Source organism: Pinus tabuliformis, chromosome 6 (assembly GCF_031772625.1).
Source record: "Pinus tabuliformis cultivar Carrire ecotype Pingquan chromosome 6, CPIR1, whole genome shotgun sequence".
NCBI lineage: Eukaryota > Viridiplantae > Streptophyta > Pinopsida > Pinales > Pinaceae > Pinus > Pinus tabuliformis.
This window is the reverse complement of record NC_142292.1, coordinates 1,036,096,167-1,036,240,345: the sequence shown is the minus strand read 5'-3', so window position 1 is coordinate 1,036,240,345 and position 144,179 is coordinate 1,036,096,167.

Below are 144,179 nucleotides of genomic sequence, written 5' to 3'. Positions count from 1 at the left end.
ACCACCATATTGAGCATATATATCCAATTTTCCTCATACACCTCAATGTTCTTCTACCCATGAAACTAACAACACATGGCAATCAAATATATATCTATGGGAATAAGAAGTCAAGATTGACCCATTTGATTTAGAAACCATCATTTTCATATTTTTTGGGCATAAGAATCTTGTAGTAAGTATGCATGTCTTCTCCATAATAAGTGGATAGATTGCCACTCTCACTATGAAGAATAAGATGACAGTCATCCATATGCGTAATGATCCACTCAATCAATTCCACAGAGGGGATGAATGAGAATCTACATGTGATATTATGAATCCTAGACTGGTTGATATTGATATATACTTCTAAGTCCTCCAAGTTCTTCGGAAACGTTTTCTACATGAATATGTCTTTTATGCCGCTCCATGTGACCTTAGTAGACTTATCAGTGAAGCACTATGTATCAACATATATAGGAATGATTGGCTTTGTTACTTCAACAACTTCCTCAGTGCTTGCCTCTGAAACTTCTTAGGAGACCACTTTATGGGGAGGCATGGCTCCAAAAGATGATGAAAGGGTGGAAATACTTGTAACTCGAACACATTTTTTCAAAGCACACTCATGATAACAGGATTAGATTTAAGAAACTAACTATGTGACAATATCTTCAAAAAACCAAATTCAAAGAGCCATTAAATGTACTGAGAATGTAAATCTATGAATGAAAACACATAATCACTTGCATGCATGAGAAAATAGGCATGCAAACAATGAGGGAACATTTTTAAAGCACATATGGGGGTTAAGGGTCATTCAGGGCTTTGTATTGTTCTCATGCTCCCAAGAAAGAGAAGGAAAATCATTAAGGGCACATTGGTGCACTCTGAAGAGACAAAGGATGAGTCTTCGGTAATTTAGGTGTTCAGACATTCAGGCCTTCAGGCCTTCATGGTGAGCTCATGCGCTGAATGAGATATAGGGTGCACTGGCACACTATAAGGGATGAAGGGATAAGTGTTTAGGCCTTCAAGTCTTCAAGGTGCGCTTATGCTCTCAAGGGAAAGGAGGGTGCATTGAACATGCTAAAGGGATGAAGAAAAATCCTTCACGCCTTTATGGTGCACTTATGCGCTCAAGGAGGGCGGAGTTTTTTATAGTGAAGGAATGCCCTCAAGAGAGAAACTAGACTATTTTGGGTCTAGCTTTCAGATCTGATTAAGATTCGGGTTCAAGAATTGTGCTCTGCATGAGGATGGCTCAAGAACAAGTCTAATTGCAAGATTTCGTGATGAAAATGAGAAGAAGAAGGATCTACAAGGATTTTACGGATGTTGTTGCAATCATGGCGAGAATTTGAACAATTGAGGAATGTGCAGAGTTTCAACATGTGAACAACAAATTAACACTTGCAAAAACATGATTGAATAGAAACACTAGTAAATAAACTAAAAAATAAAGAAATGTGAGCAAGGAAAACAAGAAAATCACTGAAATCTTGAAAGGAAATCAATAGATTCAACATGCAAAAGTTACTTGTAACTCAAATCAACGAAGAGTTTCTTGATCCACAATTGTGCGCCCAACCCAAATGAGAATGATTATGAAGATGAATGATTATGTAGGTTGGTTGAAAAGAAACTGCATACAAATAAATTTCATGTATGATCACCACTTGTCGAAAAGTGGATGATTTAGTTAAGGGAAGTTATGTGGGCTCCTATTTTATAAGAGTGCACCGACATACAACAAGAAGATGCATGCATGCATTTAAGAAGTTTGCATGTCTTCGACAGGAAGGAATGCACTCAAGGAGGGCACACTTGCTCAACATGAAGGAGTGCACTCAGGGAGGTGTATTTCTTTGACCTGAAGGAGTGCACTCAACACAAGAGCATGTATCCGTCATCTAAAATTGTGTTTTTTTCCTTAGAAGATGTTTTTTCTTGCTTTTGTTTTATTTTGTGCATTTTTAAGTGATTTTTGCGTGTGTGCATGACAAAAAGGCTATTTTCTAATTCAAGAAAAGTTATAAGTCCACCTAACCATGAAAAAGATAACACAAGAACTTCTAAGGGTAAAGCAATGACACTTAGGAAACAATGACTTAGGAGGATGCGTCACTAGGAGAAACATAAGAATAACAAAACAAATCATGCAAAAACCCTAAGGGGCTTGAAACAACATTTCATGTATCTCCAAAATTGACTTAGGAAAATTTTTTACAGGGTCATTGTCACAAATGACAACATAGTCTTGAACTAGTGGATCACTATCATTTGTATAAGGAAGTGCATGCAGAATCTTGGTTGGTGCATTTGGCTACAGGGACCAAGAGAAGAGTTCATCATTGGGTGAAGTCTTGTGACTTTTAGCTTAATGGCATGCCTACAATAGAAAACCATAATTTTCTTCCATTGGGTGCATATAACATGCTTTTGGATATGGATTGGTTTTTATTCATAGGACCAAGGTAGATTGTTATGAAAATGCCATTGAGTGCCTATATGAGGATGGAGAAAAGAGAATCTTGCAGGGTGATGAGGCTCATCAATAGGTAAATTATATGGACCTTAATGTCACTCTCCAGATTATTAAAATCAACTTTTCTCATATTTATTTACATATTTTGTTATATTTGCTTACTAAGAAGGGTAAAGATGAGATGTTATGTCATGTGGCCTAATAGGCATTAATTTCAAGATTTAGATAAATTTTTGCTAATTAATGTGAAATAAATTGAAGTAGACAAGCAAGAGGGATTTTAATAGATTGAATCTCCCTCCTTAACTCCTCACTCACTTGAAGATTCCTCCACCAGATCTCATCAGCTTGGAGTTACAAGAAACCAAGCCAGTGATAGTTGAAGACAAGTTGATCTAGAGTTGGGAGCCAAACCTCCCTAAATTTAAGGAAGTTGTTGGTAGCTTCAGCTTCATAAATAAGAAGGCCTAGAACCTCATTAGGATTCATCTTTTTTTTGTTATAGCCAAGAGGAATTTCCAAGCTAAGACATTGTGACTGATAAATATTATGTATTTTTGACATTTTAATGAAAATGAAAAGCATTTCGTTGATCCAACACTGAGTTGACTTAGATGGCTGAAGCTCTTGGGTTAGGGACCAACCCTAGTAGCAGAGGTTCCTCTTTTTGTATGTCTATGCTTAGATTACATTCATAGTTAGTTGTTGAAGTGATTTTGGTTTTGTTTAATCTGCAAGTATTTGGATGATTACTTCGTTTTCTTCCATTTGTGGATAGATAGATCATTGGTACCATAGTAACAATAAACACTTCAAAAATCTTATGATAGTGGCCTTTACCTCATCTCCCTTATGGGATCATGATTTGAGGGTTCCATTCACACAACCCAATTTTTTTTTTATTGTTTGATTACTAAATAGCCTAGGGTTTCTTGTTGAATAGATCATTGTCTCTAAATTTCTTAGAAGTATCTACAATTTTCATTTTGATCCCTTGAGTTATATATGGTTTAGAAGCACTTACATTCATAAACTTAGCCATCAACTATTAATAATTATGTTTCTCATCCATTCAACTCATCTTTTCCATGTATAAATGAAATTGTGCATAAATGAAGAAAAGTGTGTATGTTGTTCCAAGAGCTTTTGATATGTAGAGATACCTCATCTCATTATCCTCATCTAAATATTCTCCACCTATGCTACCAAAGTCCACCAAACCCTAATTCAAATGCTTGTTTTGTAAGAAAAGTGGGAATTTTCTTTGATAAAATCCAACCATCTTGAAAAATTTGGTTGAGTCTTGGGTAGTGCGCACCTCCTCTATGCCTTATTTCACCATCAGACACATTTCCCACACTTCATTCTACCTTTCCTACCTCGTTATAAGCTTTCAGCCTATTTCTTGTAGTAAAGCAAGGCATCCTGTAGTAGAACTATGACATCTTGTAGTCATTAAGGGATTTTTGAGGTCTAAAATAGGCCTCCTAAGAAAAATGTACAACCAAAATAAAATTTATAAGAACCAATAGGATTGAAGATGATGATGTCAACCATGGGGGATGATTCACCATTTTTGGAGTAAAAAAGTCAAAAGATTAAAAAATAATAAAATAATAAAGCTACTTCATCAACTTGTATTTTCAACTTATCTCCCTAATGTTTTACTCAAATTTCGATTAGGAGTACTTGTTGAATGAAAAATTTAATTTCTCATCCAAGGACTACCCATGTTGCATATTTTTGATGGAACAAGCTACATGAAAAATGAGAAATACATGAAGAAATGTGATTACAATCACATTTTAAATGTATTTCTCATTTTTCGTGTAGCAGGGTCCATCGAAAGTATGCACCATGGGTAGTCCTTGGATGAGGAATAAAATTATGCATCCAACGAGTGTTTCTGCTTGAAATTTGAGTAAACCCATAGGGAAATAAGTTGAAAATACGAGTTGAAAAATTAGTTTTTTCCTCTTTCCCTCTAAAATTTTATGATGTAATCTAATATTATTTTATTATTTCCACTATTATTTTGTAATTTCCTTACGAAGCCCATTTTAGACCTCAAAAATCCTCTAATGACTACATGAAACCAAGTGGCAGCCTGTTTTAAGCCCAAATTGAGCATAAATGGTCATTTGAGCTTAGGTTAGGCCTCCACTTGGCTTCCATACACTTGAAACTATCTAGAACTTTCCCCCCATACCTGTCTCCCCTGCCAAAGAAAAAATTGTTTAAATTAGCATTTGCATTCATAAAACTAAAAATCCAAAAAGGATTTTTCTGCAATTCCTAAGTTAGCACATGCATGCAATAGTCGCAGTAGTTCTTAGATAAATTCCATGCTCAATTAGTCTAGATAACTAGATGTTATATACAAGGTTAGTTAGGTCTCTTTTGCAAGAAAAATGTGTAGATGTTTAGCTATATGATTTCATGTAAGTTTATAGCACCTTCCAATTCAAAACTTTCATTTCCTAGAGTAAGCAACATTCCCTTTTTGCATTAAGAATAATTTTCCCCTTTCCATTTGTTAGTTAGACTATTTTGGGATGGGGTCTCCTAGGGTCAATTTTGGGGAAAAAGCCCAAGTTTTGTTGTATAAAGATGTAAAGTATCTGCAAATTGTGGTCACGGAGCATGTAGTTAGTTAAAGAATCATAAAGGGTTTTACCCTTCTTTATGTAAGTTGAGTCAGCTTTTTGAGGATCTACCCATGGTCCGTAGACCATGGGATTGTATCAATAGGTGTGTCTTAGGTTGTCTAAGGAAAGTAATGAAGTTTTGTCTATGGGATAAGTCTAGAGAGTTAGTGAAGAAGAGTAGGAAGAAAGGCTCTACAACTATGTGCGCGGAGGCCTAGAGTAGAGTCTGCAGCTAAGTACGTGGTCCCCTATAGCTGAGTGCGCAGGGAAGTTTGAGTCTATAAGCTTAATTGAATATTAATAAAGAAGATTGTTGCAGAAATACCCGTGTTTATCTCTTTACTTCTATTTTTATGAATGCACTTTATATTATGATGTGTTTATGAAATAATGATGTATTGATGCGTGACTTTACATGATTTATATTGCTATATGGACGCAATTGATCTTTATTGTTTACGTGAATATTATCTTGTTGTACATTAAATATATCAAAAACTTAGGTTAATATGAGTAATTGATGGATTAAGAGTAATATTTGATGTGTGTAAGTAGTTGAATAGTCTATTCAAGGTCCACAAAAGACAGTCATAGGCCTTCGTGGAGGTCTAGTGGCTAATTAAAGGGAGTTATATCAATAAAACATAAAGGCTTATTGATCTGTGCGAAGGTAGATTTAGGGCATAAAATGAGATCACGTTGATCTCTAGGTGCGGAAACTTGGTTCGAGCATCCCCCCATGCTGCCTCGGGTGAGACTTCAGTTTGCAATCTGCGGATTGATGCCGAAAGGGATAGTAGTGTAGGGATTTGTTTGGCACAACTAACTCCGAACCTAGGTCAGGACCCACTAAGCCAACAAATGGTTCCATTGCTGAGACCAAGATATGAATAAAGAGATGTGTGATGTCACATCACTAGAATCCAACAAAGAAATAAATTTAGAAGTGGTTGGATAGAAAGATCCACGAATTTGCAGCGCAAGAAAATAGAAATACACGTCTGACAAAAGAATAATGGTTCGATAGATATATGTACACAGAAAAGCATGAGATCTTCTTCTGCACCTTCCCAATTGAACTATACGAGTGGATTGCTAAATTGGCAGACGGCCAAGGAAGGTGGAGGCTTGACAGTCCAATAGTGTGGACCTCGGAGCTAGTGTGAAGGTTGGAAGCTTCTGAAGATAATATCGTGCATGTTGTATATCACTGGCTTGATCGAGTCATAGGAGGATTTGTGATAGAATTCGCATTTGATACCTTAGTCAGCGATAGTGAAGCAGAGCGGCGCTTTTCAAAGGACCAAGAGGTTAGTATTTGAAATCTTTGAATACTTGTATTAAAATGCTCTTGAGTGAAAAGCAGGTTATGCCACTTCCTTGATGTTTGGATCTATGAAAAGTGGACGATTATTTATAAATCTAGAGAGAGCAGGTCCTGAATACATTCCATTGATAGAACCTCCTTTGAGTGATGATGAGGGATCAGTACAGGCCTCACCACGAAGCACTGTATAGTTGATAAAGCAAGGTTTTCCGTGAATACCTCATCCACCCAAACCACCTCCACCTTCACCTCCACAACATACACCTTCACCCACACCACCACCACCTCTGCCATTGTTCAATATGTTGAATACCATGAAGTTTCCCATTTTCAAGGGCTTGGGAAGTGAGGACTCGGATAAGTTTTTGTTCATTGTGAATGATGTATTGATGACATAGAATATTATAGATGATCATATAAAGAAAGCACAATTAGTTACTACTCTACAGGATCATGCATTGACATGGTATATTAAGTACTGCACCGATAACCCATTGGCATCATTAGCAGACACTTAGACTGCTCTAAATAAGGAATTCGGTAGGCCTAATTCTAAATCGCAATCAGTCATTGGATTCAAGGAAATCATGATGAGTCCTAGCGAAATGCCCTAGGAGCTAGATTAGAGACTGAAGTGCCAACTCTGCAAAGCTAACATGAATCTCATGGATAGTCAGCACCATGAATGGTTTGTAGCCTCGCTTCTGCCCCACCTAAGGGTTGCTTTATCACAACAAAAGATAGGGACCCAGGCAGAAGCCCTAGAAATTGCAATGAGATTGCATGAAACACCTATTCAGGATGCTGCTTTGGGAGTTCAAAAGATTCATGCGGAGTTTCAGAACCTCTGCTTGGAGTTTCAGAGCTTGAAGAAGGAAAAAGTTGCTCGGTCGGAGGTGTGCGAAGAAGTTTTGTGCCTAAAATGTAAAATACAGGGGCATGATAGAGATCACTACCCTATTTTTGTGAATTATATTATAGGGGGAGGGCTAATTCCCCCGAGATGGGAGGCTGTCATGGGAACAAGTGTAATGTCCACGTTGTGGTGTGATATATGCTAGGTAGCTAGAAAACATGTAACAGACAATTGTCACTTGCTGCAAAAATTGTTACAGATGCCACAATAGTTGTTCTGCAATTTCTGTAAATCGGTGGGCCACGATGAGCGTAACTGTCATAGCTATGAATTTATGATGGAAAGAATGCCTACGTATTCAATGTAAACAGAAACTTGGCCTCAGGATCAAGGTGCTAGAGGAGAGTGCGGAGGATATTAGGGGTGTGGATGAGGCCGAGGAGGAGGAGGGTCTGGTAGAGGTTAAGGACAAGTTATTTGCTACAATTGTGGAGTGCCATGACACTATGCACATGAGTGTATGAGCTAGATGCGACTGTCATGTCGGTACTACACTCAGTTTGACCACACGATAGAATAATTCCCTATAGTGATAGCTAATATGCAGGAGAAGAAGGTACAACCTCAGCAGCCTACCAAAAATCTACAAATGATGAGGGACGAGCCCCACGAGGAGGATCCCAATGTGAATATTGTGCTATGAAGTGGAATGATGACTGGTGATGATAAAGGAAAGCAGCCTGAAGAAAGTGAGTGGGTTCACAAGGCTCTAGAAAAGGAGGTTGGGTTTGATATGGAGTGCATGAAGGAAACATTCATGGAAGCAAAGAAAAGCTTCACTGAGGCCTCTACCTTAGGGAGTCAGGACAAGCTATCTGAAGAAGTTGAACCCTCGATGCTTACCACTTTCTTGGAGACTTGTATGAAGCTGCTGCACGATAGCAAGGCCATGAAAGGGCTACAAGAACTGATAAATAAGTGTGCTAGTAAGGAAGGTTCTCCTGAAGGACACCACGCAGTAAAAAAGATAGGCAAACACAAGACGAGAATAGGGCGCGAGATGAGGATTACCACACAAATAGGAGACTATGAGATGGATCAAGTTATTTTGGATCTAGGGTTAGATGTGAATGTTTTTCCTAAACAGACATGGGAAAGAATGGGGAGACATGTTATGTAGTGGTCTCCGATTCAATTGAGAATGGAAAATCAATAGAAGATCATCCCTATGGGGAGATTGCATGGAGTGACCATAGATATAGAAGGTGCAAGCGCATTGGATGATTTTGAAGTGATAGATATTGTTGATGACAATAATGCATACCCCCACACTCCTGGGAATTGATTGGACTATTGACATGAACAGGGTAATCAATTTGAAAAAGTGGATGATGTCGTTTGAAAGTAAAATTCTCCGCGTAGTAGTATCATTGGACCCTGCAGAAGGACCACACTATACTGAACGAGCCTGCGACTATGAGGAAGGTGATGATGATTTGGACCAGATCTATAAAATAATAGCGTGGAACCAAGATTAGGTTAATCCAAAAACCGATGGATGAACCACGTGGGACCGCAAAAGCTCCTATACATCAAATTCAGATGAAGAATTGCAGCACTGGTAGAATAGATTGCACGAAGTATCTACATTGCACTTTAATATGATGACTAAATCACTGCACTGTGTCATCAGAGGTAAGAATTTTACCTATTATGATGGTTTGATTGATGTAGATAAATTTTTAGATGCATTTGAAAGGGAAGTACCGAAGAAGCATCGCTTCCAAGGGCTGGATTTGGTGTTGTGTGCTATGTATGCACTATGCTAGGCTATATATAAAGAAAATTTTGATGAATGGCACGAGTACAGAAGAATAATGAGATTGCGGTTTGGTTTCCAAAAAGTTTGGATAACTGAAATACGATGGGAAAAATGATCCGCTCGATCATTTAAGAAAAATGGGCTAAGGTCTATGGAATGGAACTGTAACCAGAGTGGGTGCATATTTTCTGTCACACTTTGGACATCATTCCTATGAATTGGTACCTGGAAATAGAGCTTCGCCATGGTACTATAGAGTGGGAGAAGGATTTTTGATGACCTTCAACTTTGAGGATGGGTTCAAAAGCATCAATGAAGCGCTGCAGGAGGTTAAGTTAGAAATCTTTAGAATACCTCAGGATCCTTTAAAATTGATTCAACTAGATTGGAGCACCCAGCTGCATCATGCGTTGGAATGCTATAATGTGATTGCTAAAGGAGATGATGAGGATCCAAGGATTATTAACATCCCATAGGGAGAAGGCCACCGCGAAGTGGAAGGACCACAGATAGAGAATCCTGATATAACCACACCATTAAAGACTAGACAAGTGAACATCGGCACAGAGGCGGAGCCAAAATTTGCAAAGGTTGGAGATTACTGGATGATGCCATGATAGATAAGGTCTCTGAGTTGCTCCATGAATATCAGGACTTATTTCTTACCAAATTTTCGATTTAAAAGGCATCATAGGCGATTGGGGAATGATGAAAATAAATTTGAAACTGGATGCGAAGCCCGTTAAGCAAAGGGCATATCACCTTAATCCCAAATACAAGGAAAAGGTTTTCTTAGAGTTGGACAAGATGCTTGCAGTGGGTATTATTGAACTGGTGGAGGAATTTGATTAGGTGATTCCAATGGTCGTTCAAGAAAAGAATCAGAAATATGAAATAAGGATTTGCGTAGATCTCAGGAAGCTTAATGATGCTTGCATTCATGATCCTTTTCCAACTCTGTTCACAGATGAAGTATTGGATAATGTTGGAGGGCATGAGGCCTACTCATTCACCGATGGGTTCTCTAGATACCATTAGATTAAGATCGCACCAGAAGACAGGAGTAAGACCACCTTCGCGATAGAGTGGGGATGTTTCTAGTATACAGTGATGCCTTTGGACTTAAGAATGCGCCGACGATCTTCTCACACGTAGTCATCACGACGTTCAATCCTTGGAGGTATATTTCGATGATTGGAAAGTGTTTAAGCTAGTAAAGTGCCATGTATCCAGTTTGCGCTTGATGTTGGATACATGCTAAATGTATCAGATTGTGCTAAACTTGAAGAAATGCTTATTCTGTGTTCCTTTCGAAATCTTGCTGGGTCATGTGGTATGTAGGCAAGGACTTGTGGTGGAACCTGCTACGATTGTGGTAATAATTAATTTGGAGGCACTAAGAAGTGTTAAATAATTGTGCGCAACACTGGGCCACACTAGGTACTATCAAAAGTTCATCAAAAGTTATTCTCATATTAGCATGCCAATGGAAAAGCTCTTGAAGAAGGACACTACATTCTATTGGGATGAAGAATGTCAGTACAACATGGATGTACTGAAGGAGAAAATGGTCACTGTGCTGATCCCAGTCTTCCAAGATTGGAAGAAAGAATTCCATGTGCATATGGATGCCTCGTGTATTGCATTGGAGGTAGTGGTCACATAGGATGGCAAATGAGAATTGGATCATCCTATAGCATTTTCCAGTAGGAAGTTGTCTAAGGCTGAAAAGAATTATTTGATGACAGAGCGCAAACGATTGGCTATGGTGTACGCGCTCCAGAAGTTCAGACATTACCTGCTAGGCTAACATTTCAAGATGTGCACTAACCATTCTGCATTAAAATATCTAATTAATGAGCCTGTGTTGGGGGGGAAAATATTCAAATGGCTATTGTTGTTTCAAGAATGTGATTTTGTAGTAATTGTGAAGCTAGGAAGATTGAACATAGGACCAAACAATCTGTCACGCATTGAAACAAGAGAAGAGCCTACCAATTTGGAGGAAGGGTTGCATAATGCACAACTCTTCACGGTGTGTGTAGTGAATAATCATTTCGTTGATATTATCCATTTCTTGACCAAAGGAATAGCTCTAGAAGGATATACTAGCCAGCAAAAGAAAGAATTGGTGGTGTGCATGGCATATTTCTCTGTAATTGCAAGGCAATTGTATAAGATGGTATCAGATGAGATACTTCGACGTTGTGGTGGTTGATGCTGCATAAGGATTATAAAGCCTATTGTAGGGCATGCGATGCATGTCAAAGAATGGGCAGGCCATTGAGGAGGGATGAGCTTCCTTTGAATCCACAAGTGCCATTGCAGCCATTGGAGAAATGGGAAATTGATTTTGTAGGACCAATTGAGCCTCCAGGCAAGAAGATAGGTGCACAGTATATCATCATCGTGACTAAATATTTGACCAGATGGGTGGAGGAAGAGCCTGTGAAGGATTTTATAGGTGTAACAACAAAAAAAATTCTATTCGAATATCTGTTAACTAGGTTTGGTTTCCCAAAAGTACTGATGAGTGATCGTGGTACACATTTTCTCAATGAAACAATCAGTGTGCTAACAGATGAGTTCTAGGTTTATCATCAGAAGAGTAAGCCATATCATCCTCAGGCCAATGGAAGGTTTGAGGCTTTTAATAAGATATTGGAGAATGCGCTGATGACGGTTTGCATTGTGCAGTGGAATAATTGGGATGTGCGTGTATGAGCAGTGTTATGGGCCTACATAAATTCTTGTAAAAAGATTACTGGTCAGACACCTTTTAGGTTGGTCTATGGAGTGGAAGCTCTCATTCCTATGGAATATATTGTGCCTAGTCTACGCATCGCGGATTTCACAGGAATGGCATACCATAGAGCCTTAGAGGAAAGGCTCACACAGCTAATGGATCTTGAGGAAGATAGGTTTTTGGTTGGATTCCATCAACAGGTTCAGAAGGAATGTGAAAAATCTTGGCACGATTGGCACATCAAACTATGCACCTTCAAGGTAAATGATTTGGTTTTATTATATGACAGTAAGTTTGATAAGTTTCCAGAAAAATTTCAGATGCACTGGTTGGGGCCATATGTTATCAAAGAAATTACAGATGGTGGAAGATTTCAGCTCATGAAGCTGAATGGAAATCCATTTCTGGGAAGGGTAAATGGAAGCCAATTAAAGTCATACACCAGGGATCTGGCCCAATGACTACATGACGGTAGCATAGTCTTTGCACTCTAGGATGATGCAAGGAGGCGCGAGACTATAAACTACATTGCCCAGGTTGTAGAGCTACACGACAGGGGGGATGCGCAAAATAGGATGATGTCATAGTACTAGAAGAAGCGCGAAGGGAGTTACACTATGGGGGGGAGATAGTGCAGCATAGCCAAAACGCGACCGTTATGGTCACAGCTCATGATTTGACAGTTAGGAGATGGTTTATAGGAGTGGGTTGGGGAGCGGCATTTAAGGCTGAATTTAAGAGTGAAATACTTGGAAATCTACTGCCAATTCAACATTTATGGATGTATTTTGGGGGGTATGGTCAAATTATAATTCTAATTCACCTATAGATTAGGTGTGGTCATCTAGCGAAAAACACTTTGCATGCTTAGAATTTTTGTGTTGAGTTATCGATTGTTTATGAATCCTCGGGTTCTCATTGATTTAGTTGTTAGTTCTGTATTTGATAAGCTACCCGAGGATACCCAGTGGTTTATTCTCAGCATGATTTTTGTACTAGGAGAGACTGTTAGCACTGGAGAAGTTGTCGCCCTTAAGGGAGCTACTCAAGAGATAATGAGCAGGGAGACTCCAACTACTATGCCTACGACATCGAGGTCCCTAGGCCAAGGCCTACACTAATGAGAGAAGTGCCCAAACCTAAGAAGGACAAGTAGAAGAATCCCATGCCAATGTGTGAGTCACTAAGGAAGCATGCTGCTACACAGGCCCAGAAGAAAGACAAATCGTCTACAAAGGATAAGGGGAAAGTGGTGGATTTAGAGGTTGAAGAGGGTGCAGAGGACATAGACTGAGGGTGTGGATCCTATATCCAAGTTGTTGAATTATATCCCTCCGCGCAAGGGAAAAGTAAAAATCATCAAAGAACTAGATGCAAAGAAATTCTAGATCCACACACCCCTGTTGTCAGAGAGCATTACATTTGAAGGTCCATGCTTGGTGCAGATTCCACATTTAAAACTAGAGGACTGGGATTTGGTGGATCATCAGAGGTTCCCCCACTTGGAAACATAAATATACATGAAAAGGGTATTTTAAAAGGAGTCATGTGTCACTACGTTGGAGCATATGGAGTGGATTCATGGAGTGAATCAGTACATGTGGTTGTTACTCTCCATCATATTAGTAGCTATGGATATGCCGGAGGATATTCAGTTTCTTCCTATGGATAAGGGATTTCTAGAGGCTACCCAATTTTCATCCCTTTGGGGCACAAAATATGTTTCGTAGGTCACAGAGACCAAAGTGTTCTGGGTTTTGATGGAGGCAAGTCTGTGCATGGTAATCAACCAAAATCCAAGGTTATCACTGACGGTGTTTGAACAACTCTCAGAGTATGCAGAATTCAAAGTAGATTTACATCATGTGTACATCAAAGTGTGGAAGGGTCTACAACAAAAGTGGTTCTACCTCCCTTACTTGGTCATGAATGACATCATCTAGGAAACGATTAAGCACTCGCTGACAGATTGGCGCTCTGCATCCAATCTGGTCGCAAGCAGTAGCAAGTCCATGAAAAAGAAACAGAAGGAAGCAGCCAAGCATAAGGTCCAGCAGTTGGCCCAGAAGTGTTGAAAAGAGGCCGAGGAGAAGGCCCAAGTGAAAGCAGAGTGCGCCATGAAGTAATAGACCCTACAGGAAGAGTGCAACTTCGAGCTGAGTGGTAAGTCCCCTTCAACCAAAACAGAGGAGAAGGAGCAATCAGAGTAGGGTGGTGGTGGTCAGGAGGAGAAGATCACTCCCTTCTGGATGAAAAAGTATACGAAACAAGGAAAGGAAGGGCTGCAGAAGAAATCAAAAGTGAAAAATATGTCACTAAATCCAATTACTCTAACCGACGATGACCTGGATGAAATAGATGACAAGGTGTGTGATACCATGACATAATTGTTCCATTAGTTCAAATAGTAGTACAAGTAGGTGCTAAGTACCATCCAGAAGGATCTGGGTGTGATGTAGATTCAAACGATGAGGATCTAGGTAGGCGCAGGGTAGAGCAGTGCTACATCAACGAGTTTGGCACCAAGGACCACTCAGGCAACAAAGATGGTTCGATCATTGGATCTCTGGGTAGTCGCTTTTCTAGATGGCTCCTTAAGCATGGAAGTGGTCGATGACAGGGTCATCGTATGTTCTTTGAAGAATATTGGCCTCAACCAGGCTGCACTTCCCAATGAGTACCTTCACACATTGTAGGAAGGTGTGATAGTAGAGTTCAGAGCTTGGGAGCAGCGCGCGCTCAGTCTCATAAGTGAATATAGAGTGAAAAATGAATAGATGTTCACTGAGAAGTTGGAGGAATTGCAAGCCAAGGAGAAAATTCAAGCACAGAGCGCCCAACTTGCGGCTGCGGTGGTAGAAGCCCGCAGAGCAGTGCAAGAGTTGCATATCTTGAAGGATGCACTGTTGGAGGCAAAGATAAAAGAATTTGCTACGGGCATGTGTGACGCCAAGGTAGAGGTGGCTAGATTCTAGTTTGAGCTAAACCTGAAGATAATAGAATTGGAGCTCAAGTAGCAGCCTTCAACCCCACCAGAAGTAAGGGAACAATGCAAAGCCACTGTAAAAGATGGAGTTGCAATGGTGGATTCTGCAGTGGTGGACTACACCGCACTGTTTGAGCAGGCTATGGAGGTAGTCACAACCCTGTAGGAAGATCCCACCCTGTAGGTCTTAAATACACAAGTCCGCAAGCTCCAGTAGCAATATGATGAAGTGAGGGTGATGATGCGCAATGTTGCTACAGCACAATGCCTTGCCAACCTGTAGGAGGTGAAGTAGCAGCTTACATAGGTGGAAGCAACGCAAAAGAAAGAGTTTGTTCTTCAGGCTAGATTGGGGCCCTAGTTGGATGAGGCCTATGTTGTCTCCACCAATATTTAGGAGAAATTGGTGAACTTGACGAGTACACAGCAGAAAATCAATTAGGAAAGTACAGGACCAGCCACAGAGGAGCTAGTGGAATAGATCAAGCAGGCAGCCACGAAGAGCGCGACTGAGGTAGCAGTTGCACAAGTGGAGTTGGGAGATCTTTGTAGTAAGATCTCGACGCCAGCCGAATGACTCAACGACGAGTCATGATCTTTGTGTTAGGGGCTTGTTGGGATGGGGTCCCCTAGGGTCAATTTTGGGGAAAAAACCCAAGTTTTGTTGTATAAAGATGTAAAGTATCCGCAAATTGTGGTCGTGGAGCACTTAGTTAGTTAAAGAATCATAAAGGGTTTTACCCTTCTTTATGTTAGTTGAGTCGACTTTTTGAGGATCTACCCATGGTCTACGGACCATGGGATTGTATAAATAGGTGTGTCTTTGTATGTCTAAGGCAAGTAATGAAGTTTTATCTATGGAAGAAGTCTAGAGTGTTAGCAGAGAAGAGTAGGAAGAAAGGCTCTGCAGCTGTGTGTGCAGAGTCCTAGAGTAGACTCCGTAGCTGAATGCACAGACCCCTGTAGCTAAGTGCCTAGGGAAGTTTGAGTATGTAAGATGAATTGAATGTTAATAAAGAAGATTGTTGTAGAAATATCCATGTTTATCTCTTTACTTCTATTTATATGAATGTGCTTTATGTTGTGATGGATTTATGAAATAATGATGTATTGATGTAGGACTTTACATGATTTATATTTTTATATGAACGCAATTGATGTTGACTGTTTATGCGAAGATTATCTTGTTGTATGTTAAAGCTATCGAACACTTAGGTCAATCTGAGTAATTTCTGGATTAAGAGTAATCTTTGATGCGCATAAGTAGTTGATTAGTCTGTTCAAGGTCTGTGAAAGATAGTTGTAGACCTTCGCAAAGGTCTAGTGGATGATTAAAGGGAGTTATATCGATAATCCATAAAGGCTTATCGATCTACGTGAAGGAAGATTTAGGGCATAAAATGACATGACGCTAATCTTTGGGTGCTGAAAATTGGTTCCAACATCCTCCCATACTGCTCCATGTGAGGCTTCAGTCTGCGCTTCGTGGATTGATGCCGAAAGGGCCAGTAGTGTAGGGATTTGTTTGGCATAAATAACTCTAAACCTGGTCAGGAACCACTAAGGAAATAGACTCCTTCTAGTCAATAGAAGACTGGTTTGAAAAACCCTAGTGGTTTATCACCCTAGTTGAAAAGTGACAAGAGTAAACCATTGCATCTACTGTGTATACAACATTGTCACCTCCAAGTTTGTATGGACCTTGGATTGATGAGGTAAAGTTGGTAGCCCCAAGAGTTGCATCATTCTTGTTGCAATATAGGTGCTCATCACAGGGAAAGAAGAAACCTACATCAACAATGATGGTAACAAACCTATAAGCTAAGCACAACTGCAGAAAATGATGATTAGTATTTTCAATACATGTTTCTAGTGACAAACGGAAGGATGATAATGATGGTGAAATCTTGAGTTATCCTATCTTACAAGAGTATTAGGAGGTATTCTTTGTATATATTATAGACCTTCCTCCTCAAAGAGAGGTGATTTATCTTTTGAGTTGATACCAAGAGAGACACACACATCTAAGGCACCATACAAGATGAGGAATCTTGAGTCTGTGAGGAGAACCACTCCACAGACAAGTGTCCCTCTCTACCTGGATTGAAAGTTGTGTATCAAGGAACTAAAGGGGTGATTGAACAACTCTGTTATATCTACCAAAGGATGCCTCAAGAACCTCAACCATACCATCAAGGCATGCAAGGGGAATCCTATTCATATTACAACCCTAACCAAAATGCATCCATTCGCACTTGGTGCCTTCCTGCTCATCCTTCATGGTCCACACCTTACACTAGTATTTTGCACCTCAATACCATTCCCAACCTACCAACCAACCATTTCAGCCATATACTCCTCCACAAACTTAGTGGAATACAACATCTTAGGGGTGGAGGCCCCCACAGAACCAATCTACAGCCTTACTTCTTCCACCTCCATCTCAACCAAAGCTCCTTCACCCTGCTCCACCTAAGAAACCTTGGATGCCTACTCAACCGAATCTGAACCTGAACAACACACAAGCACAATAGGTATACAGTGGAGAAACATATTACCTTGCCTATGTTGTGTAAATTCAAGAAATCAAGCTCAGGTTTGGAAGAGTTCTTCCATATAATCAACCTCCATCTCCACTTGAGGAACCCACAAGAGGAAAAGGAGGAGAGTGTCCCTAAAGAAAATCCACCTCCTTTTCCTGAGAGATTAGTCCATCCTATCCAACACACCCCAGAAGAGAATGAACTTGTGGGTGATATGAAAAACCAGTGTGTTAAAATCTCACTCCTCCAAGCTATCAAGGATGTCCCCATATACAACAATTTAATCAAGGAGAATGTTTCAAACATCATGGGAGGCGAAAGAAAGACACCCCTACCATTAATGTCATTGGACAACTATCCGACTTATTGTTGGGGCGACTGATTTGCCCAAAATATCTAGATCCTAGAAGTCCTATGGTATATTTTCACATTGATTGTATCATTGTCACCCATACCTTGATCGATCTTGGGGCTTCCATCAATGTAACGAAAAAGGAGACTATGCTTAAACTGAATCTCTAAGGATAATTAAGAAACACCATAACAATATTACAACTTGTAGAGAGGTCCATTGTAGCTCTTGAGGGAGTTCTTGAGGATATGATGGTCTCCATTGATTCTTGGGAATACATATACGCGGGTTCGGTATACACAGACCCGCGTATACACGTGTTTAACTCAGGGCAATGCCATGTATAAGGGATAAAACAATGTTTTTTAAATTTTAGGACCAGGTCTGGAAGGAGGGGTTGCCCTAGGTCATGAGTGCAGCATCACAAACCATAAGAGTGAGATTTGGAGCTATAACAGATGCCCCCTAATATATGAGGTCAGAAGGGGTACCTGACGGATGGAATGTATTATGCAAGTACATGGAAAGGAAATCTGTCAAAAACTGAGGAGGACTTCACCAGAATTTAGCCTGCCAAGCCACCAAAGGAGATAAAAAAGAAACACTGTCTAAGGCAGGCATACCCATGCTCAGAAAAAGTAAAGCATGTCCGCATATCAAGTACAAGCAGATCCACTAAGTATATAAGTATAAATGACTGGAAAATACATAATGGATCATCTGATCCTGATCGAACAATTACATGTCTGAATATCACATATAAGACTGTCAATGATGCTGAAAGATGCAACGGATCACTGATATCAAAGACTGATCCCAAAAGGTACCAACTGAACATGATGGAATAGGATGGGCTAACACTGCAAACTTAGGTGCCAGCATATAGAATGTCGCCATGATTGACTGCAGCATATAAGGTGGAGTGGTATCAACTAGCAGCAACATGAGCAACTGTCAAGTGAACCAATGAATGTTGATACACCCTGAGGTCTTCACCGACCGCCGTGGTACATTTCTACACCATGGGAATAAATGATCTGAAGTCGACCATGTGAGAAATTGTTTGATTACCAGTCATTGATGTATACCGTTAACAAATGTGAGACTACTCACCGATAATGATAATGAGCATCAAGGTACCCAGTACAATCTAACAAGTGTGAATAAATGAACTGGAGTGAACACCTGTAAGAATCTATCGATCAGGAGACAATGATGGTTTCCCACTGTCGATAACGAAGGATCTGCCACTAATGACTACAAACCCCAAGGTACTACCAAATGGACTCTAGATCTCTGCCCCAGAGCAATGAGTCGGAGTCAATAGAGAAAGATCCGCTAGAAGGAAGGAATTAAGGCATCCTTCATCAATCTAGTACGAGTGTAACCCGTAGGCGAATAATGTGGAAGGAATCGGACGAAAGAGATGTAGTAACCTAATCGAAGTATGTTTCTAGCGTACACAAGATGTGGCTAGCGCACGACAGAAACCCTCTGAACCAACCAATAATGAAATCTGACACAGAGGCGAGGTATCCACCAATAGGGTCAAATGGAAACCAAGGTACTGCACGAATCCCAATGTGTGATAATGTAAGTTGATGTCGAACACAAGGGAAACCACTCAGTCAAAGACCCATGATACTGATCGATGCTGAGCACAAGGTGACCTATCAATAAAGAAGCCATTTCCTAACTCCTACTTAAGCAAAGTAATTCTTCAGGTAGAGCCCGTTTCGGGGCTTCGCCAGCTTGTTTCCCTCAAAATCGATTAACTCATACGACCCTTTTTCTAAAAATCGTTTAATAATAAAAGGACCATACCACATAGGCTTAAATTTACCTGCCCCCAAGGTGTCTTTATCTTGGTCATAGATCAAGACAAGGTCACCTTCAGAAAAGACTCAAGGACGAACATATTTATTATATTGCGTTTTGACCCTTTTCTTATGAGCCTCATTCGCTGTGGCTGCATCTCGACGCTGCTCATCGAGATGTTCCAAGTGAAAGAGGTGCTCTTCACATTCAACTTAAGAGATGGAATTTCACATTCAACCGGAAAGATAGATTCCATCCCATAAACCAACTGAAAAGGTGTAAAACCAGTAGCTGTTTTCACAGAGGTTCGGTATGCCCAAAGAGCCAAATACAACATAACGTGCCAATTGGATCGATTTTTGTCGATTGTCCATTGGAGGATCGTCTTAAGAGTTTTATTGACTACCTTGACCTATCCATTGGCCTGAGGATAATAAGGAGACGAATGCTCTTGTCGGAAATCCAATTTTAGAGCTAATTCAGACAGTAGTTGATTCTTGAAATGACTGCCATGATCAGTGACAATCTCTCTCGGGATACCGAATCTTGAGATAACCTGATTAAAAAGTAACAATGCTACCGTGTCACTATCATTCTTGTAAGTAGGCATGGCCTCGGCCCACTTCGCAAAGTAGTCTATGGCCACGATAATGTACCTATGATTCGCCGCTGAAGGCAGATTACAAGTCATAAAATCAATACCCCACTTACTAAAGGGACTGATGGTGACAACGGGAAAAAGAGGAGCTGGATGCATGCACATCTTCCAAGTAAAAATTTGACAAGGGTGACAACATTTGACCGCTTCCACATAGTCTTTAAAGAGTGAAGGCCAAAAATAACCGGCACGTAAGATGTGCTGGGCTGTAGCAAGCTCTGATAGATGACCACCACAAGCTCCACTGTGGTAGTCATTGAGCACTGACTCTGCTTCCTCTAAGGTCAAACAGTGCCGAAGGATTGAATCAACCCCTCGACGGTATAATGTATCACCAATGATAACATAATTTTTAGCCAAGTGACGTAATTTTCGACGTTCATCCTTAGAGAAAGTAGAGGGAAACTTCGAAGTCTGGAGATAAACAATGATATCTCCATACCAAGGGTCAAGTGAAGAGATGAGGAATAAATGTTCATCGGGAAAACTTTCCTCATAAACAGTATCCTCTCCTCAAGGCAGCTCAGAAATTAGCTCAGCGAAAACCATGGATTTCTTAGACTTGGTAGACAAGAATTCAAGATCAAATTCTTGCAATATGACTATCCATCGATTATATTTGCCCCCAATCACTCACCTACTGAGGACAAACTGAAATGGATTGACCGCCACTAAGACAAAGGTTTTACGTAGCAGGATATAATGACGAAGCCGCTAGACAACATGGACAACTGCCAAGGCCAACCGCTCGACCAGAGAATCGCGAAGTTCAGGACCTATTAATCCTCGGCTCAAATAATAAATAACATGCTCGGTGAGAGCATTGTCCTCCTGAATGAGAACCATACCAATGGTTGATTCTACTGCAGCGAGATATAAAAAGAAGTCCCTACCATAATCCATTGGACTCAAAAGCGGGGCAGAGACTAATGCCTTTTTCAAAGCATCAAATGGTCGCTGCGCAAAGTCATCCCATACAAATGGAACTCCTTTCCGTAGCAAACACATGAACCCTTTAGTGATCTCGGCATAGTTTGTTATAAACTGTCTTAAGAAATTAGCCTTCCCTTGAAGACTTTGAAGTTGGCAAATTGAGGACGGGGGAGGCAACTGAACTATTGCCTCAACCTTGAAGGGATCAACCCGAATCCCTTCATTTGACACGATGAACCCTAACAACTGATCGGACGTAACCGCGAAAACACACTTGTTTGGATTCAACCGGATTTTATAAAAACAACATCGCTCGAAAACCAATCGAAGATGACTAGGGTGATCAGTTCTCTTTCGAGAACGAGCAGCAAGATCATCCAAGTATGCTTCAATGACATGTTCGATGTCGTGGAAAGCATATGACATGGCCCGCTGAAAAAGTGGCTCCAGCTTTTTTAAGCCAAAAGGCATCTTTCTATATGAAAAGGTACCCCAGGGAAATATAAAGGTTGTCTTATGTTGATCTTCGGGATGGATAGAAATTTGATTATAACCAGAAAAACCATCCATGAAGGAAAAAATCTCATTACCCGCACACTCGTCGATAATCTAATCAATGAATGGTGTGGGGTAATTATCTTTTAGACAAGCCTTGTTTAGGTCCCTAAAATCGATGCATACTCGGATTGTTCCTTACTTTTTATCTACAGGGACTGGATTAAAAACCCAATTAGTAAGAGGAACAGGGTATATAAAACCTGCCTTTAGCAACTTCTCAACTTCAGCTTTTATAGCTGCTGCTTTCCTAGGGTTAACTGGCCAAAGCCTTTGATGAACCGGTTTGGCATTCTCATATGTCTTGATCTCATGTTGAACTATAGAAGGATCAATGCTAGGCATTTCTTCGTAAGTCCAAGCAAATACATCTCGAAATTCCTTGAACAGGTCGGTGTAAATTTGAATTTCTTCAGGGGAACATTCAATTCCGATGAAGAGATTCTCAATCACGTTAGGGTCCCTAGAGATGTTTATAGGTATCGTTTTTGAAATCACTGACATATTACCTGCGGCATGAACATGTTCTAGAGCCAAAGGATTTGACACCATAGAAACATCACTAGTACAGAGCTCGGAGAATCTAGATTCTACTTCCTGCAATGGAGGAAGAAATTATGAACGATGGTGTAAGTCTTCCCAAGGTCGATCTATACCCATCATTGCTTCGAGGATTGCTTCTTCAGAAGGTAAAACTGAATCTAAGCAGTCCAAGGCAGAGGTAGAATCAAGGCTCCAAGCAGGGGCCACATCACCATCTAACTTCTCTTCGGAAAAAGGAGCAGAGTGGTTGTCTGCAGAGTCTACGATAGACTGATATCTAAGCTCAGCTACATATATAGGGATAATCCCATGCGGCTTATGAGAATGACCATCAAATGCAGTCAAGACGGTGGGTGAAGGAACGGTCGAAGGCGATCCAATAGCCTTCCAACATGACATCGACATGATGCACGTGGAAGCTCCTTCATCGATAATGGTACGAAAAATGTTGATTTTCCGGTATTTAGACTTTATTTGGAAAGCCATATGATGAGTGAGTTGCTTTTTGACATTTAACACGTCAAAAGTGAGCGCTAAAGAGTTAGTTGGATCGACTGCTCCAATCGCGGAAAGTAAAGCACTTCGCTGAGCCAGACATGACAAGAGAACCTCTAAAGCAGACATGGCGCATGGACTCTGAGCCAGATCCTCAACAATGGATTAATTCTGGGCGGCCCTAGCATTAGGATTAATAGTCGTGCATTTAGCGGAACCTTTTGGTATCCGTGGTATAGTCTCAACAGGGGGTCGCTCAATATGAAGGTCGGTATTTCCGGGAACAGTCTTGTCCTTGGAAGTTTCAGCTTCACCATAATCACGTGACCGAGTAGTCACATGGATGTTAGAACCCATCATGAAAACATTTGATGATTTTCCCCTTCCTGGTTGCCCCCTGCAGAGGTACCAGGATTTGAACTCGTGCCAGCAAGAAGTTGCTGCGCTTGGGGAAAGGGGTTGGTTAACACAGCCTAAGAACTAGAAGTCCCTTGCTGTCCTAACAAGCGTTGAGCGTCTTCAATCTTAGGGCAGAGATGAGTTAAATGGTATCCACTGCACAACTTGCATGGAAACTTGACTTTCTTTCTAGATTCATTTCTACCACCACCAGCGTTGTTGCGGGATTTATTTGCATTAGGCTTCCCATCCTGGTTATTTTTCTTACCTCGTCCTTTCTTTTTCCCATTGGAATTTTGATTTCCTTTGGGGTTATCAGATTGGATGGCATTAATTGAAGATGTTTGGGAAGCCGGGGGATTAGACGATGTGACTTGGTTGTTAGAAGCAGTTTGTAAGGACAACTGCTGCAATTGGTTCAATAAGTTCATGGTAGTCGTGTCTACCGACCCAATGATACCATCCGCGTGGGGACCTGGCTTTGACTTAGCTATGTCAATCTTAGACCCAGGAGCATCTGCCAAGTATTTTTGTAGGATTCCAGACTGAGAGTAGATCAATTCTAATTGTTGGGCCCTAAAAATGGCTTGCTCCTCATAATAGACTCCAGACATGGAGACATCCTTAGAGATCTCGGGTTGTAAAGATTTCAAAAACCATTCGAGACAGTACTCCAGAGGGATTTCGGCTTTAATGAGCCTCTTTCTCCATCTCCATTCATGAATATGGTCAGAAATGTGAGTTTCCTTATCCTGACGAAAAGTGGCCAGAAGTTCAGTTCCGGCATCATAACGGACAGGTAACTGGAAATGATTTAAGAAAATATTGGCTAAGTCAGCGAAAGATGTAAAGCTGCCCCCTGGAAATTCTATATACCATTTGGCCACATTACCAGTCAAGGTGCGCTGAAAATGTCTCAACCTAATCGAGTCATCAATTAGGGAGTTAGATGAGCACCACAAATGGAATGTGGTTACATGGTTGCCTGGGTCTTCACCGCTCTTCCCTTCGAATTTTGGAATGTCCAAAGGGAGTTTGGTTGGGATCGGAGGCCAGGCCGGATTGTACTTGATTGGATTGTTTGTTAACTTAGTGAGATCTAGCAAGTTCAACATTGCCAGAAATGGAAGCCTAGGACGACCTTGGGGATTCCACCCAGACTGGGCGGAACTCCCAAAGTTCTGAAAAGATTGTCTAGGGTTTTGGAAGGCACCAGGCTGCCCAAAGTAACCAGCAGAACCAGCTGAACCAAAAGGCAAGCCTTGTGATCCAGCAAAATTCAAAGTTTGACCAACTCTGGTCGCAAAACCTCCATAACTAGCAAAGTTTCCTCCTAAAGGATTATAAGGAGTTGATAACCCCTGATACGGATTCCAAGCCAAAGCTAAGGGAGGAATACTTTGAAACGAACTAACTGTGGAGTACGACCTATTCCATTGTTGGCCGAAAGACGGATTCCCTGTTCCTGTGCCACTAACCCCAGGGTTAGTCCAACCTTGGAAAGGATTTCTGCTTTGTCCTATAGAAGAAAAAGGCATGGATCCTATTGTCGGGTTGGAATGTGGTATATGACCACTTCCGAAAGGAAAACCCTGGAATGAAGCCGATTCGCCCATCATGGACGTAGCGGCACTAAACAGAACCGATGGAATACCCTATGAGTGGGTGCCAAACGGGAAGAATCCAGTACCAAAAGCATTGGTTTGGGCATTTCCACTCGTGGACGGAATGGAAGTAGACCCAACTAAAGATGTGCTACCAAAAGATCCAAACAAGGAAGCAGAGGAGATGGAAATTGTTCCTCCCCCTTGCACCGATGTTGGAGTTTGCATAGTCGTAGCACTTGTAGAAGCCATGCTTCCAGTAGTGGTCATCGGTGGTAAGCGCGTAGCGTAACCTGGACTTGATGGTCCATGCGTCGGAGTCCCAACGTATTGTAATACGTCTGGATGACTAGATGGTAGTGGAGAATTTAGAGCTGCTAATGACTCTAAGAGTTCTTCTACCTCTATGTTATTCTCCGCTTGAAAGAGAACTCGAGAAAGGATTGGAGTGTCCCTCTCTTGTTCAAAGGTGCCAGGCCTTGCTTGAACACTAATGCCCCCAAGGGGAGGATCAATCCCCGATGCGTCAACTGCCATGGGACGAAACCCACCAATAGTATTACCTTTGCGCCTTCTAGGAGAAGGCTCTAAACTTGGTGGTGAAAGACCACGAAGTCTTCGAGACCGTCTGGGAGATCAGTCAACCACTTTGAATTTTTTGTTATGATCTAACTAAAGACTCAAAAAGTTGAAATCTAGGCCAAATAAGAGCACAAAGCACACACTATAAAGTCCCTAACGAAAATAGCTAGTCAAACAACTTCCAAGTATTTCTGCTCCGAGTGATTAGGACCGGACACCAAAATACAAGAAAGTGAATTAAGGGGCCTTCCGAAGATAGTCTGGGATGATGAGGGCCCAGTCCTATCAGCGAAGCTATTAGAGGAAGTTACGCTGACCTCCTAACAACAACCTACGCCGGTGCAAGCCCCCAAGCTTCGCAAGGGTGCCCTCCAGTAGTACTGTCAAGAGTGATGCAACATCAACCTCAAGTGCCATAGGATTCCCCTCCGCAGCCACCTGTGTAGATCCCTAGGAGTAGCAACTATGGATACCAACTCGTCACAGAAGCCAGGCGGAACAGTCGTGAGGTAAGTTCGGACAAGTAGGAGAGGGGGTATCTCTCTTCCCTGTCTTCACAGACCCTCGTGCTTAACTCCCAGATCCGGAGCTTTCCTGGTCTTCCTAACGCTATTGGATTTTCACTCGCTATTCAGACTCCTATGTTTGATGTTTATATGGCCTTGGAGAGTTAACTCTCCACTTGCCTAATCCAAGGCCCTAAAATCCTAAAATTGTTGGTGTAACTGACTTAAACAAAAAGTTTTAGTGAATTTTAGTTAGCGCTTGATTTTAAGATAGGCTGTTCTTTAAGTCACAGGGTAACGGAAGTGAAAATAGTGGTGTTTTTTGACGCAAAAGAAATTAATAAAAACCTAACTACATGCACATGTACTTGTTTTCTTTTTTCGATGAAGAGAAATTTCTATAGGGTTCAGAGGAACTTCTAATAAAACAAAATTTTCTTTTCTTTTCGTTAATTCACGCTTCACACTCACAAAAGTTAACAAAGCTATGTATGCCTAAAAATGTATTCAAATCTATCCTAATGCAACAAATATATGCCGATGCAAGATTCGAAACTACTCTAAAAACAAAAAATGAAAGTTTCGTTCTTATCAATCTTTATCTTGCCACTTAAGATGTCTAGATGGAATATGAGATGCTACCATTCATTTCGTCTAAACACTAAAAACAAGTTCTAAGACAAACATAAAGCACTTTCATTCACTAAAAGGAAACCAAATGAAAACCAAGTTCAATAAAGAAAAACTAAGTTTTTCAAAAAGATTTTCTTCAAACGCAAGAACAACAAAGTCTTTTCAAAAATGCTCTCAACAACACTGAAACTTATGATTGAAGAATAGGCAACAAACACTTTTGCAAATTGACACCACACAATTGATGAAAACTCAACAAAAAGAGATGTTTTTAAGGATGCTCTTAACAATCAAAAGCAACAATGAAAGCTTTGGCAACAATAACCAAAAAGATCAAAAAGACAAATTTCAAGAAAGTGCCAATTAACAATTTTCATAAAACAAAGAAACGGATGGTCACAAAAGCAGTTTTGTCAAGCAAACAAAAAGTCACCAAAAGCAAGATTTGACACGAAGATTGAGATCAATATCCCTACCCTGATGAATCAGAGCAGCCAAGATTCCAAACAAGAAATCTTGCGTGCTTGAACAAGAAAAGATGACGCTTGCAACAACAAAAACAAGACCAATACCCCTTACAATCAGAGAGAATTTGGAACAAGATTCTCGCTGTAAAATTAACAACTGATGCTTGAAAGTGACTGTTTCAGACTGACTCAAACCACCAGACAGACCTTCAGAAACAAAAAGATTTACAAATATTGAAAATTACAAGATATACGCGACTGTACTTATGTACAGATTGCGTGTATATGCAACTGTAACTAAGGAAACCTACGTATACGCGGGTTCACTTAAAGAAACATGCGTATATACGCCTCTGTAACTAAGAAAAATAGTGTATATAAAAGGTTTCAATAAAAATAAAAAACAAACTGAAGAAACTGGCAAAACTTAAAGTTCAAAAACAGGCCAGATAGCAACAGCAAGCAAACAGGCAGCTGAGCCCTGATTGGCTTGAAAACACCCAAACTAGGAACAACAAGAGTGTTTTCCCCAGCGGAGTCACCAATTCTGTTGGAGGGAAATGTTCCCCTAGGGCTTTTTGGGTTGAAACCCTAGCAGACTGAAAGTTATCTATTCAAAGAAACACACATTCACACAGCCATTATGCTATTATAAGCAAATTATATTGTAAAGGGGACGTACCTTAGGTCTTACGTTTGAGAAGGCCCTTAGGTTCCAAACCCTTCTTGGAGTTCCCTTCTTCTCTTTTGTCCTGCAAAATAGCCAATTCCAAAGAACACAATAGTATATGGACAAAACCTTATAAAGAAACCATCTTCATGTTATAATTAAAGGTAGTTAGTTATGAAATCCAACAGCCATTTACATATGAATTCTAAACATGAATATCATAAACATAAAGAAGATTCATATCAGGAACCAAGACATGTGTTTCTTTTATTATAAACAAATAAAGTACATAAAAAGAAATAATTTCACCTGAGTTACCTTCAGCAGGCTCCAAGCAAAGCTTCCTTCCAGATCCGTTCCAGCCTCAAGCCTTAAACGAACTCCTTCCATGCCTTACTCCATGATGTCATAAATGGTGGATGAGCATCAACACACAAGGAAACAAGGGTTTCCTGTACAAATGGGGGAAGTGCAGAAGGCACAAGGGACTTCAGACCTGGTTAGGGGAAAAATCTCAGCATAATAACCTTTCTCTCTCTTCTCTCCTCCCTTAGGCCTTCCCATTGAGGTATTTTTATACCTCTCCCAAAGTAGTTTTTTAGTTGGGAGTTGGTTGGGAACAATTGGGCCACGAGCATTAATAGGTGATCAGCAGGTAAAACCCGCTATCTCCACCCGAAAATAAGGAGTCTTGTATTTTTTTAAGTGTTTTAATACATATACGCAGGTTGGATATACACAGACCCGTGTATACACGCATTTAACTCAGGGAAATTTCGCGTATAAGGGATAAAACACTGTTTTTTAAATTTTAGGACCAGGTCTAGAAGGAGGGGTTGCCCTAGGCCATGAGTGTAGCATCACAAACCATAAGAGTGAGATTTGGAGCTATAAAAACCTGCTAACTTCTTAGTTCTCCAACCTAAGAAAAAGTTCAATGGTTATCCTCTCATCCTTGGAAGGCCATTGTTAGCCACTCCTGATGCTTACATAAGTTACAGGGCTGGAAATATGACCATTAAAAATGGGCATTTGTCTAAACAATTGGTCTTGTACCTTCCTGCTCAACAATGTATGGAGCACAACTTACCTTTATGGTTAGAAGAGGAGGAGGAAGATGAAGTCTACTCTTCCCCTATCTATACCCTAGATGCTACTATAGGAGGGAGGCAACCTAATGAAGATGACCTCATTGAGCAAATCCTCTAGAATTAGTCCCCCAATACCATGTCTCTTGATGAGTTAGTGAAGAAAGCTGAAGATAACCCTTGGAATGATTTGTTCCTAGCTAACTCAAGTCCTACTCATGTCAATATGATAGAATTTGGTCCAGAAATAAAATTTAAAATCAACCCCTCTCTCTCTGCACATCAGGAATAGGATTTATGTGACATGCTAAGAAAGCATCTGGATGCCTTTGCTTGGAATTCTAAGGAAATGAAGGCAGTTCACCCTTCAATGTGTACTCACAACATTTACATAAAGGAAGGCTACAAGCTAGTGTGCCAACCTCAGAGGAGAATGAAACCAGCCCTCAAGGATATAGTCAAAGAAGAACTGTAGAAGTTGTTGGATGTAGGGTTCATTTACCCTATCTCAGATAGTGAGTGGGTGTATCCTCTAGTTCTAGTTCCAAAGAAAAATGGGAAGTGGAGGATCTGTGTGGACTACAAAGAGCTAAACAAAGCAACAAAAAATGACCATTTCCCTCTACCTTTCATTGACCAAGTATTAGATGGTCTGAGAGGAAAGAATTTCCTCTCCTTCCTAGATGGGTTCATTGGTTACAATCAGATCCAGATCAGCCCAGAGGACCAAGATAAAACCACCTTCACATGTCCTTGGGGTACCTTTGCTTATAGAGTCCTTCCTTTTGGATTATGCAATGCCCCTGCCACTTTTTAGAGGGCAATCCTAATCATATTTGAAGAGCTAGTCCATGACTCTGTGGAAATTTATATGGATCATTTCACCCCCTATGGCTATGATTTCCTAGAGGCTCTCTCTAACTTGGGAAAAGTATTAAAAAAATGCATTGAAATGAATTTATCCCTTAGTCCTGAAAAGTGTTATTTCTTTGTGACTATAGGGATTGTTCTAGGTCACTCAATATCCCAGGAAGGACTACAAGTGGACCCAAATAAAATCGCTATCATAAAGAGGGTCCCTACTCCTCAAAAGCAGAGGGATGTCAAAAGTTTATTAGTTTTAGCTGGATATTATGGGAGATTCATAAAATACTTTAGCAAGGTAGCCTCACCTTTGTTTGGACTATTGGCCAAGGATTCTGAATTTTTATGGCCAAAAATATGCCAAGAGGCCCTAGAAACCTAAAGGAAAAGTTGACTACTACACCTATATTCTGAGGCCCAATTTTGGCTCTTGCTTTCCACATCCATGTTGATGCCTCTGACAAAGCTATAGGAGTACCTCTAGGCTAGATAGATGACAAGTTACCTTATGCCATTTACTTCATCAGCAAAAATCTTTCCAAGGTTGAATTGAACTATACTGTGACTGAAAAATAGATCCTAGTTGTTTTCCATTCCTTGAATAAATTTAGACATTACATCGATGGTTACTAGACCTCTGTACATATTGACCATGTTGCTATTAAATATTTGAAGAAAAAGACAGATGTGAATGCCTGAATTATTAGATGGTTGATTTTGTTACAACAGTTTGATCTAACTATCATTGATAATCCTGGTAGAGAGAATGTAATTGCAATTTTTTTGCCAAGATTGGCTTTGCCTGTAGGTGAGGAAGGAATGGTTGATGACCAACTACCATATGAGAATTTATTTGTTATTTTAGTTCTCTCTCTGTGGCTTTTTGACATAGACAACTACTTAGTAGCTGCAAAATTCCCTCCAAATATGTCCTCCAAGGAAAAGAGTAGAATTGTAAGGAAAAGCATCCCATTCACTTGGATTGGGAGAAATATCTTCAAGCTAGGCCCAGATCAAATTTTCAGAAGATGTGTTAGGGAGAAGGAATTTTTTGACATCCTTCTGGCATGTCATGATGGGCCTTGTGGACGTCACTTTGCAGCCAATAGGACAACCTTCAAGGTACTACAAGCTAGCTACTATTGGTCCACTTTGCACCAATATGCAAGAAGATATACCAGCCAACGTGAACGATGCCAAAGAATGGGGAAACCTACTCCTAGGGATGAAATTACTTTGCAACATCAAGTGACTTTTGAGCCATTTGACAAGTGGGGCATGGATTTCATTGGGCCCATTGATCCACCATCAAGACAATAAAAATACATAATTGTGTGCATTGATTACTTGACAAAGTGGGCTAAAACCAATGCTATCAAGGTATCCAGAGAAGAGAAAGTGGATGAGTTCTTGAGGGATAATATGTTTTACAAGTTTAGATACCCTAGAGAGCTAGTCACTAATCAAAGCACTCAATTCACCTCACATATGATTGAGAATATGTTAAGCCAACATAATATCAAGCATAGGAAATCCACTCCTTACCACCCTCAGGCCAATGAACAAGTAGAAGTTACCAATAGTGCATTGGAAATAATTCTCACAAAGGTGGTTGTAGAGCTATAAAAAGGGTCTCTTTCACCTCTAATTACCTCACATTAATATGTCAATCCGGGAACGTTTGGTTATTTCAAAGAGTGACTCAATCCGAGGCTATTTGTCAGAGTAATGCAAGTAGTACAACGTCCTACAAAATATAAGAGTAAATTGATGCTTTTCTATAACTAAGTTCCTTCAAATGACTAAAGCACACACTATCAAAATATCAGTCAAGGGTCCGACAGCAGTAATCCATCCCTTTGGAAACTGATGGAAAATGAAACTAGAGCATGGATCATGGGTCTAGGAGCAGGGCAGTAAATGCAGAGGCTCACTACAGCCACAGATCGTCTCTCACACCAAATGCTAGTAAATGAAACAGCAGATAGAAATGGAATGGAAAATAGGAAATTAAACAGTAAATCTAGAAAGGAACAACAATGCTTAAAATGGAACAGCAATCACTAAAACTAAACCTCGTGAGTAACAATCACACTTTATAATATCAACTCAAAAGCTCTTATCGTAATCAAAACTCCAATCTTTCATTCTCAAAGCAAATCACACAATCCACTAAAGGAACATCAATAAACAGCATGTGAAAGTCATACACACAACATTCTAAGAAAATAATCTGACTTTAATCCCAATCATCAAAAGGAATTATAACTGTGTTTCCAAATGGAACAACATGAACTCTGAATCATAAAGAACACTCCTTTCAGATAATTACCTTAACACACATACTTAACATAGAAGCTTCATAACACAAGGATAACACTGTTCAGTTGAATCCAATAAGATTTCATCCACTCTGAAAGTATTGATAATACAATGCAGAGTTAATGGAAAGAACATTAATGAACGAATCTTAGTAGACCATGTAAGGTAACTTATAAAGCATATCAGATTACCAACTAGTGATGATAAGCAAACCACGCAGAAATCAAATCGTAGTGATACAGAAGCAAGTGTCCTCCACGGCCGGACCCTTAGCCTCAAGGGTACACCGCTTTAAGCTAATCCAGACGCGAAGATGAGATAATCACCAAGTTTATATTAATGCATAAAACAGAAAGTACAATGAGCCAAGTTCAACGAAACTCGATGATCAAAGTTAAGTCTTTGACAAAAAGTTACAAAAAAGCCTCCTCCTCAGACTAACAGTGCCGCCCCTTTATATAAGGATAACAGCGGATATGTCTAAGTGGTAAGATAAATAAAGCAGTGATCCCTCAGGATCTTCGCAAAACTGTTAATCCCTAATCACTTCTTTCTCTTCTGTCGAGCTGGTGCCTTTTCCTCCTTTTTCGGACCGGTTTGCTTCAGCTTGCTTTGCCTTGTCTGCACTCGGTCCTTCGTCAAAGGGATAGCAGTTACCCTGTTCTTATCTTCTTCTTTGGAACAACAGCTCCTCGTTTCTACCCTTTCCTGCACAGGACAATGACAATTATCAGCGGATAAGTCTTTGCATACTAATTCCACGTATTCTACCACAATTCACTATTGTTTTCCTCATTCATGATGTGAAAGATTCATAAGTACTATTGAAAAGCCACTAAAATGATCATTAAAAACATACCTTTTTAGTACTCCACACACCCCCTTGCTTACACTGTTTCATGCCCTCATGAAAACGTTGTAGTTGACATGTAAAGCAGTGAGAGAGTAGGCTGGAGAAGGAATCTCATGTGGAGGCCTACAGCCATGGTGAGTGACTAGGTAGTCAAAGAATTGGCCTGTTTGACCCTCAGGCATCTCATATAGGGCTTGATATCTGGGTGCATGGTGCTAGATAATTGGATTGCAGAATCTATATCCTAACCAGGATGGCCCTGCCCTCAAAATGCTTTCACCATAGAGGTTCAAACGATTGGCGGCTAACTGAAAATTCTCATACTTAAATGGCTCCCTGAGCTGGATGTTTGGATTAGAGGTTCGGCACCAGAATTTGGCTACATCAATGGTGAGGTCTTTGATAGAAAGGAAATATTCTAAACTTTGTCGAATGAGTGCCTCGTGCATGGGTCCTAATGTTTCAATGACACCTGGAGTTCTCATAAGGTTTCTATGTGCTCTCCATAGCTGTGCTGGGTCCCTAGGCTCAGCCCTTACCCATAGGTCTAGGCCATTTTCTTGTCTCTAAAAAGTGTTATAAGCTTTGAGCCATTTAATCTGATTGATCCTGAATGAGATGAATGCTTGCAATTGAATGTCCCCAACAAAAGGGCCAAGGTTCAAATTAGTTTCCTGATCTAGCACGAGGTTATGCAAATAGAATTCACATAGCAATCTCTGAACCTTCACTCCATAATGTTTACAACAATCTATAAAGTCATTGACAATATTAATTTGTATTGGGACACCTGCTTTAACAGCCTTTATCTTTAATTGCAAGTATTGCTCCAATAAAAAAAAAGCATAGTTTTTGGCAAGGGCCCTACATGCTAAAACGTCATTGTATAAAGAACACAAGGTATCCATCTGTTTGATAACAGTATCTAACCTACGGGTTACATTTTCAACTTTCTCATGTTCCTTTTGCCACCCTTCAAAGGCCTGGCTTTCAGACTGATTAACATTTTGTAGTTGCTGTTGGAGTTCTTCATACTTCTCACGAGGGACTGTCTGCTCTCTAAGCCTCTCCATCTCTTGCTGAGCCTCTTTCAATCCTTTGTGCAGAGTCCTTGTCTTTGGATCTCTTTTCCATGCATCAGTGGAGGCCAGGAGTTTTACCTGAACTTTCTTATTTCGTTGCTTTGAGTTCAGAACCCTTATCACCCCTGAGGGTGGTGCCTCTGTTTGAATCTCCTTGTTGTCTTTTTCTATTTTAACACAAATACCAGCTGGCAACTGTTCCTTTTCAAATGGAACAACAGTCTGTCCCTCAGCTTTATTTGGAACAGCAGCTGGGCCTTCAGCTTGATTTGGAATGTCATCTGGGCCTTCGGCTTCATTTGGAACAACAGTTGGATTTTGGGCAGGGTTTTGATCAACAGAGCGATTTTTAGTCCTCCGCCATTTTATCCTGTGGTTTCTTACTGCAGTGGTCATCTTTTTCTTACTGGCGGTCTTCCTTGTCCTCTGCCTTGCTTTCAGAATCTTGATTTGCTAGTGGAGCTGGGCTATTATGCTCAATAACCTCTCCTGTTCCTTTCGTAATTCTCTAATTTCCAACGTTTTTTTAGAAGGAACAGCAGGCCTTTTGCTGCGTTCTGGGCCTTGACTAGTCCCTTGATTTTTCTCCTGGGGTACTTCTTCACTATGTTGTGCTGGCTGTTCCGGGGTAAGAACCCTAGCTGATTCCGTGGCTTCGATTTCTATTCTCACTTCTTCTGGAATTTCTTCTGGTGCTGTGGGAACAGATTGTTCCCTCTTAGTATCTCCTGTCTCTTTTTCATCATGAACGGGGAGATTTCCTTCCTCTGCCTCTTCTGCATGTGGTTTTTCAGGTGCATCTTCTTCCTGGGGTTTGTCGCGGAGGTATGGTGGAGTGGAAGGTTGGCCATACTCACCCATATTGGCCAAGATTGCACCAATTCCTCTTCTCCCACTGGGTCCTTTGGTGGGCTACCACCCTGCTGTCCCATTTCCTCCTCCTGCCTAGGTTGTCCATCTTCTGCCTCAGGATGCTCAATTTCTATTTCAGGGTTCTCGGCTTCTCTCTCAGGGTGTTCAACTTCTGTCTCAGGGGGCTTGGCTACTGTCTCAGGGTGTTCAACTTCTGTATCAGGGGGCTCGGCTACTTCATTATTTTCTTCTTCGGATTGCTTAGCCTTCTCGGCCTCCCCTTCCTTTTCTCCTTCAACTCGTCCTTCTTCTATCTCTGATCGTGTGGGTTGTTCATCCTCAATTACCACTGGCTGGCTAGTGCTTTACTGGAGTTTTTCCAGCCTTCCTCTTATTCGGGCTAACCGTACTGATTTTCTATGTTTCTCTGGCTGTTCCGGTGTCTCAGTGTCATGCTTCCGTTTTTCTGACTCCTGGCGGGTTTCTGGTCGTTCGGATGTGCTTCCAACAGGTTTTTGTTTTCTTAATTCTCTGCGTTTTTCCAGTTGTTCTGGTGTGCTTAGAGTATGTTTACGTTTTGGGGAAGGTGTTGTCGCTCTCCCCTTTATTATTGCAATTAATTCTTTCCAGCTGCTTTGCTGCTGGGTGAGACTATGACTAACTATTAGTCAGATTAATCCATGGTGGATGACAACTGATTCTACATGCTGTGCCTTTTTCAGGCTTCGTGCGGCATAATGGAGTAAAGAATTCAAAAGTGCAGGAAGGTTTACAGAGCATTTCTATTTTAAAACAACTAAGAGTTTAAGATGTCGTGGCCTTACCACGTCTTTTCTCCCCTCGCAGGTGATGTAGCTTTGCACTGTTCTTGCTAGTTCCACCCAGGGTTCTCCTAGCATTGTTGGTAGGACTCCCTTCCCTTTAATTTTCAATCTCTGGCCTTCGTCCTGGAAAATTTCCATGATCTTCTGGAGTCTTTCCTTCTTCAATGTCCATATGGGTCCAGTGGCTGGTAGTCCCGAGACTTCGACAATTATATCGTCGGTGACTACTATTTGCTTCCCCTGCATCGTGGAGTGATCCTCCTACAGATTCTGCAGAAATTCCATTGCTACTGTTTCATTGGACTCCTTCAGGCGACTGAGATAAGTCAGCCACCCTGCTCTTTCCAGGATCTCCCGAGCAGCAGTGGAGACTGTCAACTTTTGTGGTTCGCTTCGAACTGCCCTGCCTCCCATGGTTTCACTGTGAATTCACAATGGAACAGCAGCCGCGTGTGTTGTTTGAAACACAGAGAGAGTAGTAATCATCGGATTTGGAAAAAAACACAGAGTATGCAACAGAAATGAGTTATGAACAACAACTTGTATATAAAAAATAGAGATGTCATGCCGTTAAACCGTGCCATTTCCTAATATGCTATCTTTCCCGAATAATGAGCTGACACATAACCCGGGGAATCATGAGGTGAACCTCCCCCCTGCAATGCGATAGGCTGCCCCAGCCGTCAAAGAAAGGATCGGCACCCCGATCTATAACCAAGTCATAAAGGAACAACGTATGAACATATGCCATGTTTAGAAAAACAACTGTTTGCCGAAATCGAGGCGTAAAGTTGGATTTCATATTACGTAAGAGGCTGCTGTGATATGATGCGAGGCCAGGGATAGGACGTCTGTCGTACTTGCCAAATCTGAAGTGGTCATTGTCACCTCCTTTGCCATGATTGGTGTAATAAATGTCCATGCGGTATATAAATCGGGAGATAATATATGATTAGTGTCTAAGATATAAGAGACAAAATAGCATTAGTATCCTGCTTATTAGGGTAATTAATGTGACCTCAATACCATTAACAGTGCTCTGTGGCTGACAGGTGTCCATAACCTTGGCAAAGTTGTTTATTTCACCCACGGAACCATGATCCTTTGTGTGCATATTAAGGAATGCGATGTCAAAGTGTACGTCATTATGCTGGCTTGGTAACCAGGTAGCCATAATGCCATTCACGAGGAGGGGGCGAAAAGTAGGCAGGCCAGCTCGTGATGAGACCTCCTGTTCCAAGGTTTTTTCTTTTACTATACCTTTTGGACCATATCCCTGGTGTGGTGGCCGTAGTAGGAATGCCACTTCGCTTCCATCCTCATGATCATGGTAGGCTAGATCTTGATGAGACCCCTATCCTGCATTTGACAATTTATAATTCATTTGCTTTTTGTTTCTCTTTTTGATAAAGTACTATTCCTTATATGTCCATAAAGGGTGGTTCAACACTCCTTAAGAGTAGGAACGGTGGAAGAAGTCTTATCATCTCAATAGGAGGATATAAACCCTTTGCTCTTATTCTTGAATAAAATCAAAGAAAAGAATGGCATGATAAAAGATAACCAATCAGGGCAAGATTAGTAAGACAATGATAGCAAAAGGTAAGTACATCATTCATTCTGTCCTCTTACCAATACATAGCCTTATAAAGATAGTGATTTATAATTGCCTGATTTTTGTGTGTTGTGATTTGGATTCATTGCATAAGTGCATTGCTTATCTCTAAAAGACTTTGAAAGAATAGAGGCAAGAAGCATACTTACTTAGACCATCAAGAGGTTAGCTGTGTCACAAAGAGAGAAGAAGTATACTAGATGAATAAAGGAGCATGAGTTCAAAAAGTGCAAATGCTGTTTCTTTGAAAAAGAACCAACAGAACACAGCAATGCCGTTCCTTTTGAAAAATGAACAACAAAAATCAAAATGTGCTATTCCTTTTGAAAAGGAACATCAGAAAATCAAAATGTGTTGTTCCTTTTAAAAAGGAACAACAAAAAATCCAAACGTGCTGTTCCTTTTGAAAAGGAACAACAGAAAATCCAAACGTGTTGGTCCTTTTGAAAAGGAACAACATAAAATCAAAACGTGTTGTTCCTTTTGAAAAGGAACCGCAGAAAATCAAAACGTGTTGTTCCTTTTGAAAAGGAACAACAGAAAATCAAAATGTGTTGTTCCTTTTGAAAAGGAACAACAGAAAATCAAAACGTGTTGTTCCTTTTGAAAAGGAACAGCAGAAAATCAAAACGTGCTGTTCCTTTTGAAAATGAACAGCAGAAAATCAAAACGTGCTGTTCCTTTTGAAAATGAACAGCAGAAAATCAAAACGTGTTGTTTCTTTTGAAAAGGAACAACAGAAAATCAAAACGTGCTGTTCCTTTTGAAAAGGAACAGCAGAAAATCAAAACGTGCTCAAAACGTGTTGTTCCTTTTGAAAAGGAACAACAGAAAATCAAAACGTGCTGTTCCTTTTGAAAATGAACAGCAGAAAATCAAAACGTGCTGTTCCTTTTGAAAATGAACAGCAGAAAATCAAAACGTGTTGTTCCTTTTGAAAAGGAACAGCAGAAAATCAAAACGTGTTGTTCCTTTTGAAAAGGAACAGCAGAAAATCAAAACGTGCTGTTCCTTTTGAAAAGGAACAGTAGAATACCAAAACGTGCTGTTCCTTTTGAAAAGGAACAACAGAAAATCAAAACATGCTGTTCCTTTTGAAAAGGAACAACAGAAAATCAAAACGTGTTGTTCCTTTTGAAAAGGAACAACAGAAAATCAAAATGTGTTGTTCCTTTTGAAAAGGAACAACAGAAAATCAACAAGTGTTGTTCCTTTTGAAAAGGAACAATATAAAATCAAAGAGTTCTGTTCCTTTTGAAAAGGAACAGCAGAAACATGCAAATGCCATTAGGCAGAAAAGTTGAAAGTTTGAAAAAAAAAAATTATGTACAAATTGTGAAAGGAAATAGATGGCTTAATGAATTACGGGTGAGGAAGATTTCTCTTCCTCACCTAAGATCTCCATATCAGCGTCTCTGCGTAGCTGTTGGCAGAAGGATTCCCGAGTGAGTGGTTTACGATAGAGACGAACTCGGTGGCCATTCACTTTGAAGGTATATCCAGACCCGTCAATGGTAGTTAAAGTGATGGTCCCATTGTCGTGTACCTTCTGGATTTTGTATGGTCCTAACCAACGAGTCTGGAGTTTCCCAGGGAAATCCTGAAACCGAGAGTCATATAATAGGGCCCAATCTCCTTCATGAAAGACTTTGTTTTTGATAAGGGCATCATGCCATTTAGCTCACTGCTGTTGAATCAATGCTGTATTTTGTAGTGTGGAGAGCCTGATTTCATCCAATTCATTGATTTGTTGTAGTCAATTAATCTATGCCTCAGTTAAATTTAAGCCGACTTCCTGTGCTGTTCATAATGTTTGGATTTCAAATTCTATAGGGAAAATGGGTTGTTTTCCAAACACTAGTTGATAAGGTGAGTAACTAGTGGTGCTTCTCCATGTTGTTCTATAGGCCCAAAGTGCTTCCGGTAGTCAGCCAGCCCAGTCACGCCTATGTGAGGCAATGGTTTTTGTTAGGATCAATTCTATTATCTTATTGCTGCTTTCTACTTGTCTGTTCGTCTATGGGTGATATGGAGTAGTAATTTTGTGCTGGACATGATAATTATTAAGTGTTGCCGCTAATCTATGGCCAGCAAATTGTGGTCCTCCGTCTGTGATTATTTCCCTTGGAAGGCCATAATGTACAAATAGATGGAAGAGGAACTGTATAACAGAGTTTTTTGTGGCCCTAGGCAATGCTTCTACTTCAACCCACTTGGTGACATATTCTGTTGCCACCATGATATATGTTCTCTGATTTGATGAGGGTTTGATGGGTCCAACAAAATCAAGAGCCCATCGCTCAAATGGTTTGATGACTATCTGAGGTTTAAGGGGCATCTCATTAGCTTAACCAGGACGTCCTGCTCGGTGGCAGCTATCACAGGCTTGCACAAATTTCTCTGCATCTCTGAAAATCATGGGCCAGTAATATCCTGTCTGTAGTACTTTGTGTCCCGTTCTACGCTCAGCGAAGTGTCCCCCACATGGTCTGTCGTGACAAGCTTTTAGAATGTCAAAGATTTCATCTTCTCGAACACATCTCCTAATATGCATGTCTGCCCCTGTATGAAACAAATAGCCCCCAATCCAGGAAAATCGAGTACTCTTCTGAACAATCTATTTTCGCTCATTAGGGGTTAAGTGTTTTGGTAGTTTTCCTACTGCAAGGTAATTGGAAACATCGGCATACCACGGTGTTCGAACAGCAACAACAAACAGATGTTCATCCGAAAATTGATCTTCAACTATTGCTGCATCAACTGGCTTTGGCATTCTTGAGAGAAAATCGGCTACAGGGTTCTCTTTGTCAGGCCGGTCCATAATTGTGATATCGAATTCCTGCAATAAAATCAACCATCTAGTTATTCTTCATTTGTAACAGGCTTATTTGCTAAGTATTTTATGGTGGAATGATCCGTATACAAAATAATAGGATAGCCTGTAATATAATGTCTAAATTTATTGACAGCATGTATTACAGCTAGGAATTCCTTTTCAATAACAGTGTAATTTAATTCAGCAGGGGATAAATTTTTGCTAATATAATAGATAGCATATGGTTTTTTATCTTCTTCCTGCCCAAGGACTGCGCCAATGGCTGTATCTGAGGCATGAGCTGATATTTGAAATGGCAGGTCCCAGTTTGGTCCTCGCAGGACTGGGGCTGTAGATACAAGCTTCTTTAAATCCTTGAAAGCACGTTCACACTTGTCTGTCCAAAGAAAATCAACATTACCAGTTAGTGCATATAAAGGTGCAACAATATGTGAATAATGTTCTATAAATCGTCTATAATATCCAGAAAATCCAAGAAAGCTGCATACCTCTGTTTGAGTAGCAGGAGTGGGAATAAGCAAAAGTATTTGGATCTTGGCCGGGTCTACCTGAATGCCGGCTGCTGAAATATAATGTCCTAGAATAAGTCCTTCAGTCATCATCATGTAACATTTTTCGTGACTTAAGCAGAGCCTGGTAGCTATACAGTGTTGTAGGACTTTTTCTAGGGTATTTAGTGCTGGATCAAAATCATCTCCATAGGGTGTAAAGTCATCCATATATACTTCAAGTCCATCATTTATTAGATCTGCAAAAAATTCTAAGGATGGCCCTTTGGAATGTGGCGGGAGCATTACATAGGCCAAATGGTAGGACTCAGTAGGCAGATATCCCCCAAGGACAAGTGAAAGTTGATTTGTCCTGGTCTTCAGGGGCAATCTGAATCTGATTGTATCCAGTGAAGCCATCTAGAAAGGAAAAGAATTCTTTTCCTGCTAGAGTATCTAGCACTTGGTCTATGAATGGGAGTGGAAAGTGGTCTTTTTGTGTTGCTTTATTGAGTTCTCTGTAATCCACACAAATTCTCCATTTCCCATTCTTTTTTGGTACGACCACAAGTGGAGAGACCCATTTACTGTCAGAAATAGGATAAATAAAATTAACATCTAATAGTTTCTGAAGCTCCGCTTTAACCACATATTTTAAATGAGGATTGAGTCTTCTCTGTGGTTGACGGATGGGTCTAGCATCTTTTTCTATATAAATGTGGTGTGTAAACAAATGTGGGTCGATTCCTTTCATATCAGGGTAATCCCATGCAAATGCCTGTTGATTTTTTCTTAATACATGAATTAGCTTAGTTTCTTGTTCAGGCGTGAGGTTGGCATTGATATTTAAAGTTTTTCCCGGTTCAATTTCCACAATTTTACTATTTGCGACAGAAGTAACAGGTATTGTTTGATCATGTGTGTCTTTCAGAGGATCTTCCTCTAATTCATTATCAAATGCTGCTTTTATCATGTGACATTGTGTGCGGGATTCAGTTTGACTGATGAAATTATTAATGGCATCATCTTCTGTTTGATCTTTAAAATCAAGTGCATCTTGCAACGTTAATGGAGATCTAATGTTATTAGTAAGGTATGATACATGATACTTGTTAGTTCTAATTATTGTGAGACTTGGCTGCGCTGGAGGGTATAGAACCAAATTCTTAATATCAGGTCCTCTAGTTATGGTCATATTTCCTTGCCAGCAACCAATGTAAGCATCGGCGGTGGCAATCCAAGGCCTCCCTAGGATTAGCGGGTGTTCATCAAGTCAGGTTTTTGGATTAATTATCAGGAAATCGGTCGGATATTCCTAGGAGTCTACAGAGACCATGACATCATGTAGAGTACCTTCTGGTCTAATCAAAAATTGGTCAACTAATTCTAACAAAGTAGAGGTAGGTTCTACAGATGTAATGTCGAGCTTTCGACAGGTGGTGGTTGTTAAAATATTGATTGCAGCTCCTAGATCAACTAAGGCATTAGACAAGGTCTGACCGTAAATTTGAACAGTTACAATTGGATTTCCTGGGTCTTCATATTTGATGGGTGTTTCTTTCCCAGATAAGAGATCAGATAAAGTGCCGACTACTTGGACTCTTGGATTAGTTGTTATATTCCTCCTTAGTTTCTTTATGCACAATTATTTAATAGTTTTTGCATATATAGAAATGTCTTGAATGGCTTGGAGGAATGGGATTTTTATGTACAAATTTTGTAATTCCCCCAGAATGTCCAAGTCAGGGTACTGTAAAGGTCGAGGTATGACTAATCGTTCTGGGAATGGGGGAGAGGATGTGGTTGCTTGATTATGAGACTGCTGATTATTTACATCCTCTCGTTGCAATTGATGTTCTCTTACTAACTGATCTTCATTATGAACTGTTTTATCTCCCTCATTTTGAATGATACGTCCAGATCGTAATTGAAGATCATTACAATCCTGTAGATCAAGTCCTATTTCTGGTGACTCAATGATTTGAAGAGATTGGACTGCTCTGTTATTTGGATTGGGGTTGGGTTGGGCTGGGAGCTGCGGTCTCAAATAAGACTGGGGATTTTGTTGTAGAGCTGGCAGAGTAGGTTGAGGGAGCGAAATAGTTCCTAGTGGCTGTTGCATCAGTCTTTGCCAGTTCGTCTGCCAGGATGAACTTTGTGAAGTAGGGGGAGTCCATTGCGGAGGATATGGGCTATTTTGCCAATATGGTGAATTATAAGGGAAATTCGGCCAACTAGATTGATTTGGATGATTCAGCCATGGGTTTGAAGAAGGAAACGGTGGTGGTGACCAATTTGGGAATGGGGGTAGGCGCTGATTTTGCCACATATTATATTGTTGAGCGTTATATTGTGGAGGCTGAAAAGAAGAGGTTGGGTCTGAAAACATACCAGATTGTCTTTGCTGCCACTGGCGGCGTTGGTTGATCAAGTACACTGATTTTGGTTCTTCCTCTGCTTCCTTATATACTTCCTTTAATCCAGGAAGTGAGGGGTAGCTTTCCGTAAGATGATCGTTTATACAGATGGCACATGTTTGGACTGTATCCAGTGGACACTCCTTGTGGCTATGTTTTTTTTGCATCGGGGGCAAAAGATTGCCAAATTCTGTTCTGCCTCCATCTGCTTCTGCTTGGCCTGCAAAATATCAAGTTGTGTAGTTAGTGTCCCTAGAATATCAGTTTTAAAATTTTCTAATAAATTTCCAATCTCCACACGCATTACTCCTTTTGTTGCTATCTTATTGTCTCTTGCAAATCAATCATATTCTGTCGGTTTAATTCTTGTGTTGCCTCTCAAACTCCTGATACATAGATCAATAATGTCAGCAAAATTCTCTTGATAAATATCTCCTTTTCCCATAATGTTTAATGTTTCGATCCACTGTTCTTTCATGCCCCTTATCAATGTAGTTTTTAACACATTATCAGGTAAAGGTAGTGATGCATAAGGAGATCTTTGTAAATTATATTGAAAACGTTCCATGTATTCCTCTAATGTTTCGTTTGGTTTGGCTTTCATTTGAAATATTTCATCTTTCAATTCTCTAGACCTACAATAATCCTGATATTTTTTTAAGAAGGATTCTTTCATCTGATCCCAATTGTTGATGACCCCACCACCTAGTCCCATAAACCATCTTAGAGCAGGCCCTTTTAATGTTGAGGGGAATAATTTCAATTTCTGGGGATCGGTGGTGTAATCATATCCCCTACACAACACATCAAATTCGAATAAAAATGCATCCGGATCTTCTGATGTAAGACCGTGAAAGGTTGGGATATGTTGAAGAGGGATAGGTTTCATGGGTACATTTGCTGCAGAATCCACTATAGGATATTGTAATGTAGAGGTTTGAGTATTTGGCTGATTCTGAGCCATAGGATCAAATATGTGCCAATAACCTTCTGGGATATCTAGGAGGGTATTCTTAGGTTGAGAGGGAACGATTTTAGTAGGGACAGTTTTAATAGCACTTCCTTTATCTGGGATAAGAGGAATACCTGATGTTTGAGGGGATTGAATTCCTTTAACAATTATTTTCGCAGCACTCCCCTCATCTGGGCTGTTTACTGGCTGATCTAGTCCAATGAGAGATTTTGGTTCTTCTATTTCCCCTGTTTCTCCTTCTCCTTCACAGAAGTTACTGAAATTCCCTTCCTGCAATAGTTCTGGAGTAGAATTTTCAATTTCCTGAAAGTCTTGCTCTTCAGTTTGATTATGCACCTCAGCAAAGGCTACAGATGGTGATCCTGTGGCCTGAAGGGAACTAGTAGGATGCTTAGAAATGGTTTTCCTAAAACCTACTGATGGATGAGATTCTGTTTTCTTATAGATTTCATCTATGAAAGTTGTTTGGCCAAGGGTCACCGGCCCCTTGGCGTTTTTAGGTTTGGATGGGAGCTTAATATTCTTTTCTGGTTTTTTCTGCTTAGTCATACACTCAAATAAACTGCTAAGTTCTATTCAATCAAAGCAAAAGCAAATCTGTTAGGAAAGCGGACAATGAATCAGGGCTTTTACATGCTCTGTACGTAGGTTCTTACCTTTCGTTTTTAAAATCCAACTCTTTCCTAGCAGGTTCATACACCACTCTGAAGAAACAAATGGCTACACTCTTTCCTCGGAAACGGCGCCAAAATGTAGAGCTATAAAAAGGGTCTCTTTCACCTCTAATTACCTCACATTAATATGTCAATATGGGAACGTTTGGTTATTTCAAAGAGTGACTCAATCCGAGGCTATTTGTCAGAGTAATGCAAGTAGTACAGTGTCCTACAAAATATAAGAGTAAACTGATGCTTGTCTATAACTAAGTTCCTTCAAATGACTAAAGCACACACTATCAAAATATCAGTCAAGGGTCCGACAGTAGTAGTCCATCCCTTTGGAAACTGATGGAAAAGGAAAATAGAGCATGGATCACGGGTCTGGGAGCAGGGCAGTAAATGCAGAGGCTCACTACAGCCACAGATCGTCTCTCACACCAAATGCTAGTAAATGAAACAGAAGATAGAAATGGAACGGCAAATAGGAAATTAAACAGTAAATCTAGAAAGGAACAGCAATGCTTAAAATGGAACAGAAATTCTAAAATGGAACAGCAATCACTAAAACTAAACCTTGCGAGTAACAATCACACTTTATACTATCAACTCAAAAGCTCTTATCGTAATCAAAACTCCAATCTTTCATTCTCAAAGCAAATCACACAATCCACTAAAGGAACAACAATAAACAACATGTGAAAGTCATACACACAACATTCTAAGAAAGTAATCTGACTTTAATCCCAATCATCAACAGGAATTATAACTATGTTTCCAAATGGAACGGCATGAACTCTGAACCATAAAGAACACTCCTTTCAGATAATTACCTTAACACACATACTTAACATAGAAGCTTCATAACACAAGGATAACACTGTTCAATTGAATCCAATAAGATTTCATCCACTCTGAAAGTATTGATAATACAATGCAGAGTTAATGGAAAGAAGATTAATGAACGAATCTTAGCAGAGCATGTAAGGTAACTTATAAAGCATATCAGATTACCAACTAGTGATGAGAAGCAAACCACGTAGAAATCAAATCGTAGTGATACAGAAGCAAGTGTCCTCCGGGGTCGGGCCCTTAGCCTCAAGGGTACACCACTTTAATCTAATCCAGACACGAAGATGAGATAATCGCCAAGTTTATATTAATGCATAAAACAGAAAGTACAATGAGCCAAGTTCAACGAAACTCGATGATCAAAGTTAAGTCTTTGACAAAAAGTTACAAAAAAGCCTCCTCCTCAAACTAACAGTGCCGCCCCTTTATATAAGGATAACGACGGAGATGTCTAAGTGGTAAGATAAATAAAGCAGCGATCCCTCAAGATCGAAGATCCTGAGGGATTCGCAAAACTGTTAATCCCTAATCACTTCTTTCTCTTCCGCCGAGCTGGTGCCTTTTCCTCCTTTTTCGGACCGGTTTGCTTCAGCTTGCTTTGCCTTGTCTGCACTCGGTCCTTCGTCAAAGGGACAGCAGTTACCTTGTTCTTATCTTCTTCTTTGGAACAACAGCTCCTTGTTTCTACCCTTTCCTGCACAAGAAAATGACAATTATCAACGGATAAGTCTTTGCATACTAATTCCACGTATTCTACCACAATTCACTATTGTTTTCCTCATTCATGATGTGGAAGATTCATAAGTCCTATTGAAAAGCCACTAAAATGATCATTAAAAACATACCTTTTTAGTACTCCACAGTGGTGAGTAGCAACAGGAAGGATTGGGTTGATAGACTAGTGGAGGCCACTTAGGCCTATAATAAAACTTGGAAGACAACTACTGGCTTCACCCCTTATGATTTGGTCTATGGGAAGAAGGCTCTGCTCTCCATTGAGTTTGAGTACATTACTTTAAGAATGGAAGCACAACTGGGTTTGGATGTTACAAGGGCACAACAAGAGAGGTTGTTGCAACTCAATGGGTTAGATGAATTTAGGATGCAAGCCCTCTTACACATAGAGGTGACTCAAGTACAAACAAAGGTTTGGCATGACAAAAATATCAAAGACAAAATGTTTCAAGAAGGTGATTGAGCTCTGATGTATGACTCTAGGTTCAAGGATTTCAAAGGCAAGCTGATGACCAAATGGTTGGGCCCATATGTGATAGAAAAGTTCCATGAAAATGGGGTTGTTCAGATAAGAACCATTGATGAAGAAGGCATCCCCTTGCTTGTCAATGGGTATAGATTGAAAGCCTACAAAAAACCTATGTCAAAAGAAGACTTCGTCACTAGTGTCAGTAAGGTAGTGATGGTGAATGGAGGAGTCTCGAATTTCACCTCACTGAATTCTTGATGACTGTTGAATTTTTGAAAACATGAAAAGAAAAGAAAAAGACAATAAGAGACCTAGGTGAAAACCTCCAGAAGGAACCTAAGGCCCACTTTAGCGTTGAAAACCTCATTGAGACTGCCCAAAAGTGAAAGAAAAAGGAAAAAATAAAAGATCCCAGGGTGAAAACCTCCCTTGAGGTGCCTAGGGTAGGAAAACAAGTTTTAAACCTCCTTTGAGGTGACCTAGTTGTCTTTCAAAAAAAAAAGAGAGAGAAAAAAAAGTATTATGGCAGGGACCTCAAACCTACCCACTCATAACAGTTCCTTGTTTTTGCAAGTTTTCAAGGAGATAAAGGAAACCAATTTTAGAGAGCAACAAGTCAAGAAAAACCCAATTATTCCTTCATTCATTTCATATCTTCCATGAACACCATGTCTCATGCATCCATACTCATCTCCAGCCATAAAAAAAAATCCAGTTTGCAAGCAATTTTCTGACTTCTATAGTATTTTTTTTAGTTACTATGAGAGTTTCCTATAGTACTACAAGAAGTCCTAAAAATCTACATGAATGAAATCCTGGTTGAGAAATAATAATGTAGGCCTGTTTTGGGTCTAAATAGGAGGCGATTGACCTCACCACATCTCAACCAAGACCATTTCATGACCATGTTACCCTTTGTGTCCATCAACAAATCCACTTAGAAAAAAAGAGAAATAAAAAAGAATAAAAAAGAGAGAGAAAAACAAAGAAAAGTCCAAGGACCATAGTATCAGTAGCCTACCTCAGCTACCACTCCATCTTCCCCATTTCCACCCCTTCCAATCCTACTTCAACACCTATTTCTCTTCCAAGAAAAAAAAGAAAAATATTTAGAAATAGGGAGCTACCGGATTTCCTGTAGTACTACAGGAAACCTTGTAGAAGCCTATATTGTAACAACAACAGTCTCCAGGCTTATCCTTCAACATCCATGTAGAGGAAGATTATCAGCACCCTTGCAAGAACTATGGCACCTATCCAAATCTCAGCAACAACAAAAGAGGCCAGCACCTGCACATCACAACAAAGAAGACAACCTATAAGCCGGATGAAATCAACAAAACAAGAGAAAAGGAGAAGATGTACCTGAACTAGAAGAAGCACAACAGAGCCACCCTCTAGCATGCATAAACCGAGCAAAGGAAGCCACAGGTATGTCACCTCATCCACTCTCTCTCCTAAGTATGAATATGATAAAACTGTAAGAATATGAAAAAGTAGGTTTTATAAGCTGAAGGTGGCCAGTTAACTTCACCAACCTCATCTCGAAAATAAAAAGTGAAGTTCTAGTCAGCAGGGCATGTGGAAAGGCCACATCAAAGGAGATAAGTCAAAAAGGTAGTCGAGTTAAGTTCTACAGGAGTGGGTGATGATTACGAGAAAGGGCTTCATGATTACGAATAGTGGGCCAATGGTCCAAAAGGAGAAATTACATACCCAGCCAATCAACACACCACTACAAGGAATCGACCATAAATAGAAAAATTCCATAACTTTCATGAAATAAATCGTTTATTTAGAGATCTAGAGAATTGGGATCACCTGGAGGATCGATCGAAGAAGAAAGCTAGTCTTGGACTCCTACAGTGAGCACCTACAGGAAACATAGAAAAACTACAATAAGCAGTGGGAATTTTCAAAAACTCTATGAGGGGGTCCCTAGGGCCCAACCATTCAAGGATTCTCCTCAAGGTAGGTGGCCCATATCCTCTATGTTTTAATTTGATAGCTAGAAAAGAGAAAATGAAAAGAAATTGTCATTTTTTTCCTAGTAATTATAGTGTGCATAGAGATAGACATAATTGTGTGGAGGAATTGTGTGGAGATAAAGGGAGAATTGTAGTCATCACCCTCCTAAAATCTAAACCCTAAGTCACATGGGAAAGCTCTTAAGATAAAGAAACCAAACTACATACAATAAAATTGACAAAGAGGGAAAATGATAAGAAGTTTCAACAGAAGGGATCCCACAAGAACATCTAGAATACATCTCCACCCCCCTATGGTAGAGATATTTAGAAGGCATCAATGGTTGGGATTATTTGAGCTACTTAAAGGATATGATGATGATGTAGCTTGGGAATTTGCAATGTCACTAACACCTCAAGCTAGAGTCAGTTCCACTTCTGTGGTGAGAGGATTTTCAATAACAAATACCCCTGAAAGAATTAGTGGAATCACTACACTTCCTCTAGGTTTACAATGGATAAAAGAGGATAAATCTAGTAGAACTTATGCTAAGAAGAACTTTTTCCTAGAAAATGAGGAGAAAATTGAGGAAAAAAATGGGATTAAAAGTGAGAGCATTCCATATCTGTTATCGGGAAAACTAGTGTCTATGCAGAGCTGCTAGTCCCACTAAGGCTGGTAGCTACCTTAGAAACAAACAAACTAAAACTACTTTCGTTTTCCTTTATGAGAAATAGATAAGAGGGGAATAAGGAGACCAACCTCTGTCTTGCGCTTGGTTCCTTGCTCGATTCCTCTCCCTTCTGATAGATCTTTGCTACTCGCTTCCTTGTCTAGCCAGCTTCACAGAGCACCTGTAGAATCAAAGCAGCATAACACTATCCAGGAACATAGATCTATTATCATAAACAATATAGGACCAGATATATATTGACCACACAAATTCATATAACATCAATTGTACAAGAATGTGGAGGAAAACTTGAATACCTTTGTTGATAATCAAGAAAGAGTAAAGAGGATTACAACCAATTGTTCTGACCCAGCATCATCCTCTCAGCAAGAAAGCCCTTCTTCACCTCATGAAAAGCTTAGATCACCCAACACTATGATATTGCACCAAGAAACCAGCAACACTTCCTTACAAGATAAAAAATTCCAGCCTCTGGATCTTTGGAATGAGGGATCCATATATAGATGTTTGCAAGGGGGGTGAGTCAGCTTTTGAGATTTGATTAGTGTCCTATCTCTGATAGTTCTTGAAACCACTTGGAGATTGATGATCTCTTACTCATCCCTGGGAAAATGCAGAGAGGCAAGTGTCACAAGAGAAGTTTCTAGAAGATTCCTTACTCCTCCACCTTGTAGATTAACCCTTCCATTTGTCCACTCTCATCCATCGCACCCCATAGAACAACTTTTCAAGATGCATCGCACCTCCCATGAGTATTTAGGTGGGATGCAGTGCACTTTGACTATGGAGCAGGTGAGATGGTCCAGTTTTTACCAGTTCTGAGCATTTTTTCATGGAGAACTTCTGGGAGAAGATGTAATCAGTTGACCTCATTCTTTTAGAGGTTGGAACAACACTTTTAGGGACTTAAGAGCCCTTGTTTTATGGACATTTATGATTGGGGTTGCAGTGCCCAAAAATGCCTATAACAGTTGCCCCCTAAAGCATGAGGTCGTTAATTTGTTGATGTCCGATGAAATGATTTATCATGTGGATCTGAAGTTTTTTCAAGCTGGAAGGAAACCTGTAATAAGATACAATACAATACATTATCTTCATAATATTTTCATGATCTAGTTGAGGCGGGCATTCCCATGCTAAACTTTATAAATTCATTTTCATGTATATAAGATAGACAATCATCTAAGTGTAGACTGATGATTCTGGTAGAGCCATCATCCCTTAGGTTGGATGATTATCTGTGCAGTAATGATGTAAATTTGATGTCTTTATTTTCCTGAATATATATCGCAGCCTGGATGGATGAAACTAGATCCGGGGTCTTCAATCTCGTTCGATCTTCACTCAATGTACAAGTCGATCCATGTGAGAGAAGTTATGGAGTCGAACATGGAAAGACATCACCTGATTACCGGCCAATGATGTAAGCTGTTAATAGGCACGAGAGGAATAATCGATAATGATGATGACCCTCAAGGTACTACAGTACAATTCACGTGGTGTGAATAAGGGACTTGGCGTCGAACACCACGCAAAATATTTCGGTCGAAGACCATTGATGTAAACCTGTCGCCGAAAGTGAGAAACTTTCCATTGAGGCATGCAAGCTTCAAAGTACTGAAGGGTTGTTCCTAGATCGACTTCTTCGATAATGAGTTGATGTCGCCAAGAAGCGATCCATCACAGGAGGGCCTTAGGGAATCCCACATCAATGACACAGAACGGAGGAAATGATTTTAATGGAGGTGAAAACAATCTGGTGATATAAGGTTCAGGGTGGCAGTCATGAAAGAATGGAGCGTGAATGTATTGTAGTGGGTGAGACACAGGTGAATTCTCTGAGCAACTTCTCTTGAACATATCGGCAACAATGACATGATGGATCGGTAGCATTAACCCCAAATATGGATGGTGTGACAAACCACGGTGATGTGACCAGTGAATGGAACAACCCAACCCGACTCGGATGCAGAGTGAAAGTGTCATGTTCAAGAGCGACTTGCTACCAATAAAGTTTTTTTAAGTTTTCTTCCCAATTTTTCCCCAGTCATTGCTGACTAGTACCTCTTTATTTTTTTCAAGCTTGAGGAGGATAACATATGCTTGTTCTATAATTTTCCCTTCGGGCAAACCCATCGCTATGTTTTAATGAGCCTAGCGATAGTGAAACTCGTTCTTTTCTGTTATGGACAAGTTTGCCGCTATTCGGTTTTAACGAGTTTAACGACAAGGATAACTCGGTCCTTTTCAATTTTAGCGAGTCTGAAAAAGGGATGTAAAGGAAACTCCAATAATCCTTTTTCGTCATATAATCCCTTGAGTCCGAAAAAGTATAAAACAATACAAAAGGGATGAATTTTCGGTACTTTTAACGAACCGAACAAAACAAGCGCTCGATCTTTTTGTGTAATAATCCCTCAAGCCCAAAAAGATTAAAATCTAAAGGAGGGATAGCACTTCTGGTCCCTTTAACGAGCTGGAGAGGCCAATCGCTCGGCAATCTTTTCATATTTCACGAGTCAGTTGAAAAGAGCTTAAAGGAGACACGTTTTTTGAGGAACGAGTGATAAATTCGGGTAGCAGCTGATTCCAGGTAAGGTTTAGAATTTTCCAGTCACGGCAGTGTCACAAGGATGGCTAGCAAGATCACTCTTCGCAGTTGTTCTTCAAAAATGGTAAACAATCAAATGGAGGTGAATGATCGGCCGAAAAAAAGTGGAGGTGATGATGAGAACACAACCAAGGCTTCAAAAGGCTGATGGTAATACATTCACAATGGTTATTTACTGGAGAATGGTTCAACTTTTGATGAGCTTAAACTCCGGGGGAACATTTTCTCATTGCTTATGTTTATTTTTTAACAAGCTCGAATTCCGTGTTAAAACTGCTCGATATAATGGTCATTGATTGTCTTGATTTTACGATTGACAACTTTGTTCTTTCAAAGGTTGTACTTCCTGTTCAATTACTTCATCAAACTAGTTAGAAACGAACAATATACAATTGAAAAATGAGTTAAAACACTAATATTTTACTTGACTTACATGAAAAGTAATTTAAAAGTGCTTTTTACCTCTCATTTTACCATTTCATTTGAACTTTGGTTTGTTGGAGCTTTGGAGGTGCTTTCCCCCTTGATTTTCACTAGCTTATTCTGGGAGATTCTGTGGACGATTCTTGGTGCCGTCTGGACTAGGTAGGAGCTAAACCTGAGCTCTTTAATTTCATCCTTTCCATTTTGCATTTTGAGCATGTTTTCTGGTTTTTCTGAGCCTCTGGGGTTTTAAAAACTTGCTCTAGCTCCATCTCACCTCTTCTACATCGAAAGGTACGATGCATGCTGGCTTGGCCATTGGCTAGTTAGCATGCATCCCACCTAGAACATTGCTGGGGGTGCGATGGGCGCAAAGAGGGCCATTTATGCACAGTTTTTTATGGAAATTTTTGCCTGCTTCTCACCAAATCAGGACCTTGACTCTTCTCTTGTTTGTTTCAGAGATTCATTGGAGCAAAATTCCTGTTACATGGCGAGAATGTGAGCATGAAGAAGAGGACATGCTTGCTTTACATGATCCGGTTACGGTAAATGCACTGTGGAACTGTGGCCTGTTCAAGATTTTCCGCATATCTTGCATGAGGCAACAAATCAACTTGTTGCAGTATTTTCTTGATGCATGGGATCCTACCACCCAGGTGTTCCAGATTAGGGGCAAGTCCATCCCCTTGACTGTCGTGGACATCTATTTTTTGACCATCTTATCGAGGCGAGGTGCCCCTATCTCATTATCAGGTTCGGCCCGTGGGGGTGAATCTGTGAGAGATTACATTCGCAGGTATTGCAGAGAGGGATCTGAGCTGAGTAAGGATGGAAAGATCATTATCCGAGATGTCACTGATAGGTCCATGAAGACCATTCTGTTCACTTTTGCTAGACTGGCTGGTAGTGCGGCACTTCACGTGGCCAACAGGTCTTATATGTAGTACACCTTGGAATGCCTTGAACCAAAGGTGTTCAACTGGTGTGATGTAGTACTCTCTGTGATGAAAGAACAATTGACCAAGGTGAAAAATGGAATATTGAAGAATTTTGGATATGGTTCTATCTTGACAGCTTTCACCTTGGAAAAGATCTCGCTGATGCAGCCGCAGTATGTTTCACTTGGTTTACCTCCACCGACTAAGCCACGGATGCAGAGATGGGTCAACCTTATGGCCAGACATGTTGGTCAGTCCTAGATTTCTTTCTTTGATACCTTTTTCGAGTGGTTCAACCGTCAAGAGATGGTTTTTTCCGAGTATCCATATGCTGGTATGGACTTCCGGGGTGATCCAGATTTGGTACTGCCTGCTGGCGAGCAGTAGGGTGTCATCGGTAAATTCTCTGACCATATCTATGTTTATCATTTCTCTTTATAATGTTCTTGTGTTTTCTTCTATCAGGACTAATGAAAACTCATGTGCTCATGCGGATGTTGGACCAGTTCGACCAGTAGTGCACCTAAGAGTGCCAGTTGCCGCTCCAGTAGGAGAGGGTGCGGGAAGGGCTATCCTTCGCGACCTTGACGTGGTCGAGAATCTTTTAGCATTGCAGGATCAGGTCGAGGGCCTTACTCTTGGTATTCCGGACGTGAGGACCGGCGATCTGCCCCTAAGGTTGCATCGACATACTATTGGTGTGCCGAGTCGATGGACTAGGCTTTTACGCATGATTGCACAGGCGGTGACTTGTTATCACCAACATCATTAGACTAGGGTGCCCCCTAGCATTTTGAGTTTTGGGTCATTTGACCAATTTTTTCTTGGTTACAGAAAATTATGTGTAAAGCACAAGCAGTTATATATATATATATATATATATATATATATATATATTTGATTTTCGGAGTTTTATTTTGGTTAAGTTACGTGATCCTAATGAAAATAGTGATGAAATGCTTCTTTTTATAAATGTTGCAAATGTCTATCTAACACATAATTTGCCAATGAGCCTGTTAATGTGCTTAAGTTTCTGGAAATATGTTGATATTGAATGAAATCAAATTATCTTTCCAAAATCTTGACCCTTAGGAGCATACGATAGATAGCTGGATTTCGGACGGAGTAGATACCAGTGAGTTGTAGTATGATGAGCTGTGAGTCTAGCCTGACGACAAGTCGGCTTATGCCATGTGTGATTGCATCAGAGAGAAGTTCTATCAACGCGCTATATTCAACGATGTTATTTGTTAACCGACCAATACATACCCCTCTGAAACTTACTAACTCGCCGCTTGGATCAAAAATGGCCTAGGCTGCAAAAGATAGGTTCCGCGAACTACGACTCGCTCCGTCGGTATATCCAACGAAAGATTCCAATGGGTTCGACATCTGCGACAAATGTAAAAAGTGGATTACTTGACCAAAACAATTACTCTTAGCGAAAACAAAAATGTAACAAAAGCACATAGGTTACCACATTGAATCATGCGTAGTAACGCTTAAGGTACAACCCGTTTCGGGGTTGCACCAGTGGAATCCCATCATAATCCATTAACTTGTAGGCTCCTTTTACTAAAACTCGCTTAACAATATAGGGGCCCATCCATAAAGACTTGAACTTACCTTCTCCCAATTTATCGGATTCTTGGTCATAAAGTAAGACCAAGTCACCTTCTGAGAAGACACGGAGTTTGACATTCTTGTCGAACTGCGCCTTGAATCGTTTCTTATGGGCTTTGTTAGCCAAAGCGGCATCACGATGGGTTTCATATAATTGGATTAGTTCCAAGAAACAAGCCTCCTCTTTTGAAGTTCCGGGGAGAAGGTCAACTGCGAGTTTGAGGGACGAGATTTCACACTGAACTGGTAAGATTGCTTCTAGGCCATACACCAGTTGAAAAGGTGTGAACCCAGTTGCATTCCTTACCGACATTCGGTATGCCCACAAGGCTAAATATAGGATTAGGTTCCAACTCATTTTATGGACTCCAATCATCCTTTGCAGCATCCGCTTCAGGACTTTGTTGATTGCTTCAACTTGTCCATTGGCCTGCGGGTAATATGGAGTAGAGTTGTCGTGAGACAACCGTAATTTGGTAGCCAATTCAACCATCATGTGATTGCGAAAATGCGATCCATGATCTGTGACTATAGCCTATGGAACGCCGAATCTAGAGACTACGTGATTAAAAAAGAAAAGGGCAGCTGTTTCGCCAGTGTTATCTAATGTAGGCATCACCTCGGCCCATGTGGTAAAATAGTCTACGGTGACTATGATATACCCATGCTCCCCGGTCGAGGTGGGGTTACATGTCATGGAATCAATGCCCCATTTAGCGAATGGCCCAACATAAACTATCGGTTGTAGAGGAGCGGGTGGTTTCCTGGTTTTTCTATCAAAAATTTGACATGCATGGCATCTTCTGACTACGGTTATGCAATATTTGAACATTGTTGGCCAGAAGTATCCTGCTTGTAAAAAATTTTGCGTTGTAGTGTAACCATATTGATGCCCCCCACACGCGCCTGAATGGAAATCATTCAGGACTTTTTCGGCCTCCTCGTGGGTGAGGCACCTCCTCAGAACTGTATCGACACCACAATGGTAAAGTGTATCACCGACGATCATGTAGTCTTTTGTTTGGTATCGAATACATTTTTGTTCTGAGCGGGAGGCATTAGACCTATATTTTTGTGTTTGGAGATAGATGATTATATCTCCAGACCATGGATTGCTTGAAGATATCAGAAACAATGATTCATCCACAATGGTTTCTTTGGATGTTTCGTCGTTGGATGACGATGGGAGATCGCATAGTAATTCCGCAAAAACAAGAGATTTCTTTGATTTGGATTTTACGAATTCCAGATCAAACTCTTGTAGAATTGCTATCCATTTTGAATATTTCCCCCCAGCAACTGTCGCGACAATATATAAGCCATGGGGTTGCAATATGACAAAATGGTAGTTTTTCGAAAGAGGACATAGTGTCGAAATCGCTGTATTACTTGAACAGCTGCGAGAGACAACTTTTCAACATAGGAATACTTGCTTTCTGTATCATTTAAGTTCCTACTCAAATAATATATAGGATGTTCAATTCCGTTGTCTTCTTGAACTAAAACCATTGCGATGGTTGTATCCACTGCAACCAGATACAGGTTAAAGTCTTTTTGATAATCAGGAGCGTACATTAATGATTCTTTCATTAGGGATTCTTTTAAAGCATCAAAGGAAGCTTGCGCAACCTGATTCCAAATGAAGGGTACTTCCTTTTTCAATAGACGTGTATAACCTTTAGCAAGTTCGACATAATTTGGAATGAACCTCCTCAGAAAGTTTGCTTTCCCTTGGAGTTTCTGAATCTGAAGCAAATTTGAAGGTGGAGGAAAATTTATGATTGCCTGAACCTTACATGGGTCGAGACGAATCCTGTATTTTGAGACTACAAAGCCAAGCGAACGACCAAAACTGACACAGAACACACATTTGTGTGGATTGAGTCGTATCTTGTAGTGTCGGCAACGTAGAAATATCGTTCTCAAATGCTGTGGATGATCAGTCCGCTTTCGCGAATGAGGCAGAAGGTCATCGAGATATGTTTGAATGATGTTTTTGATGTCATGGAAGGCATAATTCATTGCCCTCTAAAATGTTGCCCCTGCATTCTTTAAACCAAAGGGTAATTTGCGATATGCAAATGTACCCCACGGACAAATAAATGCAGTCTTTGACTGGTCCTGTGGGTGGATATTTATTTGATTATACCCGGAGAATCCATCCATAAATGAAATGATTTCACATCTGGCACATTCATCAATTATCTGGTTAATAAAGGGTGTAGGGTAGTTGTCTTTTGGACAAGCTTGATTTACATCCCTATAATCGATGCACACTCTGATCGTTCCTTGTTTTTTCATCACAGGAACAATATTTGAGACCTAATCGGTTAGAGGAACCGGGTATATAAAACCAGCATGGAGAAGTTTCTCAAATTCTGCCTTGATGGCAGCGGCATTCTTGGGTGCACCTGCCGTAGCCGTTGTCGTACCGATTTGACATCTGGATACATCTTGATTTCGTGTTCAACTATACTCGAGTCAACGCCTGGCATTTCATCATATGGCCAAGCAAAGACATCTTTGAATTCACGAAAGAGAGCGTTATATATTTCCAATTCTGAAGGAGAAAAACATTTGCCAACATAAATATTCTCTACAACATCCATTTTGGTCGAGATATTTATGGCGATAGTCTCTTCAATATTGGACAAGTTTCTCTCGGAATCCACCGTGTTTACAGTATTTGATAGGAAATAAAAAACCGAAGGATGACGAAGGTCATCAGGAGTATCTTCTTGACAATGCAGAAGATGGGAACGATGGTGGTAACCTTCCCATGGCACCCCTTCAATTATCATTGACTGAAAAATTCCTTCGTCAGTGTAATGCACTTGCGACCAAGGATCTGAAGGGGTGTCATATTCCTTAGATCTATATATCTAAACGCTCAATGAGAGTTGATTTGTGTTTGCCTCCCATGCCAAAAACATTTATTGCTACAATATTTCTATTGGGCTTGGAGGCAATACCCATGGATGATTCATGTTAATATCGTTTTCTGAGACCTTTTGAGTCGAAGATATCATATTGCAGGTTCCTACCGTCGCCACTTCCGCCAGATTGATTGGAGGCGGGAGGGAAAAAGTCCCCATTAATATAGGGTCTTTTAGTAGACCTACTCCGATATTTTGAAGCGAATGGGGGCTTCCATGGATCATCGAAATGCTTCTCGTAACTTGAGAACTATTGGGGAGAAATTTTTGTTGGTCGACGATTATAATTCCTCCTTGAAAAGGAAATGCAATCTTTCTAAAGTAGGTCGACACAACCGCAGCCATAGCATATATCCATGGTCTTCCCACTAGGATGTTGTAATCGAGGTTAGCATTGATTACTTCGACATCTATTTCTATTGTTTTCCCTCCTATTTTGACTTGCAAGTTACTTAGAATACCATACGGGGTATATGTTCGTCCATCAAATGCTTTTAATGTCGTCAAATATCGTGACAAGGTTGGAGATCCTAAAGTTTTCCAGCAACTCATCGACATAATACATGTAGATTCCCCCTCATCAATAATTGTTCGATGAACATTTTTGTTGAGGGCTTTCACCTGAATGAGGAAAGCTAGTTGAGCTGGTAACTGAGGATCGTATACTTTGTGATTAAAGGACACAAGATTAGAATCCTTTGGGTCTATCCCACCTATAGCTGATAATAAAGCCTGCTTTTGGGATGGGCAATTTTGTAGTACTTCAAGTGTCGACATAGCAGATGGCGATTGGGCCAGATCTTCCACTATGTTATAATGTTGTGCTGCTCTGGCACGAAGATTAAATGTCGACTTATGTACTACTCCCTTTGGCGGTTTTATTATTAGCTCTGGAATGATGAGCGGCACAACTTTTGTCGAAGTCGTTGTCGAACTACTAGGTTGATCCTTATCCTTGTTGTTTGACATCTGTGGATTCCCGTAATCTTTATTCCTTGTTGATATCAAAGCATCATTTTGCTATTTCGAAACTGAAAACATCAACACTTGGGACGGGGAAGCATTTTCACTAGCAACCAGATTTGTCCCTGGATTTGGAAATGGATCAGTCAATACCACCGAGGTTTTTGAATTTTTGAAGAATCTTTTAAGCTCATCTTTATGTGGACAATCTCTTGTCCAATGATCCTCATCACATATTAAGCATGGACTTTTTGGTTTCCTATCTCCAGGAGGGTTTGCAGAAGAATTTTCAGGTGATGATTCCTCCTGTTTCTTCTTCTTCCCTTTGTTTTTCTTCTAGCCTCCTGGTTGCTTGGTTTCTTTGCCTTTATCAGTTGAGACAGCATTTACTTTCGAGGTGATAATTTCTTCTTTTGCATTTTGACTGGAAATCTGACGGGCCTTTTTAGATGTAGCCTTTTTCGATTTCGTGTCTATCGCACCAATCACGCCATCGTCGGCATGAGAGTCATTGTTCGAGTTAGGAGGAGGAGGGACGGAAAATTCCGGTCTAGGAGCGTCAGGCATTTTATCGTAGAGCATGCTAGATTGAGTATAAATCAAGTCTAAATATTGTGCACAAGCAATAGCCTACTCTTCAGTGACGACTCCTCCTTTTGCCACATCTTCTGTAATGGAAGGTAATAATGACTTAATAAACCATTAAGCTAAAAGCTGATCAGGAACATACGTTTTTACCATTCTACGACGACATCGCCACTCATGAATATGATCGGATATGTGAGTGGCCGTTGTTTGCTTGAAATTGATAAGAAGTTCTGTTCTCGTTTCGTACCTTATCGGTAACTGAAAATGGGTTAAAAAGGTTGTGGCTAGGGCACTGAAGTTGTCAAATGAAGCTCTGGGTAACTCGATATACCACTTTGCTGTCGGACCAGTTAACGTCCTCTGAAAAAGGTGAAGCCTAATCGAATCATCGTTTAGGGTGTTTGATGAACACCATAGATGAAATGCCATCACATGATTCGACGGGTCTTCACTCAGATTTCCATTAAATTTAGGAATATCTGACGGAATTTTATGTGGAATCGCTGGCCACCAAGGGGCGTAAGCAATTGGATTGTTTTTTAGTAGATTTAGATCTGGTAACTCTAAAGTTGCCACGAAGGGTAACTGTTGATTTAGGTTTGGCGAAGCATACCCAGGATATGACGGAATTGCCTGAGCAGTTGGTCTTTGCATACCAGCATAATGCATTTGATGCTGGTAACTTTGGTAAGGTTGATGGGCATAACCATTATAGAATGGTTGATTTTGACCGTTTTGAATATACGGCTACCCACTATTTGCAAAGATTTGTTGCTCAGATCCTTGGTATACTTGTTGGAATTGTGGTTGTTGGTATTGCACCAGCCATGGTTGCGAAGCCATGTGCTGTTGTCCAATACTGACCATTTGACCAAGATGAGGGGTAATTGTACCCGTTTGGGCCTGTGTCATTCCACTAGTTGGCGATTCTAGTTGAGTCGCAGGGACAAGAGGCTGTTGCATTACAACCTGAGAAACCTAAGGTTGGCATACAATAGGCAACGGTTGTACTTGCGACACCGTCACGATAACCGGCGTAGTTGGTATATTTGACATAAGTAGACGTTGTTGCATCAAATATACAACTCTTGGTTGTTGAGGCAGTATTGGCGCCCAACCTCTAGATGTAATTCCAGCATAACCTGAATTTTGTTGTGAACTCACGTATGGTTGTCCTCCCGGAGGTGACAATGAAAGGGTATACTGCCCCCCATACGACAGTAATCTGGTACTCAAAGGAATTGTTTGTCCTTGAGAACCAGACTGCCCAAATTGACACCTTGGTGGATCAATTTGCTAAGACTCAACATAAGAGTTCCCGGATACTATTCCGGATGAACAAACAGGAATGGACCATACTATCGAAATAGCCCCTATGTGGGCCCCTTCTAGCGATTGAGAGCTAGTTGGGATAGATGGTATGCCGACGAACATTGTTGGAGTGACAACAGGAAGTTCTGTCGTCACTGTGTCAGATGACACAGTCCTAGATGTCGATGGTTTTTCAGACATTTCTAGTCTATCCAAAAGATTTCCTAGCGATTCTATAGGAGCTTCCGATAACGGTAGACTAATTTCTGATGAAGAAGGATATAGGGTGATCCCGACTCAAAACTGTGACGGAGTACTAGATGGAGGATCCTCCATAATCTCTTCTATAGCAATCAGACCAGATGGAAGAGGTAGACTGTCAGGTCCGTAGAATATTTCTGGTGCCGAAGAAGGTATAGAATCTGCAGCGACAGATGCTTGGGGAATAACACCTTCTGAATCAGCTGTAGATGAAGCTGGTTCAGTAATACAAGTGTTTACCTTCACACTAGGATCAATTCTACTATCCTTTGGTGGCTGCTGAACTTCTTCTGTAAAGGCAGGGATATCATAAATGTTTGGAGTAACCAGAGTCTCCGATGGTGTTGGAACACTTGTTCTAACTTTACCAGGGGATTTGGAACTGGTTAAACGAGTTTGCTTTGTCCGTAACAGTTTCGATTCTGGAGACAAAGACAGTTGACTCGTAAGCCTCCACGAACGATGGGGTTTCAATTGAATTTCTTCCATGATTGCGAATTACTCGATCAACTAAAAATCAAGGGGAAGTATGTTTCCGAATTAGATGAATTTTAGACGCTTTGACACAACTTGTTTTTTCAAGTTTTAAGAGTCAAGAAAAAAACAAAATATGACTCTAGTCGCCTTCGATTTTTAATGAGCCTGAAGTGACAAGTGCTCAGATGGACCTTTTCCTTTAAGGAGTCTGAAAAGGAACGAAAGGGACTTCTCTGGAAATCTAGACAGAGGGATTACCAAACCAATCGCAAAACTGCAGAATAATTTTTACGGTACGACAGTCAATCTTCCCGAATGTTGTGTTCAGTGCATTGCGATCGATAGGGTAGTAGACACGGCTTCCTATGGATAAAGGATAAAGCCTATTGTGGTCTCCCAATATATACTTGATGGTACGTGGGAGCACAAGTTCGTACTGGCACTTATCGTCTCAAGGTGGAGGAATCACCCAACCAACGATGAGAACAACAGTTACCAGACTTAACGACGCTGGAATACATCTCTAGCCTAGACTTCTAGATGTTGTGCATTAGGTTCCAAAGCATTTTTAGATTCATTAAATTTATTTTACAGTTGGTCTTGCTTAAGAAATTTTCCTTTTAGGTTCACCGCGTGATGTAGATGTACAATTCCTAAAATGCAATCTAAGATGATAAACAGTCGTTTAATCTTCTTTTTGCAATGAAAATCCTAGCTACTAAGGAAAGAGAGATGGCGTTCTTTCAACATAGAGTAGAGAGCACACACTATATGCACTGTCCTAAATCAAACCAACAAACAGTCTAAATTCAAATGCACGTGCATGTATTTGTTTTCAGCCTTCTTAATGTGTGAATGATAAAAAGAAAGCTAAGCGCAAATCTCAATTATTTTTCAAAGCGACGTTACTAACAAGTTTCTTTTCAAGACAAAATGAGGACAATGATGACACTTTGCGATTTGGAAATGAAAACTTGCTTTCGACACTTGAAAAACTACTAATTCAAATCAAATACGAGAGTAATAGTGTAATCGAGTATCAAGAACAATCAGATTCTTTTCTATGACTAAAAACGACACTTGCGACACTTTCAAATCAAGAAACGACAATATGATTATGCTACTTCTTTGTAAAAGAGAACTGAAAATGGCTCAAAATACATAAAAACATTTACAGTCCTTTGCACAATATAGGCGGAATAATGTCAAGGAAGGGGGTTTCGACAGAGGTGTACTGACTACAGGCAGCAAAACTCTTGAATAGAGCTGAAAAGAGTGAACACAGAAACCAAATCTAGGAGCAGGAAAGGCCTTGTCTGATCAGTGCACCTGTAACACAGTGAACTAGAGATGCAGCACACCTACTACACTCGGGAAGTACGATGCATCTAGAATTCACAGAAGAGACAGTGCGCTGGACCAGGGACGAGACTTTAGCTGGGTTTTAGGTCATAGTTTGCAGCTCAGTTTAGAGATTTAGGCCGAGCAAGTGGTAATCAGTAAATCAATCACAAGGGTAGATCTAAAGAGGTTACTAGAGCCACCACAAGGGCAATTAGAGAGCTTGTAAATCAATTGTTCAGTTCTGTTATAGACATTTTTGTGCCTTACAGCATGAAACATGAAATGTCCATAATCTAAGGGATCCAAAGTCCCTAAACATGTTGTTCCTACCCCTAGAGGAACAAGGTCAGTAAACCACAGCAATCCAAACAAGTTCTCCACTGAAAATTACTCAAAAACAAGGCAATTCTGGATCATGTCAACTGCTCCACTGAGCATCTATGCTGAATGTCAACTGCTCCATGGACCACCTGCGTTGAATGTCAACTCCAACAAAGGCTACCTGCGCTGAGCGAGTCTTGACATGTGGAAGTCTCATTCCTCAATGAGTCAATGCTCAGGAAGCTTCCAAAATGACACTTGGATCAAGGAATTCGACTGGTGATGACTAAGAGGTTCTAGATCTCCAAGTGGAAGCAAGAACCTCCAAGTGGACTCAAGAACTGAATAAGAACTGGAGTGGGAGAGGACACTAGTCACATCTCAGGCTGACTCATCCTCTCTCCAAACTCCTATATATGGATCTCTTTCCCATGAGATCCAGAGGCCGGAATCTTGTGAATGTAAAGAATTGCTGTTGGTTTGAGTTTAGAACTATTGGGTGATTTGCTTTGAAGGAGGTGAAGAGGAGATTTCTTTCTGCTGGGAAGGTGATGCTGGATTGGGCCTCTTATGGTTGTATCACTTCCTGAACCTTACTTCTTCCATTAATAAAGCATTTGAGGTTCTTCTATATGCATGTGTCTCAATGGTGTATTGTTATAATTGTGTATTTGATTTATTCTAATCCTTGAATCAATTATGAATGTATGCTTCTTGTAGTTTCCCTCTCTTGCCATTTTGCAGGATCTTGGTGTAGCTGGGCCAGTGAAAGAGCAAGGAGCTGGGGGCAAGCAGCAAGGAGAGAAGATTGGATCAATCATTAGCGAAAGACATCGGTTAGTGGATCTCTTTCTCCCCTCTTTTACATCTCATAAAGAAGTAATCTTAGATAGCTTTGCTTTGATTGTTGCTAAGGAACTATCACCCTTAGAGTGGGATAGGGTCATTCCGTATTGGATACTTTTCCCAACAACAAATTGGCGACTCCGCTGGGGATGTTGGTTGTTTGTGTTTTTGCTATTCATTTCCTAAACACAGGGAGTACCGAATCGAACTGCATTTGGATCTTTCAAATGCAAAGTAGAGGGCAGCTACTCTAGCTCAGTTTCTGGGCATGTTTATGATTTGAAGAGCTGATCCACAAGGACTCTGAACAGCTCTTAGTGATAGCTTTTCATCCTCCTTTGAATCATCCTTTAGTGTGTACTTGATTGGTAGCTTTGATTTGGCCAAAAACTGTTGATTTTTGAGCAATCTGTGACCCAGAACCCAAGAGAAACGAGAGTTTCTCTCTTCATTGCAGGCACTGTGAAGGCAGTCTGCATTTCAACACAGGTACCGAAGGGGCTACTTGCGCTGAATGTCAAACTGACAGTGTTCTACCTGCGTTGAACCAGTGTGGCCTTGTGCAACTGGGGTTCTCTGCTTTCTGTTGCCCTGTTTTCATCCCTGTTTTTGCAGCCTGTTATCAGTCAATGTACCTATCTGAAACCACCTTTCTTTGCCACTATTCCGCCTCGGTTGTATAAAGAAACTGTATTTGTTCTTTGTGTATTTCTTACATCATTTGCAGTTTCCCATAACGAAAGTGAACTAGTCTTGCTGTGGCCTCTTAGATCTAGACCTGTGATAAGTGTCGTTCTAATCTTAAGAGTTAGTTTGTTTGCTGTTCATAGTTGATTGAGCTTTTGCTTTCGTCATATGGTTTGAATTTATGTATTTCTAGTGTTGAAACAAGTAAATCTTAAGGTGTCTTTTGATTTTGGACAAAATCTTGTTTGCTTTCACTTGAAATTGAATTCAAAGTTATACAACAGCTTTCTTTTTGTAGTACATCAACATTAAGAAAGAGAAAAGAAATACCTGCATTGTGCATGTGCATTTTGACAGCTTGCATGTTGATTTAGGAAAAAGTGCATTAGTGTGTGCTCTATGATCTGTGTGAAAAGATGATGTCTTTCTTTTCCCTCAGTAGTTAAGATTTTCATAAGTTGAAAAGATTGAAAAAGCTTGCTTCTCATCTTTAGACTGCATTTAGGAGTTGTACCATACATCTCGTGGTGATCCATAAAGGCAAACTGCTAAACAAGATCAACCTAAAATAAATTGAATTTACATAACAACGCTTTGAAACATAACGCAAACACATAGAGGTCTAAGCTAGAGACGTGTTCCGGCGTCGTTAAACGTGATATCTTAGCGTTGAGTGGTTGGGTGATTCCTCCACGGTGAAGCGATAAGTATCAATACGGACTTGTGCTCCCACGTACCATCGCGTATATATTGGGAGACCCCTATAGGAACAAAGCCTTTATCCATAGGAAGCCGTGTCGGCCGCCCTACTGATCGCAATGCAGTGAACACAGCATTCACGAAGATCGACCACCCGTACCGTAAAACGTATTCTGTGGTTTTGCGAAACGTTTGGCACACCCTCTGCCTAGAACTCCAGAGTAGTTTCTTTTGGCCTTTTTCAAACTCTATAACTAAAAAAGTCCATCCGAGCATTTGTCACTTCGGGCTCGTTAAAACATCGAAGGAGACTAGAGTCATCTTTAGCTTTTTCTCGACTCTTAAAAAGTGAAAAAGCAAGTTGTGTCTAAAGTGTCGTTATAAAATTTATTTTAAAACGGAACATAATCACCTCCTATTCTTGTGTTGATCTGTAGGTTGAGAACATGGAACGCACCAACCAAGGAATTCCCCATGATGGAAATCCTAGTCCTTTCTCCTCTTGGGGAGAAGTTGGTGCGCCCCACATGGCCACATTGTCGCTTCCACGACTGACAATTGGCCTGCCAATCTGGCTATTCTCAACCAATGTAGTTCAGAACACCATGGTTCCTGAACAGTCGAGTCAATAGTTAGATCAGTCTAGAGCTGCCCACCAGCCTTCTACTTCCTATAACCCTTCCTCCAATCCTTTATCTTCGCAAGGTAGAGCCGGCAAAAGCCAAGCTCCCATGGAGAAGAATGAGAAGAAGAAGAGAGAGAAGAAGAAGAAGGAGCCTAAGGCGACTGGGGGCAAGCAAAAGACATCTGACAAAAATCCACACACAGCACAGACCGGGCCTAAATCGCCATGTGTCATATGTAGATGAGACCACTTCCATAGAGATTGTCCCTGTATTCCCGGGATACTAAGGGACTGGTCCCCTCGTTTGCACATTTCGGGAGCATCAACCTCTGATAGCCATGTTGAATGCTTACCGTCAACCAGCGAAAGTGAAGGTTCAAGACAAAGAGGGGGAGCAAGATTCCCCTGCAGACTGTGTGAAGGCGATCACGCCATCCACCGTTGTCCCTTCTTAGACGAAGCGAAGAGAGTTTTGGAAGATCGTCCAGTTTCACCGTTGAGACTTCCTCCTGGATACAAAAACTCGTGCCAAGTCCGTCGTTGGTTGAGAATACAGCTGGCCCGCTCAAGTGGTCAGCTGAAGCATCAGTCATTGAAAATGAACCTACTGAATCCAGACCGGATGAAAGTCCAAAGGTCGAAACGGCAGTTGACCCGGTTCTCCCTTCAGAAGTTTCATCTTCAAATGACACCGTCACTGAAGATTCATCTTCAAATGACACCGTCATTGAAGAGAATAAGGATGACACCATCCAGATTCTTTTCATCAACACAGACTCTGACGAGCGTCAGGGCAATGCGCCCATTCCTTTATCGCAGGAAGGAACATCGTCAGGGTCATATCCGGCCGTGTATTCGGTCCCACCACCAAGCAACTTGGTTGTGTCCTTTGATTGGAACCAACTAGGCAGACCCCGGTTGCCAGCCAGTATACCATTCAGAATCATAGTCCAAATATACAAAATGGTAATGGCTGGCACTATCATTGATGAAGGGGCATCTGTGAGTATCCTTTCCTCTATTGCTTGGAAAGCACTGGGTTCCCCGACGCTTTTGCCTGAGATAAGAAATCTCTCGGGTTTCGATAAAGGAACCAGTCGACCATTAGGGATCCTCCCCAATGTGCCCATTACATTGAAAGGGAAGGCCATTCAAATGAACGTGATGGTCATTCAAGGACCCTTGGATTATAACCTACTCCTTGGACGAGACTATATATATTGCATGGGAGCAATAGTCTCCTCACTCTTTAGAGTAATGTGTTTTCCACACGAAGGAAGAATGGTCAAGCTCATAGACCAACTTTCATTTCCGGGATCACGCATCGTAAATAGTCACATACCAACCCTGAATGGTCTATTCAATCAAGAAATGTCTCCACCCCCAGTCCTTCTTCCCGATGAGTGCGAGTGATTCGGAAAGATTGGACTGGAACCCAGGGGGCATGCATCCTGGCCTGCTTCGGCAGGGGAACTTTGGGTATAAGGTAGAATTTCCGCGAGAGAATATGACTAGTCCGTACCCCGTCCGTGGATGGAAGAGGGGTTGTTCTAGAATAAGATTCTTTTGTCAAAGTTACGTGTTTGACAAAGGTCATTCACCCTTGTCTATTTCGGTAGACATTGCCGAGGAAGTGTTTTGTTGAAAGAATAACAAGACAATCTTTGGGTAACCAGAAAGAGGTAAGCCTCCCTCAGTAACACAAATGTTTTGTCTTTGAGTAGTGTTCTTCTCTTGTCGCAAGTAGCTGCTCTCTTGTCGCAAGTAGCTGTTCTCTTGCGATCTTGCGAAAAATCTGTTGAAAGTTGGGCTGACGAGAAGACAAGTATCGTATAGACCCGTTAAAATTAACGAGAAGACAAGTATCGTTAAAATTGGACTAGCAAGACGAAAAGTAGCTGTGAACACCCAAAGAAACGCAGAGGTGAGAAGGAGGAGGGGCAACCTTGAAATTGTATTTTATACCTGGGGGCATGCAAACCTTTTGGAGTGCAAGGAAAGAGCGTTTATTTATCTGTTTTTTAGGTTAGCCGTTTCCGAACTTGCATAAAGGAAGGATGAGAGGGAGCATAGCTTTGGTAAGGTGCAAGCTCTATAAAAAATGGAATCTTTCATGAGACACTCTTATCTTATGACTGGGTAATCAAGCAGTTTTAGCATAAATTTCATGCTCGTTAAAAAATAAACGCAAGATCCGAGCAGTTTTAACGCAGTCTTCATGCTCGTTAAAAAATAAATATAAGCAGTGAGAAATGTTTCCTCCAGAGTTTAAGCTCATTTTTAAATAAAAAATGAACCCATCCCGGTAAATAACCACTGTGATTGTAAATTTATCAGCCATAAAAAGCCTTGGTCATGTTTGCACCTGCCACCTCCACTTTCATTTGGCCGATCGTTCACCTCCATATGATTGTTTACCCATTTTGAGGAACAGCTGCGAAGAGTGATTTCACCTAGCCATCCTTGTGACACTGCCGTGATTGGAAAATTCCAACCTGTACCAGGAATCAGTTGCTATCCCTGTTTATCACTCGTTCCTCAAAAGATGAGTCTTCTTTAAGCTCTTTTCAACTGACTCATAAAATATGAAAAGATTGCCGAGTTTTGGCCTTCCAGCTCGTTAAAGGACCGGAAGAGCTATCCCTCCTCTAGATTTTAATCTTTTTGGACCTGAGGGATTATTTCACAAAAAGATCGAGCACTTGTTTGATTCGGCTCGTTAAAGATATCGAAAACTCATCCCTTTTGTATTGTTTTATACTTTTTCGGACTTAAGGGATTAGATGACGAAAAAGGAATTTTGGAGTCGACTTTATGTACCTTTTCAGACTCTCTAAAAATGAAAAGGACCCAGTTTTCCTTGTCGTTAGACTCGTTAAAATGATTAAATAGCGACAAACTTGTCTTTAGACGAGAACGAGTTTCCCTATCGCTAGGCTTGTTAAAACATAGCGATGGGCTTGCCCGAAGGGCAGGTTATAGAACAAGCATATGTTATCCTCCTCAAGCTTGACAAAAATAAAGAGGTACTGGTCAGAAATGACTGGGGAAAAATTGGGAGAACCTCAAAGCTTTAATGGTAGCAAGTCGCTCTTGAACATGACACTTTTCCTCCGTACCACATCGGGTTGGGTTGTTTCATTCATCGGTCTCATCACCATGGTCTCGCCAAACCATCCACATTTGGGGTAATGCTACCGATCCATCGCATCAGTGTCGTTATATGTTCAAGAGATGTTGTTCAGAAAGAGTCAACTGTGTCCCATCCACTACCATACATCATCTTTCATCCTTTCATGACCGCCACCCTGAATCATATTTCACAGATCGTTTTCACCTCCATCACAATCATTAGCTCCGTTCCGTGTCACTGATGTGGGATTCATTAAGGCCCTCCTTTGACGGATCGCTTCTTGTCGACTTCAGCTCATTATCCAAGAAGTTGATCTAGGAACAACCCCCTCAGTACTTTGAAGCTTGCATGCCTCAATGGCAAGTTTCTCACTTCCGGCGACAGGTATACATCAATGACCTTCGACCGAAAGATTTTGCGTGGTGTTCGACGCCAAGTCCTTTATTCACACCACATGGATTGTACTGCCGTACCTTGAGGGTCATCATCATTATCGGTGATTCCTCTCGCGCTTGTTAACAGTTTACATCATTGATTGGTAATCAAGCGATGTCTTTCCATGTTCGACTCCAAGAAATTCTCACATGGATCAACTTGTACTTAGAGTGAAGATCGGACGAGTTTGAAGACCCCGGATCTAGTTTCATCCATCCGGGCTGCGATATATATTCAGGAAATAAAGACACTGACATGTGCAGCAGATGATCATCCTACTCAAAGGATGATAATTTCAACAGAGAATTATCAGTCTACCATCAGACGATTGTCTGTTCTATGTACAGAAAAATGTATTTATAAAGCTGAGCATGGGAATGCCCGCCTCAGCTAGATCATGAAAGCAGTATGAAAAATAATGTATTGTATTGTATCTTATTACAGGTCACCTCTCAGCGATTGAATGAACTTCGGATCCTCCTGATAAAGCATTTCACCCGATAAACGACCTCATACTTTAGGGGGCAACTGTTATAGACATTTTTGTGCCTTACAGCATGAAGCATGAAATGTCCATAATCTAAGGGATCCAAAGTCCCTAAACATGTTGTTCCTACCCCTAGAGGAACAAGGTCAGCAAACCACAGCAATCCAAACAAGTTCTCCACTGAAAATTACTCAAAAACAAGGCAATTCTGGATCATGTCAACTGCTCCACTGAGCATCTGCGCTGAATGTCAACTGCTCCATGGACCACCTGCGTTGAATGTCAACTCCAACAAAGGCTACCTGCGCTGAGCGAGTCTTGACATGTGGAAGTCTCATTCCTCAATGAGTCAATGCTCAGGAAGCTTCCAAAATGACACTTGGATCAAGGAATTCGACTGGTGATGAGTAAGAGGTTCTAGATCTCCAAGTGGAAGCAAGAACCTCCAAGTGGACTCAAGAACTGAAGAAGAACTGGAGTGGGAGAGGACACTAGTCACATCTCAGGCTGACTCATCCTCCCTCCAAACTCCTATATATGGATCTCTCTCCCATGAGATCCAGAGGTTGGAATCTTGTGAATGTAAAGAATTTCTGTTGGTTTGAGTTTAGAACTATTGGGTGATTTGCTTTGAAGGAGGTGAAGAGGAGATTTCTTTCTGCTGGGAAGGTGATGCTGGATTGGGCCTCTTATGGTTGTATCACTTCATGAACCTTACTTCTTCCATTAATAAAGCATTTGAGGTTCTTCTATATGCATGTGTCTTAATGGTGTATTGTTATACTTGTGTATTTGATTTATTCTAATTCTTGAATCAATTATGAATGTATGCTTCTTGTAGTTTCCCTCTCTTGCCATTTTGCAGGATCTTGGTGTAGCTGGGCCAGTGAAAGAGCAAGGAGATGGGGGCAAGCAGCAAGGAGAGAAGATTGGATCAACCATTAGCGAAAGACATCGGTTAGTGGATCTCTTTCTCCCCTCTTTTACATCTCATAAAGAAGTAATCTTAGATAGCTTTGCTTTGATTGTTGCTAAGGAACTATCACCCTTAGAGTGGGATAGGGTCATTCCGTATTGGATACTTTTCCCAACAACAAGTTCATAAACAAAACCCGGAGATAGACTGAAGCAACATTGATCTACTTTACACTTGCATAGCAAATAAAGTTCGAAGGCTAGCTGGCTTAACTTTAGGCTCCATCTGTAAGTTTATAAAGTAAACAAATGCAGATGAACAAACGATTATTCTCTCCCCATTGGAGTCGCCATTTTGTTATCGGGAAAACTAGTGTCTACGTAGAGCTGCTAGTCCCACTAAGGCTGGTAGCTACCTTAGAAACAAACAAACTAAAACTACTTTCATTTTCCTTTATGAGAAATAGATAAGAGGGGAATAAGGAGACCAACCTCTATCTTGCGCTTGGTTCCTTGCTCGATTCGTCTCCCTTCTAATAGATCTTTGCTACTTGCTTCCTTGTCTAGCCAGCTTCACAGAGCACCTGTAGAATCAAAGCAGCATAACACTATCCAAGAACATAGATCTATTATCATAAAAAATATAGGACCAGATATATATTGACCACACAAATGCATATAACATCAATTGTACAAGAATGTGGAGGAAAACTTGAATAGCTTTATTGATAATCAAGAAAGAGCAAAGAGGATTACAACCAATTTTTCTGACCCAGCATCATCCTCTCAGCAAGAAATCCCTTCTTCACCTCATGAAAAGCTTAGATCACCCAACACTATGATATTGCACCAAGAAACCAGCAGCACTTCCTTACAAGATACAAAATTCCAACCTTTGGATCTCTGGGATGAGGGATCCATATATAGATGTTTGCAAGGGGGGTGAGTCAACTTTTGAGATTTGATTAGTGTCCTCTCTCTGATAGTTCTTGAAACCACTTGGAGATTGATAATCTCTTACTCATCGCTGGGCGAATGCAGAGAGGCAAGTGTCACAGGAGAAGTTTCTAGAAGATTCCTTGCTCCTCCACCTTGCAGATTGACCCTGCCATTTGTCCACTCTCACCCATCGCACCCCATAGAAGGGCTTTTCAAGATGCATCGCACCTCCCATGAGTATTTAGGTGGGATGCAGCGCACTTTGACCATGGAGCAGGTGAGATGGTCCAGTTTTGACCAGTTTTGAGTAGTTTCTCATGGAGAACTTCTGGGAGAAGATGTAAGCAGTTGACCTCGTTCTTTTATAGGTTCGAACAACACTTTTAGGGACTTAAGAGCCCTTGTTATATGGAAATTTATGATTGGGGTCACAGTGCCCAAAAATTTCTATAACAATATCCTTAGGATGAAGTAAGCTATCACATTCTCAAGTATATTTCTTGTGAGGGAAGGCTCAGTATAGTCTATGGTTACCAGTTTAGACTCCTCCATTAGCTAATATTTGGAGAAGAGTTACCCCCTAATAGAAGACATAGTTTTCCCTAATTCTTTTTGCAATCAATAATATATATGATCATCAATAGCTGGCACATCATGGACTAATCAAGATCATACTTGAAGATGCCCTAAGCCAACTAAGAGTCCCTATTCTGTGGTCCACATCTACAAACATGGACAGGGAAGATGTAATTGAAGCAATTGAGTATGAAAGAGACCCAAACTCTAGTAGTGAGGAAGAGGAAAAATAAATAGAAGAAGAAGATGAAGAAGAGGATGAAGAAGAAGAACGAGAAGAAGAAGAGGAATAAGATCCTGAGGAAGAGGAAGAAGAACCTGAAGAAGAAGAGGAAGAGCGAGAGGAAGAAGAGCAGGTAGAGACAAATAAAATAGAGGGAGATAAGAACAATGGGGAAGACTCACAAAAGGATGAGACAAGCCCTAAAACACATATCAAGTCAGGGGATGAATCACTAAGAGTGTCTCCTAAACCCATAAAGAAGGAGGTAGTTTCTGCCTTGACTTCCCTAAGCACACCCATAAATTCAATAGGAAAAATAAAGAGGTAGACTCCCCTATATTTTGAAACAAGGAGGACCACCAGGATAAAACAGGGGAGGCCACAAACACCTACCAATACTCCTATCATCATTGAAGACTCACCAAAAGGATGAGCAAAACTAGTCTCCCCACAAATGAAAGGTGAAGAGGGAACATCAAAACAGAATTCCCCAAAGTCACCAATCACATATGTTGGGAGGCCTATTAGTAGTTCAAACAAAACAAATAAAAGCAAAGAACCTTTGACCCCCTTTCAAAAAGGGAAAAGCCTCCTATAGGAAACATAGACAATCCTACAGGAAACTCTGTCAATACTACATGAAACACAAAAAAAGTAGCAGGAAGGACAACAGGGACAAAGGAAAGGAAATGAAGAAAAAACACAAGTACTGGGGATACATATACTCCAAAGACGTAAAGGGAGAATCCAAAGAGTTGTAAGAACCTAGCCCATAGACCAATCTCAACTCCTATTATAGATTCATTGAGGGAGGCAGAGTAATACCACAGAAATTATCCATCCCTCTATTCTTTGATCTTGAAAAGGAGAGAGCAAGGACACATCGCTAGATACAAATTGCTAAATAAAATAATGTAGAGGATGTGGTTCATATGGAAGAGAAGCTACTAGAGATGGGTAGATATTTGAGTGAGATAAGAGACAGGGAAAGAGTGATGAAATCTCAACTAGAGGCTGAGAACAAATGGCTGAGGGGGCAGGTAAAGGAAAAGGAGAGACAATTGGCCACTATGGCAAGCCTCTCTATGGAGGAACTCCAGTGTAGGATGCCAACAAAATCATATTCCTTGTACCTAAAAGATCAATGGATGAAATTTTAGATAAATACCCTAGCACAATGAGGAATTGTGCCTTTCCAAGACTATAGGCAGTTCATTGAGCTCTGTGAACAAAGCACCTTGGAGGATAGGGCCAAGGTATCTTAATTCTACTTACATGAGTTGGCCTTAACAAACTTGAATGTGTTGGACCCAAATCCAAAGCTGGGGGACTCATAATTGATGGCCTTGGCATCATAGATGAGTCATGAGGAGTCTAGGGCTAAGGAAGTAAAGAGAATGTTTGAAAGAGAAGAAAAAAATCCCTTTTACATTAGAGAAAAATAGATGAATTCCATGGATGTCATTAGCACCCTCAACCTCATCACCAATGATCCCCATCTTGCACCAAGATACCTAGCTACACAAAAGAAATTAGTCACTCATTTTGAGGAAAGTTTGGGATTTCTAGGGGATGAAAGTGAACAAGCATGCTAAAGGAGATGGGGGACCTTACCATACATCCTAAAGATCAGGGAGTATCATTCCCCTGAAATAATGAGGGATGCACTAGAGAGAAACCCAATATATAAGAAGGCACTATGAAGGATCAAAATCAACTAGATTGGCTTGAAATTTAGTCTACCATTACTCTTCGGTATGTTATAAGGAAGAAAAGAAGAAGAAGAAAGAAAGAAGTGGGAGGAAATAGAGAGGAATGTAGGATTTTCTCCATAAGAGGAAAATACATCAATAGAAGCTTGGAATGTCAAAGAGGCCACAAGAGAAATGAAAGACATGGACATAGATTAAGTTTCTCAGAGGATGAGCATCACTTTCAGTAGGGGGTGAAGATGATGCTCATTAACAGGTAAATTATATGGACCTTATTGCCACTCTCCATCTTATTAAAATTAACTTTTCTCACATTTCTTTACATATTTTGATATATTGTGCTTAGTGAGAAGGGTAAAGATGAGATGCTATGTCATGCGGCCTAATGTGCATTAATTGTAGGATTTGGAGCAATTTTGGCTAATTAACATATAGAAAATCGAAGTGGACTAGTAAGAGGGATTTTATGAGATTGGATCTCCCTCCTAAACTCCTCACTCACTCGAATATTCCTCCAGCATATCTCATCAGCTCGGAGTTACAAGTAACCAAGCCACTGAGGTCATTAGTAGCCAAGCCAGTGATAGTTGAAGACAAGTTGATCTTGATTTGGGAGTGAAGCCTCCCTAAATTTAAGGAATTTGTTGGTAGCTTTAGTTGTATAAATAATAAGGCCTCGAGCCTTGTTATGATTCAACTTTTTTTTTGTTGTAGCCAAGAGGAATTTTCAAGCTAAAACGTTGTGACTGATAACTCTTATGTATTTTTGATATTTTAATGAAAATGAAAAGCATTCCCTTGATCCAGCACTGAGTTGACTCTGAGGGCGGAAGCTCTTGGGTTAGGGACCAACCCTAGTAGCAAAGGTTCCTCTTTCTGTACATGTATTCTTAGATTACATTCATAGTTATTTGTTGAAGTGGTTTTAGTTTTATTTAATCTAAAAGTATTTGGATGATTTCTTAGTTTACTTCTGTTTGTGGATAGATATATCAGTGATACCATAGTGACAGTAAACACTTCAAAAAATATTGTGATAGTGGCCTTTACCTCATCTCCCTTATGGGATCATTATTTGAGGGTTCAATTCACACAACCCAAAACAAATTTATTGTTTGATTACTGCATAGCCTAGGGTTTATTGTTGAATAAATCACTATCTCTAAATTTCTTAGAAGTATCTGCAATTATGATTTTGATCTCTTGAGTTTGCTATGGTTTAGAAGCATTTACATTCATAAACTTAGACATTAGCTATTAATAGCTATGTTTTTCCTCCATTCAACTCATATTTTCCATGTATAAATGAAATGGTGCATAAATGAAGAAAATAGTGTATGTTGTTGCAGGAGCTTTTGATCTGCAAGGGTGACCTCTTCTGATTCTCCTCATCCAAGTCTTCTCCACCTATGCTACCAAAGTCCACCAAACCCTAATCCAAATTATTGTTTCGTAAGAAAAGTGGGCATTTTCCTTGAGCAAATCCAACCATATTGAAGTAGTTAACTGAGCCTTGGGTAGTGTGCACCTGCTCTATGCCTTATTTACCCATCAGACGCCTTTCCCACACTTCATTCGACCTTTCCTACCTCCAAACCTTTTACCCCATACCTGTCTCCCTTGCCAAAGAAAAAATTGGTTAAATTATCATTTGCATTCATAAAACTAAAAATCCAAAAAGGATTTTTATGTGATTTCTAAGTTAACACATGCATGCAGTAGTCACAGTAGTTATTATATAAAATTTCATGCTCAGTTAGTCCATATAACTAGATGTTATATACAAGGTTAAGTAGGTATCTTTTTCAAGAAAAATGTGTAGATGATTAGCCAGATGATTTCATGTCACTTTATAGCACCTTCCAATTTAACACTTTCTTTTGCTAGAGTAGGCAACATTCCCTTTTTTCATTAAGAATAATTTTCCCTTTTCCATTTGGTAGTTAGAATCCTTCTAGTAAATAGAAGACTAGTTTGAAAAACCCTAGTGGTCTATCGCCCTAGTTGAAAAGTGAAAAGAGTAAACCATTGTATCTACTGTGCATACAACACTATCACCTCCAAGTTTGTACGAACCCCAGGTTGATGAAGTAAAGTTGGTATCCCAGGAGTTGCAACATTCTTGATGCAATATTGGTGGTCATCACAGGGAAAGAAGAAGCCTACATCAGCGATGATGGTAACAACCATGCAAGCTAAGTGCAGCTACATAAAATGATGATTATTGTTTACAATACATGTTTCCAGTGACAAAGGGAAGGATGATAATGATGGTGAATTCTTGAGGAGGTATGATATCTTATAGAAGTCTCAGGATGTGTTCTTTGTAGATATTATAGACCTTCCTCCTAAGAGAGAGGTGGATTTCTCTTTCGATTTGATACCAAGAGGCACACACACATCTAAGGCACCATACATTATTATCACTCTCGAGTTTGTGGAACTGAAATTGCAGCTTAAAGAGATTATTGTTAAGGTATACATAAGGCAAGTTTAATATCCATGGGGAGCAATAATGTTGTTTGTAAAGAAGAAGGATGGTACTCTTATATTATGCATTGATTACAGGAAGTTGAACAAGGTGACCGTCAAGAACAGGTATCCATTGCCTCATATTAATTATTTGTTTGATCAACTAAAGAAAGATACAATATTTTTGAAGATTCCTATGAGATTAGGATATCATCAGGTGCACATAAAAGAAGAATACATCTATAATACTTCATTTTGCACAAGGTATGGACACTATGAGTTTGTGGTGGTTCCTTTCGATCTTACCAATGGTCTGGCCACCTTGACGTGTATGAAAAATAGTGTGTTTCACCCTTACCTAGATAATTTTTTGATAGTCCTTTTTTATGATATATTGGTATATTCAAGGAATGAGTATGAGCATGTAGAGAACCAAGCAAAAACTTTAAGATTATTGAGAGCATAATTTATATGCCAAGATCAAGAAGTGTAGCTTCTTTTAGTATAAAAATTTGATGGAAATTGCAACTACTCATGGTTTCAAACTAAAAAACAAGAGAGACAATTCTACTCTATTGATTCGAGGAATGGAAATCACAATTTAGAAAAAAATGCATAGACATCCAATAAGAAAAACCACAAGTACAAAGTGATTTCTAGGGGAACCCAATTGGGAAAACCCCTCAATCCTCTTTGCATTAATCAATTTAATAGAGAAACTACTGTAATTTCTTGCTCCATCTCTGAGCTCAACCTACAAAATAATAATTGTTCTCTTTGCTCAATGAGAAACACTAGCCAACACAGCCAATTATTTTCGCACCAAGCCTACTATTTATTTGTGAAAATATTGAGGAAATTATCCCCTAAAAGATACTAATTTCCTCTGAATTGATTATTCAATTCTAAAGGATTGATTCCCTGACTCATGCAAGACCTATACACTCAAAACTAGTCTACAACTAATGTTACACTGCCTTGTGATATCCACTTCATTTGAGGAACTTGAATTCTATGCATGCACTATATATTTTGGGTTGATTGATTAGTTAATTGATAGATTTTTGAGTTAGATTGTTGTCCCACTACACCATTGACCTTAAACTCACTCTATCAATAGTTAGATGTCAGTTAAATGAATACAACTAAAAATAACTAAACTGGATTACTAAAATTTAGCAATCACACATGCATAATTGAACTCTAATCCCTCTAACTCAAATTTATTGGTCTAGCTAAGTGATGAGATCCATATCACACTAGTTAAATAACTCCAATTTGTCATGTTAACGTGGAAATTATATTTACTAAATTTGACTAAGGTTAAAGTCAAATTGAGCCACTCTTGCTAAATTTTTTCAACACTCCCTCTTAGGAAGAATTGGATTTTCTTATCTGATGTGCTCCCTTTGCATTATGAATCGATGAAGCCATGATTCTTCACTCCCTCTATCCTCTTGTACCATAATCCGTACTTATTAGTGCCTATGAGGCATTGTAGCACATGCTTTGGTGCCTTCTAATACAACTTGGTAGGCCTCACCATAGCTTGACTTAACTGGTTTACTGCATAGCACATGTTTATTATTGTGTTCATGAGATACATCAAAGATCCCATAAACTTCCTGTAAATGGTAGCATCAACCTATTCACTTGAAGTGGTATGCTCCTTCTTCTAGTTTGTAGCTAGAGGTGTGTCCATGAGCTTACAATTTTTCAGGTGAAATATTTGAAGTATTCCAAAGAGATAATTCCCCTATGGAAATTTAGGACAAAAACTATTCTTTGTTGGTTAGTGATCTGGTTAGTGATTGGCTAGTGCCCCACCTAAAGGCATTAATGGCTGGGTTCTCTGCTCGGTGCAAAGGGAGGTATAACATCAATCCTAAGCTGGATGTTTGGATGGAAGGCAAGCTGGACCTCAGGATAGTGAAAATGGTGGTCCCTACCAGAGGTGAAAGGTGTATAACTACACTCCTGATCAAAAAATTTCACCATCAGCTTCACATACTTCTAGCACGAGGAAGTAATGCAATAGGCCCATGTCTTTCAGCTCTAATTCCCTTGCAAGGTACTCTTTGGAAGAGCAGATCAACTACTCATCACCTGCCAATATTAAATCATCAATATACAAAGCAAGAATAAGCAACTTACCATCTACCACAATTTGATATAGGTTCGCATCTGCTTCAATTTTGGTGATGCCAAATCTAATGAGATAACTGTCTATCTAAGTGTACCCTGCTTGGGACACCTGTTTGAGACCATACAATACTCTCTTGAGTTTGCACACATGTGACTCTCGATCATATGTCTAAAATCCTTTTGGTTTCTATATGTAAATTTCATCCTCAACAACACCATTGAAAAAGGTGGCCTTCACATCCATCTGGTCAATTTGCCACCCCATATTCATAGCCAACACTAGAATGGATCTAATTGAGGAATATCTTACAACTAGTGCAAAATTTTCCTCATAGTCCACTCCCTCTATTTGAGAGAATCCTTTGGCCACAAATCTAGCCTTGTACTTCTTGATGCACCTGTTAGTTGCATGCTTCACTTTGTGGATCCATCTCGAAACAACCACTTATTTCCCTTTTGGTCTTGACAACACCTCCCACACATTGTTCTTCATTATGGATTCATATTCTTCCACCATGGTATCAACCCAAACATGTTGAGAAACTGCTTCGTCCAATCAAGAAAGCTTTATCTCAATGAGCTCTATCATGAGAGCCATAGAACTAGCGTACCTATCTGATGACCTCCTACTCTTGTACTATGATTTCAGGGCTCCCACATTCTCCCTTGAATCTTGCAACAATCTATCAACATCTCTAGTCTTCTGTCTCCCATCTCTATAAGATTATGGTTGAGTGGGTGCCTCCACTCTACCTCCTGTCTGCTCCATTGCATGTGGCTACTCCACAACCTCTTGAAGCTCCTCTTGAGGGTACTCCTTTGGATCTAGAAGCTCTTGCTCCAGTGGGATGCTCAACTCTCATTCCAAAGATAATTTCATAGCCTTCTCACATAAACATTGACATCTCTCCTAACAATTGTCATCCTCAATGAAGGAAAATACTCTCGGTAATTGTGTGGAGATTTAGTATATCTTAAAAAGCTCCCAACTCTAATGTAGGCTTAAGTTTATTCCTTGAATACTTAGAGACATGAAAATAAACTGAAGCTCCAAAAATTCTAAAATAAGACACATCATTTTCCCAGAGAAAGCTTCCTTTAGTGTGATCATGCCAAGTTTTCGGAGAGGACTCTGGTTTTGCAAGTAGTCCATTGCGTTGCATGATTATTTCCATAGGTGCAACAATAGCCCTTGATAATGCAACATGGCCCTTGCTACTCCAATTATGCTTTTGTTCTTCCTTTTAGCTACCCCATTCTATTATGGGTAACAGGGCACTATCAGTTCCCTTCAAATACCTTATTTCACATAGAAATCCTTGAAGGCCCGTGAAACAAATTCACCTCCATTGTCACTCCTGGTAGCCTTCACCTTCTTCCCAGTCTCCTTCTCAACCAATGCCTTAAATTCAATAAATTTCAAGAAAACTTCAGCCTTCTTCTGTATGGAGAATATCTAACATTTTCTAGAGAAATCATCAATAAAAATAACATAGTACTTATGTTTTACAGTGGATGTTGTAGAAAAGGGTTCAAAAACATCAAAGTGGACTGACTCAAAGATTTCACCTGCTCTAGTATCTTAGTCATGGAAAGTGGATTTGACATATTTCCCCAATGTGCAGCCCTTGCAAACATCCTACTAGTCAAGGGAGCCTGTAGGGAGACTGGTGGCAATTCATTGCATGATTTTTAAAGAACCATGATATATATGGCACAATATCTTGTGCTAGAGATCTCCAAAATCATGACTCTACAGATTTTTAGCCTTTCTTCTCAATGCAGTGTAATCTCCCACCTCAAGTTTGTATAGGTTCTTTAGAAAAACCCCAATCTGCTCCACTTTCCTAGTAGCTATGTGTCTTAGAAAGGATTTTTCTTTACTAAAAATAGCATCATATCCATGATCCTCCAATACTTTTATAGAGATCAAGTTCTTCTTCAGCCCAGGTACAAACATAACATCTTTGAGGTGAAGAGGAGAGGCTTTCTCCCACTCAAAGATGACAGTAACAATTCCTACGACATTGTACCTCCCATCATCCCCCATTTTGATATGCATCTAGAGATCCTTCTCCTCGAGGCTACTAGAAAAATTCTTGTACCCTTTCATATGGAACGAGCCATCATAATAAAGGTACCAAACACTCCCCATAATAATGCTCGCCATGCATGTTATTAGGGTGAAGTATAATTTGAATTGTGAATCCAGTGCTTCACTTGCTACTCCTCTTGAAGGCTTCTTGGTAGACTTCTTGTGAAAAAATTTTGTTGCATAGTGACCAAATTCGTGGAAGTGGAATCATTTTATCTTTCTCAAGTATTTCTTATTGCCATTATTTTGGCTACATTCAAGTTTTTATGGGTCTTCTTTCCTTATCCCTTCTTCCCCTTTCAAACCAAGGAAAAATTATCTTCATGCTCAACTTTGTATTATGTTTTATCTTTGTTATTTCTCTTGAACTCTTCTTGAACCAAATTGGACCACAACCTTTCCCAATTTGGTAATGTTTCCCTTCCATTCATAGAGTCCTCGTAGTTGTGCCAAAATTTTTAAAGCGCTAGGTTCACCAGGTCGACTTCGGCAACATTCAACCCAACCCATCCAAGCTCATCAAGAACTTGAGTAAACCCGGAGAGATTTTGTTGAATAATATTATTCTTCTACATTCTTATGTTTCCAAGTTTGTCTTTCAGGGCCATTTTTCTATGGTGATTGCTATTTTTGAATAGCTCAATCAATGTCTTCCACATGGAAAATGTTGTCTCTTTACCATGAATATTTGAGACCACATGGTCTCTAGCACCTTTCAGAATAATTATCCTGGCCTTTGCAACATCCTTATTCCATTGGGCTAATTGTTGTGCATCAGACTGCTGGGGTTTTGCAATGTCAGTTTTAATATATTCTAACACACCATTTTCATTAAGAACTACCTCCATTCGATCTTTCCAGGCTATGAAGTTTGATCTACCCTCCATGGCATACTCCAATCTTAGTCCGTTGAAAGACATTATCCCGATCATGAAGAACTACTATTGCATTGAAGCTTCCAAATTGAAATTATTGAGAGACAAGTTCGAAATACTATTTCTAATGTGATTTTAGGGCTCTAATTCCATGTAGAAATTTGATAGAAATTGTAATTGATCAATATTTCAAACTAAAAAAAAAAAGAGGCACAATTCTACTCTACTAATTTGTAGAATGGAAATCACTATTTAGAACAACATGAATAGGCATGCAATAAATAAAACTAAAAGTACATAATGATTTCTAGGAAAACCCAATTGGGAAAAAACCACTCAAGCCTCTTTGCATTAATAGGTTTAATAGAGAAACTATTACAATTTCTTGCTCCAAATCTAAGCGCCACCTACAAAATAATAAATGTTATCTCTACTCAATGAGAAAATATAGCCAACACTTAGCCAATTATTTTCTCATCAAGTCTCCTATTTCCTTACACAAATCTTGAGGAAATTAGCCACTAAAAGTTAGGAATTTCCTCCAAATTGATTGTTCAATTCCTGAGGATTGATCTCCTTATTCATGCAACACTTTTACACTCAAAACTAGACTACAACTGATGTTACACTACCTTGTCATCTCCACTTTCGTTTAGGAGATTGAATTCCATGCACACACTAGCTATTTTGGGTTGATTCATACGTTAAATGATAGATGTTTGAGTTAGACTATTGTCCCACTACACCACTGACCTTCAACTAAATCTATCAATAGTTAGAGGTTAGTTAACTGAATACAACTGAAAATAATTAAACTCGATTACTAAGATGTAGAAATCACTCATGCATAACTTAACTCCAAGCCCTATAACTCAAATTTACTAGGCTAACTGAGTGATAATATCCATGTCACACTAGTTAACTGCCTCCAAGTTGTCTTGTTGATGTGGAAATTCAATTTTCTCAATTGGACTAAGACTAAAGTCAAATTCAGGTTTTCTTGCTACATTTTTTCAACAGTTAGTCTCAGATTCATTACTGGGGACATGTTGTTTCCAAGGAGGGGATATCATTGGAACCATAAAATATTAAGGCTACCTTGGAGTGGCCAACTCTAAAGAATGTGGATGAGGTCATATCATTCATGGGACTAGAAGGTTATTACATGAGGTTCATCAAGAACTTCTCCAAGATCGGATATCCTATCACATATTTGCAAAGGAAAGGAAAGAAGTTTGAATGGATTGCTGAGTGTGCAACTAGTTTTGAGCAGTTGAAGTAATTGCTTACCAATGCTCTAGTTTTGAGGATTTCAGATCCTAATAAGGAATTTTTGGTTTGTACAAATGCTTGAAAGGAAGGACTTGGTGGAGTCCTATTGTAGGAAGGGCAGGTGGTTTACTATGAATTAAGGAAGTTGAATGAGAAAGAGCAAAATTATGTGACTCATGATCTTGAGTTGTCAGCTATCATTCATGCACTAAAGATGTGGAGACATTATCTCCTTGGTAGGAGACTTTTTTTTATGAGTGATCACAGTGGACTAAGGTACTTGTTTGACCAACACAATTTGAATCATATTTGTAGTATAGGTGAATCATATTTTAGTTGTGAGCTCTTAATGGGAATATTTGAAAGATGAGATCATACATGGAGGGAAACATGATGAAAGGTACTAACAACTGAAGCAGAGACTGCAACGACAAGTTGAGGAGTATCACCTCACAGTAGATGGCTTGGTTAGATTTAGGACTAGAATATATGTGCTTAACAATAATGAATTGAAGAAGCTTATTTTGATAGATTTTCTTGCCAAGTTGTCTTCAACCCAACCAAGATACCAAAAGGACTGCACAACTATTAATATGTTCTACTATTAGCCTAATTTGAAGAAAGAGGTGGTTGAGTTTCTTGCTAAGTGGTTGGACTATCAATAGGTGAAAACTAAATGCAAGCATCCAAATGGTTTGTTACAACCAATTCGGATTTCGGAATGGAAATTGGAGGTTATTTCCATGGATTTCATTATAGGATTATGAAGCACATCAAGGAAACATTACTCCATCATGGTTGCGGTTGACAAGATGAGAAAGGTAGCTCACATCATTATAGTAAAGTCTACTAATTGAATAAGTGAAGTGGCTCATATCTTCATTAGGATAAAATGACATTTCATGGGGTTCCCAAGAGGATTATATCAAATAGAGATTCCAATCTCACTTCTAGGTTTTGGAAGGAGTCATTTTTAGGCTTGGGGACAAAAATAACATTTAGTACAACTTATCATATACATACAAATTGTTAAACATAGATAATCAATACAATCCTTGAGGATATGTTGAGGATATATGCCATGCATTAACAAATGAAGTGGGAGGAGTATCTTCCATTGGTGGAGTTTTCTTATAATAATTTGTATAAGGAATCCTTGAAGAGGAGTCCATTTGAGGATATCTATGGGAGAAGTTGTAATACTCTTATTAGCTAGATTGATCTAGTGACTAGGGTGTTGATTGGACCAGATATGTTGAGAGAGATGGAGCAAAATATGTAGGTTATCAAAAATAATTTGAAGGTAGCATAGGATAGGAATAAGACCTATGAGGATCAACATAGATTATTCAAGGAGTTTCAGGTTGGAGAGCATGTGTAGTTGTGTATCAAGCTCAAGAAGAGATCCTTGAAAATTGGGTCAAGTGCCAAGTTGGAAACTTAGCATTGTGGGCCTTTTTAGATCATTGAGAGGAATGGAACAGTGGCATATAGACTTTATTTCCGTTCATCAGTGAAAATACATGTTGTTTTTCGTGTTTCTCTACTTAAAAGATATGTGCAATATGTTGAACATGTGATTGATTGGTCTATATTGCAGGTAGAACCAAAATGAGAGTTCCATCCAGAGCCTCAATGAATCCTACAATGGAATAAGCTCATGGTTTGGAATGGAAGAACTTTGGGCTCGATGAAGCTACACTAGAGATGGTTGATTAGATGTAGGAATTACATCCTTATTTATTTGTTGGTTGAATAAAATGTGCTTAGGTGTATATATATCTGTGTGTGTGTGTGTGTCACTATAAATATTGCATCAAATTGTGTTTATAAAGCTCCAATAAGCAGTGTTTTTTCATGTTTTTTTTAGCAGTTTTTTCTTGTCATAAGTGTCATAGAATATCGAGGGCATTGTTCCGCCAAGGGGGAGGGGTTTCTAATAGCTCCAAGTTTAAATCCCATACAATAAATGGGAATTATAAAAGAAAAATAACACCAAGGTCATGGGACGCATATTCCAAGTTGAATGAAGGGAGAAACATTACATTGGGAATCACTTGTGGTTAATTAATTATTTATTGGCTAAGTAAATTGGCATTGGCATTGGAAAGAGGAAAAGGGCAATAAATGGCAAACTATTTATTCCAGGCTAGCAAGGACGTGTGACAAAGTGTAAAAGAAAGAAAAGTGAATGAAATAAATTCCACTTTAGCAAATGGGAAAGAGAAAGAGACAGTAAAAGGAGAAGAATAGTAAAAGAATATGCATGTAAGGGAAAATGAAGAAAATAAGGAAAAGAAAAGAAACTAGAGAGAGGACATTCTAATATTCAATTTTGGAAATGAGAAAGGGAGAACACTACGAGAAAGAGAGAGAGAGAGCACTTGGAGAGAACTTGTATAGAACTTGGGTACAAGGAGAGACAATAAGGAAAGAAAGGAGCACAAGAGGAATTGGATCATTAGAAGGAAAGGGCATAAATCAAGTAAGGAAAAAAGAAACCAATAGGAGGATTTTTGCAGGTAATAGTGTGCATGTCGATTTATCATGATGAGATTTGAATGCATGGTTCATGCATTGGTTTATTGGTCATTTTAATATCATTGACATGGGATTTGTCTAGATTGACAATGATGTATAGTCTTTCCTATGTCATTTCCTCGATAACCATGATGTAGTGGGTTCCTTGTTCAGTTGAGCTTTGGATTGTGGATAGATTTTAGATCCTGGTTGAGGTGGTCTCAAGAAAATATAAAGGCTTGAGGTTGGAAATAGATTTTAGATCAAGGATTGAGGTTGGAGATAGTTTTCTTTGAGAAGCTCTTGATAGGTAGGTGGAGATGGGAAAATTCCTTTGGGTATGGTGAAGAAATTTTGAAGCATCCAAGCTTGTATTGGTTTTGGCAATTTCTGGACCTGATATTGGATCGATGTGACTTGAGGGTGGAGGTGCTTTCCTTTGGATTCCTTTTAGAGTTATTTTTTGGGATATCGCATGTGGTGCCACATTCATGCTTGTAATATGGCATGGGGGTGATTGGCTGGAAGAAAGATTTAGTTCAACCCAATCTATGGTTAGGTGGTACGTGAAAGTTCCTAACTTGGTTGTCACTATGCATATGTTAATATTTGTTATTCTTTAATAACCATTTTCATCCTTAGGAGACTACTCTGCTTGGTGCATGATGGGTATTTATGGTTGGAGGAGCCCATCCCCATCACGATAGACCTGATTCATCATGTTTCCTGGCTTCTGTACAAAGGAAAGGACCCCACGACCATAATAGAAGGAAAGCGCAGTTATTTGGCCCTTGCAGAGGCCATGAAGACGAAGATCAAGATAGAAAAGAAGAAGAGGGGTTACACCATCTCCAACATCAAGGAAAAAGGGGTATGCATGGCAACCCAAATTCTGGCAGGTAAAATTAGGCCGAAGTGTCGCGTAGACGAGGTATCTGCGCCGGTGGTCACACTAACCGAGCAGTGCACAGAGGGGGTCTAGTTTAACTAGTCTGAATTCATCTGCACAAAATTCTTAGAGAACTGTCGTGAAGCCCAGGAGCAGGGTAAAACCTTCCACTATGCATGGCTATTGCTGTCCATAGTGCTCGTAGCAGGGGAATTGCCAGAGGACATTCAATTTCCCACAATTAACAAAGATTTACTGGAGGCCGTGAAGTATGCTTCACTCTGGGCCACAAAGGATGCGATAAGGATACGCGAAACCAAGATATTCTAGGTTCTCATGGAGATGACCATCTGAATGTGGATCAACTGTAAGTCATGATTGTCACCCACAGTTTTCAATAGTCTGCAAAGTTTCGCAGAATTTAAGGAAGACATGCACAACATCTTTATCAGGGCATGCAAGGATCTGATGAAGTAGTGGATGAAGCTACCTTTCGTAGCCACTGATGAAGCCATTTTTACTGTCTTGGAGGCATGGCCTCTAGAATGGCGCACCCTCAACATTGCAGAACTTGAGAGGTCGGCATCGCAGAAGAAGAAAGATGATGCCAAGAAATGCATCACATAGTTGGCCGAGAAAACACGGAAGGAAACAGTAGCAGCCGAGGTGCAGGTAGCGCAGGAAGTGGCACAGAAAGACGCTGATTAGAAAAAGGCTACAGAAGCAATAACAGTAGCACAGTGAGCAACCACGAAGGTGGGCGAGGGCCAAGAAATGCCCTTGCAGGGACAGGAGGTAGAGGAAGCAGAAACAACAGAAGGAAGCATGGACCCAAGGACCATGTCCACATAGGTTAAGCGCCAACACCTGGCAGAGTAAGCAAGATCGAGGAAGAAGGTCAAGGCCTCGAAGTTGTCCATTGACCCGATCACCCTAACCGAGGGTGATCTGCATGACATCGGCGAGATGGTGCATGATGTCACCAATGAGGCTCTTTAGGATTTCATGCAAGAGCACCAGACTGTGTTGGGGGCCCTTAGAGTGTAGTTGCAGGACTTAAAGGTGCGCCCCCCTCAGGTTGGTACCCTTTCAACCAACCTCGTAGTCAAACCTACTGTAGTAGAGCAGATGTTGCACGCGCAGATGACGAACATAGTTGTGTTTCCAAAAGGGGCTCTAGTGGAATCAAATGAGGATGATAGGTTATCGGTTAGCACGATGAAAGGTCTCAGGGTTAATCTCATCGCACTTTCACGCGAGAAATTATATCTATTATAGGATGGGAAAACGGCAAAGTTGCACGCTAGAGAGAGCTCCATGCTCCAAGTCCTGAATGAGCATAAGATAAACATGGAACAACTTAGCTTGCAGCATGAAAAATTGGTGTCGCAAAATCAACAGTTGGTACAGGTGATAGGCGATGCTTGTTGCAGTTTCTCAAAGCTGGCCATCCCAGCTGATCTACCAGTAGAGGTGTGGATCCATAGGTTAGCAACAAGAGTCCATTAGGCCATGGAAGAAATGAAAAAGGTTCAACTGGAGCTGAATCTTTAGATCGTTGAGATATGATTACAGGCGCAGCCATCCACTCCCCCAGAAGTCAAAGAACACCACGCTAGCGCTATCACAACGGGATCGGAGGAAATTGAAGGTGCAGTGCGAGACTGCACCAGCATTTTGGAAGGATCACTTGAGGTCCTCAAAACTCTATAGGAGGACCCCGACATCCAGCGCTTAGAGACAGAGGTGTGAGTACTCCAAAAAAAATATGACAATTTCTGAGGAACTACGCAGAAAGTGGTCCTCACCTAGTGGCTTGTGAGGATGCAGCAGGCTAAAGTATTGAAGGAGTAGGTGGATGCGGCGTGACACAAGGAGGTAGTTCTGAAAGCGTGCATCTAGCCTTGGATTGACGAGGCCTTCACCATCATGGAAAACATTGAAGGAAATCTCACGAACATATAGGGGATGCACACATTGATGCAGATAAGCACCCCATACATAGAGGTCTTGGAACAATGCATGAAGCAGATCCAGCAAGCAGCAGCTCAATGCACTACTAATCTCCGCACAGTTCGAGAACAGTTGGATGGACTCCATGCAAATATCACCGCACTGACCGAGTGACTCGAGGGTGAGTCATGATTTTTATGTTGGGGGCCTGTTGGGCATGGAATCCCCCCAAGGCATGTTTTGGGGCTCAAAGCCCAAGTTTTGACCGAATTGTGTTGTAAAGATCCATGAAATTCGGACGCGAAGAGTATGATAGAGTTACAAGTTTGTCCACCCTAGTTTTGTAATGTAATGTCAGCCTACCCATGGTCTGTGGACTATGGGATTGTATAAATAGAGCGAGGCTCTAAGTGTAAAAGATAGTGAAGTAGTAAAAAGAAGCAAGAGTCTAAGTGACTAAGTGCAAAGCGTTTCTTTAGGTCATAGGGTAGGAGAAGGCTCTGCAGCTGAGTGCGTAGAGGCCTAGTAGTCCACAGCTAAGTTCTTGGAGCCCTACAGTTGAGTGCGTAGGGCAGAGTCGAGTCTATAACTGAGGAGTTGAGTCTGTGTATATGTTCTTGGGTTAATGCATGTTTGATATAATTTACAAATATATTGTTTATTTACTGCGCGCACCTATATGAATCGTTTATATTGTTAAGTATAACTTAAAGCATGCAAGTAGGCTAAGCTAATCAAATAACATTGGAATATCAGTAAAGTATTGGTTAATAACGCAGAAGCGCAGCTTTTAGCCCTTGAGTAGGGCTGCGCGAAGGCAGTATCTCAGGCTTTGAGGTACAAGAAAGTGCGTGAAGTGACTTCGCATAGGGTCGAACCACAGACCACTTGAACTCATCAGATGTCTCCAAGGTGCGGAAACCTAGTTCTAGCACCCTCCCATACTACTTTGGGTGAGAGCTCGGTCTGTGCTCCACGGACTGTTGCTGAAAGGGGTAGTAGTAAATCTAGCATGATGGATGAAAGCACGGGGAGAAGAACCACAACCATAATGGGTCCATATATTTTGTCACATTTTGGATACAATTCTAATGGAATGGTATCTAGAAACGAAGTTGCAACATGGAACCACAGAATGGAATGTACTAAAAGAATTTTTTTTGCTAATGTTCTGTTTATAGGAGATCAAAGCTGTAATATTCAGAATTCCTGAAGAACCTGTTGCATGGGTACAACTAGACTGGAGTACATAGTTACACCATGCACTCAAATGCTACAATGTGACCATTGAGGAAGGTGAAGAAGATCCTAGGAACATCAATATTCCTGAGTCAGAAGGACAACACAAAGTCACAGGGCCTATGGTAGAAGTCCCTGATATCTCAAAGCCCTTGAAGACCAAGCAGGTGAATATTGGATCAGAAGCACAACCAAAGTTCACAAAAATAGGATATTACTAGGATGAAGACACAATAGGCAAAGTTTTGGAGCTACTACGGATGTATCAAGGCTTATTTCCCACTAGGTTCTATAATTTGAAAGGGATAGTAGGGGATTTGGGCATCATGAAGATCACTCTAAAGCCAGCTGTGAAGCCAGTAAAGAATCATCCCTACCGATTGACTCCTAAGTATAAAGAAAAATTGTGCGAAGAATTAAATAAGATGCTTGCAACTGGAATTATTGAACCTGTCAAGGAATCGGACTGGGTTAGTCCCATGGTGGTTCAAGAAAATAAGACACAGGGTGAGATTCAGATATGCATAGACTTAAAGAAGTTGAATGATGCTTGTATCCATGATCCATTTCCTACGCCATTCACAAACGAAGTACTGGAAAATGTTGGAGGTCAGAAATCTTATTCGTTCACTGATCGGTTCTCAGGGTACCATCAGATCAAGATCGTGCCGAAGGATAGGAGTAACACTACATTTTTTTCTTAATGGGGTGTTTCCATTATATAATTACGCCTTTCAGACTTAAGAATGCCCCTACAATATTTTCTCAGGTGGTAGTCACAACTTAAGTTCTTGTCGGGTGGATAAATCGTTCTTGTGAACAAGACCGATCTCCCTAGTATCTATGGATATCTAGCGACAAGCAAACCAAAAAATTTCTATCTTTCTTTAAATATGCGATTTATAAATAAAGGCCAAGAGATGTTTCAGACCCTACCTCAAGTCTAGTGCTAGTTTGTGGAAGCCACGCTCCGTTCGTCCAAATGAGCTCCCTTTTAAAGAACCTGCAAACACAAACAAGCACACATCAAATAACACTTGCATAGCTAATATAATAAACCATATTTATCATGATGATCAAGGAATTCATGAAATAAACCATAGAAGACAATTTATTGAGAAAAATGAATCTGATTGTATTAACTTTAACAAAGAAGAACTTTACAACCTTGGTGCCTTGATGTTGTACAAGCTCCTCCCAGGGTCCAACAAGAATCTCCTCTACTTTGACAAGTTTCACTCTCTTCCCAAAGAAGCCAAAAGGTATGTAATCTCTCCTCTCAAGCTCAATTAGGAATTCTCAATTCCAACATCATTTATCCTCAAAAATATTCAGCTTTCAAACTTTGAGGGATCGACACAAATGTTGGCTTTCAAAACAACAAATCCCAGTAACCGACCCATTTCTATACAAAAAACACATTTGTGTGGATTCAACCTAATTCGATAATTCCTACATCTCATAAAGATTGCTCGTAAATGAATAAGATGATCTCTCTACGTAATTAATGAGCAGGTAAATCATTGAGATAAGGTTGCACAATGTTCTTGATGTCATGAAACGCGTAAGACATGGCTCTTTGAAAAGTTGCACCGACATTCTTTAGCCCAAAAGGTAATTTGCAATAAGCAAACGTTCCCCATGGACAAATGAAAGCCATTTTTGGTTGATCAACAGGTAGAATGTTGATTTGATTGTAATCGGAAAAAACATCCATAAAGGAGAATATTTCACTGCCGATACAATCATCAATGATTTGATCGATATAGGGAGTTGGATAATTGTCTTTTGGACAGGCTCGATTAACATCCCTATAATCGATACATATTCTTATTGTTCCTTGTTTTTTGTTAACAGGAACAATATTCGATACCCAATCCGTTAAGGGAATTGGATAAATGAAACCTGCTTTAAGTAATTTTTCAACTTCTGCTTTAATAGCAGCAACTTTTTGCGGGTGAATCTGACGCAAATGTTGCCGGACGGGTTTAGCATCCGGGTAAGTTTTGATTTCATGAACAACAATTGCTGGGTCAATTCCTGTCATTTCCTCATATGACCAGGTAAACACGTCATGGTTTTCTTGAAATAGGGCCTTATATGTTTGAATTTCACCTTCTGTACAAGAGGCACCTATATGAATGTTTTCAACAATTCCAGGCTTAACTGAAATGTCAATAGGAATAGTTCGAGAAATATTTCCCAAATTCAACTCAGAATCAAGATTTTTCAATGGATTCTGAGGTTCCTTGACATAATCAATTGTAAAAATAGATGAAAAATCATTTTCAAAATGATCGATCTCAGGTAAAAACGAAGATCTATGATGAAGATCTTCCCATGGTAAATCATCAACAGACAAGATTTCATGGATCTTCTCATCTGTATGAACAAGTTCGGAAAATGTCGTTGAATCTGAGTTTGATGTTGAAATTGATTCTTCATGGACTACATTCATTAAGTCAATTTTGGTTGAAGAATGGTTGGAAAATGACTGTACGGCCTGATACACAATTTCATAGGGACTCAAAGGCATAGCATCACCAAATGAATCCATCTCATATTTGGAAGGTACGATCCAAGGATCATCATAAACAATGGTGTCTGATGAAATCATATGAATGTTTGTATTAGAAGGTGATACGTTGGGAGGAGGAAAAGAGAAAGTTCCTAGTAAACCAGAATCTTTAACTAATCCTACTCCAACATCCTTATAAGGGATAGTTGTTTTGCCGACATGCTGAATACTTTCAGAAGAGGCTGGGTTGGATGAAAAGTAAGTTAGCTGGTATATAGTTATGATCTTTCCATTATGAGGAACCTTTATAAGCTGAAAGACCGATGAAACAACAGCAGTCATAGCGTAATACCAACTACGACCCAAGAGAAGGTTGTAATCTAGAGGGGCATCAACCACCTCCACATATAGATTAACGGTTTTTCCTTCAACCCCTATAGGTAAATCCTATAGAATGCCAAAAGGATGGAACACACAACCATCAAAAGCCTTTAGAATCATCGGGGATTGATTAAGTGTAGGAGAACCAAGTGATATCCAACAGTGGATCGACATAATACACGTTGAAGCTCCCTCATCAATTACAATCCTATAGCAAGGTCTGTTTTTTACTAACACTGGAATATGGAAAGCCATTTGATGAGGCAAGTGAGGTATACTGTTTTCTAAATCAAAGATTATAAGGTTCGATTCCTGAATATCAACAGCTCCTATAGCCGACAATAGCAATTTACGCTGTGTTGGACATGATTGTAGCACCTCCAAAGTTGACATTGCTAAAGGTGAAATAGCTAGATATTCAACAATGTTATACTTCTGAGCAGCTCTCGCATGTGGATTGAAAGCTGACTTTTGAAGTATACCCTTGGCGGGTAGTTTGATTACTAAGTCTGGGTTAGGTTTCCCGATCTGTAGCGGATTGGAACTGGGAGTTGAAGTTGATGGGTTCAAATTAGAAGATTCTGCTTCCTTACCACCAATAGGACTTTTACTTCCATAATCTTGTGATCATGTTGCAATCCTAACATGTGAAATCATCATTATGGGTTCTTCTGAGGCATTTGAGGAAGAACCTATCATCTTACTATATTGACTAGGAAAAGGATCCTTCAAGACAGCAGGCGTTTGAGAACCTTTGACGATTTTCGCAACCTCAACGTGATGAGGGCAGTTTCTTGTAAAATGTTCTTCATCACAAATGAGACAAGGATAACGAGGTTTACGTTTCTCATCAGTAGATTCCATTTTATCTGGTTTCTCTTTCGAATTTTTATCTGATTTATTTTTCTTCTTCCCCTTCTTCTTACCGCCAGATTTTGATTTGGCCGTAGATGATTCTACGACATGAATATTGGCATAAATTTCCACAGAAGAATCTCTTGTCAGGGAATCTGGTAAAGTTATGATAGGAGAAGAATTCTTGGAAGATTTCTTCTTACTTTTGGTGTTAACTGTACCAATCATACCGTCTGCGGCATGAGACCTTGAAGGAGTTGCAGTTATTTGATTTTATTTAGGAAGGTCAGGGATTTTCTTGTGTAAAGTACCCGACTGCGTATAAACGAGGTCAAGGTACTGAGCTTCAGCAATTACTTTCTCTTCAGTAACAACTCCTGCCTTAGCTACATCCTCAGTGATTTTAGGTAATAATGTTTTGACAAACCATTCTGCTAAGATCTAATCCAGAATAAAGACTTTCACTAAACGTCATCGACGTCTCCATTCATGAATGTGATCTGAAATATAAGTGGACATTCATTGTTTTAATGAAGTTAATAATTCCGTGCCATTTTCATATCTGAGTGGCAACTGAAAATGAGTTAAGAATGAAGTAGCTAGCTGAATAAAGTTATAAAATATGGCTTGCGGTAACTCAATGTAACACTTGGCCACAAGACCAATTAGAGTTCGTTGAAAAAGATGTAAATGAATTGAATCATCTGAAATGGAGTTAGATGCACACCTGAGGTGATAAGTCATCACATGGTTTGACGGATCCTCTCCTGATTTACCTTCAAACTTTGGGATGTCACTGGGCAACTTATTCGGCATTGGCGGCCAAAATGGAAGATAATTAATCGGATCTTTCGTAAGGTGCGACAAATCGGGAAAGTCCAAAGTTGCAATGAACAGTAACTGACGATTAGGATCTCGAAAACCCTGGGTCATGAGACCAGCCCCAGGAGGAGGATATCCAGGATAACTTGGAATCGGAATTGCATTTGGGATATTATATCCTCCTAGAAAACCAGGATTAACTAGACCATACTGGGGTTGTTGAGGTTATTGATAAGTATATCCAGGGTACGGTTGATATTGATAGATTGGGTTCTGCACAGCAGGACCGAATTGGTACTATCCCTGGTACGGTTGATAAGTAAATTGAGGTTGACTTGTGACAACTGTACTTGGACTAGGTTGTCCTACAGGCATTTGAACCGAAGTCTGAATTGTAGGTCTAGACTGAGGTAAAGATGCTTGAGGAGTTGATGCAAGAACAATAGAAACCGGAGCTGCCGATACTCCAGGAGTAGGTGGGATAGATGGAATAGATGTTGCAGCAGTTGCAACAGTCGTTTGAGGTGGAGTTCGAGGCGAACTAGGCCCAGGATGAGAAATTACATAAGGTGTAGAAGTTTGAATAGTAGGCTGGACAGGTTGTTGGGTTGAACCAGAAACCAAGCGTTGTCCAGATTGAGATGACAACTACACATTCAGTTGCAAAATCTATTGAGATTGAGATGGATCCCACACTACGTTCATTCTAGGGTATGGACCCATAGAAGGTTGAGCATATTGAGGACCATAACCAGGTTGAGGGTAGGTTTGATAATTCAAAGGTACATTTCTAGCTCCTTGGACAAATGATTGACCTGAAGGTGGTTGGAAACCTTGGGTTGGGTATTGACCTTGAGGTTGATAACCTTGAAGCACATACTAAAACTGGGGTTGACCTTGAGGTACATATTGATACTAGGGTTGACCTTGAGATACGTACTGAGTCTGGGGTTGACCTTGAGGAATGTACTGTCTCGAAGGTATGTACTGTCCTTGAGGTTGCCCCCCAGGTGGTAATTGGGTACCTTGAGGTTGCCCCCTAGGTGATAATTGAGGACCTTGAGGTTTCCCCCCAGGTGATAACTGACTACCTTGAGGCTGCAGATTTGGAATGGTACTTGACATCATAAGAATATCTTCTACACTCAACGGCTTAGTTCTGTTGTTACCAGTTAATAACCCTTGCTCAATAGGTTGAGCAGATGCTCCCGAAAAAATACCAGTAAGTGACTAGTACCCAGAGGGAATAGAAGGACCACCATATAAAAATGTTTCTGGAGATTGAGAAAACATGGATGACTGTCTCGACATATTCAAAGGAGGATAATAACCTCTAGGTGTTGGATGAAAAGGAATACGAGGTGGTGAAAAACTTAGTCTCGGGTTTTCCAAAAAATTAGTCAATGAAAGATACCTAGCGTCCCTCCTAGGTGGACTGTAAAAGATCGATTCACGCTCCCTAAGTTCTATAGCTGGTTGATTTTTAGGGATAGATATACCTTCTTCCAGAGTAACAAGTTCTTCAATAGCAATAAGTCTGTTATCACAAAATCAGGTACTGAGGGCTGCCAATCAGTAAGATTTTATGTAATTGTTTCAGACCAGACTCTTGGCTAAGGATTAGCCTACCTAACCTGAGAGGGCTCTCTCAAAACAAACTACTGATTATGATTAACACTAAGAGGGCTAACTCTTGATATGAAAACTTTAATAAATATGCTGGTTGGACAGACAACATAAGATTTCTTCCATTGGGTTCATGGAGTCAAACACCATTTCAGTAAACCATAAACTACACATTCATGGAAGTCAGGGCATGTAAAGTCTAAACACTCAAAACATTTCTCAAATGAACCTCAACTCATAAATATACACAGAAAATCTGAGCAACTAGGTGAATTCAGAGTGATTGTATATCTATAGAGCTGGAAAACATAAAGGATAAGACAAAGCCACATACATCTTGAGCATCTGAATAAAGTATGAATCCTGAGAAGAACAAAGTAGTCTATTATATTACTGTAACAAGTCTTTACATAAGCCAATATAAACTCTGTTTTTTCCAAAAAACATCCAACCCCAATTACATCCCAGTTTGATACATATATAGGATTACATGCTTAACCACCTCAAGCTTCCTCCTCCAGCATGAGGGGAGCATCGAAGGTTGCTATTAACTATCCTTATCTACTGTATAACTAATTCATTAATTACATGATTGCTAAACTGTAATTAAAAATGATCTTAATTTACTCAAAACCCAAAATCTGTCCTCCTCGTAGCATGATGCTTTTCTGAGTCTTGACACATGTCCTCTATCTGCTTTGGTTGAAGTATCTTGGAGGAGAATACACTGAACGAGCTGGCTTTGGATTCTTGTTGCGCAGATGGCTCATTAATTAACCAAAAGATGTGCTTTGTTTTCACGGTCCCTGTCTCCCAACATTCTTCATTTCTCAAAGAACATGTCCCCTGCTCTCTAATTCTTCATAAACAACGCATATCACCATACTTTCCAATGAGCTGGAAGCTTTGTGAGCTGAACAAGTGTACAAACAAAAATCTCCGAAAACTTTAACAGAAACCCTAACAATTCGGTCATAAAGTGCCTTTAACGAGACTTGAGCTAGAAACAAAATATTTCACCTTTTCAAAATGCACATCTGTCATTCTCTGAATAGCTAGGGGAGTCTTTTATGGTTTCCATTATGTCCTTGAGGCTTTTCCTTCAAAAATTTGCTGACCTCATCATTAAACTCCTTGTTTTTCTTATAAAACAGCACCTACAGCAGTTTCGTAGCGCACTACGAAACTGCTGTTTTTACTAAAACATAATGCATTTGCACTAAAGCTTCCTTTGCTTGAACTTTTGACTTTTCAAACTTCCTCTACAGGTGCCAAAGACTTAGATGATTTCAAAATAGTGGAACCCAAACAAAATTGACCAAAACTGAAAATATCACCTTTTCCTCAAATTAATGAGCTAGCTGACCTAGCCGCATCTTCAAATTTGAAACCTCCTTCTTTAAAGCTTTGTTCTTAGCTCTCAGGGTCAGGTTCATTTGTTTGAGGAGTTTAGCTTGCTTGAGGGCTGGGACCGTCCAGGTATATACATCAGCTACGGAATCTGTCTGACCCATTAGGTTTTTACTGCCCTTTAACACAGCTCTTTTATAATTGGCATACCTAACTGCACGTTCCTTAAACACATTTTTAGCTTTGACAATTTCTTCTTTGGTTGCTCCCACCTGATCCTTTATGGCTGTTTTCACTTGACTCTTTATGGAATCACATTTCCTCCTTGGGTGATGATGACCTTCTTATTCTTATCTTTATGTTTGACTGCCTCCACTGTTTTTGTCAACACTTCAATTACCTCTGTTCTGGGTGACTTTACAGCTTTCTTTGCTTTATGCACTTTCTCCTTTACAGCTTCTTCTTCTTTATTCACTTTCTCAGCTTCTTTAATTTGCTTCCTTGTAACTGGCCTTCTTGGCTTGAACATAAACACCTCACTAGGCTCATCAAACCTTAATCTTTTCGAAGCTTTTGACTTCTTAGTACTCTCAGGAGAAGATTGGGTCAAATCAATATGCATGGGTTCAAGATGCACTGGTTCTCCCTGCTCAAATTCAATAGCCTCAAGTAGGTCACTTAGACTGGCCTTTGAAATTGGACTTTCTTCCACAGCTACTGATTTACCTTTCTCCTTGCTTAGTTGACCCCTAGTTTTAACTCTTGATGCTTTTTCAGATTCAGCTGATCCATGAACATCCTTCTTTTGCTTGACCTTTTCCTTTGATGATGACTGAGGTGGCTGAGGTGGCTCTTTAATAACCAAGGGTTTGACTGGTTTGTTCAACTGAGATTTAACTTTCTTTTTCTCCCTAGCCTCCTTCCTAAGCTCAGCAATAGTGGGTTCCTCCATTAATTCTTCTCTTTCTCTAAGTGGCTGTGGGGTGAGGCCTGTCTTACTCTGGAAACCGGCCATATAAATGAAAGAATCCCAATCCCTACCAATCTTCTGCAAGCCATCCATCACTAACAGTTTAACTAGGCCATGATGAAACAGTGATGACTCACAATTATCCTTCCTCAATTGAATTTTATCACACATCTTACTGAGGCTTCAAAACAAGTAGAATGGGAGATCTATAGGTGCTTTACCTGTGAAATGCAGCAACAACTTGAAATGATATGAATAAACTTTGTTATATCTGCCCTCACAAGTTAAATATTTTTGAATACAAGTAAGAAGCATAGCATAACTCTCCTTAACATAACTTCTAGGTACAGCCTTGGTCAAATCTTCATTCACATAGGCTTCCTTCAAGAATATTTTACAGGGGCTCATATCAAATTTGAAATTTTTGAACCACTCCTGCCCTCCTCTAGGAATCTCAGTTACCCTAGCAATAGCCTCTGGAGATACTGGGAATTCTAACATAGATACCTTGGAACTCAAGCCTGTAAAATTCAATGCAAATTCTTTTGTTACCTGAGTGTGTCCTCCCTTCAGCTTTTCACAAAAACTCCAGCAACCAGCGTCTTTGAATGCCTTTTTAACACCTTCCTCCCTCAATGTCAAGTCTAATCCTTCGGGTTCTGCCCTTTGACACCTTCCTGACCGATGCTCTTTCTTCTCCATTACGCCTTGAAAACTTTTGCACACAGTAACACCGGCAGCTTCAACTCAACAAGCAACTTCAAACTTTAGAACACAGGCTCGCTTGCAATGCAGCTCTCTTGAAGAAGAAACTCGGGCTCATTACAATTCAAATAACTTAACATATAAGCTGGCCGCTTCAAGTAATAATAATAGAACATCATGACACAACCATGCATGACAAGAACATTTAAATGAACTTAATGTGCATGACTCTGAACCTATTGGTGGAATGATGCCTCGTAATTGCTTGGAAGGTACATAAACTGACAACAATCCGACCGGACACAATGACTCATCCCTGGACATGACATTTCAAGAATGTGCGCTGCAAAATCCCGAATCCGCGATTTCGTAGCGCAGATAGTTATAATTCAGTGATATGTGCTGCGAAATGGCTGGCGCTACGAAAAGGCTAAAACATTACTATGCTGCAGAATCAGCCAATCAAACGGTGCTGCGAAACTGCGAAAAGGTGCTGCGAAACTGCGAAAAGGACAAATGACACATACGAGACAAGACATATCTTAATCAATCATGATGGAGGATGACTCGCGGTTTTGAAAATGATTCTCAACAATATCATTGAAAAACATGACCCCTAAGTGGTAAACATAGGAGAACAACCATATAACATTCATTTTTACCCATGAAATTTTGGATTTAACCTATATACATGCAACTGCAGTTCTCAGTGATAACAAAGTCTAGAAGGAAGATTTTGGGTAATAACTATTTATACCCTGGGTGAACCAAGACCACTGGAAGTTGGAGAGGCAAATCCTGATGATGGAGTAGCAGCAAGTTCAGTTTCAGGTTCAGAAATTTCAGGTTCCTTGGCTAACTCACTAGTAGAAGAAAAACTACCAGTAACTTCGGAAAATGAAATAGGTTCAATAATATACTCTGGTGCTTGAACTTGATAATCAGGATGCACAACTAAATAATATTCTCCTTCTTCTCGTGACCCCACTCTACTGTCACTAGGAGTTACAAGAGCTCATAGCCCTTCAAGCTGGCTTGGTGAAAACTCAAGAGGTTGGCCCCGAAGTCTACGGGACTGTCTCGGTAATTCAGCCACGATTAGTTATTTTAATTACTTCACACGCAAACAAAGAAAAATATCAATGAAAACACTTGCCTACAAAATCTAGGAGGTCAAACCACACACAAACAGTAACTTTCCGTCGGTGATGAAAACACTAGTTGGTGATGAAATCTAACGTCGCAGAATTCAATATAGAAATGGAGGTTGGAAAAATTACCCCGACAACCAGCTTAATGAAACAGACTGGCACAAGTTTCTCCACTAAACCATCTCGAGTGAAGAGAACCCCCCAGAGAGTCCAAGTGAGTCTAGTCGATGTCTACTCTAGGTACAGTGGGATCTTCCCTCCACCGTCACCTTAGGAAAGAATCCTATAGAATATGGTCACTATGGTTACCAATGGAAACAAATATACCTGGGGGAATAGTCTGTGATCCGATACACACGTAAGGGCAGAGTAGCAAAGCTTAATCCCCTTGAAGGCTTTGACATAATCCAAGGTTTACCAACAAGTGACCCCAGGATCCTCGACAATGGTTAATCCGAGGTTTACTATTTTTAATACGTGTATATCTGCTATCATTCCCAGTGAGGAAGGATTGATTACCCCACTGATTCGAATATGACCTCGTGCTTGACTCCTTTAAGAGGAGCTTCCCAGAGCATAGATGTAACAATTGGAATTTATCTCCTACCACAAGATATAGCTACTTGTTTGTTTTTACTATCTTGGAGAGCTAATTACTCCCTACTCCAAGATACTAGCCTAAGCTATATTGGTGATAAAGAGCCCTAGAAATAAAAAGATTTCTATATTGATTTTACTTTAAGCGTTATTTTTATTGGTTTTTTCTTAAGTCAAAAGGTGCGGAGATGAAACTTTATGGTGTGAAGACTCAACTCCAAAACACTAAAAATGCACCTCAGATGATAAACAATCCTTTTTCTTCAATGAAGTTCTAGGTAAAAAAAGAGTTGAGAATGCCAATGCTTGAAAAAACAAATCTTTCCTTAACAAACAAATGAAAAGAAAAACTTTTTTGTCTTTTTCAATAAACTCAAAAACGAGACTACTAATTATTCTCACAAAAAATATCCCTTTCTTTTCACCACTCAAATACTACAAAAACAACCCTTTTCAAAAGAGATTTTTTTTTTCTAGAACACACTCAAAACTATTAAAAATCTAATCTTGAGATCTATAAATTCTAAAAAATATAATTGAAGTAAAAGCTTACAAAGTTTCTTTTCAAGGATGTTTCACTTAGTTATCAACAAACTAAGGACTAACTTGTTCAGAATAACAAATTAATCAAAAAACAACCAGCTTTTGTTTTCTTTTTTAAAAATGAAATCCAAAACTTTCAAAACAAGTTTTTTCGAAGCTTCGCAAAGAGAAAAATGAGATGTATTCCTCACCAAAGGTAGATTTTACAAATCGGTCAGACTCATAAAGAATACCAGAAAAACCAGGGTGATCTGAGGTTTCTAAGGCTTCTAAGCTTTGAGTTACTACAAAGACCAAACAAAAATCAATCCAGGCACACAAAACTTCTAGAAATTCACCTAAAACCTAAATGCCAATGGAATTTACCTACAAAAAGTTTCTGACAAGACACGTGCAGATCTGGGAAGAGGCTAAAACACATAAACAAATCCTAAGCTTAACTGAATGAGAAAATTTTAAGTTTTTCAAAAATTTGATAGGATCCGTAGGCCCCTAGTATAACTAGGTGTGGTACCGCTCTGTGTGGTAAAGCAACAATTCGGGGATGTCCACACTGTGTTACAACCAGAACGTGCGGTCCTCTTCCAAAAATGTGAAAAACAAAAAATAATTCAAAATCTAAAGAAACTACCCAATCCCACACACACCAAGCAAACAACAGAAACAGAGAAAAAGTTTCTCAAGTCAAAGTAAAAGCAAAGGCAAAAACCAAAATTCAAGTCCCCAGTGGAGTCGCCATTTTGTCGGGTAGATAAATTGTTCTTGCGGACAAGACCGATCTCCCTAGTATCTATGGATATCTAGCAACAAGAAAACCAAACAAATTCTATCTTTCTCTAAATATGTGATTTATAAATAAAAGCCAAGAGATGTTTCAGACCCTACCTCAAGTCCAGTGCTAGTTTGTGGAAGCCACACTCCGTTCATCCAAATGAGCTCCCTTTTAAAGAACCTGCAAACACAAACAGGCACACATCAAATAACACCTGCATAACCAATATAATAAACCATATTTATCATGATGATCAAGGAATTCATGAAATAAACCATAGGAGACAATTTATTGAGAAAAATGAATTTGATTGTATTAACTTTAAACAAAGAATAACTTTACAACCTTGGTGCCTTGATGTTGTACAAGCTCCTCCAAGGGTCCAGCAAGAATCTCCTCTACTTTGAAAAGTTTCACTCTCTTCCCAATGAAGCCAAAAGGTATGTAATCTTTCCTCTCAAGCTCAATTGGAAAGTCTAAATTCCAACAGCATTTACCCTCAAAAATATTTAGTTTTCAACCTCCCTAAGAACTAGCCCAATGCCTCAATTTATAGTGCAGAGGAAGGAAGTTACCAGGTCCACCTTCAAAGGGATAGAGTCCTCTTTCAAAGGGATAAGCTCCTCTCATCAAGGGGTTAGCTCCTTTAGTCATGGGATGCATGAACCACCTAGGAGCGAACTTGCCACCTCAAGATTCCTTCTAGAAGCATCCATAATTAATCCAAAGTGAGTTTTTAATAATAAACTTGCGCCTTTTTGACTTTTACAGGGGTCCGCACCCATTCCTTTAGAGACAGAGCAGGCAGGTTTGCAGGTAACAAGACCAAGGGGTGCGAGACCATAGGTAATGCTAAGAGAAAGTGCGGAACCAGAGTTTTAGATATTTTCAAAGACTTTCTCTCATTTGTAAGGCTTGACATGAAGAGCTGAGGTTTGAGACTTGCAAAGGAGGATAGTATGAATGGTGATAGACTCACACTGACTGTAGAAAGTCATGGTGACAATATTTTGTGTAACAGTTCTTAGACGTTTACTTCGATGATTGAATAGTGTTTGGGTTAGTAAAAAGACATGTTGCTAGTCTTGTTGGGCATAGGATCCCCCAAGGGAAATTTTGGAGCTTAGAGCCCAGATTTTGGACAAAGATTGTAATTTCAATGTAAATACTCCACATTTTGTGGGCGCGGATCACGTAGTTTGTAAACGAGTCATAGGGTTGTCCGCCCTTAATTTTTTTATTGTAATGTCGGCTATAGAGGTTTACCCATGTTCCGTGGACCATGGGATTGTATAAATAGAGCGAAGCTCTAAGTAGTTAAGACATCTAATCAGGATAAGGATGAATAATTGAGTTATATCTATGCAGAAAAGTCGAGTTTTGGGTCGTAGAGTAGGAGAAGGTTCTGCAGTTGAGTGTACAGAGGCCTAGTAGTCCATAGCTGAGTGTGCAGACACCTGCAACTAAGTGCGCAGGGTGAGTCAAGTTTGTAACTATTGGAAGTATTAATAAAGAGAGGTTTCCTATCATTTCTGTGTATTTATTACATGTTTTATGCATCTGTTACATTGGATATAAATTACACTTTTAATGCTTATATGATGCGCGAATGTGTATAATTGTTTTGATTAAGTGAACGTAAGATAAAATAATTGTTTACATGAAGATAAGTAAGGTATGTTAAGAAGATAAGTAAGATACATAGTGTACTTTGGGGAAATAGTGTAGGTCACTACCATAGCAGCGTGAAAGCTTCTCAGCCCCTGGGTAGGGCTACACGAAAGAAGATTATAATAGATCGCAAAGCTATTGAAGGTTAGAACAGTGCGTGAAATGACCTACATGAAGGCAAGCATAGTTGGACTAAACTTACATCACAGACATCTCAAGGGTGCGGAAACTTGGTTCCAACATCCCCCCATACTGCTTCAGGTGAGACTTCAGTCCGCGCTCTACGGGTTGATGCCGAAAGGGCCAGTAGTGTATGGATTTGTTTGGCTAAATAACTCTGAACCTTGGTTAGGCCCCCATAAGCCAACAAATGGTTCTGTTGCCGGGACTGGAATCTGCATAGAGATGTATGATGTCATATCATTGGAATCCAACTAAGAAAGGAATTGAAGGCTGGTTGGATAGAACAATTCATGAGTTTGTGACGTAAGAGAATAGGAACCTACCATTGTCAAAAGAAGAGTGGTTAGACTACTACCTATACATGGAGATCCACGAAATCTTCCTCGCGTCCTTCCCTACTGAGCAATATGAGTGGATCGCAAAGCTAGAAGATAGCCAAGGAAGATGGAAGCTTGACGGTCATATTGTGTGGACCCCGAAGTTAGTGCAAAGGTTGAAACCATCAGAGGATAAGATTTCGCACACCATTGATCATTTGCTCAATCATATTATAGGAGGATCCATTACTGAGTTCGTGGTTGACACCTCAATTAGCTACAACGAGGCAGAGTGATTCCTTCTCAAAGGACCACGAGTTAAGTACGTAAAGTCTTTGAATACTTGGATGAAAATGCTATTGTGCAAAAAGAGGGTTATGTAGTTACCTTGATGTTCAAGGCTACGTGAAGTGGAAAATATTATAGGAACGAAGGAAATAAGGGACCAGAAATTAGCCCCTTGATTTCACCTCCACGAGGGGATGAGGAAGAGCTCATGAAGGTCTCACGTCGAAGTGCGATCCATATGATAAGGAAAAGAATTCCGTGAATACCACCTCCACCCACATCACCACCCACTTCACCACCATCACCTCCATCTTCACCCGTACCACCTCCGCCACCACCGCGATTCAATATGGAAAGCACATTGATGTTGCCTATGTTCAAAGGTTTGGGAAATGAGGATCTGGACTAGTTATGGTTTGTTGTAAGGGCTATATGGGAAGTGCAAGGAGTTACAAATGAAAATATAAAGAAAGTGACACTGGTTAGTGCCCTGCAGGATCACGTGCTAACCTAGTATATTAAGCACTCCAATGATAATCCAAATGCAGGAATCACGAATATCCAAACAGTGCTAAATAAAGAATTTAGCAGGCCAAAAATATGAAGCGCAGTTGATCATTGGATTTAAAGAGATCCCGATGCTACTAGGTGAGACTCCTTGGGAGCTGGATCAGAGGCTGAAATGTATGATTCGTGAAGCTAATGTGAATCTGATGGATGGACAACATCGCAAGTGGTTTGTAGCTTCTCTAATGCAACATTTAGGAGTGCGATATCGCAACAGAAGATAACATCTCAGGAAGAAGCCCTGTAGATTTCCATGAGGCTACATGAGACCCCGATGCAGGATCCTAACTTAGGAGTTTAGCAAATCCACGTGCACATGAAGAATTTATGCCTTGAGATGTAGAGTTTGAAACAGGACAGGACAACTCGACTAGAAGTGCGCGAAGAGGTATGGTGCGTAGAATGCAAGGATCAGGGTCATGACAATGATCACTGCCCGGTTTTCAAAAATTACCTCACAGGAGGAGGACCGATTCCCTTAAGTCCAGAAGCGTAAGTAGGACCTAGCACGGTGCCTACTTTGTGGTGTGTGATTTTTCAAATAGCAGGAAAACATGCCACGGACAATTGTCACTTGTTACAGAAGTATACGTAAAATCCGCAATAGTTGTTCTGCAACTTTTGTAGGTCGGTGGGACATGATGAGCACACTTGCAGAAGTTGAGTTGATGATGGATAGAAATCCCACCTACCGAGTTTAGGCTGAAATGTGACCCTTGACCAAAATGCAGGAATGGCGTGAACAGGATTTCAGGGGTGCGAATGAGGCCGAGGCGGAGCAGGACCCAAAAGACATTGCAGATAGTTGATATGCTACAATTGCAGAGGACCAAGACATTATGCCCACAATTTCATGAATCTAAAGTGCTCGTCATGTTTGTATTGCACCTTGTTTGATCATGAGAGAGAACATTTTCCTACGTCGATAGCTAGGATACATGACAAAGGAGTGCTACCACCTCTCCTGACTCAGAACCTGTGAATGATGAGGTCTGAGCCATGTGAGGAATATCTAAATGTGAACATTGTGCTTCAAAGTGGAATCACAATGCGAGATGACAAAGGCAAACAACTCGAATATAGTACTTTGGTTTGCAAGGCTCTAGCGAAAGAAGTGGAGTTTGATTTGGAGCGCACTCAAGAAACCTTCATGGAAGGTAAGAAGAGCTTCGCTGATGCCTCCACTTCAGGAAGCAAAGATAAACTGAAGCCAGAAATGGACCCATCTATGCTCATAATGTTCCTGGAAACATATATGAAGTTACTGCATGACAGTAAGGCGGTGAAATTGTTATAGGAACTCATCAACACATGCATTGGGACTACCCCAGGAGAACCACGTGTATTCCAAAAGATCGAAAAGCATAAGACAAGAATGGGAAGAGAGATGGGACTAATCGTGTAGATCGGAGAATATGAGATGGACCAAGTAATTTGGATTTGGGATCAAATGCAAGGTTCTACCGAAGAAGACATGGGAGTGAATGGGGTGACCTACACTACAATGGTCTCCAATTCAGCTAAGGATGGAAAACTAGTAGAAAATAATACCCATGGGATGATTGCAGGGAATAATTGTGCATATTGAGGGAGCAAGCGCATTGGCAGCTTTTTAAGTGATAGAGATTATTGATGATATCAATCCCTACCCTGCGCTGTTAGGAATTAACTGGGCCATTGACATGAACATGGTAATCAATCTCAAGAAGAGCAAAAATGATTTTTGAAAAGAAGTCATTGCGCGTAATTGTACCCCTAGACCCTGCTAAAGGCTTGTGCTATACATAGCTGGTGCACGACTATGAAAATGTTGATGATTTGTACTACATCTATAAGATAACAACACGAGACTAGGACTGGGTGAATCCCAACGTGGATGGGCAGATTTAATGGGAGTGTGAAAGCTCCTGTACTTCAGATTCAGATGAGGAAATAGAGCGATGGTAGAATCAGTTACATGAGGTAACTACACTAAATTGTAACATGATGACAAGGTCATTGCACTGTGTATCGACAGAAGTAAGAGACCTACCTACTTATGATGGTTTAAGTGAGGTAGATGCCTTCTTGGATAAATTTGAAAGGGAGGTGCCAGAAAAGAAACGCTTCCAGGCCTTGGACTAGGTACTGCGTGCTACGCTGACGAGATGGTGGGGTACGCACAAAGGGAGCTTTGATGACTATCGTGAATGTAGGAGAATGATGCGCACATGATTTGGGAATCCTAGGGTGCGATTGACAGATAAGTACAATGGATAAGATGATTTGTGCGGGCATCTGGCCAAGTGAACAAAGGCCTATGGAGAAAAGCCACAACCTGAGTGGGTGCACCTGTTCTGTCATACTCTAGATGTTATACCAATGAATTGGTATATAGAAATAGAGCTCTGCCATGGGACAGGTTAATGGGATATCCTACGCGAAGGGTTCGTGATTACCTTCAGTTTTGAGGATGGGTGGGACAGTATTGATGAAGTGTTACAAGAGGTAAAAGCAACCATCTTTAGGATACCACAAGAGCCGTAGAATTGATTTAGCCTAAATGGGCTACTCAGCTGAGTTGCGCGCTGGAATGTTATAATGTAACTATTGAAGAGGAGGATGAGGATCCATGGAATATTAACATTCCAGAAACAGAAGGCCACCACGAAGTTCATGAAACACATATTGAGAACCCTGATATAACCGCACCAGTGAAAACTAAGCAGGTAAAGATTGGTATGGAGGAAGTGTAGAAATTTCACCTGTAGAACAAACTGATATATGAAATGTCCTAAAGCATAATACTTGTTCTGCTTCTACAAAACATTAAGCGGAAGCATAATCAAATTCATGAAAAACATCAAGTAGAAACATGCATAACTAATCAAGAGAAATAATCACACGTAACACAAGATATATCCAGGGGAAAGCACCAGCATAAAATCCCAATCATGTATTATCAATCAAGTGGAAATCCTCTTCACAATACAAAAAGAATTAGCTCTCAAGCTATTCAGTTCTCAATGAACTATGGAGATATGAAGATATGGCTCATGAACCAACCAAGCCCTATATATAAAGGCTTAACCTATGGTCCAATCCCCATTTCCTTGTGCAGATTGCTTAGGAAATAATAGCAAAAGCATATGCAATTAATTCCAAACATACCAAGTTAACCAATGGTCCAACTATGCAATCCTTGAGGACACTAGTTCCTCAACCATGAAAAAATGACTTACTAGAAATAGTCAAGAATCTGATAGTACAATGTCCCACATCTGATCTTGATTGGGTCTCTGATAGAACTGACATGCAACAGTTATCCATGAGTGAATTCTGAGTTATCTAAAATAATAGTTGTCACATGCATGCAAGAATTAACAAACTATATTTTATTATTTTAACAACTTGTTAAAATAATCTAATTGGACTTGACTAGTTAGAACTAAGTCAACTGATTCTCTCATTATAGAACTCATACTTATTCCCTCAATCAGTGGAGGAAATTAAGGATAAATTCCTCAATCAGTGGGACAACTCATGTGCATGCTCACAAAGACTTCAAATTCGAATTTCCTTAACTAATTAACTCAACTGAATTAATTAATTAATATTTCCAACTACTATTAAGATCAAAATTAATTTTACTTCCTATAGATAGACTAGGGACTGCTATAAATAGGAAGGGACCCAGAAATGCTATTTTTAGAACTTTCTATTTTTAGCAGTTTCACCTCTCACCCAAGGTGGCCAATGAAATCACTGGCCAAACTGCTATTTTTAGACATGCTATTTTTAGCAGGTCTATTTTTATCACATTCTAAATTTAACATTTCTTGTTGCACATTTTTCAACGGGAAGAACCTAAATTCACGAAGATTGGAGGCTATTGGGACAACACGATGGTGGATAAGGTCGCTGAATTACTCCATGAATATCAGGACTTATTCCCGACCAAGTTTACAGATTTGAAGGGAATAATTGAAGATTTAGGGATAATGAAGATCACGTTAAGACCCGACGCGAAGCCAGTTAAGCAAAGGAAATATTGATTAAATCCGAAATACAAGGAGAAGGTCTACATAGAACTAGACAAGATGCTCATGGTAGGTAGGCATCATTGAGTCTGTGGAGGAATCCGATTGGGTAAGCCCGATGGTGGTCCAAGAGAAGAAGCAGAAGGACTAAATAACAATATGCATGGATCTCAGAAAATTGAATGACACATGTGTACATGATCCATTCTTAACTCCATTCATGGATGAGGTATTAGACAATGTAGGTGGTCAGGAAGCATATTCTTTCACTAATGGGTTCTCAGTGTACCACAAGATCAAAATCGCACCAGAGGATAAGAGCAAGACAACCTTCGTGACTGAGTGGGGTTGCTTTCAATATACTGTCATGTTATTTGGATTGAGGAATGCCCCTACTATCTTTTCACACATGGTTCTTGTGGCATTCAAGGAATATATTCATAAGTTATTGGAGGTCTATTTTGATGACTTGACTATATTTTGGTTGTTTAGGTGCCATGTAGCGAACTTGCGCTTGATGCTGGATACCTACCGAAGATACCAAATAGCGCTCAACCTCAAGAAGTGTCTGTTCCTCGTTCCTTTTGGGAACCTACTGGGGCATGTGGTTTTTAAACTAAGGCTGATGGTAGACCCCGTGAAGATCATGGTGATTCTGATCTTGGAAGCACCGCGAAGTGCGAAACAGTTGCGTGCTACTATGGGACATACAACATACTACCGAAGTTTATCAAAGGCTATGCCCAGATCATTGCACCGATGGAAAAGCTGTTGAAAAAGGATGTCACGTTCTACTGGAACAATGACTGTAAGAAAAGCCTGGATGTATTGAAAGAAAAGATGGTTACTACGCCAATTCTTGTCTTTCCGAACTGGAAGAAAGAGTTTCATGTCCATGTTGACCTGTCATGTATAGCGTTGGGGGTAGTACTAACATAGGATGGTGGAGAAGGCTTGGATCATGCTATCACATTCGCGACTCACATATTATCTAAAGCAGAGAAGAACTATTCCACCACTGAGTGCGAGGGACTAGCTATGGTGTATGCGCTTGAGAAGTATCGACACTACTTGATAGGAGGACGCTTTAAGATGTATACATATCATTCCACATTGAAGTACTTGGTCAATAAGCCTGTGTTGGGGGGGCGCATATGCAGATGGTTTTTATTGTTCCAAGAATATGATTTTGAAGTTGTTGTGAAGGTTGGAAGATTGAACACGGGACCAGATCACTTATCGTGCATTGAGACAAGGGAGGAACCTACTAGTCTGGAGGAAGGATTACCCAACGTGCAACTCTTTGATGTGCACATATCAGATGGAAATTTTGAAGATATAATTCACTTTCTAACAACTAGAACTGCATCAAAAGAATACTCTGTCCAGTAAAAGAAGCAATTAGTGGTACACACGATAGATTTCTCTGTCATTGTTGGGCATCTATACAAGATGGGTAATGATGAAATACTACGAAGGTATGTACTTGAATTTGAACAAAGCAACATCCTCGCGGATGCTCATGGGGGTGCCATGGGAGGAAATTATGCAGGAAGAGCAACCGTGCAGAAGATTCTATGCGTCGGGTTGTGGTGGCCAACCCTTCATTAGAATTCAAAAGCATATTGCAAGGCATGTGATGTATGTTAGTGAAAAGGAAGGCGATCACAAAGGGATGAAATGCCTTCGAATCCGCAAATGACATTGCAACCTTTTGAAAAGTGGGCAATAGACTTTGTAGGACCTATCAAACCGCAAGGAAAAACAGGTGCGAGATATATTATCACTGCGACAGAGTATCTGACTCGTTGGGCAGAAGCGCAGTCGGTGGAGGATTGCATAGCCGAAACTACCGTGAAGTTTTTGTTTGAACACATACTAACATGATTTGGATGTACAAATATCTTAATGAGTGATTGCGGTACGCACTTCCTGAATGAAAATATCAGTGCGCTGACAGAAGAGTTTCAGGTGTATCATCAGAAGAGCACACCGTATCACCCACAGGCTAATGGGATAGTAGAAGCACTCAACAAAGTACTGGAGACCGTGCTAACCAAGGTATGCAAGGCACAACGAAGTGATTGGGACTTGCGCGTACCTGTAGTATTATGGGCTTATAGGATGACATGTAAGAAACTCACAGGATAGACACCTTTTAGCCTTGTCTATGGAGTGGAAGCCATAATGCCCATGGAATACATCATGCCTAGTTTGCGCATAGCAGCGCTCACAAGTATGACGGATCACGGAGCCCTGGAGGAGAGTCTCGCGCAGTTGGAGGAGCTTGAGGAAGAATGCTTTTTGGTTGGATCTCACCAGCAGGCCCAAAAGAAGTGTGAAAAGGCTTGGCACAATTGACATATTAAGTTGCACACCTTCAAGATGAATGATTTGGTGTTGTTTTATGATAGTAAGTTCGATAAATTCCTAGGGAATCTTAGAATGCATTGGTTAGGACTGTATGTTATTAAGGAGATCATAGATGGTGGCGTGGTGCAGTTGGTAAAGTTAAATTGAGAACTCTTTCGAAGAAAATTCAACGGCAGTCATTTGAAGCCATACATAGGGGGCTTGGCCATTTGACTAGCTAATGGAAGCACATTCGTAGCACTACAGGTAGCTGAAAGGAGGCGCAGGGCTATTAACTACTCTGCCCAGGAGCTGCGCGATGTCAAGACTACACACAGTAGTGAAGTGTCACAGAGTCCTTGACAGCACAAGTGTAGTTGTGTTGCCATGCTGGTGGGCTGGAAAGTGATCGTTACTGTCACTATTCATGATGTGATTCTTGGTTTGAGACCAATTGGAGTGGGCGGCATGAATTTAAGGTGAACTTTATGGGTTAGATTCTTGAAAATCTACCGCCAATCGAGCATTAATGAATTGAATGTGGGGGAAACGATCGAATTCAAATTCAAAAGGTGCTATAAATTACAAAGGGTTGTCTAACAAACAATGCTTGGAAATTTGAGAACTGAGTATTAACTTGTGTGCTCAAACATTCATGAACCCAGACTTGTTCAATCTTCTAAAGGCGAATTCTTTGCTCCAGCAATTACCCTACATGTTGAGAGAATCGTGGAATCGCACTATGGGAGCACCTGAAGAAGCCATGGACACTGGAGTAATGACCGCCGAGGAAGCTGCATAGGCCATTACGGAGTGGAAGCCCCAGAAAATTTCGGGATAGTCACAGAAATCCCCAAATCACCACGCACGCCAAGACCAAAGAAAGAAAACAGGCCATGGTACCGGTGCGCGTATCACCTAGAAATCCACTGAGGACTAGGCTAACTATGGAAAAAAAGGGGAAGGCTATCAATTTGTAGGTCGGTGATTAGGGATAATTTGAAGAAATCGTGGTCGAGGAGGAGGATGTAGAAATGAGGGTTGAAACCTAGGGTGCAACCCTCTTACTAGGTTGCCCACATATGTTCCTCCATGGAAGGGTAAAGCAAAGGTGCCCAAATATATAGATGAGAGCAAGAGCTCTTTGTAGACTCCGCTACTCCTTGATGACATTATTTTTGAAGGAGCGCACTTGGACGAGTGCCTGTGCTAAAGTTTGAGGATTGGGATCTCACAGACTATGAGAAGTTCTCGCATCTCATGCACCAGAAGAAAGATGTGCTAGCTGGAATCATAGAATTAGAGCAGCGTAAATGGCTGAGAGGTGTATAGAAGGCAAGATTGTTAAGCCTACTTTGGGTGTCGCATTACCATCGCATCCCAATGACCATTTTTGTCATCAGGAAGCTACTCTGCTTGGTGCATGATGGGTGCTTGTGGCTGGAGGAGCCCATCCCCATCACAAACTATTTGATTCATAGAATTACCCAGCTCCCTTGCAAAGGGGACGACCCAACAAACATCTCGGAGGGAAAGAGTGATGATTTGGCCATCGCGGAAGCCATGAAGAAGAAGTTTAAGCTAGAGTAGAAGAAGAGATGGTATGCCATTTCTAGAATCAACAACCTTGTTGTCAAGGTCATGACACAAATCTTGGTAGGGAAGGTGATGCGGAAGTGCCACACGGATGAGGTGCCTGCACTGGTGGTTGCACTAGCAGCGCAATGCACAGAAGGGGTCTAGTTCAAATGGGAAAACTATTTATGCAGAGAGTTCCTTGAAAACTGTCGCGAGGCACAGGAGCAGGGGAAAATTTTTCACTATGCGTGGCTTTTGTTGTCAATAGTATTGGCGATCTAGGAATTTCCTGAAGATATCTAGTTCTTGAAAATCACATAGGACCTTCCGGAGGTAATGAAGTACACTTCGCTATGGGCAACCAGGGATGCACAAAGGATAAGGGACAACAAAATATTCTGGGTGCTCATGGAGATGAACATCAAAATGGGGATTAATCACAAGCCACAGTTATCGCCCATGGTCTACAACACTCTACAGAGCTTCATAGAGTTGAAGGCATATTTCCACCATGTCTACATCAGGGTGTGGAAGGACCGTGTGAAGACGTGGTACGAGTTACCCTATTTGGTAACCGATGATGTCATCATCACGGTCCTTGAGTCTTGGCCACTAGAGTGGCGCGCTCCAGCTGGCTCTGCATTGGAAGCAGAGAAGTCCGCCATGTAGCAGAAGAAGGAAGAGGTGAAACTATAGATGGCACAGTTGGCAAGGAAGCGTAGGAAGGAAGAAGCAGGGGTTAAAGCCCAAGTGGCACGCAATGCTATGGAGTTGGCAGAAGAGCAACAGAAGATAGCAGAAGAAGAGTGTGAAGGACAGAAGTTGCCTTTACCTGAGCTGGAGATTGATACAGAGCAAGATGACACGGACCCGTAGACAGCGTCCACCCAGCTAAAATGTCCATGCCTAGGAGAGAAGGTAGGGCTGCGAAAGAAGGCGAAGGCTTCAAAGACTTCGTTTGACCTGATCACCCTCACTGAGGGGGATCTCCATGATATTGGTGAGACAGTGAGGGATGTCACCACGGAGACCCTCTAGCAACTTGAGGAGCAACACCAGATGGTTTTGGGGGCTCTCCGAACGTAGATATAAGAGTTGCAGGTGCGCACTCCATAGGCTGGCACTATGTCAACCAACCTCACAGTAGGAACGTCCATGGCTGAGGAAATGCTGCACGCTCGGATGACTAGCCTTCACTACTATAAACACTCCCAAGAAGCATCTGGAGAGCTAGAGTCAGTCACCTGATGAGGTGGCATGAAGTAAGTCGGTGCTCGGCGAGCTCTATCAGTTGTGTAATCTCTTAGCCAACCCACAATAGTGGTTCCAGATGGTACACTCGTTATAGAAAATGAGGTTGACAAGCCTATGGTCAATAGGTTGAAGGGAATTAGATTAAACGTGGCTATGCTCCCTTGGGAGACACTCTATATTTTGCAATATAGAGTCACTGCAGAACTACGAGCCAGGGAGCATCGCGTGCTCCAATTAATGAGCGAGTAGCGCATCAACATTGAAAAGTCGAGCTTGCAGTGTGACAAGGTAGTGGTGCAGAGTAGAAAAATAGTGCAAGTGGTGGAGGAAACCTACTAGATGGTCCCAAAGTTGGCCATCCAAGTAGAAGAACCAGTGGAGGCCCGCGTCCAAAAATTAGCAGCAGGGGTGTGTGAAACCAGAGAGGAAATGGCCAGGGTGCAGCTGGAGTTGAACCCTTCAGATAATAGAACTATAGTTGAAGGTGCAACCTTCAACTCTGCTAGAGGTTAAGGAACAACGTGCCACCGCAATCACGACAATAATAGTGGCGGTCAACAGTGCAGTGACGGACTCCAAAAAGTTGTTCGAGCATTCGTTTGAGGTCATCACCACCCTACAGGAGGACCTGAACATATAGTGCCTAGAGACAGAGATGTGTGAGCTGTGACAGAGATATGATGAAGTAAAAGGGACCCGAGAAATGGCTTCCCTTACACAGAGGCTTGCGAGGATGTAGCAGGCTAAAGCACTCAAGGATGAGGTCGATGTTTTGAAGACGCACTTATAGCCATGGATTGATGAGGTGTACACCATTACAACCTCCATTGAAGCAAAGCTCATGAAGTTGTAAGCAATATAGGAAAGGATCCAGGGTAGCAATTTAGCCACAGCAGTCACTGAATATTGCATCAAGGAAGTACAGCAGGTAGCCGCTCAGTGCACTGTCGAACTTGCAGATATCCAGTCAGAGTTGGGAGGTCTTCGCGTAAAGATCTCCGCACTAACAGAGTGAATCGAGTGCACATCATGATGTTTGTGTTGGGGTCCTGTTGGGTGCAGGATCCCCCATGGGAAGTTTTTTGGCTTAGAGCCCATAGTTTGGTCAAAGATTGTAATTTCGATGTAAAGACTCCACATTTTGTGGGTGCGGAGTGCGTAGTTTGTAAAAGAGTCATAGGGTTGTTCACCCTTAATTTTTTTATTGTAATGTCGGCTGTAGAGAGCTACCCATGGTCTGCAGACCATGGGATTGTATAAATAGAGTGAGGCTCGAAGTAGTTAAGACATCTAATCAGGATAAGGATGAAGAATTGAGTTCTATCTATGGAGAAAAGTCAAGTTTTGGGTCATAGAATAGGACAAGGCTCTACAGTTGAGTGTGCAGAGGCTTAGTAGTCCACAACTGGGTGCACGAACCCCTGCAACTGAGTGCGCAGGGTGAGTCGAGACTGTAAGTGTTGGAAGTATTAATAAAGAGAAGTTTCCTATCATTTCTGCGTATTTATTACCTATTTTATGGATTTGTTACATTGGATATAAATTTCACTTTGAATTCTTATATGATGCACGAATGTGTATAATTGTGTTGATTAAGTCAACGCAAGATAGAATAATTGTTTATGCGGAGGTAAGTAAGGTCTATTAAGAAGATAAGTAAGAAATGCGGTGTAGTTTGGGGAAATAGCGTAGGTCACTGCAACAACAGCACGAACGCATCTCAGCCCTTGGGTAGGGCTGCACGAAAGATGATTATAATAGATCGTAGATGTATTGAAGGTTAGAACAGTGCATGAAATGACTTGCACAAAGGCAGGCATAGTTGCACTAAACCGACATCAAAGACATCTCAAGGGTGCGGAAACGTGGTTCGAGCATCTCCCCATACTTCTTCAAGTGAGACTTCAATCTGCGCTCTACGAGTTGATGCCGAAAGGGCTAGTAGTGTAGGGATTTGTTTAGCTAAATAACTCTGAACCTGGGTCAGGCCCCCATAAGCCAACAAGTCTTCATCTCATGTTGGATGCCTTTTGGAAATATCAGATATCCCTTAATCTAAAGAAATGCATATTTTGCGTACCATATGGGATATTTTTGGGCCATGTAGTCTATAATTAGTAGGGGTTGATGGTAGATCCTACCAAAATTGTAGTAATTATTAATTTGGTGCCTCCCAAGAATGTCAAACAACATTGCACAATGTTGGGCCATACCGGGTATTACATGAAATTCATCAAAGAATATGCACACAAAACTGTGCCCATGGAAAAATTGTTGAAGAAGGATGCGACGTTTTTCTAGGACGAGGATTTCTAGAAAATCTTGGATGTCTTGAACGAAAATATGCTCACTGCGCCTATTGTAGTGTTCCCCAACCGGGAAAAGGAGTTCCATGTACATGTAGATTCATCCTGCATAGCATTAGGAGCTATGATGAACCAACCAGGTGAAGGTGATATCAACCATATAATAGAATTTGTGAGTAGAAAGTTGTCCAGGGAAAAAAAAATTATTCAAACACAGAGCATGAATGACTAGCAATGGTGTATGCACTACAGAAATTTGGGCACTACTTGTTGGGTGTGTAGTTTAAGATGTACACACACCATTCTTCTTTGAATTACTTGGTCAACAAGCCTGTGTTGGGAGGGAAAATATGTAGATGGTTGCTGCTCTTTCAAGAATATGACTTTGAGGTAATTGTGAAACCAAGGCAATTGAATGTTGGACCAGATCACCTCTCATGGATGGAGAATGGTGATGAACCAACAAATCTGGAGGAAGGATTTCCTAGTGCAAAACTATTTGTTGTGTGTGTCACAGATGACCATTTCACAGATATAATCCAATTATTATCTACAGGTATAGCTCCTGAAGAGTTTTTGGCATAATAAAAGAAGGAATTAGTGGTACGAGCTGTAGATTTTTCTTTCATCATAGGAAACTTTTATAAAATGGGGTCCGATGAAATATTGCGAAGGTATGTCCCAGAGTATGAACGGCAAAGTATCCTCACTGAAGTACATGGAGGGGTTGCGGGAGGACATTATGCGGGAAGAGAAACTGTGTACAAGCTCCTCCGAGTAAGAATATTGTGGTCGACTGTGCATAAGGACTCCAAGGCTTATTGAAGAGCATGTGATGTTTGTCAGAGAATAGGGAGGCCATCGCGAAAGGTTGAATTTCACTTGCACCCACAGGTGTCATTACAAGCATTTGATAAATGGGTGATAGACTTCGTAGGGCCACTTCAGCCACTGGGAAAGAAGACAGGTGCCAGATATATCATTATAATGACTAAATATTTAACAAGGTGAGCTGAGACACAACCTATGAAGGATTGTAGTGCAGGCACAACTGCGAAGTAAATCTTCGAGTATATTTTGTTTTGGTTTGGCTGCCCAAATATCTTATTGAGCAATAGAGGTTCACACTTCTTAAATGAAACAATTGTTTCTTTTCTCGAAGAGTTCTAGATGTATGACGAGAAGAGTACGACGTATCATATTGAATCGAACACAATGGAAGCATTTAATAAAATTCTGGAGAATTCCTTAATAAAGATTTGCAATATGAAGTGAAATGGCTGGGATGTGTTCATACCCATTGTTCTATGGGAGTACATAACTACCTGCAAAAAGTTGACTAGACAAATGTCGTTCTGATTGGTTTATGCATAGGAAGTTGTAATGTTTATGGAGTACATAGTGCCTAGTTTGTGGATTGCTATGGTTAAAGACATGGTTGATCAAGATACCATGGAATAATGGCTCGCACAACTCATTGAACTAGAGGAAGATCGCTTCTTGGTGTTCTTTCATCAACAAGTGCAAAAGGATGGTGAAAAGGCATGGCATGATCACCATATAAAACAATGCACCTTTAAGAATGACAATTTGGTATTGTTGTATGACATTAAGTTCACAAGGATTATGGGGAAGTTCCAAATGCATCGGCTAGGGCCATATGTTATTAAGGAGATTACGGATGGAGGCACAGTTTAGCTCGTGAAGCTGAATTGGGAAATGTTTCTAGGAAAGGTCAATGGGAGCTGATTAAATTTGTACAGGGGTGATCCTACCCCGCACAATGACTATATGGAGGTGGGATAGTCTTAGTGCTTCAATAAGTTGTAAGGGAGTGTGTGGCTATAAAATACACTACCAAAAGGAAGGTTGGGTGAAGTGAAGCGGGTGCGCGGAGAATCAAGGCAAGGTGCAGAGGAGAGCTATGATGAAGGAGTTGCACTAGGATGGTGGGTGCCATGCAGCCTGGGTAGAAAGTGACCATTGGAAGCACTTTAGCTGATTGGATAGTGATTTTCCCATTAAAAGGAGTGGGGGGGAGAATTTATGGAGCATATCTTTGTAAATATGCTGCCAAAGATGCATTAATGATAGGGATTTGGAGTGAACAAATGGATTTAAGTTCAAATTGAGCTATAGATACGACATGCCTCTCCACATTCGAACACTTTGCTTCTTGAGAATTTTCCTTACGTTTTTGCACCTTATTTTTTGCCACGAGAAGTGTTGTATATCTGATAGGGATTGGGAAAGAATTAAAGAGCATAATTCATAGTCGATGTTCACAAATTTAACAAATTGGAAGTGCGAGATATTCATTGAGAGAATGACTGCGACTCAACCTGAAATGGAGCTGGCCAACCTATACCTACAGGGTTGCCTACTAAAACACCTAGGTTGCCAAGGCATAAGCCATATGATTTCATGGTAAGAGATAAGAAGCAGAAGCAGCTTATGCAAGCACTAGTGTGGCAATTTCTACGGAAAAATCTGACAGAAGTTCGCTAGAAGGAAAATATAGATAGGTCCAAATAGCAGAAGGAAACCTTAGACTTTGATGAGGAAGAACAAAATGGATGAATCGAGGAGATTGATTTCAAGGAGGCTCAGCCAATCACTTGACTACCACCATATATCCCACTAAGGAAAGCCACAACTAAAGTTCCCAAATATCCAGACTCTGTGAAGTTCATGGTATCTACACCTTTACTACCAGAGAATGTGTCATTTGAGGGAAATATGATGGCCCGAATACCTTATCTAAAAATGGAGGATTGTGATTTTGGGGACCATGAGATGTTCCCATAGCTAGCACCAAGCGAATACCTGAAGAAGGTATATTATGAAAAATCAAAGGTCAGCCGATTAGAGTGGATGAAATGGGTGGCTGAAGTTGGGTGTGTGGGGTTACTAAACATGCTATGGGTACTGCATTTTAGCCAAAGTGCTATCAACAGATTTTGTGTGCATAAAATTTTGACACTGGTGCATGATGGGTGCCTCTGGTTGGGAGGGTCCATCCTGATTATTGACATACTAATCCACAGAATAACATTTCTACCATACCAAGGAGTGAACCCTATAGAGGTGTTTGTAGGAAATTCGCAGCAGAAAAAGGTTCTGGACCAAATGAAAAGTGATTTTTGTCTGGTAAAGAAGTCGTGCGGGTATTCCATTCATTCAATCTCAGATGGTGTAGTGCAGTTCGTTGCACAAAATTTGGCCTATAAAATCATGCAAAAGTACCGTGCGGATGAAGTACCAACACTAATAGTTTCTTTGGCTTTGCAGTGCCCGAAAGGAGTCCAGTACAACTAGACTCAATACTTGTGTCACAAATTTTTGGAAGACTATGGAGAGGTCCAGGATGAGGGAAAGGCTTTCCACAACGTGTTGTTATTGTTGTTGATCACATTGGTGGCATGGAGGATGCGATAAGAAAGCTAGTTCCCTCACCATGATTCAAAACTACCTAAGGCCACGAAGTTTGCTTCACTATGGACGACTAAAGACCTTGAGCGTGTCATGGAGACGAAAATATTCTGGGTGTTATTTGAGTCAGAACTGAGAATGGTAATTAGCTAGTGGCCAAGGTTATCACCAATCTTACACACGTAGTACAACAATGTTGCACATTTCAAGGCAAATTTTTATAATCTAAACATTCACGTGAAGAAAGATGCCATGCACACATGGCACAATTTGCGATACTTGGTCACCGAGAATGATATTCTAGGCATAGAAAATTTTAGGGGCGAATGTTCGCCCTTTGGGGAAATTAAGGGGTTTTAAATTTTTAGTGGGCGAATATTTTGTATCATAGTACATTTTTACAAATCACCTCAAATATCCCACCTTATTTTAAGGGAGAGGGTAAAAAAGGTAAATTTATCCCTTGAAATTAGGAGTTACAACCTTCCATTTGCCCATTTTCATGAATAGGTTTTATTTAAGTGAATCGATTCACCCATTTCCAAGAATAGGTTTTATTTAAGTGAATCCTATGGGCCAAAGGCCCAAATACCATATTTATAAAAGAGGTATGGTAAATTAATAAAAATTAAATAAATGAGAGGTATGGTAAATAAATAAATAAAAATTTATATTTACTCCATAAGTCACCTTATATACATTCAAGGGTGTAAACAAATAAAAATATAAGTAAAGTGGAGGTATGGTAAATAAATAAAACATCTTTTTATACTTACTCAAAAGGTATGGTAAATAAATAAAAATATAAATAAACTAGACGCATGGTAAATAAATAAAACCTCTTTTTATATTTAGTCCATAACCCTCATTCTATTTATGAAGGCTTAAGAAAGAGGTTTTATTTAAGTGAATCCTATGGGCCAAATAACATATTTGTAAAAGAGGTATGGTAAATTAACAAAAATATAAATAAATGAGAGTTATGGTAAACAAATAAAACATTTTTTTATATTTACTCCATAAGTCACCTTATATTTAAGGACACTCAAAAAATGCTTTATATTTAGGTGAAACCTATGGGCAAAATACTATGGGACAAATACCATGGACTAGATTGTTATTAATACCATGAAAAAAAACATTATTAACCCTAATATTAGTATTAATAAAAATAAAATGGCACATGGTATTGAACCATGGTATTCACCAAAATGGCACATGGTATTGACCCATGGTATTCACCTGGAATGTAGCCTATTTAAATGGGGGAATTAAACTAGCATAGATCCATCTTTACTCTGGATCTACTAACCCCTGAGAGGTATCAAATATCGTGATATGCAAACTAGCATAGAGTGAAAAAATATTTGATCCGATCAAGAGTAAAAATAGATTTTGTAATTTAATGTATGTTAAACATTTTAGCTTGGTTAAAATAAAAAATAAAATAAAAATCAACTATTAATTTTATTAATTTTTATAAATTACTAATAGTAATTTTTAAGCTCTAGGTTTATGATAACCCATGGTATTGACCCATGGTAATACCATGGTATTCATGTGAGCATAGACTATTTAAAGGGGAAATTCTATCATCTTAGATCCATCTTAATTCTGGGTCTACCAAGTGCTCAGAGGGATAAATAGATTTCATTGCCCTAATAGTGGTAGACGTGGAGTTAAGTTGGATATAGGTTGGTTTTTATGATAATGAAGATATTAAATAGACTTAGGAAATTATATTGTAAAACCATCTCAAGGTGAATGGTTAAAGCATAGACATTGGACAAGTATATTTGTATACTTCTGTTTTAAACTGAAACAAATCCAGGGCTAAAAGGAATGGATTGATTGCACTAGTCATCCTTCCATAACTTTCCAACATATGCTGGAGTAAACATATTGTAATTTGGGTAATTTTTCTAATTGCAAACAGGAACATACTTGTGTATTGGAAAGGTGGTTATGAGGTCCCTAGAAGTGTTGAATTTGAATTTTTCTTGGTTTTATATATAGTATTAGGTTTTTTCTCATGCTTTCTGTCAATGGCATGGGTGATTTTTATCCTACACCAACTAGGTTATCGATATGTAGGTTTGGTAATTTTGATTTCAAAAGATATTTTAAAGACATGCAATGATTTCATTTGTGTATTGAATAAACACAAAATTTTATAATTGAGTAAAATATTCGCCATGCCTGGTGAGAGATTCGCCAAAAAATTATATATACATATCATATTATTGATAAAATCGTCTTCCATTTTTCCTATATACCATGGAGATTTGCCCATTTATTATACATGTAAATTTAGGGGGGGGCTCTTAAAATTTTCCCTGATTCTAGGGGTTGTCAGTAAGTGGCCAAGTGCTTGTCTCACCCTTTTTGATGCTGACGCAAGTACCAGTAAGATTACTAAAGGTGCAGCAGCGCAGGCTATGGCGACGACCACAACAGAAAAGCAAAAGAAGAAGGAATCACAGAAGACTTCTTCTAAAGAGAAGTCCACGAGAAAAGAAAAGGATACGCAGCAGAAAGAAGACGCTATAAAGGATAAAGAGGCAATAAACGAAAGGGTCTCTACCAAGGTGACCGATGTGCCCGAGGTGAATACTACCACTACATCGCAAGCCACCATTGACCTTAGTGAGTCAGAAACAGAGTTCACTAATGTCAAAAGGGAAATAGAGGGTGAAGAAGAAGGAGGCGCGAGCTTGGAATCCCCCTTTGTCGTTAAAAAGAGGCATAATAGGAGTTCTACAAGGTTGTGTAAGAAGCAGAAATATGACAAGACGGCCAGCACGACGCATCTGGTCCTCATAGAGGGAGACTTCGACGAGATTGGTGATGTGGTCCACGATGCCATGGACAACCTTTGGGGCCACATCGAAGAACATTACCAAAAAACACTAGGTAAGGTGTAGTGGGGTCTACGGGAATTGCAGGTCCAAACAGGTCTTAAGCAAGCAAACCTATAAAAGGCGAGTGGGTCAGACTTAGCAGCGAAACTTACTGTGGACCTCCACACAGTACAGCTACTATAAGGGTCCCTACAAGTTGACTCAGTAGAACGCAAGGCACACATATTACACATGAAGGACTTAATTCTAAATCTCATGAGACTTTCCATTCAAACGCTACACGAGCTACATCAAGGGGTGTTCTATGAGCTCAAAATTCAAGAACAATGTGCAGTGTTGATCATCAACGAGGTTAAAACCTATAATCAACAGATGTTCAAGGAAAATGAATAGGCCCTCAAGGAAAGGGAGGAAGTGATGACACGTGTTCAGTAGTTAGAAGCAGCAATAACACATGCCTGCAGTGAGCTTCCCGAGCTCTAGATCCCAGTAGAAGCAACCTCTATAAAAAAAGATTCACAAGCTCACTGCTGCAGTAAAGGAGTCAAAGGCATAAATTGGTAAAGTTATATTTGAGCTGCAGTTGCAAATCTCTGAGCTACAACTGAAGCTGCAAACCACTACTCCTGCAGAAGTTATAGAGAAACACAAAGATGCTATTATAGAGGATATGGCTACCTTAGAAGTTTCCATCAAGGTCTGCACTTAGTTGTTCGAGAAAGCCATGGAATTTTGGACCTCACTACAGGAGGATCCAACTCTACAGAAGATTTAAGTTGGTATTTGGGAGAAGCGAAGGCAGTTCAATGAGATCTGGTCAACAACACGAACCTTAGCACCATTGCAAAGGTTCACCCTATTACATGAGGGCAAGCTCACCCATAGTGAAATTGATGAGATGCATCAAAAAGAAGCAATCATATCTTCATGGATTCATTCCTGTCCAGATGAGGCAAGTTATTTGATGATGTCGGTATAGAGCGGGCTGAAGGCCATGCAATAGACACAGAGAACTGTGGGCCCTTCAGTCAAAGACCCCACCACCCAAAAATTGGTTGAAGAAGTCTGACAGGCCGTTGTGCAGGGGATAACAAACCTGCAAGTGTTGAAGATTGAATGTAGTGGGATGCAGGCAAAGATTGAGGTTCCACCAGTAGAGTCACTCGAGGACGAGTCACCACATTGTGTTGGGGGCTTGTTGGGACAGGGTCACCTGGGGGCAATTTTGTAATAGTTTTTGTTATTTTGGTAAAGTTTTTGCATTTTGAGGACCTGAGTGCGAAGGTTTTTAGAAGTAAAAGGGCTTTAGGAAGGTGAAAGTCCCTTAGTGTGCTAGAATTTAAGTTGTTTTGTGACCCACCCATGGTTTGCGAACCATGGTATTGTAAAGAAATATGTTATACAAAGGAGTCATAGTGAGTCATAGGAGATAAACAATGATTGAAGATATATGTATGGTCAAGTGAACTAAGTCAGAAGAGTCTATTCTATGTACTTAGGCGAAGGGGAAGGCTCCTACAGTTGTGTGTGTAGATGCCTTGGTAAGTCTGTAGATGAGTGCGTGGGCCCCTGCAGTTGGGTGCATAGGGAAGAAAGAGTCTATAACAGAAGGATTGAACATAATAAAGAATATTTTGGAAGCAATATTTGTGTATTTGTGCCTTTATGTTTACTTCTTCATTTTCTGTGTATTCACTTTGTTTTCTACATTTATCATAAGAAACACTTAATTGATGTGTGAAAGTAGTAGATCTGTTAGTTTACTTGATGTTATGAATGGTTAAAGAAATCAACACAGAGTTAGAAGTTGTTATCTATAAGTTATCATAATTTACGCAATTCAAGGGTTAGGGTTTGTGAAGGTGGGATAAATCCCTAGAAGTAACATAAACCCATCACATAGACCTCTGGATGCAGAAACTTGGTTCTGTCATCCCCTAATACTACCTTAGGTTAGCCTGCAACCTACGCTATTCAAGTTGTTTCCGAGAGAGCCGAGAGTGTAGGGCTTTGTTGGTTGGCACAATTAACTCTGAACTTGGGTCCAGACCCCCCTAAGCCAAAAGTAACCCAACACTACCCCACAAGGTACCCCTACCAACACTCCCCTACAAGATAATCTTACTAACAATTCATCGGAAGGTCATCCCACAATGGCTAATAACATTAAAATACCATTTGTAGCTTCACTAAACCTCCTAGATCTTATGAAGCTTACAAATGTCCCATGGCACATAATGCCCAATGGCCCCCTATGCCAACCAAATTATCATTATATGTACCCAAGTTCAAAGGAAAATAGTGGGAAGGCCATGCCATCCATATCATAACCATTCATTTACGGTGTTCCTCCATTAGCGTTATCGAGGACTTATTTCAACTAAGAATTTTTCAATGCGCCCTCGTAGGGCCTATTTTGAAATGATATGCTAGTGAGGCTACATGTTCACATCAAACCTTGAGTCTTTAGAAAAATATTTCATCACCTTCTTCCAACTCCTATTATTCCATGACACAAGGCTAGAATTACTAGCCCACTTTCGATAGACTACATTCACTCATATTTCATATCATGTTTATGAATGCAAAAAGCATCATAACCTTTGCAAAGTGGACATAACAACCCCTATTCTTCTAGATTTCTTCTTGAAATCACTTTTCCCATCATTGCAAAATATGTTACAACTACCTTGTCACAAACATAAGAAGAATCTATCATTAAAGCTCAATAGTTTGAGCTTATTTACACAGAATTAGGGTACCTCTACTCTCTTATCCCAGACACTCTCTACTTGCAATCATTTATTCAATATAAACTTGGAGCATTAAATGTTGTTGATGGGTTGATTGGTAACCTCACCTAGACTCAACTAGGGATTTCCCTTCCATATCCTGGTAATATGTATGCCATGCAACATGTTATCCTCAACAAAGTCCCAAGGCTGAGAATGGAGATCAGCGAAGGTAACCTCAAACTACTTAGGGTTCAACAAATAGCCCTGCTAAATGAGAGAGGGCTCTCTCTATGAGATCACAACCAATGTTGACTAGAGTGAGAAAAGATGTTAGGCTAGTTATTACAGCACTAGGGTTTTGTAGATTTAGGGTTTGTTGGATCAAAGGTACAAATTAGCGAAGTAGGTCACATCTTGAAAGGTTCAGTTACATGAGATATAAAGGAGGAAGGTAGAGATATTTTTGTGATAGCTTAGGAGTTGGTCGATGTAGTGTAGGGTTGAATAGGTAAAAAAATAAAGATGAGCATGTGAACCATGATACCTCTATTAGAAGACTAAGCACATAAATGAGATTCCTAACAAAACAAATATTAATTAAAAGAATTATGTTTAATACCTCTTAGGAAAATCACTAACAATCATAGATATGGAAAGGAAACTATTTTATCATTCATATAAATGTTTAATAGGAGAAAAAAATACGACAAGAATTCTTGAATAATAGTTGCAACTTGGCCTTTGATTTCCTGTAAAACATGATGAAGTACAAGCTACAAGATTTCCACTCTCTGGTGTCCAACCATGAATCTGACTGAAAACTAGATACATATATACCAAAAGAAAACTTCCCCACTCTCAAGGGTCAAATCCCTCAGTATAGGAACAACTTACATGAATTTCTCAACCAAAACCTAATGACTAGGGAGGTTGGAACAAATTCTCCATTTAGACTTTGACTGAATTGTTTCTCATAAATGAGGCCTAAAATTACATCAAAATTACTCTAAAAAACTCATTTACCTTATTTTACATCAATTAAACTCACAACATGAGGAATTACATCATAAAATCCATGTTTTACCGAAGAAAACACAAAATTTGGACAAACAGGCAAAAGCGCAGTGCCACCTGCAAAAGTGCAACACCATGAGGCATAAACACAACACCAACTTTGAGGGGGTTTTTGAAGGCCTTGCATTGCTTCAAATTTTTATATGAATATACCAATGGAAATCTTTGGATGTCTAGTTGCCATTAGAGACCTCAAGCAAGCAAAGCAAACACTCCAAGACCAAGAAAAACGCATTATCCCACAACTACTCCAAAAGCATAGCGCCTAGACCAGTAAGGTGGCAGAAAGTGGTTTTTTGACCTATTTTTGGGCATTTTATTCAAATGTGTTTTCTAACAAGGAACCCAAAGTGGATAGCTAGCATGTATAGGTCATTGTCTATCCATCCATATAAACTTTTTGGCATTTGGAGGTCTAAGGAAAAATTGCAGCGCCAAGGCACTCCGCTTTTGGTTGAACTGTTCTTCCAATTTATGCCAAAAGTCACAAAAACTCAAAATTGGTCAAATTTTCTTCAAAATCACTTCAAGTTTTGTCCATGAAGCTCTAAAATGAAATTTCAATCAAGGAGGGAGGCCTTAGTTAGCAAGTCAAGTTTATATTTCTTTTTTGCGTCCTTAGGGTTTGCCTTAACTTCATTTTTAGCTACTTGATTCTAACTTGGGAGACCTTGTTTCTAATAGAGTAGTGCATTTCCATATGCCTCTAAATTTTAGTGGCCCTATTGGCCCTCTCAAGGAGCTTCTCCAAGTGGAAATTAACTCTATTCAGCCAATTTTCCCTATTCTCCTCAAAATCTTCTTCAATGGACTTGTCATTGTTTTGCTGCCTCGGTGGAGAGGATGTTTCAATGATTTTCTCTTCTTTCCCCTTCAAACCTCTTATCTTAGGCCTTTTAGGCTTGAACTAAAAACCAATGTCTTCAATCTCTTCCAATTTTATCATTGTTTTACCTCTGGCACCATCCTTCTCCAAATCTACTATAGATTTATCAAGCAAAAGTTGCTTGACTTTGAGCTATTTGTTTTCTTGCTGAAGGAAAGAAATCAAAAAATATGCCTTGTACAACCTACTCTTCAGCTCTCTAATCTTAGCTTCTTTCTCTTGGATGATCTTGTCAGAAAATTTGACCTCCTCATGCACTTCTATATCTACCCTATCAGTGTTAAGATGAATCTGTGCTTCTTCATCCAACGATGTCTCATGCTGATGTGATGATGTAGGCTTGGCCCTTTCAAAAATGTCTGTAGAAAACATGAGCCTTTTCCTTCTTGTATAGGTCTTGGTAATTTCTGCCCTAGGAGTTCCTGTGATGGGCCTTCTTTTGGAAGCCACTTCTTGTTGTGTTGGAGAAGACAAAGGAATAGTGATGCCCTACCTAACCTAACCAGTGACCAAATATTTATTGAAAACCTATTTCAAACCATAAAAATTTACAGTAGGACCTTATAAAAAAACTTTGTAAGAGCATATTGGATCACTAGTGACTGATAGGACTCATAGACACTAAAATTGGCTCCAGCTAGGGATGGCAGCTCCTTTAGGAGGTGTCAAGAACACCTCAGACTAGGAAGCCTTGTTCATTGGGCAATGTAGTCATTGCAACTATAATCCTCAAAATGGCCCAAATCAAACTAAAATATGAACTGTACATTGTCAACTGCAAACTCTGCTGGAAATTGACATCGAAAAATATGCTCAAAATATTGAACTTATTCATCACACCTTATCTACTCTAACTGATCCATAAATGCTCTGATCAAGTGAAGTCAAAGATCTAGCGTAACCAATCAAGTACGTGTCTACTTGAATGATGCTTGTATTCAACTCCACCAAGCATAAAGAAAGACTTAGAAGATAACAACTCAATTTGATACCTAATTCCAAAACCTGTGTTGGTGAATAAAACAAACTCCACTTTTTCTGATGCTTGCAAAAGATTGCCCATGGGGTCTTGAAAATCATGAAACATTACCTCTTGTTGATAAGCAAAAAGAAGGGAGATGCTTTCAAATATAATGTTTGATTGTTATTCTTCATTTGGTTTATCCTTCTTAAATGGAAATGAAACAATGTGATCTTGCATACCATCCAGATTAGAGACAAGATTTGTATGCTCATGCAGATATTCAATAGAGGTAGCCAAATCATCATCAACACAAATATCTACAAGTGGCTTTTCATGTATATCAGAAAAAGAATTGTCTAGGCTTTGAAAAATTCCATATCTTGATCATTTGAAGGTTGTTGAACATGTTCATCAAAATCAAGACAACAAACTTGTTGTACACTGTTTTTGACCCCAACAGATAAATCATGACTTTCTAGAGTTTCTATACAATCAAACTCAAAATTATGATCTACACATATTTCTTCCCGAATTAAAAGATCAGAATAGGAAAGGAATGAAGGGAATCTGGAAAGGACATCTTTATATATATCTCGATCACTTGAAGATTGGCAAGACTACTGCAAATTATTATAAACTTCAGATGATGGAAGATCACTATAATATTTTGAATAATTCTTCTCAAGCTCACTATCATCCAGGGTATAATCCATGATCTTCTCATGGTGGTGAAAATGGTTTTCATTCAAAGAATCCAAAATTTCATCATCCATAAACTCTTCATCGCCATAAGCACTTTCTAGATCTTGAGTAAAATTCTCAAGTGATCACAACAATCCTTAATCAAAAGCAAAGAAAGATAGGTTTCTCTATACTTATCAAAAATACTGAGTGAAAATATTTGAGAGAATAAATACAAGTAGGAGGAAAGATTTCATACCAAAACTGTCGTTTTCTTCTAATGTGATCATGAACATCTTCATTAAACAATCTTCATGAAAATTAATCCTCAACTTACGCACCTTTTCCATCTCTAATTTTTAACAAGTATGTTTTCCAATCTATCTGAGGCATATGATTTGGAAATCCTGCAACATGGTCTGGATGCATAGTAGCATACTTTCTGGATTGAGAACTCATTTCGATTTCTGGATCTCAATGCCAGTAGAGTCTTTGAATCAAGTTGGAGTCACCAGGTGAATGTTTCAGCCTTCATATGTGTCTGACCACTCTCGACCATCAACAAATCAGATCTAAAATTTGATTATCTTTCCTGGGGAATATGAAACTATTCACTTCCCAACAACAATGCCAAAATGTTATCCTCCACAATGTCCCAAGGCTAAGAAAGGAGATCGACAGAGGTAACCTCAAACCACTTAGGGTTCAACAGCTAGCCATGTTAAACTAGAGAGGGCTCTCTCTATGAGCTCACATCCAACAATGACTGGAGCGAGAAAATATGTTAGGCTAGTTATTACATCACTAGGGTTTTGCAGATTTAGGGTTTGCTAGATAAGAGGTACAAATCAGGGAACTAGGTCAAGTATTCAAAGGTTCAGTTGCATGAGATATAAAAGAGAAATGTAGGCATGCTTTTGTGATAGGTTAGGATTTGTTTGATGTATTTTAGGGTTTAATAGGTAAGAAAATGAAGATGAGCATGTGAACCATGAATTCATTTGTCGGAAGACTGAGTGCATAAAATGAGATTCCTAACAAAACAAAGCTTAATTACAAGAATTATGTGTAATACCTCTTATGAAAATCACTGAAAAGCATAGATATGGAAAGAAAACTAATTTATCATTCATATAAATGTTTGATAGGGGAAAAAAATACCACAAACTCACACCACAAGAATTCCTGAATAATAGCTGCAGCTTGGCCTTCGATTTCCTGTAAAAATATTTTGAAGTACAAGCTACAAGATTTCCACTCTCTGATGTGCAACCTTGAATCTCAGTAAAAATAGGTACATATAGAAAAAAAACAATTTCCCCACTCTCAGGGGTTGAATCCCTCAATATAAAAACATCTTACATGAATTTATCAACCAAAACCTAATGACTAGGGAGGTTGGAACAAATCCTCCATTTAGACTCGTTTCTCATAAATGAGGCCTAAAATTACATCAAAATCACTCTAACAAGCTCATTTACCTTCTATTACATCAATTAAACTCACAATATGAGGAATAAAATCATAAAATCAAAGTTTGACTGAAGATAACTCGAAATTTGGACAAACAAGCAAAAGCGCAGTGCCACCTACAAAAGCGCAGCGCCATCAGGCATAAGTGCAACACCAAATTTGAGGTTTTTGAAGTCCTTCCACTGCTCCAAATTCAACTCTGAATATACCAATGCAAAGCTTGGGATGTCTAGTTGTCACTAGACACATTAAACAATAAAAATTGACACTTCAAGACCAAGAAAAACTCATTCTCTCACAACTACTCCAAAAGGCAGTGCCTAGTCCAATAAGGTGGCAGAAAGTGGTTTTTTGACATGTTTCTGGGCATATTCTTCAAACATGTTTGCTAACAAGGCACCCAAAGTGGATATTTGGCATGTATGGGTCATTATCTATCCATCCATATAAACTTTTTTGCATTTGGAGGTCTAAGGAAAAAGCGCAGCGCTAAGGTGCCGCATTTTTCACTGAACTATTCTTCTGGTTTATGCCAAAAATCACAAAAACTCAAAAATGTTCAAAATTTCTTCAAAATTGCTTCAATTTTGATACATGAACCTCTAATATGAAATTTCAAGCAAGTATGGAGGCCTTATCTAGCAATTCAAGTTTATCTCTCTCTTTTTTCCTCCGTAGTGTTTGCCTCAACTTCTTTTTCAGCTGCTTGATTCTGACTTGGGAGACCTTGTTTCTAGTACAGTAGTGAATGCCCATATGCCTCTGAAATTTAGTGGCTCTGTTGGCCCTCTTAAGGAGAAATTGAATATATTAAGCCAATTTTCGTTATTTTCCTCAAAATCTTCTTCAATGGACTTTTCAATGGTTTGTTGCCTTAGTGGAGAGGACATTTAAGTGATTTTCTCTTCTTTCCTCTTCAAACCTCTTGTCTTAGGCCAACTCGTATGGTTGTTGTGATGGATGTAGGCTTGGCCCTTTCAACAATTTCTGGAGAAAACACAAGACTTTTCCCTCTTGTGTAGGTCTTGGTCATTTATTCCCTAGGAGTTCTTGTGATAGGTCTACTTGTGGAAGACACCTCTTGTTGTGTTGGAGAAGACAAAGGAGTAGTGATGACCTACCTAACCTAACCAATGACCAAATTTTTATTGAATACCTATTTGAAACCATAAAAATTTGTAGTAGGACCCTATCAAAATCTTTGTAAGAGCATATTTGATCACTGATGATTGACAAGACTGACAGACACTAACACAACCATCCTTTCAATCATTCCCTAGGACATCTGCAACACTAGCACCATCAAATGATAGATATTATCCCAACCAAAATGTGCCCCCTCACAACCCTCCCCTCCAAGGAAATTAGTACCCCAAATGCACTTTGGAAGGAACTTCAATCACCCAACATCCTTACACAAACCCTAATCAAGGGAATCTTTATTTTCCTCTCCCAACACCATAAAAAGATTAACTCTCATCTCAGCAAAATGTGGGGTTTAATTTTTTTTAACCTTCATTCCCTCAAAAATAGCAATCATTTGAATAGCTCAACATTGGGAACCTTTCCAATAAAAATAAAAATAAAGGGGAGAATAAGTAAAAAGGAGATCAAGGAATGGTGGGTTACCAACAATAGAAACAACAATAGAGGGTGTCAACTAGGGGAAATCCCCATAATCAAAACCAAATCCAAAACCATGGTACAAATATTTTTCAAAAGCAAAACAATAATGTTGGTCTCCAAAATAGGCATCATTTTTACATTTACAGAGAGTATGGAAACTATACCCATCATTTCCCTCAACTCCCAGAGTTGAAATGAATGAGAGAGGCTAGGGGGTAGGGGGAGCGAACTAGTAGCATGTTCTATTGCAAGATATGTTGCCCCATTAAGGAGTGATAACTACTCAACATGAGGTTGGTCCTCCCCAATATAAAAACAACATTACATGTAGTTCAAATGAAACCTCTAGTCGTGACATCTACATTCAAGGAACAAATGTCCTACTACAAACATGAATTCGTGATTATGTAGCCCCTCCAAACCTAATCCCTCAATGTCAACAATACCTATTACAAATTCAGATATGCCACCTTTTACCATACAATGGTCTCCCATTGAACCTATCTCCAAGATTGTGAAGGTACCATTATGTTGCAAAATCCATAATTTAAAGGAAGCATATAACTATAGTATTGTTGATGACCTTGCACAATCTCCACCAACCATGTCGGCATTGGAGGTCCTTCAAACATATCCAACTCAATGGAAAGCACTCATTTCCACATTAGGTATAATTGATCCTTTGGATTCACTCTTAATAACCTTTGACTTGCAAAAGTCAAAACCATGACTACCATCCATAGTCACATTCTAGATTCTAGTTACCATTCGAAATGTCACTATCCCTCACTACATTATAGATGAGGTGACATCCACTTGTATTATGTTGAAGTTAGTTTGGAAAAAACTAGGATCCCCCATGCTCACTACTTCCTCCATCACATTGAGGACATATGATGCTCATCCCTCATTAGTTATTGGACTCTTTCAAAACATCCCAATAAAACTTGCTGAAAAAATAGTTCTCATAGATATTGAAGTCCTAGATGCCCCTCTCAATTATAACATCTTGCCTAGATGAAGCTACATGTATGCCATGAAATTTATGGCATCATCGGTGTTGCACACCATGATGTCCCCCCACAATTTGAAGACTGTTTCCATTGACCAATTGACACATTATGAGACAAGGACTTCTTCATCCCCTGATTGTGTTTTACCCTTTGTTGGGTCCTTAATCAAATTGTTCCCTTCCTTGACCAAAGTTAGATTAGGAATGCTATTTTCACCAACACTTTTCACACCATATCTACTTGTTCACGTTTTTAGATATTTGGGAATCTTAATATAAACCCACACCCACTGCAAGTTAATTTGGAAGAGCCTCATCCCAGACGATACTTCTCCCATTCATCCTCAGGAGACCATCACGAAGATACTCACACTTACTAGTGCTAATGGCACATAACATCATATTCACTTCATTTATTATTTTGTAGGAACCATGATTAAATTTGTCTTCTCATCATTCCACAATATCGATATCAGTTCACCCATAACAAATATTGCACCACCTATGACTGCATGACTTCACCCATCTATTCATTGTCAGCATCTCTTGGTTCTAGGGTGGAAAGTATGGAATCATTCCCTTGCTTGTCAACTAGCACTTCCATGTTCCAACCAATGCCACATTACCTATCCTCACCTCCATCACAACTTTTGAGCCTCTTTGATATTGAGAATGATATCTTGGAGGCCATGATAGAGCTTGAATTTCCATGGGACACCATGAATCATCACTATTTCTTCCTCCTAGGTAATACATGCACACCTACTAAAGCACGAGCTAATACCATTTGTGTGGTAGAAACCCAATATTTCCTATCTGTAGGCCATGCATATTGGCTTAAAAACCCCTTTCCCATGCTCAATGTTTTCTAAGAATGGAACATGTCTAATATCTCACCCACTTTTAATGTAGATATAACAACTAAACCTGGCATCGTCAAAGAGATCTCGTTGGGGGGAGATTATTCACCTAAAGAAGGTACCTCATTGTTGATGGTGCTGGACCCGCCAACATGTCAGGGGATCTCCCTAGTAAGAAGTCCCAATTAGACCACAAACCATTTGGTATAGGAGTCCCAGCAGTGGGTCATATGGTAATGCCTTCACCATGGCTTCAGACATAGGCAAGTAAGATGTCCCTATTGGTAGCAAGGGTGTGACAACTACAGTAAGTCAAGGAAGGTCCATGAGAGATTCTAACACACTGAGGGTGAGGTCATTGCACCCCTTGGAAACCTGTAATAGTATGCAGCCTGGAAGAGAACACATGAGCGCAAATGCATCACAACATGGAAGTCAGGTTAGAGAGCAATCCAAAGTGATGGTTAAACCAACATCACATTTCAGAAAGATTCATACATACTTATACAGAATAGTCCATACATGCATATGTAATCAAACAAATACATATGTCATTTAGAGTAACCAAGATAGCTGGAATATAATATGACATATGCATGAAACATGTCGTCTCTTTTATATTAAGGAGTGTAAGTTCCAGTCATACAATACATCCATGTCCAACCACTAGTTCTGATAGCGGAATGTTACATCCACAACCTCCTTCTTCTCCAAAGAGATATATTAGCTCTACGCAGTGGAGAAGCCAAGGTGCATTACAATACTATCCAAGCTCTCTATAAAACAGTCTTATCAGAAGCTTGGCTGACCAAAATGCCTTACAATAAGTTATGAGGGACTATTTATAACAAAGGGTGGGTGGCCCTTGACATTCCCCTTTGTGACAGTTCATCTACCCTCATGACTCTTCATTTACTCTATGATTGTTACATCCAACTATCGACAGTTGAACTTCCACTTGACAGGACAATACATACACTCTGCACATGTACCCATGTGAGAAAAAATGGCTTGAGAAAGACATGCAAGACATCACTAACACTCGGACCATTGTGGTGAGACCAACTCTTTAACATCCTTGTAATGGTCGATGGTGACGAACTAATGCCAAGCTTGGTCGTCCATGATGGTGTTTGTGCGCTCAATTGTGACATCTTGCTGAAGCAAACTCTTGCCTCTGTTTCATCCGGATACACTGATATGGCTCCTCCATCCAACTCATCTAATAGTATGCACATGGTCGTCCTGGTGCGGTTGAACCAGCAACATGTTGATGCATAATGTTTGCACTGATCTCCAAGCAAGTGTTGGTGGCTGTGCACACCAACTTTTCAAAATACATGTTAAGCTGTAGTTGGACTTGATTCTTTTCTTTGCCTCAGTGAGTGTGCCAAATGGGTGGGATCACATGCATGTGCACAATGACATGCATGCCGCTGAATTCCCTTGCACGTGATCAACAAAACTGCTCACCTTGTCTGCTCTGTGCCAACTGCTGGGATGGATCTATAACTTGTACATGCATAGTTTCATCCATTTGTGCATGTTGCGCCCCCTTCTGTACCTGTTCCTACTGCAAATCATTCTCTCGTTTATGTAGCTCTTGTTCTTCCTTGAGTTGCTGCTTCAGCACATGCAACTCCTTCTCTATTTTGTTCTTTGCCTTCACACGACATTCATTTGATGTCATCACCTCATAGCCTCAATCTCCAAAGCTGCTCTCATCCTAAGTGGATCTGCTCTGAACTTGCATCTTTGCTCTACCTCTATGCTATCAACAACCTTCCTCTTGCATTCGTTGTGTGTAGGTGTGCTGACTTCTACTACTGTTGATGGTGCTACTCGTTGTGATGTCATTTCAATTGATCTTGATATCCTTTTCCATGAATAGCTTGATGTCTTCATAGGTAGGGAAGCTCATAGACACTTGCTTGGCTACAACCCACGTTGTGCTCTAAAAGGTGTCCTTTGACTTTGATGTCCGGAACACCATTGTACTTGCATTGCTGAGAGATAAATGAACACCTGTGATGCCTGGAGACATAGAAACACTCATGGCAAGTAATTTGTCAGTTGAAAGCCAAAAAAAACTTGAGGATTGACTTACAACATACCTGCGTGATTGATCGTGAAGGTTGCATGATTTCTGCCTGTAGGTTGGGGGACTGACTGCCAAAACTGTGCAAGGCATAGTTTGAGCTTTCAGGAGGCTGAATGACAACTAGGAATCCGCAATGCATAGTCCATCCTAGCCTGCTAGGCACTGAAACTGTGCAATGCACAATTTCAGTCAACAGTGACATGCAACCAACAAACTGCATTGCACAGTTTCTAGGGCCAGCAAGACACTACATCCAAGAATTGCACAATGCAAGCCTCATGGTCAACACTAGGCCTGACTTGCACAATTTCTGGAGGGAAGGAAACACCTTAGCTTCTGGAAATGTGCACTGCTAGCTGGCAAGGCACTATTTGGGCTAAGGTAGCCCAAACCAGCTGACGAGCAACTAAAAACATGAGAAGTCTGAATGCATGGTGAGATGAGTGAAAACAAGAGAGAATGATCATACATGTAAACAACAAGGTTAGGATTTAGAAAATGAGAAAGAATGCATGTATTTGAAGCGAGTCGCCACAATGACTACCGTCCATGCAAAAAAAATTTCATGCATGTGACAACAGTGCGATGTGAGTGAAAACTGAAATAGTGCTTGTGCAAGCTAACATACATCAAAACAATAGCAAGCGCTCAATGAAATTAAGCAGACAAAACTCACACAAAGTGAAACACAAGAAGTGACAGAAACACAACGCAAGACATGAAAGGCGGGCTTACCCCAAGACAACTGAGCCAAATGTGCTGATGAATCCTAGATGCAATGCAGGATGTCAGAGCTGTAAGGTTGATGTGAGGAATGAGCTCTGTAGTGTTTGGTTGATGAGTTTTGATAAAATTGAGGTTGTGACGTGCATGCCACAAATATAGGAAAAGCGACACTTGGTGGGAGGTTTCGGAAGTGATCCTTGCATGTAACCTCCAGTTGCTAAAAATAGATCCCTGAATCAAGGGATTCCTTTGCATTCTGCCTTGGGAGAAGCAGTCCATGCATGCAAATCAGTTTTTCTCAGTCCCAGAGGGAAGCGATCAACTCAATTGCACATGCAACTATCTGCTCAATTGAGGGGAAAAAAGGCACATTTATGGAAGGGAGTTGGGCTAGCTGCCCAGAGGGATTGTGAAATTTCTGGGCAAAGTAGCTGACCACTACCCAGAATTGTGTAATTTCTTGGTTGAGCAGTCATACTAGGAGGAATTGCACAATTTTTCCAGTGAACAGTGACAGGCAGATTTGCGCAATTCTGGAGCCCAGTAGGCTGCCAAATAGAATTGCGCAATTTATAGAGGGAAGGTTGGTTTCCCTATAAATTTTGTAATTTCTTGAGGAATTTTCTTAGCCTATAGCTGGACCAAGTCCTGAGAAACAACTTGTGAGGGGGATGCAACAAGCTTTGATGGACAGGTTGTTATTCTGCAAGAAATTCACTGAAGCTTACGTACTTAACAAGGCAAGACATGATGCTGTGAAAGGTTGGTTGGGATGATCCAAAATGAAGCTAAGGAAATTTTTTGGAGGGTGGTTGTAGCCACTACAATACTTGGCGAAATACTGGTGGAACTCTAGCTCTCTAAATGGACCTTGTTCGTGAAAAGAAAGTCTAACAACTCTGGAATTATTGTTCAGTTCTCAATTTATCTTGGTTTCCACACCTAATTGATTGTAACATGTAGCATCTTCCAAGCTCTTGGTCGATTGACACATATTCCAATCCAAGTCAACAAAGCTGTTTCGATTGGGGTTGATGGGCATTTTGGTGTGTTGGGAACGGGTCCCCTGTGGTTAATTTTGCGGTTAAGAGATCAAGTTTTGGGGCTAAAGGCTCAATTTTTGTATAAAGAATGTAAAGTCTCTGCATTTTGTGGTCATGGAGCACAAAGATGTAAATAGTCAAAAGGGTTTTGCCCTTACTTTAGATAGCTTGTGTTGGCTTGATGAGATCCGCCCTTGGTTCGTGGGCCATGAGAATGTATGAAAAGGGAGTCTTAGAAGAGTCTAAGGTAGAAGTTAGTAGAGTTCTAAGTAACTTTTTGGGTCTGTGAGAACTAAGAGTGAAGAGTCTTAGCATAGGAAGAGGCTCTACAACTGAGTGCACAAAAGCCTAGGGTAGAAGTCGCAACTGAGTGCACAGACCCCTGCAGCTGTGTGCGCAGGGAAGTTAGAGTCTGTACTGGAGATCTAAACCATCAATAAAGAGAATTACTTTTGAGATATCCTTGTATGAGTTATTTTATTTTTATTATGAATGTTGTGATTATGTTATGTTGAATACTGGGTTTATGATTTAATGCTATATTGATGTGTGAATCTATGTATTTTAGTTTTTCATATGAAGGCAAGTAAGAATATCTGTTTAAACGAATATAATCATAATGCATGTAGAAGTTAACCAATACTTAAGCTAATCGGGGTAGACACAGAAGTAAGGATAATTACAGAGGCATGTAAGTGTCTAAATTGACTATTTAGGGTCCATGAAGGGCGATCAGAGGCTTTCACAAAGGTTTTAAAGAAAAATAAGAGAAGTACTTTGATAAGCCCTAAAGGGATTATAAGTTTACCTGAAGTAAGGGTTAGGGTATAAAAATGACATCACAACCATCTTAGGATGTGGAAACTTGGTTCCTACATCACTCCAAACTTATTTGGGTGAGACTTTAGTCTGCACTCCATGGATTGATGTTGAAAGGGCCCGTAGTGTATAGATTTTCTTGACTGACTTAATGCTAAACCTGGGTTAGGGCCCATCAAGCCAACAAATGGTTCCATTACGGGGACTTTCTTGAGGACAATCAGTTTCCTCTGATTGCACCGAAGCTGCCAGAAGCAACAAAGTTTGCTTCACTCTCAGCCACGAAGGACCCCTAAAGGATCAAAGACAACAAAATATTATAGATTCTCATGGAATCAAGCATCCATGATGCAATCAACTGCAAGCCATGGATTTCACCAACTATCTTTAAGCAGTTTTCCGAGTATGTGGAGTTCAAGGCGAACTTCCACTGTGTGTCCATTAGAGTGCGAAAGGATCCTACATAGAAATGGTATGATATTCCATACCTAGCAACGGATGATGCAATCACCACGATTATGGAGAGTTGGCCTGCAGAGTGGCACAAGGCCTCAGAATTATCAATGAGGACTAGCAAGTATGCCATAAAGAAGAAGAAGGAAGAGGTCAGGTTAAAGATGGAGCAGTTGGACAAAAAATGAAGGAAGGAAGTAGAGGATAAAGCCACAGCAGAGCACACAGCCAAAACACAGGAAGAAGAGGAGGAGGAAGAGGATGACCACAACTTTAATAGGAGTTAGAAGTTTCCCTCTCCATAGACAGAGAAGGAGGAGGAATGCTCAGAGTAGGGAGGAGCGACCCGGAGACTACTCCATTCTGGGTTAAGCGCACAAGTGAGTAGGAGAAAGTAGGGTCACAGAAGAAGTCCAAGGCTAGAAAATCATCCTTAGACCCAATCACCTTGACAGAAGGTGATTTGAACAATATCAGTGATACAGTGAGGGACACGACCACAAAACTATTGTAGTAGTTCAAGCAGCAGTAGAAACAGGACTTGGTCGCCAGTCAAATGGGTGTGCGCAAGCTGCAAATCCAGGTGACTGAGGTGCAGACCACTGTAGGGTAGGGAAGCACAGTGTTAAGTAGTTTAGCACTGGGAACCTCAGACACAACATAGATGGTTCATACAATGGATCCCTTAGCTATCACACTACTGGATGAAGCATTGATCGTAGAAGAAGAGGCCGGTAGGGCCATTTTCAATGCCATCAAGCAAGTCGAGTTAAACTTGGTCGTGCTTCCAAGTGAAGCCCTTCACACCCTGCTGGATGGTGTGATCATGAAAATACGAGCTTGGGAACAATGCACTTTAAATGTTATCACAGAGGAGAAGGTGAACAATGCGCAAATGTTCGCCGAAAAATCATCTTCGATTAATCTTCTTAAGAAGATCACATAAGAGAATGAGCGCACAACAACTGTGGCGGCTGAGACATGCTGAACTGTTCCAGAGCTGAATGTCCCTGAAGATGAGCTAGTCAACACAAGGATCTGGAAGCTCGCTACAGGTGTGTGCGAAGCACGAACAGAGCTGACTAAGGTTCATTTTGAACTAAACCTTAAGATCAGGGAAATTGGGTTGAGGGACCAACCCTTGACTCTACCAGAAGTCAGAGAGTAGTGCACGACCATTGTAAAAGATGTTGTTGTAGCTATTGACACCGCAGTGAAGGATTGCATTGCTCTCTTTGAGTAGGCGCTTGAAGTAGTGACCAATCTGCAGGAAGATCCCAACCTGCAAAGACTAGAAACTGAAGCATGGGAGCTTTAGCAGAATTAGGATAAGGTCAAATCAATGACACACACCATTGCCATCACGCAGAGGTTGGAAAAGTTGCAGGAAGTGAAGGCATTAAAGGAGCATGTGGATGCAGATCAGTGCAAGGAGTAGTATTGAAGGCCAGATTGAGGCCTTGGTGTTATAGACATTTTTGTGCCTTACAGCATGAAGCATGAAATGTCGATAATCTAAGGGATCCAAAGTCCCTAAACATGTTGTTCCTACCCCTAGAGGAACGAGGTCAGCAAACCACAGCACTAAATATCAGTTCTCCACCTGAAAACACTCAAAAACAAGCTAATTCTGGATCATGTCAACTGCTCCACTGAGCATCTGCGCTGAATGTCAACTGCTCCACTCTGTACCTGTGCTGAATGTCAAAAGCAATGAAGGCTACCTGTGCTGGGCGAGATTGGCCAAGTGGCACAGTCATTCTGCAAGGTGTCAAATGCCCAGGAAGCTTCCAAAATGACACTTGGATCAGGGAATTCGCCTTGTGATGAGTAAGAGGATCTAGATATCCAAGTGGAAGCAAGAAACTCCAAGTGGACTCAAGAAATGAAGAATAACTGAAGTGGGAGAGGACACTAGTCAACTTCATGCCAGCCTCAAGCTGACTCATCCTTTCTCCAAAACTCCTATATATAGAGCTCTCTCATGAGGTCTGAGGAGGCTGGAATCTTGTGAATGTAAGGAAGTGTTGTTGGTTTGAGTATAGAACTATTGGGTGATTGATTTGAAGGAGGTGAAGAGGAGATTTCTTTCTGCTGGGAGGTGTTACTGGATTGGGCCTCTTATGGTTGTAACACTCTCAGAACTTTACTTCTTCCATTAATAAAGCATTTGAGGTTCTTCTATATGCATGTGTCTCTATGGCGAATTGATACTTGTATATTTGATTTATTCTAATCCTTGAATCAATTATGAATGTATGCTTCTTGTAGTTTCCCTCTCTTGTTATTTTGCAGGATCTTGGTGTAGCTGGGCCAGTGAAAGAGCAAGGAGCTGGGAGCAAGCAGCAAAGAGGGAAGATTGGATCAATCATTAGCGGAAGATAACGGTTAGTGGATCTCTTTCTCCTCTCTCTTACATCTCATAAAGAAGTAATCTTGAATAGCTTTGTATTCGGTTGTTGCTGAGGTACTATCACCCTTAAAGTGGGATAGGGTCATTCCGTATTGGATACTTTTCCCAACAACAAATTGGCGACTCCGCTGGGGATCGTATCTTGTTGGTTGTTTGTGTTTTTGCTATTCATTTTATAAACACAGGGAGTACCGAATCGAACTGCATTTTCAAATGCAAAGTAGAGGGCAGCTACTCTAGCTCAGTTTCTGGGCAAGTTTATGATTTGAAGAGCTGATCCACAAGGACTCTAATAAGCTCTTAGTGATAGCTTTTCATCCTCCTTGTCATCCCTTAGTGTGTACTTGACTGATAGCTTCTGATTTGGCCAAAAACTGTGAATTTTTGAGCAATCTGTGACCCGGAAACCAAGAGAAACGAAAGTTTCGTTCTTCAGTGCAGGCTGTGTGAAGGCTGTCTGCATTTCAGCGCAGTTCCCGAAGGGGCTACCTATGCTAAAGGTCAAACTGCCTGTGTACCACCTGCGCTGAACCAGTCTTGCCTGGTGCTACTGGGGTTTCCTACTGTTTCTTGCCCTGTTTTCACTCTTGTTTTTGCTGCCTGTTACCAGTCAATGTACCTATCTGAAACCAACTTTCCTTGCCACTATTCTGCCTCGGTTGTATAAAGAAACTGTATTTGTTCTTTGTGTATTTCTTGTATCATTTGCAGTTTCCCATAACGAAAGTGAACTAGTCTTGCTGTGGCCTCTTAGATCTAGACCTGTGATAAAGTGTCGTTTTGATCTTAAGAGTTAGTTTATTTGCTGTTCATAGCTGATTGAGCTTTTGCTTTCATCATATGGTTTGAATTTATATATTTCTAGTATCTAAACAAGTAAATCTTAAGGTGTCTTTTGATTTTGGACAAGCTTGTTTGCTTTCGCTTGAAATTGAATTCAAAGTTATACAACAGCTTTCTTTTTGTGTCGCACAAACATTAAGAAAGAGAAAAGAAATACTTGCATGGTGCATGTGCATTATGACAGCTTGTATGATGATTTAGGAAAAAGTGCATTAGTGTGTGCTCTATGATCTGTGTGAAAAGATGTTGTCTTTCTTTTCCCTCAGTAGTTAAGATTTTCAAAGTTGAAAGATTGAAAAGCTTGCTTATCATCTTAGACTGCATTTAGGAGTGTTATCATACATCTCGTGGTGATCCATAAAGGCAAACTGCTAAACAAGATCAACCTTAAAATAAATTGAATTTACATAACAACGCATTGAAACATAACGCAAACACATAGAGGTCTAAGCTAGAGACGTGTTCCGGCGTCGTTAAACGTGATATCTTAGCGTTGAGTGGTTGGGTGATTCCTCCACGGTGAAGCGATAAGTATCAATACGGACTTGTGCTCCCACGTACCGTCGCGTATATATTGGGAGACCCCTATAGGAATAAAGCCTTTATCCATAGGAAACCGTGTCGGCCGCCCTACTGATCGCAATGCAGTGAACACAGCATTCACGACGATCGACCACTCGTACCGTAAAACGTATTCTATGGTTTTGCGAAAAGTTTGGCACACCCTCTGCCTAGAACTCCATAGCAGTTTCTTTTGGCCTTTTTCAAACTCTATAACTGAAAAAGTCCATCCGAGCATTTGTCACTTCAGGCTCGTTAAAACATCGAAGGAGACTAGAGTCATCTTTAGCTTTTTCTCGACTCTTAAAAAGTGAAAAAGCAAGTTGTGTCTAAGCGTCATTATAAAATTTATTTTAAACGGAACAGAATCACCTCCTATTCCCGCGTTGATCTTAGGTTGAGAACATGGAATGCCCCAGCCAAGGAATTCCACATGATGGAAATCCTAGTCCTTTCTCCTCTTGGGGAGAAGTTGGTGCGCCCCACACGGCCACATTGTCGCTTCCAGGACTGACAATTGGCCTACCAATTTGGCTATTCTCAACCAATGTAGTTCAGAACACCATGGTTCCTGAACAGTCGAGTCAACAGTTAGATGAATCTAGAGCTGCCCACCAGCCTTCTACTTCCTATAACTCTTCCTCTAATCCTTCATCTTCGCAAGGTAGAGCCGGCAAAAGCCAAGCTCCCATGGAGAAGAAGGAGAAGAAGAAGAGAGAGAAGAAGAAGAAGGAGCCTAAGGCAACTGGGGGCAAGCAAAAGACATCTGACAAAAATCCACACACAGCACAGACCGGGCCTAAATCGCCATGTGTCATATGTAGAGGAGACCACTTCCATAGAGATTGTCCCTGTATTCCCCGGATACTAAGGGACTGGTCCCCTCGGTTGCACAATTCGGGAGCATCAACCTCTGATAGCCATGTTGAATGCTTACCGTCAACCAACGAAAGTGAAGGTTCAAGACAAAGAGGGGGATCAAGATTCCTCTGCAAACTGTGTAAAGGCGATCACGCCATCCACCGTTGTCCCTTCTTAGATGAAGCAAAGAGAG